Source organism: Trichomycterus rosablanca, chromosome 26 (genome assembly GCF_030014385.1).
Source record: "Trichomycterus rosablanca isolate fTriRos1 chromosome 26, fTriRos1.hap1, whole genome shotgun sequence".
NCBI lineage: Eukaryota > Metazoa > Chordata > Actinopteri > Siluriformes > Trichomycteridae > Trichomycterus > Trichomycterus rosablanca.
This window is the reverse complement of record NC_086013.1, coordinates 1,570,341-1,706,939: the sequence shown is the minus strand read 5'-3', so window position 1 is coordinate 1,706,939 and position 136,599 is coordinate 1,570,341. Positions and strand designations below refer to the sequence as shown.

Here is a 136,599-nt window from a genome sequence, read left to right as displayed (position 1 = left end):
CACGTTCATATTCACAATTTGCTAAATGTTCTAGTGTTGCGCTAATCTAATGCTACAAATCTCTTCCCAGGATCACCGTCTAAAGTCAGCGGCATGCTTCATGTGGTACGTAGACCAACATCCTATCACACCAGCACATTTTAGCTCCTACAAAGATTCAGGCTTGGGTTGAGTTGGGTTGGCATCCCAAGGCAGGAATACATGCAGGACTGTGTGCAGTGCCAGTCTATTGCAGGGCAACATTTATTTATTTGATTACAACTAAGGGCAATTTAGAGCAGCCGATCCACCTTTCTGCATGTTTTTGGGAGTTGGTGGAAACAGGAGTACACCCACCCCAAGGAAGAACCTTGGTCTCCAGGATCCCGTGTTGCTGCACCCCCTCCACCAGCAGCCTGCACATACTCTAATGCTTGTTTGAATTTTGAATGAAATCATGTTGTACTTATTATATTATATATTTTATTATTTATTTGGTGTTTATCAGCTGAAGAGTGAACATTAAACCCCAAGTCTTTTTTTTAACAGAGTTCCACCAAGGATGACACTGTCGTCTGGGGGGATTTCAACTATGATTCCACTCACAAGAAGCTTCGGTTTGTTGAGGAGAGCAGCCATTCGAACAAAAGCATCGATGTGCTCATACACTTTGGAGAGGTAATCATAAGACTATTTTCTCAGACAGTGGCTCTTTTTCTTAAATTAGGCCATTTTAATGTTGGCCGATTGGTAATATTATCTAAATAATGTTCATCTATTTAGTAATCATAGGCTTTATTTGTCAGTTTTTCAAACTCACAGCATTGAACTGAACATTCTGTCCGTCTGTGTCCAGGGCGTGATGTACGAGTTGGACACCAAGAACGAAAGCTGTAAGAAGCAGTCGCTGAAGTCCCACGAGCACCCGATCGAGCTCCCGGGCGACGTGACTCACGTGAAGGAGGTGTACTTGGGCAGTACAGAAAAGTCCGAACAGGGTCTTCGGCTGCGCATGTGGACCGGGAAAGTGGTCGAACATCACGGTCAGTATCTGTACCCTACACTTCCATTCACACGCTCACTCTTCCAGCTTCTGTTGTATAAAGATGCTTTTACCATGTTAAGAACTACATGCCACAGCCCCACGGAACACCTGTGGATGAGTTGGAACATCGATTGCGAGTTGAAGATTAAAATAAATTAACAGCAATGTTAATAAATTGTGGAATTCACACTATTTTTATACGTCTTTGGATTGCAGCCCACTACACGTTCATGACTACTTCCTGTGGATGCCTGACTGTTTCCTGTGCCTACCACAGTGAGAAGAATGACCTGATCTTCAGGTGAGAAATTAAATCTGAAGTCATATTTACTTTAATACTTATATATATTTAAGATTGTATTATTATTTAATATTATTTAAAATAAGAAAATGATGTGTCTGAAATGTGTCCAAAAGGATTTTAATAACCCAAATCTAGAGCTGATTGGCTGGGAGGAGTAGAATTTCTTTTCTCCTCTATAAAATAATACAGTCTAAGTGATAATAAGCACTTTTGGATCAACTGTGCATATATGGAGCCTTGAGTAGGAGGCGATTTCCCATTTGGCCATGTTCAAATGTGTCCATTAAGTGCCCAGACAGGCTGGTGCCACCGCTGAGACGCGAGACTCACATTTATATAAATATCATTTAGAATTTGTGCAGAATTTTGCATCCAAAAACCTGATTTGACCACACCTTAAAGCAAGAGTAAATCCAGGAGAAATGTGTCGTCTGCTTAACAAAGAAAGTTGGACACCATGTTGGGTTGTTATTTAAATCTACTCTTAGTCTGTGCACCTACATACAGTTAAAAATACTTATGTGGGTTATAAAGACTGAAGCTTCACCAGTGAAACATTCTTAAATAATCGTGATTTGTTCCTCCACAGTTTCTTTAATGTGGAGACAGAAGTGGAAGACCCACAAGTCTTCAGTCCTCCAGACTACTGCGATAATGTGTCACTGGAGAAAGTGTCGGATGATCACAGCTTTTTTGACCTGTTCCATGACTGAAGAGAATAAAACCACACAAACCAACAAACAGAGCATGGTGGCGTGACGGCATGACCCGAATAAAAGAATCTTCATTGTTTCACTGTATCCACTTATCATCTTCTTTATGAGTAAATCTGACTGTCTGTAGTTCTGTCTCTCTTTCATAATCATGTTTTTATTTTGCTCTGAGTAACAGAGCTGGTTTGTCCTTCTGATGCTGTTAATCTTTTTCTCTTTATAAAGTCAATAAATGCTGAATAATTCATACTGAAACGTTGCTGCCAGCTTTTAAAACACATTAACCCGGCGCTTCTGATCTCGTGTGGATTTCGTTTCAAATGGGTTTTGACCACAAATGGATCTGAACATGTCAGACATGTTTGGTGTGCACAGTTATGGTTATGGTATGGCTGCACATGAGCTAATATAATCACAAACTGAAAGCTGTAAACTTAAATAAAATACTTTTACAAATGACACTAGGTGGCTAATTTAGCTTTATCATTTAATAGACAAGCAAAATTGCTGTAACGTTGGAATAAAAGAATAAACGAAAGATCAGGGTGTAAATTCAAGTCTCATGGTGCTAGCCATTATCGCTAACATGATTACGTCTGGGGGAAAGTCTTCGCAAAAGCTGACTATTGTTTGCGCCGAAACCAGGCGCAACTTGCAGTACAGTTCAAATATGACAGGGACGCAGCCCGTATAAACAATAATGAACCAGTTGAGCAGCTGGACTCAGCTGGACAGACACCAGTTCATTCTAGGTAACATCCCAAATGCAGTGCACATACCTCAGCTTCATCATTACTACATCAGGGAGTTTCAGTATAACAGGGAATGCACTAAGGGGAAAAAAGCTTGCAATTCATTATCATTATATGCAAAATTGATAAAACCATCTCAAATATGATGCAAATGATCTGACAGTGTGGTCCAGCCCAATGCACTACGTGGAATTAATGATTGGGTTTCCACTGAATTACATACTAATGTTAATTCACTCATATTAATTAACATTTTCTTTTGGTTCCTTTTAATTTTTGTATATAAGATTGTAGAATTTTATATACCACAAGCCGTAGCCTAGTGGTTAAGGTACTGGACTCGTAATCAGAAGGTCACTGGTTCAAGCCCCACTACTGCCAGGTTGCTGCTGTTGGGTCCTTGAGCGAGGCCCTTAACCCTCAATTGCTCAGACTGTATACTGTAACTCTAATGTAAGTCGCTTTGGATAAAGGCGTCTGCTAAATGCCGTAAATGTAAATGAATTAATACTTAAATGTTTTACTTTGGGTTCCTGTTCAGAAAGCATATTTTTTAAAACTGAATTAATTCCTGTTTATATGTTTTTTATTTCTTTCTTTAAAGTATTTTAATGCATTATTATTATTATTATTATTATTATTATTAATAATATTTATATTGTATTTGAGTTATTAACTACATTGTTTATCTATTTTTCTTTCCACCCAGTCAATTCCCTTGGTCTCATTCCCATGCACAACATGCAGTAGTCTGACAGTAGGGCAGTGCAGGATGCAGACTGTGCTGAGTAATGATGTAGTACAATGGTACAGTAGTACAGTGGTCCAGTAGTACAGTAGTACAGTAGTACATGGGCTCTGTGGTCCAGCAGGACAGTACTTTGGGGTTTGGGATGCTCGATGATCAGTAAACATGGCGATAGCTCACGTTGCTACAGAATATGTGTTTTCGGACTTCTTGTTGAAGGAATCCGGTGAAGGGAAATATAAAGGGGTGCGACTGGAGCTGGCAGCGGATAAACTGGTGACTGTGGTCGCGGTGGGATTACCACTTCTGCTCATTTCTCTGGCTTTTGCTCAGGAAGTGTCTGTGGGTGAGTGGATGGATGGATGGATGGATGGATGGTATTGTGTTATGTTTCAGTTCTGACTGACTGGATGTTGTTATGCATGACAGAGCACTTTGTAACGTTATGGCTCAAATAAGACAGAAAACATTGTTTAATGTATACATTTACGTGTAAATATCTTATAGTTCTATTCGAATATTTACAAACAAGCCCCATACTAAACAATGCAGTGATTCCTTTATGGGACCTTGGCGTACTTACACTCCTTCATTGTTCGTCATTCTTTAAACGGGAATTTAAGCTTATATGACTTATACATTTGTATTATATCTTACATAATGCTTTGTACTATTATTATAAATTGACGTGTGTGATCATTTAAGTAAAATTAAGTAAAATCAATCAGTAAGTCGCTGCTTGATCTCGTTTTCCAAACAATAGAGCCGTAACGGGATACCATGCGCGCCCCCGCGTCCCATTCAGTCAGCAGCAACAGGGTCGATGTGCGCGTTCACGATTGTAAACACACGTTCCTGTGGTAAATTTTATATCGTGACATTTTTAAAACTTTGAAATATTAAAAGATGTTAATGAAATAATTTTAAACGAACATGCTCGATTTGGTTCAAAATATGTAAAAAAAAAAAAACTGCTGATTATCGAGTTCAGGTTTTGAGCCACACCCATTGCTAACAGTTGTATATAATCAGTAATAAACTATTGAATTAATTAAATCATATTAAAGAATCACGTTGCAGCACAAAATGCTTTGGCTGTGTCTACATATTTTTGAATCATGTTGTGGGTGCATTCATTGTGAATACATTTCTAAGCTGAACCTGGCAAAATGTTTTAACTGTTAGCATGGGAGTAGCTGTTTTAGTATAGCCATTCCCATACTTTGAATCTCTGTTTTCTAGGTCACCTCACATGTATACCTCAGCAGAACAGTCCCTAAATACACTGATCAGCTTCCAAAAAGTGAAATATATGTGGAAAAATGCATCCTTTTTATTTAATCAATAGTAATTTACAGTGGTGCCTATATTCAGGTGCCCGAATTGCAAAGGAAGCAGAAAGGTCAACGTTTGTGAAGTAAATGTCATGCTTTTCTTTATTCCTCTCAGAAATAAAGAACTTCTTCTGTACGGACAGCAACAGAAATGCATTAACAATGGTCACTGATTGATGTTTTGTCTGTAAACGGTTGTAGCAGCCACTATAACTCTTCCACACCCTGACAAACTGCTGCATTTATTTTACTAGATTCATATGTCTACGTATGTCAATGTTCACCAGTTGAAAAATATATATAAGAATATGATATATGCCTCATCTTGTAAACTTATCAATCCTCTAGATTCTCAAGTTTCCCACTTGTATACACACCTTTAAGACCGAGGCCGCTGAGCACAGAATGACCGGACAAAAGTTTAACAGTAAACATAATGCAAATCAAAACGATCATCATCACCTTTTTGCTTTAAGGCTCCCAGATAAGCTGTTTTCCACCAAACAACTTCACCCTGCGCCAGGCCGCGTATGTGGACTCATTCTGCTGGGTAGCTGCCGGAAGCCAAAAATCCGAGGATGGATCCCCCCTGTGGTTACATAAGGTGATTCAGCATCACATCAGAGCAAAATGTACTGCGGGGTAAAACATGTAGTAAACATTAAAACACCAATATTTCAATATTTCTCGCTAGTTCTTTCCCTACATCTTCCTGTTGCTGGCTGTCATCGTGTACATGCCCGCTCTCTTCTGGCGCTTCGCGGCCGCTCCTCAGCTCTCCTCGGACCTCAGTTTCATCATGGAGGAGCTGGACCGCTGCTACAATCGCGCCATCCGCCACGCCAAGAGCCTGGCAACAAGCAAACCTGAGAACAAGGACTCCCCTGAGGACCCTCTCAGGTACTGACGAGTACATTTCAAACTTCTCAGTGAGGCATGGCTAAAATAGTTAAAAGCAGATCATCTCTAGATAATCTAGTGCTAATCAGGTTCACATGGTGGGTCAAACCTTTCTGGGAACTATTGAATTACTCTAAAGCAATGCTATTAATCCCAAGTCACATTCTGTGTGTTAGTGGTCTAGAGATGACGGAGGGCTGCTTTAAGCTTCCTCTAGTAGAGCAGTATCTGAGGACCAAGTGTGGGAAACGGCCACTGGCGTGGAAGTACCTGATCTGTCGGACCCTCACTCTGGTCACTTTGCTTCTGGACTGCCTGTACCTAGCCTACTACGTCTGGCTGGCATCACCCAGTGACCAGTTTCCCTGTAACATAAACACAGGTGAGTCCACACTGTACTGGGATTATTCCACCCTTACTGCATGACGAGTGTGCACTAATGCCAGTGTGTATGTACACTCAGGTGTCCTGAATGAGAGTGGTTTTCCTCCAGTGGCATGTAAGCTGGTAGCTGTGAGTGTATTCCGCCTGCTGAGCTGCATTAACCTGGCCGTTTACCTGCTGCTCATTCCTGCCGTCATTAATTCCGCCATATTGCCTAACCGACAGGGGCTGCAAGATTCCCTGTTTCGCCCCTACAGGCTTCTGCCCGCCTTCAGCCACGCTCAGGGACTGAACACCAACTTCTGTCGATACGACGACCTCAGTATCTACCTGCTCTTCCTGGAGGAGAATCTAAGCGAGCTGAAGAGCTATAAGTGCCTGCAGGTCTGTGTTTGAGTGGCATTATATCAAAAAGAGTGCCGTCAGGTCTTTTTAATGGATCTTTGGTGTGTATGATGAGAGGTGTGTATTGGTTTGGTTTTCTTATATAACTGCTCATAAATTATGGCTTTATTACGTTTACAGGTATTAGAGCTACTAACAGAGGGCGAGAGTGAAAACCTTGACACTATGTGCCTCCTGAGGAGTCTTGGACAAGCTAGGGACGATTTGGTGGACCGGAAGGTGGCAGCCATAGTAGTTAGCAACAGCCAGACAGATCTTGTAAAGGAAGAAGCGGAGTCTGATAAACTCAAGGGTAAGTGTGAAATACAACTGGTCCTATAGTTACAGGGACGTGATACTTTGAGAAAGAGCCATTTATTATAGTTTTTTTCATTGTAGATTAGGTTGGCATTATTGCCAAAGATGCCATTATATATTAGCATAGGTCAAACAGAATAATGCAGAACACTGACTGTATGAAGGTGGAGGAACTTAACTTCTGTTTTGTTTCCTCTAGATGTCTCCACTGTTCTGATTCAGGATGGAGCTCAGAAAGGACCCGGCTTCGACTTTGTGAAGGACGTGAGACAAAGAGCTGTCTGAATTCTGTCTTCTCCTGTAGTCCATGCATTTGTGTAAAGAGTCTGAGAAGGACAGAACAAAAACACGTATTTTTATTTTGTTGTTATGATGTACGTATGTGCATGTGCGCTGATCCATATGGATTTTTAAGATTTTTATGTGCATTGTTCATTCAAGAACGCATTTCAAAGATGAAACTGTGGGCTTCTGTAAGTCTGCACAATGTATTGCATGTATTTATTCCATATGGTGGTGTAAGGGTCCGCATGGCTGCATGTACCTGGTTTTTAGCGCGTGTACATGCTGCGAGCGACAATCTAACACTACTAACTTATCTTGGGTTTTGATGTAAAGCTAAATCTGCCTTTCATCTCGTAAACATTTATGCTGAATATTAAGACTAGATATAATCCAAGCAAGTGAGGATCAAGAGCTTGCAGGAGTGAACTAGGTGGGGTTTGAACAGTTTGCTGTTTTATGGTGCGTCAGTTTTTCTCAGGGTTAAACATGATCACACCCATTTTTTACAACACCCGTCCCTTGATTTAGCATCACCAGTTTTTTTAACGGTATTTTTTTAATGTGTAAATTATGAAGCTCAAAATGAAGTTTATGATGAAGCTGATGAACCATGAGGTTCTTAATAATGCTGAGCATTTACTTCATCACATGAATGGAAAATAATATATATATTTTTATTAGTAATTGTAGAAGTTGTTTTAATTGTTGGATTTTTTTTTACTTTTACTTGAGTCAATTTTTAAGCTTATATTTCCTAGTAGCCTAGTGGTTGGAGCTTTTGGCTATCAATCAAAAGTTTGGTGGTTTGAATCTCAGCTTTGGCCTGCTATTATATTAAACCACCCATAGCACCGCTGAGATTCCAACCTTGGATCCCAACAATAGTGGATTCGTGTAATTTACCGCCGCACCGGCTGAGCGCCTTTAAGAACATACATGCACTAACTAACTCAATGACAGCTTTAAAAATCCAGGTCTTGTCCTATGCTGTTTATATGATTACTTGAACTATCAGGTTACCGTCGTGAATAATAATGAGATAATCAGACTATTAGATGATCAGTTTGCATGTGAGACTGTAGAACTTGCTGTAATTGCTTTACTGTGAGGGCTGACTGTATATAATCCTGTATATAGTCCTGTGTGTAGACGTTACATGTACTATAATGTAACACGACTGTATACGATCATTACTGTTCTGTTAACAAATGAAAAAAGAAATAATAAAAAAGGATTGAGTGAAATGTTATTCATTTATTTGTCAATCTAACAATATAAATTCTTATTTTGGGGATTTTCATTGTTTTAAAATACTATTATATATGCAATCTTAATTGCATATATCCATTACCCAACATCCATTACTAACAGTTGTATAAAATCATGTGCTAACAGCCTGGGCAAAGGTTGTTTATGGTCGACCAGGAAAAGCTACCAGTGCAAAGTCCATTAAGACCTGGTTTGGCTGGTTTGATGTGAAGGAACTCCAATGGCCTGAACAAAACCCTGACCACTACCACACTGGTCATTCATGGGATGAATTGGAATGCAAAGTGAGAGCCAGGCCATCAGCGCCTGGCCTAACAGAAGCTGTTATATATATATATATACAGTGTATCACAAAAGTGAGTACACCCCTCACATTTCTGCAGATATTTAAGTATATCTTTTCATGGGACAACACTGACAAAATGACACTTTGACACAATGAAAAGTAGTCTGTGTGCAGCTTATATAACAGTGTAAATTTATTCTTCCCTCAAAATAACTCAATATACAGCCATTAATGTCTAAACCACCGGCAACAAAAGTGAGTACACCCCTTAGTGAAAGTTCCTAAAGTGTCAATATTTTGTGTGGCCACCATTATTTCCCAGAACTGCCTTAACTCTCCTGGGCATGGAGTTTACCAGAGCTTCACAGGTTGCCACTGGAATGCTTTTCCACTCCTCCATGACGACATCACGGAGCTGGCGGATATTCGAGACTTTGTGCTCCTCCACCTTCCGCTTGAGGATGCCCCAAATATGTTCTATTGGGTTTAGGTCTGGAGACATGCTTGGCCAGTCCATCACCTTTACCCTCAGCCTCTTCAATAAAGCAGTGGTCGTCTTAGAGGTGTGTTTGGGGTCATTATCATGCTGGAACACTGCCCTGCGACCTAGTTTCCGGAGGGAGGGGATCATGCTCTGCTTCAGTATTTCACAGTACATATTGGAGTTCATGTGTCCCTCAATGAAATGTAACTCCCCAACACCTGCTGCACTCATGCAGCCCCAGACCATGGCATTCCCACCACCATGCTTGACTGTAGGCATGACACACTTATCTTTGTACTCCTCACCTGATTGCCGCCACACATGCTTGAGACCATCTGAACCAAACAAATTAATCTTGGTCTCATCAGACCATAGGACATGGTTCCAGTAATCCATGTCCTTTGTTGACATGTCTTCAGCAAACTGTTTGCGGGCTTTCTTGTGTAGAGACCTCAGAAGAGGCTTCCTTCTGGGGTGACAGCCATGCAGACCAATTTGATGTAGTGTGCGGCGTATGGTCTGAGCACTGACAGGCTGACCCCCCACCTTTTCAATCTCTGCAGCAATGCTGACAGCACTCCTGCGCCTATCTTTCAGAGACACCAGTTGGATGTGACGCTGAGCACGTGCACTCAGCTTCTTTGGACGACCAACGCGAGGTCTGTTCTGAGTGGACCCTGCTCTTTTAAAACGCTGGATGATCTTGGCCACTGTGCTGCAGCTCAGTTTCAGGGTGTTGGCAATCTTCTTGTAGCCTTGGCCATCTTCATGTAGCGCAACAATTCGTCTTTTAAGATCCTCAGAGAGTTCTTTGCCATGAGGTGTCATGTTGGAACTTTCAGTGACCAGTATGAGAGAGTGTGAGAGCTGTACTACACACCTGCTCCCTATGCACACCTGAGACCTAGTAACACTAACAAATCACATGACATTTTGGAGGGAAAATGACAAGCAGTGCTCAATTTGGACATTGAGGGGTGTAGTCTCTTAGGGGTGTACTCACTTTTGTTGCCGGTGGTTTAGACATTAATGGCTGTATATTGAGTTATTTTGAGGGAAGAATAAATTTACACTGTTATATAAGCTGCACACAGACTACTTTTCATTGTGTCAAAGTGTCATTTTGTCAGTGTTGTCCCATGAAAAGATATACTTAAATATCTGCAGAAATGTGAGGGGTGTACTCACTTTTGTGATACACTGTATATATATATATAATATATATATATTTATTTTACATTTATTTTATTTTGTTGTTATTTTATAATATTATATTATATAATATGTTATATTATATTTTGTTGTTTTCCAAAAAAAGGGCAAATAGGATACAACATGTACTGTACTATATGCCCTTTTTTGGAAAACAACAAAATTTAAACTATAAACTTGTCAGTGCGCTCTCAGTGCTTTTCCTAAGCCCGGTTAAAATGCGTCCCCTAGGCCATCCGGTGTAAAACTGTGCCAGGTCAGGTACGCATCCGGGATGATCAGCTGTGGCGACACCTAAATACGGGAGCAGCTTGTTAGATTTTGCTGGTCCTTTCTGTTACATCTTTTTTGGGGGTTGTGGCAGAACCTACTCTTGTTCCCGTGGGCTTCCTCTTGAGGGTCTAAATTCTTTTGTGCTAAATTATACTACATGTGGAGCACATCATCACATCTGGTATCTGGCCTGTTTGTTGGAAAACATTTCTGAACATTGTGAATTCTAGAGTAAATAAATGTAAAACATGATACAGTAATGCGTTTGACTTTTCCTCAAGTGTTTTTTTTTTTTTTTTTTACTGTATAATTACATTTACATGAATGAACCACTCAGCTTCTACTCAGCTTCACCCAAGCGCTTCATGTCTTCAGTGCTTATCTTTATTTAAGCGGATCTGGCAACCCACTGACCTACACTTTCACTTCAAGCGGACGTTTAGTAGAAGTTCACACGTCCGCTTGTTTTTAATACTTTATTAAAGAAGTAAAACAGCGTGTGGAAGTAAATATTAAAGTAATGGGTGAGTCATTTTGATGTTAATGTGCACATTATACGCGTATTTATCACATTTGATAAGATTGATTATATAACGGTTCGGGTGTTCATTAGGCCCTGTATAGATACACTGATAACGACAACGTGTTCACTTATTCACTCTTATTAACCTTTATTGATCATTAATAAAGATAAACACACAAATAAAACGCCTATGAATTGATAACTAACCACTACTGACATATTTACAACACAAAGTCAGCAATTATTACACGAGATTATAGCAATCATAAATGAATGTGACATTATAGAACTTCATGCACCACCAACCCAACCATAAAGTTTCTGAAAACTGAAAACAACATGGACAAATAATGTGGAAATCCCAACATCCATTACTAACAGTTGTATAAAATCATGTGCTAACAGCCTGGGCAAAGGTTGTTTATGGTCGACCAGGAAAAGCTACCAGTGCAAAGTCCATTAAGACCTGGTTTGGCTGGTTTGATGTGAAGGAACTCCAATGGCCTGAACAAAACCCTGACCACTACCACACTGGTCATTCATGGGATGAATTGGAATGCAAGGTGAGAGCCAGGCCATCAGCGCCTGGCCTAACAGAAGCTGTTCTAAACTCTTGTGGATAGGCATTTCAGAAGATTGCAGGCTGTTATTCATAAGTACTGGTTGGTGACCAGCAAGAATCAGCATAAGAACACAAGCACATACTGGTAGATGACCAGCCAAATCTTTATCAATTTTTTATGAATTTAGTTTAGTTTTAGAAAAATAGTTTATAGGGTCTATGCGAACATGTACAGTCATGATTATCACATTTGACCATAAATTTAAACCGATAATTCAAGCCGATTCTGTCTAAGTTCAGGCAGTAGCAGGTCTGTCTCTTTTCTTTTGAAAAGACAGACAGATTCCTGTGCTGACCATTATTGCATATTGGACCAATTTTGAGTATCAGGATTAATTATCAGCTGAAGTAACAATGGGATTAATGAGATCGTTCTTGGTTTCTGGGAACACTGGGCAGAAATCGACTTTGGACGGGGCAGTAATTTATCTCAGCCCATTTCACAGTTACTTAACTATGCACACCAAGAGCAGTTTAGTGCAGCCAATCTATCTTTGGCATGTTTTTAAAAGTTGGACTAGTGATGTAACACTCCTTACTGACAGGGAGGCAAGATTTGAACCCAGGTCCCTGAGAGCCATGTTTCTGTGCACCACTGTGCTCTTTTATAATCATTATTCGAATCTTTTTTGTTGTTGTTGTGTTTTAGAATCCACCGGTTATGATTCGGATTCCAGTACGGACGACACCATGCTCGACTCGGAGTGGAATTACGGAGCGTCAGGTACAAATTGAGAAGACAGTACTGTGTGGTAAGCTGAAACTTAAATTTTGGTAACGTTTTACCTTTTTTATGTCTCTCACTGACAGGAGGCGCCAGCTTTCTTCCAGAACTGAGGATTTTGCTTGTAGGAAATTCTGATTCCGAGCCGAGTTCGGCGGGAAACGTCATCCTGGGCAGAGATGAGTTTGATTCCCAAACCGTTCAGAGTGTAAGGAGACAGGCGGTAGTGGCAGGCATGAAGATCGCGGTGGTGGCAGCTCCGGGATGGTGGAAGAGCCGGCCGGTAGACGAGAGCACGGAGTTACTGAAGCAGGAGCTCGTCCTCAGTCTCCGCCTGTGTCCTCCGGGACCTCACGCCGTGCTGCTGGTGATAGATGGCGACAGCAACTTCGAAGAGAAAGATAAAAAGATATTAGAAGGGCACCTGTGTCTTCTGGGCGAGAACGTCTGGAGCCACTCGGTCGTGGTGTTCCTTTTCGACGAGTCTCTGGGCGACATGACCGTCGAGCAGCACATCGAGAGCGGAGGGAAGGCCGTCCAGTGGCTGGTTGAGAAATGCGAGAACAGGTACCATGTTCTCTACAAGGATGAAAAAGACGTAGACTTGTCTGAGGTGCCAGAGCTTCTGGAGAAGATTGAGGTGATGGTGATATCCAACGATGGCCGCCCTTATGAAATAGACAGCGCGCTTTTACTAGAGATGGAACGGAGCAGGTCGGTGGAGAAGGAACGAGCGACGGAGAGGAGGATGAGGCTGCAAAATCAGAGACAACAGCTCCGATCACGCATGGGTACGTATCGGTTGAAGAGCATTTTTGAGCTTGGGCAATGTCATTGAACGAGAAGGCCTGGCTCACAGTCAGAGTTCCAATACTTCCCAATGGTACTTTGGTAGATTTGCGTTCCTCCACCTCTGTACAGGCGCCTTGGGTTACTAACCAGGGTCCTTATACTGTGTTGAAGACCCCGCCCATTTTTAGTCAATTTTTTTCTCACTTATCAGACTTTAGTGCCCAATTTTGTGTGCTGCAGGCGCTGCCAATTGTGCCTGCTAGGGGGCGCCCAGTCAAGGTTTAATGTAAATTATGCCTTTTTGTTTCTCCTGCAGATAAAAACAAGCCCCTATCAGAAGTGAACATCGTGATGCTGGGCTACAGAAACTCGGGCAGAAGTTCAGTAGGAAACACCATCCTGGGCAAGAAGGAGTTCGATCTAGACAGAGCGACCCAGTGCGTGATGAGACAGGGTGACGTAGCGGGGAGGAAGATCACCGTGGTCGAAGTTCCAGGATGGTTCAGCAACAAACCGGTGGAGGACAGCACGGAGCTGCTGAAAAAGGAGATCATCCTGAGCGTGTCCCTGTGTCCCCCGGGGCCCCACGCCGTGCTGCTGGCCGTGTCTCTGAAATTCGACTTTAAAGAGATCGACAGGAGCGTGGTGGAGGGATACGTGATGCTTTTCGGGGAGGCGGTCTGGAATCACGCTATAGTGGTGTTCTCCGTTGGAGACTGGCTGGGCGACACGCCCATCGAGGAGTTCATCGAGTGCGAAGGGAAGGCCCTGCAGTGGCTGGTGGAGAAGTGCGGGAACAGGTACCACGTCCTGAACAACGGGGACCGGGCCGACAAGGCTCAGGTCACCGAGCTGCTGGACGTGATCGAGGAGATGGTGGCCGGCCTCGACGGGCGGCATTTCGACGCAGGGAGGAACATCCTGCGCGAGCTGGAGGAGAGGAGGACGTGCGAGAAAAGAGCGAGCGAGAGGATGATGAAGGTGCAGCGACAGAGGCAGGACATCAGGTCGAGAACCGGTAAGTTCACCTTCACATCAGGAAATCCTGGAATATGTGCAGTGGATGGGCAAAAGTATTGGGACGTGCCTTCTAATTATTAAATTCATATAAATGTGTTTCAGCCAGAACAAGTGTAATAATAAGCTTGATATGACCTCAGCCCTACTCAGCAGCTCTGGGATGAACTGGAACATCAACGCCCAACCATACAAATACTGTCGTCTTATGACTAAATGGGCACAAATTCCCACAGTCTTCCCATGCTTGTGTGAAGCCTTTTGAGAAGAGCTGTGGAGATCACATAGAGGTCACTCCATTTTAATAACGTTTGTTTTCAAAATGGGACGTCCCAACAAGCTTTTGTCCAAAGCTTGTGTCCCAATACTTCTGGAACAATGCATTGCATACAACTGTTACTCAAACACAGCGAGTAGCCTTGCATCGGACCTTGTACGTACCAAAACTATTTATTTATTTAGTTTTTTTTTGTTTACAGACGTGAGCCTCCACTTGTCAGAGGTGAGGATGGTGCTTCTGGGCTACATCAACTCCGGGAGAAGCTCGGCAGGAAACACCGTCCTGTGCAAAGACGCGTTTGACCTGAGCAAAACCACTCAGTGCGTGAGGAGACAGGGAGACGTAGCAGGGAGGCAGATCACCGTGGTCGAAGCTCCGGGATGGTGGAGCGATCGGACCGTGGAAAAAAGCACGGAGCTGCTGAAGCAGGACATCGTCCTCAGCGTGTCCCTGTGTCCTCCGGGACCCCACGCCGTGCTGCTGGTCGTATCTCTGAAATTCGACTTTAAAGAGACCGACCGGAAGGTTTTGGAGGGGCACGTGTTGCTCCTGGGCGAGGGCGTCTGGAAGCAGGCCTGCGTGCTCTTCACCGGCGGAGACTATCTGGGGAACAGGACCATCGAGCAGTACATCGAGTGCGAAGGGAAGGCCCTCCAGTGGCTGGTGGAGAAGTGCGGGAACAGGTACCACGTCCTCGACAACGAGGACCGGGAGGACGACGCTCAGGTCAGAGAGCTGCTGGAGAAGATCGAGGAGATGGTCGCAGACAACGGTGGCTGCTGTTTCGAGATGGACCGAAAGATCCTGCAGGAGGTCGAGGACAAGAGGCGGGCGGATGAAGAGCGAGCAAAGCAGAGGATGAAGAAGGTGCAGAAACAGAGAGAGACGGCCAAATCGTACCTGGGTAGGTGCCAGCAGGTAGTGTTGACGTACAGGTCCTGAGTTCTTAGATTCTGGGTTCGTGCCTCATTATTATTTGTGATTAGAATGAAGCAGAGAGTGAAATAATGGTAAATGGTAAACACATAACTGATAACTGGTTGTTTCTTTTTTCTGTTGTTTTATTTTTGCAGATTTAAGGAGAAGACGACCAGCGGGTTTGATCATCGTGGGCAATGACAGATTAAACAAGAGGTTACTGCTTTTAACATTCACGTTAGATGAGAAAATCGATCACTTGTATTATTACTGATGATAATTGTGATTAAATATATCATGACCACGGTAAGAAACACTGTGGACGAAAGTATTGGGACGTGAATTAATGTGTTTCAGCCACAATTGCAAACAGGCATAATAAGACTTATAAAACAGTATAAACACAGTTTAGGGAAGGCCCTTTCCTGTTCCAGCATGACTACCCATGTGCACAAAGCAATATAAAGACATGAAGAAAAGCTCGGTTTGAAAACAGTGGCCTACACAGAGCTTGCTGATCAGCTTTGGAATGAACCGGAACGTCAACTGTGGCTTTCCTGACCAACATCGGTGTCCAGTCATACAACTAAATGGGCACAAAGACAGAAGAGCGGCTCTAGAGGTCACTCAACAAGCTCATGGTCAGGTGTCCAAATACTTTTGGCCACTTGCGTACAATTGTGATGCATACAATCTAAGCAATCGAGGGTCAATCGAAGGGCTTTGCTTAAGGACCCAACAGTGGCAGCTTAGCAGTGGTGAGGCTTGAACCAGTGACCTTCCGGTTTCTAGTTCAGTGCCTTAACTGCGGACCCACAACTGCCCACAACTTTGCGGACTGGCTGCCTTGCCAGTTCTCATTCATTTTTTCATTCATTCACATTTATATGTCAATGTCAAGTAACCAAACACAATTGACAAACACAAGGCTGAGGGCCATGCTCAGGGGCCCCACAGTGGCAGCTTGTTGATGGATGAACCATAACGTCTCTAGATTACCAGTCTAGTCTGTTTCATACACCAGGACACTTGATTGGTTCAAATTGCTTTGCTTATATCTGGAACAGACGCATTTATAAACCCTTAAATTGTCATTTTGCTTGTCAGATCTCAGGGCCTGTCCTGTGTGGACGAAAACGAGGGGCTGCTGACCAATGAGAGGTAAGTTAGTAAGTAGTTGTTTTATTTTGATTGGCGGGAATAAAACAAGACGATTCCTTATCGGCTGGCTGGTCGAGGCGCCGCACAGAGACGGTGAATAACGGAGAGCAGTGCTCGACTCTGTACATGCGTGAACCAGCATCATGCAGGTGAAAAGAAGCGGTTGGCAATTGCACGTGTGTCGGAGGGGGCGTGTTTTAGAGTGTTTTTGTGTTCAGCAGTGGAGAAGATATATAACGAGGGTGATTGGATTTGAAAAGATTGGGAGAAAATGGGGTTTATTCATGCACTTGTGTTGTACAAATAGGCTTACCGTTGGATTCGGTTCGCTCTGTGGCATTCTCATGCACTGTTACCTTTTAATGCATTTTTCTCATGGTTGACAGCAAACCCCTTAGCTTTAATATACAGTTTATGAGTGCAGACGGTAAGGGAAATGTGGGCGGGGTGGCTCAGGATGGCGCCCTCTGTGTGCTGGGCAGCCAAACTGCACCTTTTTCTGTTTGCTCAGTAAAACAAAATCATAAGAAGCTGTGGGGGGGAAATAAGGGGGAGGTGAGTGTGACGATCCATCAAGGAGGGAAGAAAGGAATGATGGGTAAAATATATTAGCAGTAGGAACATGTCTTCTCTGTACAGGGATTAATTTTAATGCTGATGATTGATGTTTAGGGAAGCGAGATCGTCCTCACCCACACCGAGTTACTTATCTATGAAGTCTGACTGGTCCATGGACATACCGCCGACGTTAAATTGGGCGCCTTCAGTATCTGCACACAGGTTTGTTCCAACACGGTACAATTTAAAGCCAAAACATCCAAAACGTCTGTTCCTTGCTTACGTATTTTTGTCTGTTCCCGTCGTGTCGCCAAACTGTCCCTAGAGAGGATCCAGAGGTGGTTTCCGGAAAGTGCTCTGTGTGTAAAGAGGTGCCACGAGACCCCGTCCCGATCCCGTGCGGACACACATACTGCGGGCGGTGCATCGAGACTCGCCGGAGCCAGCCCGGCCCCGCGGGCGGATGTCCGGAATGCAGCGACGCGGCGTCCGCGTCATCCTCGCCCGCCTGCTTCGGACACGTGACCTGCGATTTCTGTACCGAAACGAAGTCGCGGGCGGTGAAGTCGTGCCTGACCTGCGCCGCGTCCTACTGCGAAAGTCACGTGATGCAGCACTACACGGTGCCGGCTCTGCGAGGGCACGTCTTGGTGGACGCCACCGAGGACCTGGAGAAGAGACGCTGCCCGATACACCACAGAGCTCTGGAGGTCTTCTGCACCACCGACCAGACGCAGATCTGCACCCTGTGTGTGCTGTTCCAACACAGAGGGCACGACGTGAAATTTCAGCCAGGTAAGAGTCACGGAGCTGCTCGCTATCGGTCTGTCTGGGTGCTCGGTCCAGTAGTCTTTGGGAGTCCATTAAGCACGGCGTGAAAGATTGAAAAGATTTCTGATTGAAAGAAACGCTTTAACCGACATTTATTTACCTCTCGTTGTTTCTTCTCTGTGTTCAGTTGCTGAGATGATGGAGGGAGCTGTGAAGGAACCTGTCAGGGCTGCTGAACCCTCCAGGAAGGTGAACAAGTTCGTCTCTCTTTGCTTTCTCTGCGTTGTCGGCATCGGCGGTTTTATTTACTATACTGTGATGCGAGGCCACCGAAATCTGCCAAACCAGCTGTAATGCGTCATGCTACTGATTCTGTACATCACTGGACCTGCGCTGGAGTGGTGGAACCTCGAGGTTCCTGAAGATCTTCCTCAGGAGGTAGAAGAAGAGCTCTGAACACTGAAGGTTGTTAAATACAGTTTATATCAGTGTTCAGTGAAATGTAACAGAGCTTGAGCACTATATGGTCAAAAGTATCTGGACGCCCGACCATCAGTTTGTCAGGACATTTCATTGCAAAAAACAAATGGCATTAAAACAGTCACCTCTGTGTGCCGCTCTCCTCTGAGAGAGTAAATCATGGCGGTTAGGGGGTCCTGGAGTTGCGCACTTTAGTACCTGTCATGTGACCTACCTCAGTAAGGCACTGATCGGTTTACGGCACAAGAAATTATCCGGTTGCCCTGGAATCACTGTGCACATTGCAGTAGCCAGTCGTGTCGTATGAAGACGCCCGACTGGTCGACAGCACCTCTGAGACCCACTGCAACCCTGACCAGGATTAAGCAATGGTGAAACAGCCAATGAATGAACGAATGAATATCTTTATATTGACTGTAGATACTAATAATGATAGGGTGGTTCTGTGGGTAGAGAAGGTTCTGGGTTTGATTCCCAGGTGGAACAGAAATTCCTGTCTGCATGGGTTTCCTCCTACAGTCCAAGTTAATTAAAGCTTCAAAAATTGAATGTTTCCGTTATCAGTGTGTGTGTGTGTGTGTTGAGTGATGGACTGGCGATCTGTCCGTGGCGTTTCCTGCCTTTCGTCGAATGATTCAGACCCACTGTGACCCTGATCAGGATAAATCGGTGGTAAAACAGATAATGAATGAATAAATGAATGAGCTAATATCTTTATATTTCCTATAGTTACTAATAATGTTAGGGCGGCTCTGTGGGTTGAGCCGTCACCTCACAGCCAGAAGGTTCTGGGTTTGATTCCCAGGTGGAGTGGGAAATCCTTGGGTTAATTGAAGCTACATTTAGCTAAGCTAAATTGAATGTTTCCGTTATCAGTGTGTGTGTGTGTGTGTGTGTGTGTGTGTGCCAAGTGATGGACTGGCAATCCGTCCGTGGTGTTTCCTGCCTTTCGTCGAATGAATCAGGCCCACTGCAACCCTGACCAGGATAAATCGGTGGTAAAACAGACAGTGAATGAATATAAGAATGAAGTAATATCGTTATATTTACTATATTTATCAATAATGAGAATGATCATACTATCCAGATTTTTTCTGATATAATTATCATACATCGTGTTTATGTATAGAAAATATTTAAAATTGTAATAATAAAAATAAAACATTATTTGTGTGCTGTGTTTTGATTTACACACATTTAACTGCAGGATCTATCAGGAGTCCATTAAGGAGGTGTCGCTCCACCTCACCTCATTTATCCCTGTAATCTACACACGACTGGGAAACATCAGCGACATTGTGCACTGAGGAGTGGAATAGGCTATATCTAAATTTCTCTACATTAATATATACTCATAAATAAATGTAGAGCTCTTTGAAGTGAATGTTTTCCTCAGTACAGATTAGAACCACTATATAAATGGCTGCTGTGGGCAGTCTGGCCTCTAAATGCCCCTTACCTTTCGGGATGGATCACAGCCACGGGCTTCGTGCAAATCATTAACGCTTCAGTCCTGCTCTTGGTTATCTGAAACACGGGTCGTATTGAGACGACCTTAACAGATGAAACCCACCAGCTGGTACCTGCTGCTGCTCTCGAGCAAAGGTCAACACACAAAGTGCAAATCAGCGTTTTTCAGTGCAGTGTCCGGTGCACTCGGTGTTCAGGGTTCGCGTCCATGCTGACCCTGTCAGGGTTCGTCTCATATGACAGTTTTTCCAATCCAAAATTAAATTCTCAATACATTTATTTTCTAATAACTTGTGAGGTCATAAATGCTCATCCATGATATATCATGTATATCATAAATCTGACACTGGAACAACATTCCTATAATCCTATAATTCTTGTTAGTAATCACGACTGACTGGCCGGCACTCTGGTGGCCCATCGGTAAAATACGCTAGCCCACAACTACTGAGACCCGCACCGTTCTGACGTGATTGTCTGCGTATGAGTGGGCGTGGCTGAACATCATAGCCATGACTTGTCGGTGCGCTCTCGGTGCAGGTCCCAAGCCCAGGGAGGGGATCCGGTTTAAATCTGAGCTGAATCATGTAGGCAGACCAGAATCATTCACAATGACGACACATGAATACGGGAGACTGGTATTGAATACGGGTATGGCTGGTGACTTCTCTGTGCCCATAGAAAAAGGGCTCGTTTGACTAAAATTAAAAGCATATACAATGGTAATAAGGAGAGTATAAAATAATAATAAATAAGTAATAATAATAATAGAGAGCTGTATAGATAGATAACTTCATCCCGAGGCAATTAATGGTTTTTTTGGGAACTGTGGAAGGTTTTACAGATTTCATTGGAAATAACGTCAACCCTGAGACTGTCCTGAATATATTTAAGGCTCCATCCCTTCACATGTATCGAGTATTTTCTTTTATTAACACGAGGCCGATGGAGCGTGTTTACGTGATCTCGAATAACTGGAAACTCCGAGGACGCAAGTCGGTCCAGGCGTAAAACTGAATTAGCCAGAACAAACAGAGCTAATGTGGCGTGTGTGATTGGACAGCCACTTAACGGCCTCGCGGCGTCTGTGCGAGCGCGGACGGTTTTCCGCTGACCTGGGCAAAGCGGCGTCGGCGCAGGTATAAATGCGGAGACGAGTTACCGTTCGTTCCCAATCGACTCCTCTCTCAGCACCTCCGAGCACCTCCGCAGGGATTCGCCTCCGTCTACAAGCTCAGGTGAGGGAGATACACCACACAGGGGTCTCTCCAGCGGCTTCGGTCAGAGATCTTTTGATTTTTAGTCAACACTGAGCAGATCGGGGTTGGTTCTGATTCGCTCAGTGCCGCCACCGGTGGCGGTAAGATAATAATCAGATTTTTGCAGACCACCTTACCTGTGACCTTTCTTCTGTCCCTCAGACCATGGCATTGTGGCTTCACGCTGGTGCTCTCCTGGTCCTGCTGGCCATCTCCACGGCAGGAGGGGACGCCGCCGCGCCTCAACACCTGTGCGGATCTCACCTGGTCGACGCCCTCTACCTGGTCTGTGGCCCGTCTGGTTTCTTCTACAACCCCAAGCGAGAGGTGGACCCGCTACTGGGTAAGGAACTATCTATTCGGTACCTTAAGCTGCTGGTGTTTAGGTTTAAAGTATTTAGACCTGCTTATGTTATACTCCAGTGATCTGCTGCATTATTGAAACTAGAAGACCAAGGAAACAGGCCTTACAAATGAAAACATGGCAGACTACCCTGCTAAATGGTTTTTCAGCTTGTGATTTATAGTTGCTGAAGAAAAACAGACAAATCTGTACCTGTACTTTGCTTTGTGACCACTAGAGGGAAAATTCTGCCCCTATTTACCTTAAAATGTAGATTTAAAATTTTAGGAACCACACCAGGACGGTTCATCACCAGGAAACAGCATTTTGAGGCCTGAATTGACAACAAGAAGTGCTTAAATTCATTAAAAATCTCTGCAAATTGGAGTAAAATGAAATGAAAGCAACGTAATAAAGTCAATAGTGCAAGGTCAGGGTCACGGTGGGTGCAATTCACGGGGGGAAACTGAGGAAACACCCCGGACAGGTTGCCAGTCCATCACAAGACACACACACACACCTAGAAGTGATTTTGTAGCTCCAATTAACCTGACTGCATGTTTTTGGACTGTGGGAGGAAACCGGAGCACCCGGAGGAAACCCACGCAGAAAGGAAATCGAACCCAGGACCTTTTTGCCACCCTCCTTTATAAACGAGTCACTTGCGAATCATTTAGGAGTAAATATATAAGACCTGGACACATCAGTGGGAAAGTTACGACGTATTCGGGCGTCTCTTTCAGGTTTCCTTCCCCCCAAACCTGCTCAGGAGGGCGAGATGGCCGAGTTCCCGTATAAAGAGCACGCCGAGCTGATGGTGAAGAGAGGCATCGTGGAGCAGTGCTGCCACAAACCGTGCAGCATCTTCGACCTGCAGAACTACTGCAACTGAAACCGCAAACTAACGACGACCGGAGCGACCCCACACGCCGTCCAATCAGCTCGCAGCTGCTACACACAAGAAAACGACCCCCGTTTTGTGTATTTTTCCTAAAGAAAATAATTATAACAATAATAAAGACACGTCAAATGAACGTCGGCTTGGTTTGGTTCTTCTTCGATAGCACGTAACACACGACTCGTGTTTAGATCCACAGACGGCTGATTCGCACCCGTCCCAACTTTTCTGGAAGCTGTTTAAAGTGTATAAAGGAATAAAAAAAGAAAATGCAGGCACATTTGTTTTTCATTTTCAGAAATGCTTCATGTTTTAAGAGAAGAGAAAAGTCATTTACAATCTACACACAATAATCACTGTAGCTTGATGCACCGCATGGATTCATAAATCGCACCCCGATGGTCCAGAGAGCTGAAACACGCCGCCCGTCCCGAGCGTCCGAAGGCTACGTATTTACAGCCGTCGCGTCCGGTCTTAATCTCACACGAGTACGACAAAAATCCACAACAGACAAACAAATCGCACGCCGGGCTTCGGGCCGCACCGGATTCCGGATTTGGCGCGACGCTCCACAGAACACGGGGTCTAAAAAATAAAAGTCAAACGTGGAAAAATCAAAGTGCTTTAGATTAGTAAGTAAAAAACGACGGTGCAGATTTTTACGCAGAATCAAACATCCGGATTTTATCCCGTCGGTCACGTTTAGGGGGAAGGAAGGTTTTAGAGTCGTTCATGACAAGCTTCTTCACTTCAGTCCAGAGTTCAAGTGCGTCCTCGTCCACTTCTCTAGCTCAGGTTCAGTCAATCGGATATCGTATCAGTCTCAAAACAAATAAAATAACAAAGCAGGATCCACAGGAAGTAAATAAAAGCAAAAAAAAAAAATGCAAACACCACACTCATCACGGAGCGGAGAGGAAACCCGACGTTTCTCTCACGTCTCGCGTCTTCAGTTATTTTTTCTTAAGTTTTAAATCCATGCTGTCTTCGAAGGAGGAAGCAGGTCGGTTAAAATCAACAGCAGAGAGAGAAGCATCATCACGAGCATGCAATAATAACCGTTCCGTTCGGCTTACGAAAAACTCCATATGTTTTAAACTTCTTCAGATAAAACGTTCAAGACTAAGTGCCTGGATGGATTTTTATTCGCCGTGCGTCGTCGCCGCCGTTCGAGCCGCCCTCGTCTACAAAGAAATGCTACATTTAGAGAACGGGAAAGCGGCGGAGAAGGAAAGGAACGGATTAAAGCCCGGTCACACCCGGTTACAGTGTATTAAACTCTCGTGAGCAAATATGAACAAAATTTGGTGGCTGGATATTAAACATAGTGGTTTTGACGAGAAAAGGGCGTCGGCATCTAATACCTGCTTCCACATTAGAAACGACTATTTAACAAATGCGGTAACATCAAAGTACGTAGAGCCATGCTAGGCTCCATGCGAGTCCCCCACCACCACCACCACTCGCAGGGGCGCCTGATCCAGTCGCAGAGATCGCAAATTGCTGCGACAGTGGGAAGAAACCCAGTCCAACCCTCCCTCCTTTCCTCTCTCAAACACGACCAACTGTGTTTGTGTGGACAATGGCCAGGTCATACATGCCTCAAAGTATTTAGTTGGGACACCTGACCACTAGCTTGTTAAACGTCCCGTTCCAAGACAGCGTAGTCGCCCCACTTGCGGCTAGAACCTGACAAGAAAGCCTGGCTCACAATCACAATCAAAAGTTCCGATTCATCCCGGAATTACTCGGTGGAGTCGAGGTCGCTGAAGCCACCGGAGTTTCTCCATAACAAATTCCAAACCGTGGAACCACGCCTTTCTGGGACTCGCCTTGTGCACAGAGGCACGGTCAAAACACGGTAAAATGATAAAGGGCCTTCCCCAAACTGTTGAAACAACGTTAAAAGCATGACATTTAGTTTTTAGAATTGACTTTATACACCTGTGAGAAATAAATAATCTACCAGTAATGACGTGTGTCTAACTGACTCGGTTATAGCCTGATGGTTAAGGTCAGACGTTTTATGATGCTGAAGCGCCCGTTTCCTTCTGCAGAGACCCGAAACTCAGACAGGCGACCCAAAACTGTCCAATCGTTTCAGATTCTACACAATGTGACCCAATTCGACTCTAAAACACATCATTAATATGTAGCGATGAGGTTGGGATGTTGGGGCGATCAGTTGGGAGGCCGGATTTCTGGTCCAATCATCATCAGAGCGCCTTGATTAGTTCCTCCAAAGTTAAATCCCATTTTTGAGGCAAGTAGAATCAAAATTCCTTCATGATTGCCAGTTAAACACAGATAAGTTCTGGTTCTGGTGTGACCGTGGCTTTAAACAAGAAATAGACCCCCATCCCACGAAAATAAAACAACAAGAAGATGAAAACGGCACACGGTACAAGTTAGAAAAACTCTGATCCTCCTACACGGTGACATCTCGTACTGCAAGATGATCCGGACATTAAAAAAAAAGGCATAAAATGTTTGCTACAGTGTTTTAAAAAGCTTAGAAATATTTTGCAGCATGCAGATATAAACACACTACATGGCCAAAAGTATCTGGACGCCTGATCATGAGCTTGCTGGACGAACGGTATTAAAACAGAGTGACGTCTGTGTGAGCTATTCAGGCAGTCGCTCTTCTGAGAAGCTTCTCACTCTGGGAATTTGTGCCCATTCAGACACAAGATGACAGCGTTTGTATGATCTGAGATTTTCTTCATGTCTTTATAGAGGGGCACAGTCACAGGAAAGGGCCTTCCCTAAACGGTTGCATGTAATTTCCTTTATATAACTGATTTATTACACCGGTTAGTAACTGCTGTACCAAAAACACATGAATTCAGTAATAACTAGAAGGGGCGTCCCAATACTTTTGTCCATATAGTGTTTATGTATACACAGCAGCAAGAAAAAAGTTTGTGAACCCTTCCGTTAAATCTGTGGTCTGATCTTTATTCACTGTTAATTGAATTCTATTTTTTTTAGACATTTTCTCCCATTTTATTATAGTCAATCTGTCTTCCGCTGCTGGTGGATCCCTGATTGGAGTCGAGGTGGTTACACTGCTGCTCACAGCCCTTAGCGGAACCCTTTTTCACCCATGCGCTCTGCACGAGCGTCTCTCTATCTGTTAATCAGAGTCCTTACACAGCGTTTGAAGACCCCACCCACATAGTCCGGTCATCCCGCCCTAGCAGAAACGTGTCTGCTCCAGGCACTGCCTGTTATGCCCGCTAGATGGCGCCCAGCCGACCGGTGGCAACCGAGGAGTTCAGAATCTCGGTTTACACACTTTTACACACATTTAAGGTTTACATACTTAATTTTTCCTAGATTATTTCATTTATTAATCTGCCTGGTAAATAGATTTAAATAAAGATTAAAGTTTGTGTGTTATTAGTTTGGGCGTATTTGTTTTTTTTTGACAAACTGAATAATTTCTGCACATCAGAAGGGTTCACAAACTTATTCCTGCAGCGGTGGCGCTTGGCATAAAGTAAAAAGATGCAGCATTTATAAATGTGCGAGTGTAGATTCGTACAATCGATTGGTTTCAAGTAAAGGAAAGCAGGACGCAAGCGTAGAGCTCAGCGCGTGATCAACTCCGCCCGTCTCACAGTGTGTGCGCCTCGGACGCGTCGGTGTGAGGGCTCTGCGGGGGCGACCCGGGGGGCGACAGAGGGGACGGGCTGAAGCGCGAGGGCGGAGGGCCGCACGAGGGCGCGCCGCCGGGCGAGGGGGGCAGGACGGAGGACACGGCGGAGCCGTAGAGTCCGGTGGGAGACTCGACGGGCGCCTGGTTGTAGAAGAAGAAGGCGCACTGATGGATGAAGGTCTCCACGATGGCCTGGTAGGTGGGCGTGAGGGTCAGCGCGTCCATGGTGGTGACCTCCGGCCTCATCAGCGTGGGCCAGAAGCAGATGGACAGGTTCTCGCTGGTCATCAGGTTTGCTTTGTTCCACTGGCTGACCCTAAGAGGGCGGAGAAGGAAAAGGGTCATTATTAAAGTGCTAATAAAATAATAGTGATTATTTTTTTATTGAGGTTATATTGTCCTGACGACTTCAAAAGGATGATGGAACACGAGCATCAGCGCATCATTATGATGCTCCATCACACAGTAAAAAGTCCACCAGATCCCTTCCTAAGTTAGTCATTTCCAATTCCCGATTGTGAATCCTCTGCTGTTTTAATGACCCTTGATCTGATCGAGGAGAGCCGGATCACCAAATGTGTCCAGTCTGCTTCTACGTCACATCACCTGTTGGTTTTGGGTTCCTACACAGTGGACACGCCCCCTACTCGTGCTAGCGCCCCATCGGATGAGTCCAAGAGTCCCTAAGAGACCCCATCCGACCTTTCATCCCTCAAACACGGCCAACTGTGTTTGCATGGGCGCCGGGCCAGGTCGATTGGAACTGGCGAGGTCAAACACTCTACTGCACTGGGTTCGAACCTTTAACCTAACTCCCTAACCATTAATGATCTCGCTATTATTTAGAGTGTAGGATCCCCCCCTTCATCTGAGAGGTTTTTAATGCTTCAGACTGAAGCAGATCGACATGAGTGGTGAAGCTGGAACACTGACTTGTTCAGGTGACCCATGATGTGCTTGAAAACTTCATAATTCTCTCGAGGGAACCTCCTCAGCAGGTCCTTCATGGTGTGCAGCCTCTGCTCTCGATCGTTTATCTCTGCAGAGAGGAGACACACAAACACAGCAAGTGACTCACGAATCAGGTCGTTCAGAATGATTCTGATTCGATTCATTTATTCACTGAGTGTTGTTACTTATTCTTAATATTTAATACAGCTCGAGTAGAGGAGACGCTTGTTATGAAACAATGTATGGACAAAAGTATTGGGACAATCCTTTCTAATTATCAAATTTATGTTTTTCAGCCACAGAGTCTAACAATGTAGGTGTAATGAATCAAATATAAATAAAGAACTTATATGCTTTTCTTGTTGCAGCACCACTGTGCCACTGTGCCCAAAGCAAACTCTATAAGGACATGAAAAATCGTTGGTCAAGAAAGCCACAGTTGATGTTCCAGTTTATTCCTGACAGCTCTGGAATGAACTGGAACGTCAACTGAGGCTTGCTTTACCAACAGTCTTTGACTGAATGAAGTATGCTTGTGGGAATTTGTGCCCAAAGTCTTGTGAGAAGTCTTCTCCGAAGATCCTCTAGCTAAGAAGATCAAAGAGAGGTGTGTTTGTTTTTGAAATAGGACGTCCAGCATGCTCATGGTCAGGTGTCCAGATACTTCTGTCCATATAGAGTTTTTGACTATGATTCCCAATTCCAGGAAATGTACTATGGGATCCATCAGACGATTTAGATTTTACAAAAGATTATATTAAGCGTGTCTTACTGAAAGCCTCCACCAGCTCCACCTGAGTACTGTATGGGATCAGCGGCTCGGGCAGCTCGGAGAAGAAGCTCTTCAGTGCTCCGGCTACCGTGTTCACAGAGAAGTCCTTCTCCACCAGGTCCAGACTGTGGTCTTTAAATATAAGAGAGAGAATATAAAAAACTAAATTAATGGATTGTTGAGGTCAGCATGAGGTCCATCACCAATGATGCTTTGAACTATCAAACTATCTGTAAATGAATGATGTGCGTCGCTGACGTTTTTGGGCAGAAATTACTTCCCCCAAATAACTTAACCCACACACTATGTACAAAATTGTATTAAAATAGTAACAAAACTAATCAGTGTGCTAATCATTTAGAATACACAGTATGATGTGTATTGGAACACAGCCAAAGATTCCCATATGCTGCTTGCAATCCATTAGAATGAATAAAATGCAGTTTTTTTTCCCCCCAGTGTTTCCCCTTTTTCCTTCCAATCTGGTCATATCCAATCCCCACTTATAACTTCCTCCATGGCTGCAGACCTCCACTATACCCGAGTAGAGGCCCAGACTCTGAGAAGAGGCGCAGACTATGGCGCACCCCCTGCTCACCCTGCTCAAACTGTCTCTGCATGGTCTCCATCTCAGACTTGTTTCCGCTCACTCGGTATATTCCCTCCGTGGTCAAACCTGAAAGGCATAAGAGAGACGAAATAGTTCCATGTGACTTTGGGTTCGTTCGGTAAGGTCAGGGATCAAAAACTGGGATCCAAGTTCACAGAAATTCTAGGGCTAAAAACTGGCCAATGTGAGTAAACGTCCTGATTCTACAACTCAAGGTTTTCAGTCTTGCAATAATTCCTAAAGAATATTGCAGCCAATTGTGTTGGTGTAGATTCCCAGCCAGGTCTCAAGTTGAAACATTCAGATGAGGTAAATCTGGACACTTAAGCTGTAGACTATAGACTTGTCATCGACATGAATTTATAAGTCTCGTGATTTTAGCAATTTCTCTTCCTCCACTGTGCTTCCCACATGCTTATATAAGTAGATTAATTTTAATAATCTCACTTCTCTAGTTGCTCTTCATCTAAGGGCAGCACAGTTGACCGACTGCACACATTCAGTGCAAGACAATAAAACAGGAAGGAAGTTGAGTGTTGCACCATTCGGTAATGTGTTGCCAGTTTGAGAAAAGCTTGATCAAAAACCACCAGTTCGACTAAACCCAGTTTGTACTATGACCTTGATGTTTCATAATTAAGTGTATTAAGTTAACAAGTTACCTGTGGCTTCAATGAAGCGAATACATTTATCGATAAACACTGGGATTGGCCTGTCAGGTGACACAACGGTAACCAAAGGCACCCCAAAGTAAGTACTCTCCAAGGGTTTGGAGATAGAATGTCGGGGCTTCAGTCGAGTTTTCTGCAAAACAAGAAGTGTTCATTGGTTTTAGTAAATCTGCTCCCAAATCTGGGCTCAAAGCATCTTGGTTAGGGTTTAATGCACCTACTTTGCCAGGTCGACGAAGGCTCCTTAGAATGTTCCTCTTTTTATCGTCTCCTTCTTCGATAAGTGACTCTCCCTTCAAAACCGTTACTTCATCCTCCTTTGTCTTGGGAAGTACGCCGAGCTCGTCGTCGCTGCCGATAGAGAAGCTGGTGCGGAAGTTGCTAAACTTGCCCAGGCGCTTGGAACGGTCCCTGTATAGCCGTGGCTTCACTCCCGCTGCGGAGAACTTCCTGCGACGCTCCAAAGAGTTACCGTCCCCTTCGCTGTCGGAGCCATTGACGCCTCCGTTAGAGTGCATCCTGTTAGAGTTCCGGATGGTGATGATCTTACCCTGTGTGCTGTCATGAGGCACTGAGTATATGCATTCTTCATGCCTGGGTCGAGGCTTGGAGACTGCATCTACTGGCTCGGCATAGTCAGACGGATCGTAGACTCCGTCTCCACAGGGCCAAGTCACATTGGAGGTAAAAGAACGTCGATGGGTACCGGAGTCCATGTAAGGGTTGAAGTTGTGCTTTCTGATGTCGAAGGTGACACTGGGCCTGGGTCTCACGTGTGAAGAGCCTTTGTTGTTCAGCTTGTTCTCAAAGGTGCTAAGTTCAGATATGACAGAGAACGTGTCACCAGAGTCCATGTCAGGGATTCGAAATCCACTGTGAGAGGTGAGAGTACCATCGTAGTAAGGCGGGGAGGCTTCCATGTCCTCCTCATAATCTAAAAGCATAGTGACAGGGCTCGGGGAACCACACTGGGGTGAATACACATTCTCGTTTGTGCTACAGGCCTCTGCGGCGTTATCATATGTATGAGTGGCTTCGACTAGAGTCTTCTTTTCCACTACCTCCGTGAAGAATGACTGAAAAAGGTCTATCCTGTGCAAGCCTCCCACAACTCCACCGGCTCCACAGACCACACTGGCAAAATTACCCTCAATTTCACTGGCCAATTCTTTACCTTGGGTGAGCAGCTCTCGTACCGACTCAGAGTCTGTGAGCTCCGTCTCGGTTTCTCCAACAGCTAGCAGCTGGACTGGAACAATGTCCGGGACCTCACAGAGCAAGGCACACAAGGTTTCTAACGAGGCCTTACGGCGAGCAGAGTAAACGGCTATGTACCCATGTGCCAGTCGACTCTTACGCATGGTAAAAGAAGCATGATAGGACAGTAGAGACAGCTCTATAGTCAGCCTTTGGCCACTGACTGACTGCTCTAAAAGCACTGAATTACAGCTGGAATAGGTTGGTCTACAATGCTGAGGCAGCAAGAAGGGCGAGAGGAGTTGGTCTACATCATAGGAATCGCCACACATCAGGCACATAACGATACGCAAATCGGCCTCTGGACTCTGGTCCTGCTGCAGGTCCCTGATACTCTGAGGTAGAGGGGGTGGGGATGGAGAACCACTACGGAACACAGCATTTCTCCGAATGTCTAAGAGACTCTTTATCACCTGGTTTATCTGCTTTTCATTCACATTTCGTCCATAACCTGAACCAGGCAGGGCAGGTTCCAGATAATTACACTGCAGTTTAATGGCTATCTGCTGACCCTGTGCAATCAAGATTTGGGCAGTCTCCCCACCAAGGTCACCTAATGTTCCCATTCCTCTCTTGGTGACCAACAGGAGGGACAGAGGAAGCCCAGCGATGTGGCTGTCCCTCCTGCCAAGCGTGGACTCTCGCAACTTCTCAATACTTTCAACGACGTAAGACAGAGATTCCTTCGAGTTGTACAAGCACAAGCATCCGTGAGGCGTAAACGTGGGGGTATGGAAGAAGTTAACAGGAAGCCTGACATTACCTTCAATCGGCCTGAGTACAAGCTCATACATTTTACCTTCAAGGACGTAAAGGTCATCGTTGGCGCACAAGGCCCGGATCTCGTTGGCCAACTCTCTTGCTAAACCGTCTTTGCCCAAGATGACTAGATTAATTCTTTCGGGCTTGCTGTCATTCATGTAAGACTTTCCATAGGAGGGGTAGCGTGTAGGAAAGCATGAAGCTAATATTTGCTCAATCTTGCTGTCAACACAGTGTGGGCAGCTTGGGCAGGTATCCTTGGTTGGGTGATAAACAAAGTGGATATGCTTCAGTACCAAAGCATCCCTCTCGGCCTGCAGTTTCTGTAACGCCTTGAAGCGCTGCTCTTCTCCCAGTACTTCTTGAATTGCTCCCATCTTTTCTTTACTCGGCTTGGCATCCACCTTTAGTTCATAAAACAGCTCGGAATACTCGAGCAGAAGCTCCTGGAAATCCTCCTTTGCCCTGTCAATGATGACTTTTTGGTGTCTGTTGTAGATATCTAAGTATTCTGGTTCCTCAAGCCACTGATAGAAGTCTTCATTCATTATGAAGCTGCGAGCCTCCTCCCACGGCCTGCCAGGGGTGACAAAGGGCGAGGACGCGAGTTTCATTTTAAATTCATGGCGCATCTCGGCGCGCTTGCACTCGTTTCGCAAATGGTCGAGGTGAGCGTCAAAGATGATCTCTGCTGCAGTGGTATCCAGAACATCAAAGGGTATGCGGTCATCTTCCATATTGTCAAGGTGAGGCGTGTCCTCCCACGGGGCATCCTCGAGAACCACAAACCAATGGTCAAAGTCCTTTTTGGACTCCAGCACCTTCTGCACGCCAGACCAGCTTAAGTGCTCGATTTCAGCCAGCTCCGAAACTAAAGAGCTCAAAGCCAAAGGAAGAGCGCCGAGGTACCCCTTACGACGTCTCTCGGTGTGCTCCTGTTTAAGCCGATGAATATGCTGCTGGAAAAGCTTTTTTGCCTTTGCTGAACCTTCTAGAAAGACATATTCCTTGTATTCCGGGGCTGTCTGCATGCGTCGGCTCATCGCCGGCCAGGTCTCATTGTGATTCTTCACGATGTGGTTCACCAACCATTCATATCTGTCCTTCGCTGAGGCGATCACTTGACTCTGATGCTTTAAAGCCTCGAAATAAGGTATTATCTTATGCTTGCCCCTGCCCTTATCAATGAGTTGAATCAGCGTGAGGAAAGCGGAGTCGACGTTGACGTTGGATCGAGCCGATGTTTCAACGACTTGCAAGTTCTTCTTAGTAATCGCAAACGTATGAGAATCCTTGATGTATCGCTCAACTCCTTCATCACATTTAGTGAGAACCAGCACGACGGGCTTTTTCGTCTTGCTTATGTGATTAAACAGGTTGGTGACAAACTTCATTTGGTCATCAAAGCTACGGTTCATGCCTCGACTTACATCGACACAGAGCAGAAAGCCATCCACCTGTAGCTTACCCTCTGGCATTTGTTTTTGCTCAAAGTCTTGCTCCAGGCCCAACTGGTCTGTACAGAAATACATGAGCTTCTCAGCAGAGGCCAGTTTTGTGGCGGCGGCTCTTTTAATGTAGGGCTGCAAGGCCGTGCTCCGATGCGGCTGAAACGTCTGGTCATCGATAAACTCCGTCTGCTCCACGACATGCATCCTGGACTCTGTGCCATCTTCCAAAACGCGCTCCACCTCGCCCCAAAACAGAAAATGGTCATTGTTGACAACTCGACCACCAAAGTCACTGGTACTTAACACAGACGTGTGATCGAGATGAAAGTCATCCGCACTGGGGCGGACAAAGCGGTTACAAAGGCAGGACTTCCCGACCCCGCATTGGCCCTTCTCTTTCTCAGTGCCTGATAGACCGACAACGATCAGGTTGTAGATCGGCGTCCGTGAATCTTGCTTTTTAGCCATCATTGTAAGCAGGCACTCATCTTGCCATCCTGCAAAGGTTGACGCTGACAAACATGTTCATTAAAAACAGCAGAAAGGTTTTATTTAATCATATCCGCTTCAGTGGTGTTTAGTGGCTCAGTATCAGTAATTATGTCAGATTGTTTCTTGCCCATATTATTGAGAAAGTAAAACATTAAAGGTAATAATTTAATCTCTTGGGCTTGACTGTGAATATTAAAGGTTTAAGATGACTTGTCCTTCTTTGGCGTCCTTCCTAAAGGAGAAAAAAGAATGAGACATAATCCCATTAGAATATTGACAAAGATCCTACTGTACCATGTTCATCCCATCAAAATATTATTATTATTATTATTGATTCATAAAAACTGGAAAAAAAACTGGCTCTGGCATCCACTAGTTCTTTCACTGGGAACTGCAGTCAGACAGTCTGTTTGTTTGTTTATTAGGATTTTAACGTCATGTTTTACACATTTTGGTTACATTCATGACAGGAACGGTAGTTACTCATTACACAAGAGTCATCAGTTCACAAGGTTATATCGAACACAGTCATGGACAATTAAGTGTCTCCAGTTCACCTCACTTGCATGTCTTTGGACTGTGGGAGGAAACCGGAGCAACCGGAAGAAAACCCACACAGACACGAGGAGAACATGCAAACTCCACACAGAAAAGGACCTGGACCGCCCCACCTGAGGATCGACCCCAGGACCTTCTTGCTGTGAGGCGACAGTCCTACCCACTTAGCCACCGTGCCGCCCCAGACAGTCTGTCAATGGTATTGATAATGTGTATAGACTGAACACTAGGGGACAATTCAGGGTTTTCTTCTAGACTTTTGAAGTATTGTTAGCAGCTGAATGCATGTGATTATATCAGTGTTGTTGGGTTTATTTTAGCTGGACGGTGGGTACACTTTTAGTCCTGTCTGACCCATATAATTCTTATAAAGTTTCGTAAAAACGACTCTATAATTGGTCTTTTGGGTAAATGATTGTATTATATAATAAATATATGGAAGTGATAACTGTGCTGGCTTTACTTAGTGAATTATACCAACTATAGATTTATAGAAATGTATATTACAGCAATGTATTGATGTAATCATTTAAAAATGATAAACGTTCTTAGATTTAACAAATAAAATGGTTATTCTTAAATTACAAACCTATACATTATTATACAGAATGCCACGACATGTTTTGTGTTACACATTTGTAACACCACTGGATACCAGGATGCCGCAGACTTCATGTATTTTCCATTTCAGTTACAAAGCCGGCACTATTTGCCTGCATATCTGATTTTCTTTGGTTTCCTAAGGAAGCTGCGGCACCTGTTTCCACGGCTGTTCCATATGGTTTACGGTTACTGAGCCTGGTGTAAAATGGGATTCATTCTACTGCTCGAACACTGTGATCTTATTGTATGGTGACACATGCCATGTGTGATGCACTTTCTCTTATTATTTGCAGGTCTAGAGCATCAGTTTTCCCAGTGATTGTCAATGTAGCTGCAGTTTGTACACATCGGGTATCTGTACTGCCGGTTTATTGTTCCTCTCGCACCCACAACCTTTTACTAGAGATATTTCTCAAAAGTCAGTGTTCATGCTCCTCACCCTCCCTCTCTCGCCCACTTTGTCTCTCCACGTCCACTTACTAAAGAGGTCATTTGGCACATTCAAGTACAGAACACAATAAAAGAATGGCACACCCTTACAAAGCAAAATTCCAAGGATGCATCAAGTAGTAGGTATTAAGCAAGGAAATACTCTTTTTGATTGGGAGGGGACGGGACCTCCTTCCCAATATAAGACAAGAGTAAATTGGCTTAAACCAAGTGTTAGAACCAACACAATGACCAATCAGAATCCAGAAATGTATTCATCTTTATTTATGCAAGCCGTAGCCTAGAGGTTAAGGTACTGGACTAGTAACAAGAAGGTCGCTGGTTCAAGCCCCACCACTGCCAGGTTGCTGCTGTTGGTCCCTTGAGCAAGGCCCTTAATTCTCAACTGCTCAGACTGTATACTGTACCTGTAATGCAAGTCGCATTGGATAAAGGCGTCTAATAAATAAATGGCTAAAACGTAAATGTAAACCCTGATTTAGCATTGCAGTGGTCTTAAAGTTTCCCAAACGTGATGATTGGAGGAAAGAAACCATCCCTAGATGGGATGCCAATCCATCTACCCACCATCACTCACACTTGCACATAGCTGGGGGCAATTTGGAGCTTCCAATCCACCTAAATGGCTCGTTTCTGGGCAGTAAAAGCAAAACAGATACCCCCCCCGCCCCCCCCCATAGGCGTAACATGAGGTCAAACAAAGGTCTACAGGGCCTGGTGCACCACCATGCCTCCTTATATGAAAGAAAATTAACCTAACTAGCAATATCAGCTGAACATATAAAAAAAACACTAAAAGTTTGTTTTAATTATTTACATTAAATACATTGTTTTTATTTTGAAACCGCAAACAATGACTTCTGCAGTCCCTTCTAGGGCTTCCAAGCTTCAGACTAAAGGAGCATCCAGACACCCATGGATAGAACTGCCCTAATGTCAAATTAGAGAATGCGTCAATTGCAAATTATCTCTGCTGAAGGTAAAAAAGAGAGAAAATGCGCTAAAAACTATAAATATTAGTAAAACGGACATTATCGAAGCTGTAGAGTTTTTCCTCCTCTGTGTTCCTCTACTGTCATAGTCTCGTGCATGTGATGTGAACAATCACGGCAGCTAGCCGACAGGCTAACACCCTGTCTACCTCATTATTCTTTATTTAAAGTAATATCATTTCTCAGGTAATATTATTACTCAAAACAGAGTCAGTGGTGAATACGGATCGAACACAAGCACTAGACGTGTGTTTCGGATTAGAAAATGAGATATCCAGAGCGGAATACGGGGTGGCACACCTTTCTCAGATAGCGCCAGTAGCCAGTCAGCTAAGCTCCATGACAACAATCCGGTTACATATTTATAGTCTGGATGAGCTGCTCGGTCTACATGTGCACATCATTTCACTGCTCATTTTATTTCATATTTAGATACATGTTTTAGGTTTTAGGTCACTGATGCAATGGTGCATGCAATGTTGTTCAATCCGTGCTTTTCTTACCAGTCCCTCCTCCCAGTCGGGTCGGGTCGGGTCGGGTCCAGCCCAGGCCGGCGGTGGGAGATTTCGGCCGGTCTGATGATTCACACGCGGTCAAAATGCTTCTTAAAAATGTCAGTCTTGTATTTTAGCGATTAATATATTATTGCTTTTATTCTGGGCTTTTAAAAATGTGCAGACAATTCCGTTTTGAATAGTGTTCAGCCTCCTGCTGCTGGTGCCGCCTGACAAAATCCATTAATTTCCAATGTCCGATTAAGAAACATCAACTTGCACTTATTAAATATTCGATTAAGGATAGATACATCATATGTTCGATTCCCAGGCCTCTCCAGCGTTCGTTCAGATGAATTCTGGTATCCTTTGTTGTGCCCGTAATAAATATGCTGATTTCATCCTATGCGGCCAGCATGTGCGGCTCAGAATTCCCCAAAGAAGTGAAAAAGAATCCGCTCACAGTGACAAAAACAGCGGAGGAATCTAAAACCACGCCGAGATCCAGATGAGATTCAAGCATATGCACTGCTGTATAAGGGTGAAAGTGAGATTTTCTTGCTTTCCCCGGTAATGGCGGCCCCTCCACCCGAATCCGCACCCCCTCACTCCGCCTGCTTTCACACCACAGTACCGGAGACTCGCCCTGTGGCGCAGCTCAACATTACAACACGCCTAAACACACACACACTCACACACTCACACACTCACACACTCACACACACACACACACACACACACACACACACACACACACACACACACTCACACACTCACACACACACACACACTCACACACTCACACACACACACACACACTCACGCACTCAGGGTATTTATCAGGACTGAGTGTTCTAAATGTCATAAATCAAAAAAATATAAGTATATATATCATAATTTCTTCACTTAAATATTTCAGCATCTCCTCACACTTAGGTCCATCACAGTGCAGTAAGCAGTTGTCACTTTATTCTGATCGCCTCTGTTATGAGGTGATGTATACCTTTAACACTTACTGCTTTCTGATACTGAAATTGAGTACAAAATAAAGATTTAGTTTAAACACTAAAGTTATCCAACACCTACCACCTCAAAATCAAAAGGGGGCGGCACGGTGGCTCGGTGGGTAGCACTGTCTCCTCACAGCAAGAAGGTCCTGGATCTGATCCCCAGGTGGAGCGGTCGGGGTCCTTTCTGTGAGGATTTGCATGTTCTCCCTGTGTCTGCGTGGGTTTCCTCCGGGTGCTCCGGTTTCCTCCCACAGTCCAAAAATATGCAAGAGATACAAAACTGTCCATGACTGTGTTTGACATTAAACTTGTGAATCTTGTGTAATGAGTAACTACCGTTTCTGTCATGAATGTAACCAAAGTGTAAAACATGACGTTAAAATCCTAATAAATAAATAAAGTCAAAAGTTAACATTCACTTATAAGAGCACATTGGCCATCCAGATATATTTCCTCTCAGAATAAGGTGTCAGTTTGTTCGATTGGCCTTTTCCCAACTTTCGCAAAGAGTAAACTGTTTTAAGTACTTTATGCCTGAGTGTAGTCGAACTAGCCCTTTTTATATGTGCACAAAAAGTCACCTAATGCAGTTAATCATCATCACTAATGACGGATTAGCAGGCAATGTCACCTACAAATAAAGAACAGTTCCATAACTCATTCAAATCAAGACCTTTATGTGTCCTACAAGTGTATGTAAAACTTCTGACTACAGCAAACTTCCATGCCAAGGTTTACACCTGACCATAAGCCAACCACCCCTTCCAAACACCTATTAGATAGATAGATAGATAGATAGATAGATAGATAGATAGATAGATAGATAGATAGATAGATAGATAGATAGATAGATAGATAGATAGATAGATAGATAGATAGATAGATACTTTATTAATCCCGAAGGAAATTAAGGCCTCAGTAGCACGTTACATAGATCAAAAGTAATAGTACACACTACAAAGATTCACATTATACAAACAAGTAGTTGTATAATCACAACAACACACTACAACAACAGGGCCTGGGGGTACACGTGGAGGTGTTATTTTGGTAACTCCATGATGGAGGTGTTATTAGTGACTAAAACAGCTTCCACTCATCTGGAATGGCTTTCTACAAACAGTGTGTCAGTGGGAATCTGTGCCCATTTAATCAAAAGAGCATCTGCGAGGTTAAGCAACAGAAAACAGGACTGGCTCGCAATTGACATTTCAATTTATCATGTCAGTTTTTTGTGGTCAAGGCTCTGACCAGGTCACTGTAGTTCATTCAAACCAAACTCAACAAACCTTGGCGTTATAGATCTCACACTGTGCACATGGGCTCAGTCATGCTGAGACAGAAAATTGCCTTTCTCAAACTGTTGCAACATATTGAAAGCATATAAATGTATTTATTTGATGTTATACAACAGTTAGCAAGGTATATTGCTGAAAAACCTGAGTAAAATACAAACATTAATACATTCCTCTACATGAAAACACACAATGTGCCCTTACTGTCCATTCTTTATTTACACACAGGCTATGGAAGAGAGTTATTAGTTATTGACCTAAATGTTTTTAAAATGAGGATGTTTTGTGGTTTTCTGCTTTTGGTTGTCATGGGATCTTTATCAGTGGCGACATCAACACCTATGGGGAATAGAACAGTTTTAGGCACACACTTACATAAACTACAATAACAAAATCAGTCATATTACAGCAGTTATAACAGTAATAGTCACTTCAGACTAAAATGTCATTGGTCATTTAGTTTTACAATACTTTAATGCATATATACAGTGCACCAAAACAGTTGATAAAATGATAGAAATTATGAATCTAATATAACTTAACATACCTGCTAGCACCAAAACCTCAGATTCAAAGTTCATCCATGTTCACAGGCCTGGGGTGTGACAGAAAACACCAGTGTGAGGTAAAGTTTGTGGTGTTTCAGTGTTTTCCCCTTCTAATTTAGTCATTTCCAATTTCATATCTCAATTCCTCTCCAACATGAACCACACCCGTGCTGGCCGAGGTGCCTGCATGACAAGTAAGGCAACCGAGCACTTCTGTACACCTGCCAGTGGTGGATTCCTACAGAGGAACCCTAATATGTATGGAGGAATACACTATGATTACTGTAGCCCTCCACCTGTGCTAATGCCTCAACCAGACATTTGTAGTCAACGTTGGAGCGGCAAGGAGGTGATTGATTACCCAGCTGGTCTTTTCTTTCTAGGACCTGTTAGCCTTTAAGTGCAACAACATGTCCAAACATCTTGGTGGATTGACTACATCTAGGTTAAAGAACTCTTTACTTAAATGTTCACTACAGGAACTAAAAAATAATAAATATATCTATATATCTATCCATCACTGTTTTGTAATTTGACAGAATTTAGCTTGAATGCTACGTACGATCTGTAAACATGTACGTGTGTAATGGTGCCTTACTTGGCGGCCCGTTTGCTTCCACAGGTGAGTCTTTTGCCTGACAAAAAAACACAAGACAACCATAAATGTATTTTGGTTTGCAAAAAATAAACTAGAAAAGCACCCTAGATTTACCCCTTTATAGCACAAGATTTACCCCATTGTGTTGGGTAGAGCCATTGTCACCCTGAAGGAGATCTCTTTTAACATCCAGAATAGTTCAACTGATTTGCAGTGGACACATATACAGTAATACTCCCTGTAGTGCAACTGAGCCACCAGCCCCTTTTAATGTAGGGTTCAAGCATTCAGGCCTGCACCTTTCTCTTGGTGCACACCACACATTCATTCACCCATTGAGAATAAGGTGAAGATGAAGGTCGGTTTGTGAGGAGAGTTTCTCCTTGTTTGAGGTGAATGTAAATTAGCTGCACTATGTTGCCCTCTAGGTGTAAGCCAGTGAGTAAATACAATGTGCTGCCTTGCAATGGATTGGTGCCCTGGCCAGAGTTTATTCCTGCCTGGCACTCAGGGTCTCTGGGCGCTGCCAAGAAAGTGCTGGCAAAGGAAAATGGAAAGATATCACATTGGGCACCAATTTAGAGCCACTATCTGTCACAGGCCTTTAGAATTGTCCAAACCAAACTCCCCCTGCTCCCCATACAGCTCCCCTGCCCACTGCAACCATGATCACGGTAAATCTAAACAAAAAATCAATATATTATCAATCAAACTGAGGTAACGATGTGATTACTCACCGAAAATGATCGCAATGCCCAAACAGAAGACAACAGCTGCAAAGATCAGCCCCCCCTTTCTGATGGTTTCATAATCTCAAACACAAAGCAGACACCAGTAAGGATACTAGCATGGCCAGAAGTATGTAAAAACAGACTACATTCCTGCACTTAATTTACCGTCCCAACTTTTTTGGATTATAGGCATCTCCTCAAATACTTAATTAAATACCTGCAATAGCCTACAGTTCATAAACCACAGCTTTCTATTTTTATTTGCATTTTATCTACTGTCCCAACTTCTTTTTTAAAAACTGTAGTAGGATTATAATGAACGTCAGTCGTCTCACCATAGAAAAAGTCCTTATCAAAGTTCTTTGGTGTTTCTATAAAGAAAAAAACAAGGATAGATAAAAATATGCCATTTATTACAGAAAGACAATGTGTGTGTTTTCTGTTCCATAGTCACTCTTGATTAGCATGTGGGCTTCATTTATTTTGCATTCAGTTTGATTCATTTAAACTCTTTTTCACATCTGCATTTAAACTAGCAATAAACCAGCCTTACAGAACATCACACCGAACCCGAGGGGGCCGTTAGACTGATGTTGCATCTAACCTGTAAACCGTAAAGAAAAACACGAACTCACATCTACAGTAACCAGCAACTAAACCCGTGTAGCATGAAAGCCTGAGCCCCGTGAGAGAAGCAATTTAAAATTACTTATTGACTCGGATGTACTGTTGCAGAACTGATCGCTTGTTTGTCTGACGTGGATCATTCAGCCAAGAAACTGAAAAATTACTCGCTGTCGTTTTCCTGCTTTTCACTTTTAAACTGCACTCCAGTTCTCATTATATCTGTAATGAGCCGAGCCTCAGTGCTGGGTTTCTTATTTACACATTCAGAAGAAGACTCGTGATGGACGTGAGCGATTCCAGAGAGGACGTGAAGGACGCGCAGGGTTATTAATACAAATCACCGGCGTTTAGGAGCCAAGACTTGAAAATCAAAAGGGCTGGAAAGCTAAAAATGAACCACCCAGTTCACTATTTATAAACACTACAGATTATATAATAGAGCAACGTTAGATTAGAGATTAAGATACTGGACTTTTGATCAGAAGGCTGCTGGTTCAAGCCCCAAAACACCAAGTTGTAGTAGCTGTAGTATCAACTTAACTGTTGATTGCTTGCATTGGATCCAGTCACAACTGCAGGTCGCTTTGAATAAAAGTAATTGCTGAATGCATTAAGTGTAAATGTAAACAACATGGCCCAGAGTATGTGGACACCTAACCACAAGCTTGTTGGACAAACCATAATTAAAGTACATCAATCCATTTATCTATACCTCATTTTATACACCTGTTAGCAATGGATGTGACCAAAGTGTCTAAACCTAATAAGAAACGATCCACATACTCTTGAACAAATAATGTATAAAACAAGGATAAACGCTAAAAATTGTTGACATTCAATCTGCAATACTTCTAAATGCATTACCTTGTAAGTAATGAAAGTAATGTAACGTATAAATTACCCACAAAGCATTGCTAAACAAAACATAGAACAATTCAGAACAATCGAAATAAGCATTATTTTAAAATAACCAGTCAAACAGGCGTTAAAAACCCTGACTGGGCTCATGAGACTCACCGTCCCCCATGATTCAGGTTCGATGTCAGAAGCTGCACTGAGTCCGAGTGAAGGATTGTGGGAGGAAATACTGATGAGACTCCTGGGTGGAGAGTCTCTAAAGCAATAAAGTGAAGGTGAGCGTGTGCAGGAGGGGGTAGAGATGGGCCAAAAGGAAACGATGGGTGTGGCATGATTCTGTTATTCTGTGACCAGAATGGTTAAGGTGGCCGGTGTGACATTGTTCTCTGGGTTAGAGGTCAGTTCATTCGTTTATTTGTATTAACCACTTCATCCTGATCAAGGTCACGGGGGCTCCAACACCAACCATGAACACTGGGTACAAAGAGAAACATACCTACTGCATGTCTTAGGAGGTAGAGTACACAAAAGATGGGGGTATCACGCCAAACAATGAGTGAAGACCCCAGGTTGTGTTCGAACCCAGGTACACCCACACTACCTACTGCTCAATTAACATATACGCAGCATCGTGTCGGTATAGAACACAAGCTAAATATTCAGCACTTATTCAATAACCACAAGTTTATGACTGTTGTACCAAAAGATGTACCAAAATATTGGAAACTCCAAGTGTTGGGCACCACTCAAAGTTCTCAAATCTGAAGTTATTCAAGTTGACGTCACATGATCCCCACTGTCACCCCTCCAAAGATCAAACAAGCAATACATCTACTGTACAAGAAAAACATTAAATTAGCTGATTTGCACTCTTTAGTATTATGATGTGTTACCTCTGGGCCTTTAACTGCTGTAGCAGCTCGCTAGTTTACAAACTGAGCAAGTAAACTAAATGAAAGTTTATATCGAGCCCTCACAAAAACTGAGCTTTCTGTCCGAGGAACGATGACCGAGGGTCACCCGGCATCCAGCGCACGACTGTCCCAGCATGTGACTTGAGTTTTTTCCATTCATATCACGACACGAGTAAGAAAGTGAGACAGGAGGTACGTTCTGTGTCAGTGGTTTGTTAAAGTTTAATCTGATGGGGGGGAAGAATGTTGTCAAAGGACGAATGGAAGACAAATCCGAGCAAACAGAAGGAATACATCGTGCCAGTTATGATGTTTTACAATTTTACCCAAGCCTCAAAAAGAAATTGAGACTTAAGAGCCTTGTCCAAGGGTCCAACAGAGGCAAGCGTGGTGTTGTAGCCCTACCATGAAGTAATGTGTCTTCTGCTAGAGAGCCGGCTCCACTCTACAGCTTGAAGTATTTGGTGAAATCAGCTTTATTTAAAGATTACTGTGTTATTTTGGCCAGTTTTACAACAGGCCTGTGCATTTTATTTAATATATAGAGTAAATCATCATTTACACATTACAGAAAGACGAAAATGAGTCTCCCGAGGCATTGAGAGTCAAGCTAAATCTCCAACACATTAAAGTGGAACACCAGTTCAACCTGCCTTTGTTGGGACACCAGCATTAAGCATGCAGCTCTCTGAGAATAAATAGAAACTCAAAAAAACACAAAAATTATTTAGAGACGAGGCTAACCTAAAAGTCGGATCTGGTAAAACACAAATAAACCAGTTAGCAGGTTAGATTTCATCAAAACACGTCCAACAAACTCAACTGAACACAGCATTTCCTTCATAATGCTTTTATGTGACATGAGATTCATTGAAAGCTCCTAAAATTCAGATATTTGGGTTATGATGGATGTTTGTTCTGTGTATGGATGAAAAATGGCATGGATATTTTTAGCAGGATGAACAAGAAGCTCCCAAAGCATTTATAGCCACCGTCAGTGGATCATGATCAAGTAGTTGATCAATGAAATGTTATCAAAAGACATGTAAGGAGCGAATATGTCTAAAAAATTTGCAACAGTATCACAAGGGAGACAAGGTCAATCTGTAACTCCACTTCGGTAGATCATAAATGAACAGGTTGCCAGGTTAAATATCAATCAGGTGATGGATTTGTGCCGTGGTTAATCATTGGGTATAATCAGTGGCGTGTCTTGAGAGAACATCACATTCTCCCTCAGGGTTGTTTTCTCTTTCAGAGGCTAAATAAGAGGACGTCAGTGTTGAGGTCAGTTGATGCTCAGTTGCTAAACGTTTGGTGTGATCAGATGTTTAATCTCTAGGAGATGCAAAACGCTCTTATAAACTTGTGCCCTTTGTGAGGCCCTTGACCCTTAGACAGCTTGATTGTAGAGCACATTCTGCACAATGCTTCTATTTCTAGTAGGACCGACCAGGTTAATGTACAAGGTTGTGGAATCGAGACTAGCAAGCTGATGTGTAAGCTTTATGCGACTTGGTTTCTGTGGAACGTAGGACTCAAACCACCTCCGTGAAGGTCACAGTGTGCCGTACAGAGCTCCTTAGTTTTCCAAATTGCTCACATGATAAGTGAATTTCATATTAATAGCAATAGCATGCAAGTCATAAAAAACAACTGCAAAGTGAATTCATGCTTTCATTTGTATTCACTGTTGTTCGTCTCTAGAATGCATGGAAGAAAAACTGGTAAGCCAATGGTATTAATTCAGAAATGTCCAAACTACAGTCCATGGGCCATTGGTGTCCCGTTACCATTTTTGTAAAGGCTTTAAAAAAAGGTTTTAAAAAACCTAGTTTGAACTCTAGGTTTTGCTATCACATAAAACACTCTCAGTCTTTTTTTCCCCAACTCAAAACGTAACGTTACACCTACATTAACGTTCCTGAGCTTTTGGATGAACACTGCAGCTCCAAAGAAATAAAAATTCAGACAGCGAATGCAGAAGGTTTGAGCAAGTGGAGCATATAAATATTTTTATAGTAAAACAAGAACTAATTGAACACAGACTTGCGTCCTTTTGCGCCAATCCAGTCTCCTTCAGCTGAGACTTTCGCCTGGAGTGATTTGCTAATAGTACCTGCAGAGACAGTTTACCAGGAACGTAATGGCACTAGCACAACATTATTAGCTGGTTTTAAACACATGACTAATGATATTAAGACCTCTGGGCTACAAGCTCTTCGGATCTAAAGATTTCAGAATAAAACACGCACCTGTTTAGGCCTCATTAGCCCACCGGCCAATGTCAAGCCGTTTACGTTCCACACGAGAGCAGAGCCGTTTTAAGTGTTTATGGAATTAATGCAGCCTACGGGGAGGTAAAAAATAACACATGTCGTAGTGAAGCATGGAAGCATGAAGAATGAGCTATTAGAAGGTAATGAGTTATGGATACAAACTCAAAACAAATCAGAGAAGCACTACACATTTACATTTACGTCCACATTTTTATCCAAAGGGACTTACAGCACTGTGACAGTATACAGTCTAAGGAATTAAGGGTTGAGGGCCTTGCTCAAGAGCCCAACAGTTGCAGCCTGGCAGTGGTGGGGGTTGAACCAGCAACCTTTTGATTACTAGTCCAGTGCCTTACAGGTGCCTAGTCAATTTTTACAATCAGCTCTGAATGGCAACCTTGGTAAAATTTTGTAGATGATGCTTGTGGTTAATTTGCCAACATACCAGCCTTGGGTCTCCCATAAATCCCAAGGCAGGTAATCTGAGAGTGACCCCTCAATACAGAACCTCTCCAGATCCTCCAGACTTTCTCCTTTAAGCTCATCCCACAGTTTGTTTTAAAGGACTGGGATCAAAATGCTACCAATTTCCATCCATATAGCTTCCCTAAACACCCCACTCACACTCACTTACAATTATTTCAGTTTCATTACCATTTTACCCGGGTTAGCAAATAATTCAGGGTTCCAATAATTCTGGTGCTGATCGTATTTAAATATTAAATTTTAAAACCTTAAAAGCCTTTGAAAATGAACATGTAACCTATCATTTTGAACATATTTGTATTGGATGAGGAAAATCATGAACAACAAATGAGCAAACAAATCCTAAACCAATCACAGTCCACTTTAATCTGACTTATTCTGACTTTTTTAGTTCCCTATTTTAAAACTACACTTCCCTTTTTTCTTCCTAAAAAAAAAACTAAATAAAATTCTGACTAAACATTTTTTTTTTAGATTTTAGGGTTTTTATTTTATTTGGGCATGATTTGCATTACAGGACATGCAATAAAGAAAATGTAATAATATTAATGTACATACAGTGTAGATACTGCATATTAGAATTATAGAGAATTATAGAACATTTCACAGAATTCACAGCTTTAGTTATTAGTTCTACTTTGTTTTTAGATTTTTATTATAATAGAAATGTATCATGTACAGATGAAGCTTAATGTTTAAGTATGTGCCCAGTGAAAAAATGTTCTCTCCAATATTCAGACTGCAGTGGGGTCACGGCTTGACTTGCTGTTAGAAACAGAAACACAAACAAGAATATTTTTAAGAGTAAATTAAAAAACAGGCAGCGTAATGTAAGAAATGTGAAAATTAAATAGGAACGGTCTGACCTTGTATGTTAACCCCCATAGCCCCTTTGTGGCTTAAACAACCTTTACTATTACAGCAAGGACTTCTATATGATTTTGGAGTCTCTATGTGGAAATTTGTGCCTAACTTTTTAGAGGTCGGGCACTAACATTGGAGGACATGGCCTGGCTTGCTGTTGATGTTCTAATTAATCCAAAAGCTCAGAGCAGGCTTTGTGCAAGCCACTGGAGTTCCTCAACAACATATGGATTTCATAGATGTGCACTGGGGAACAGGACAGGACCTCCCCAAAACTGTTTCTATAAATTTGGATACATATAGTGTCTAAAACACCTAAAATATTAAGATTGGATGATAACTTTATATTTAAGCCCATTGTTTTTTGGGATGGGATGTCCGACAGGTCCATGGAAGGGCACTCTGTGTACATAACAAAGCCATACATGAGTGCACTGTGTGTTTACCCCATCTGGCTGTGGATCCACTCTAGAAGACTGTGTACGTTGCTGTAGACGCCTGGCTTGTGTCTGCGACCACATCCCACCCCCCAACTCGTCACACCGAAGAGGTACCAGTGCCGGTCATCCTCCTGACACACTAGAGGCCCTCCACTGTCACCCTGTAGACAGACAGACAAACACATGTGATTGTTGGATCTCATTTCAAGGATTTTGGAGTGTGTCTGTGGGAATGTATGCTTATTTGTTAACCTTTTTTAAAGAAAAGGTTTGGTCTGTATTTGATCCAGCTTATCCCGAAAATGTAAAGTGGGGTTGAGTTAGAGGCTCTGTGCTGGCCACTGAAGTTCCTCCAAACAGTCACCACACATTAAGGAGCATATAATTTTTATATAATTGATTTTATGCATGTAAGATATGGGTGTGGCTTAAACACTCAATAATTAGAAGTGTGTGTGTGTGTGTGTTACCTGGCAGGTGTCTTTTCCTCCCTGCAGGTCACCCGCACAGAGCATGTTCTCTGTAACCTGTTCTGTGTAGATGGAGTTGTTGTTACACACAGACAAGTCGATTATACCCACCGCCACATCCATCAGCATAGTGGAACCGACGTCTACACACACACACAAACACACACACATACACACACACACACACACACACACACAATAAAGTCATGATTGGACATCTCCACAACTGTACTCTTTCCACAAAGGCAGACAATGACGTAGAACAGCGCTCCCTAACCTTTTTTGCACCACGGACCGGTTTCATATAAAATAAAATTTTACGGACCGGCGGGGGGCAGCGATTCAAAATAGAATAATTTTACTACTCACAAATGAACTTTTTCGCTGCAACGAGACGCTTCTTCCACCTGGGGTGATATGAGATGATAAACACCCGTGTGTTGGAAATGGAAGCAGTGTTTTCATTGCTGATGTAGCGATCTCTAATTATTTATTCTTTGTGAGCGGCCCGGTAATAAATGACCCACGTACTGGTAGCGGTCAGCGGCCAGGTGGTTGAGGACCACTGGCGTAGAAGACAGTTGGACACTTGGTGGACCATGTTGGTTTTTGTGTCCTGTATGTGTTTTTTAGGGTTTTTGTTTGTTTATTTATTATATTTAATTTTTTTTAGACACACTAGCAAAAAAATGCACACATGGCTGTTTTGATATAACTATAACTCCCAGTACTTGAAGGTACCTGAAGTATTATTCACTTAGCTTGAGTGCCATTTGTGCGTCATTTTAAATGATTAATTAAATACATTTTATTCTAAATCAAATTAAAATTATTGTGGCTCTTTAGGCATTTTTTAAATGTACATTTTGGGACGGTCCCCTTACCTATCCATCCCACAGGGTTCCTATACTGTCTATGCAGCAGTATGTTGTGATGCTAAACATCCTAAAATGCTTAGAGAGCATCTTAAAATCGTGGTTTGTATTATGGGAAGATGGGGGATTGTGTCTGACCCTCATAATTAATACTTACACTCCCTGAAAAGAGATAAAATAACAGTTCATGAGGGGGCGATAGTTAGCTAATATATAAAGTTGATTCGCTGTGTAATTGGCATTTTGCTTAAAGTAACACAAAACAAACCCCTCATCGTGTCTTGGGCGAGACCAGTTAGTAAAATAACGATTTTAAGGTGCACTAGAATTATAATTTATATTTTTTTTAAAAAGTAAAAAATACAGCGTGGAAAATGTAAACAATGTCAGGTTTAGCATGCTATAAAAACAGCATTAAATGTATTGACCACTAGGTGGCACTGTAGACCATCATAAGCTAAAACGCTCACACACACGCACACACACACACACACACACACACACACACACACACACACACACACACAGTGAAATCCCGCGATAACAGCCGCCATTCCCTCACACATTTGTGTCTGTATTTTGGAGTGTTTTGGGTTTTAAAAAAACAATTAAGAACAACTAAGTGCAGCCACAACCAAAACTTACCATTTGATTCTTCCTAATGCGTAACAGGACAGAATTTAATTCCAGTGCTACTTATGTTTTCTCCTCAAACAAAGATGTCTTCTAAATTATGTTACAGCACAGTCTGCAGTTATATCTTACAAATAATAATAATATTGCGAGAAACAATGTAATACTTAGCTGATATGTTAATTGTCGACTTTCCTTTGTTTACATTATTCACATAGGATTTGATATCCTCTTCCCAATTTACACATTGTGCATTTAAACATGAGAAGTACCTAATCATAGTATTTGGTACAGTAGTGTGAGATTTGAAACACAGCTACTTTAGCTTCAATGCCTCCTGAATGCAGAGCTCAATCTTCCAAAAGTTTGTTTTCTCCCCAATCAGTCTTTTCAGAGTTGAATCTCATCACGAAATCCGACCCCACCGCACAACCACAAAGAGTCGCAGTGTCTGCAGGTTTCTTTCAAACTAGCTCCTTTGACTCAGGAGGCACACACACACACACACACCCTCCAAAATCTTGTGGACGGCCTTTCTAGAAGAGTAAGAATAGCTTCAAAAACTCATGGTCAGGAGTTCACATACTCTTGTCTACATTCTATTTAGCTGCCTGTCAAAATCTGCATCGAATACTGTTGAAAGTCCTGCTTTTAACCATTTAAGCCCCAAACATTGACACATACCGACACCTTCCACCGTGGTTCCAAAACCAGTTGTCCAGCACTGCCTGTTCGCTGAGACGACTTGGTCAAACATAGGAAGGCACACAGGCTGGATTGTTCCTACAACAGCATTTTAAGCAACCAATCAGCATCTTTCTTCACAAATTATAAGGATAAAAACAACTATAACAAAACAGAATTGTGTGTTTGATTACGAAGCATGACTTTAGTACAGGACTGACCTGAAAGTCTGACGGGGAGGCTGAGTTTGAGCAGAGCGATGTCGTAGTCCTTCGTCGCTGGATTGTAAAGCTTATGCAGAATGATCTCAGCCACGAAGTATGGTGGTGGAAGCATGTCCTGGGAGACCGTTCCCAAATACACCTGCCAGTTTTTAGGCAACAGGCTCGAGGCTGAGCTGTTAAAGGACAGGAAAAGAGTGCATTTTTTATTTCACCATCCGATATCACGTACCAATGTTTGTCTATTCACTTCTATTTTGACGTGTGTGTTACTCAATACAATCTGGTTTTGTTCCAAGTTATTGGAACTTCCACACATTCAAGCATCCATTTAACCTACATGCCAGTCCATTCATGACATCCAGTCATGAGTCCAGCCATTTATCCATTTACATTTTTTACATTGACCCTAAATATACACTATATAGCCAAAAGTATATGGGCACCCCCTCTGATTTTTGAGCCTGGACCTTTTAGCCACATCCATTGTTAACAGCCAACTTGAGTTTCGAGGTATTGAATCCCGGGCTGGGCTCACAAATACAGAAGGTGTATGGCATTACATGAACCTAGTCATTGTAGGGAGGAGAGCATATCTGTGCACCCTTAGTGCTGGTTCCAAACCAGGATAAATAGGATGGTTGTGTCAGGAAGGGCGTCCATCATACAGTGTGCCAAATCAAATATGCAGATATATCGAAAGATCTGCTGTGGCGACTCCCAACGTGAGCAGCCGAAAGAGTCAACAACACAATCATATCATCAACATAGCAAACCATCGGCTGTATGTATTAACTACCCACTAGTTCCTTCAGCTACACTCCCATCCATTAACATTTCAGCTAAGCATCCATTAGGTTATCAATCCAACAATCCATTATCCCTCAACCCAAAAATTCCTACATCTGAGACTCATTCATTCATCCACCAGTTCACTTTTCACTCGCTCCATTCATGTCTTACCTGAAGCAGTGTGCAGCGGTCACGATGAAGTCTTGAGCCACCAGCGAGCCTCCACAGACGTGGTAGCCCTGGAAGTGTAGGCTGGCCTGCCACGGCCACTCGCCTGACTCTGCAACGCTCCCACTGATGATCCGGGAGGTTACGTTTGAAAATCCGCAATCTAGACAAACACAAATATGAAACACATTTAGCGATGCGAGCAGACGTTTCCGTACCGTTTAATAAATTATAAAAAACCCACCACTGCACTGGAGGAAGACCGACTGATGATCAGGACATGATGAACTGTAAACACAGACTTACATCAACAAAACTAAATAATGATGTTTTAGAGCGTAAAGAGGGTTATTAGTTTCAGAAGTGTTCTCTTACCTGGCTATAATTTTTCCCTGTACGGTGTTTGAGGACTGAGTGGTCACTGAGTAAAATAATGATGAGCTGGACACTAAAGGTCCGTAGTCATAACTTCTGTAGAATACACACATGCACACACATGCACAATTATTCCAGCTTTTTTTAAATTTATGGTTGTATAATAGAACTTAAATACAGAAATCATTTAATTCCTGCCATAAAAGGCATCTCACTAACACTTGTATGTAAACCTTTCACTTCAGCTTCTACATTTAGGGCATTTTAAGGACTCGTTTATTTGAAATTCCTTTAAATAATTGCACACAGAAGAGCTAACCGGGTTACTTCTTGTAAGAAAACTACATTGATCACATACCCCCTGAATCCGAGCTGTTTACAGGTTTTGTTGGCCAGGTTCTGATTCCAGCCTATAAAGCAGACGGGAAGGAAGCTGCTGGAGTTCACGGTCATGACCTGCAGCTCGTTTTTTGATCCGAACCTCACTGTGAAGAGATAAGCAAAGATTAGAGAATGTTCTAGACATACACTGGTATGAAACTGATTTCAATAAAAACAGTTCATATTAACCAGAACGTAAAAGCTACTGCAGATCTGATTGACCGTTAAGCTTTGATCAGTACTGACCGCAGTGCGTCTCATTTCTGCCGTCTTTGCATTCGTGTCCTTCGCAGGTGACCATGTACATGCATTTCTCAGTCGTAGCAGTGGACTGGAATGGCGTCCCATATCGCACTGACCAAAGAAAATATCAGTCAAACATCAGGTTTAGAAGAAGGGGTTCAGAGGAATCAGTGTCGAGGTGTGTGGGGGTTAAACTTTAGGTCACACGTTCTCCTACCTCCCAGCCAGATGACCACTCCGATGAAAATCAACAAGAACACCAGGCCACCTGAGCCTCCGTACCGGGGTAGTTTTTTATGCCGTGTCACCACTAGTCGGGTCTGTGGATAGTCTGTCGACGGGGGCAGAATAAAAGTTAAAAAAATAATAATTTTATAAAAGGCAGTTCAGAGTTCGGAGGCTACTTGTGCTGACGCCTCAACCGGACAGTAGGAGTCGCTGTTGAGGCTGATGATTGATGCCACAGTCGAGACTTAAACTCCAAAATCTGTGCTACCTAAGCACTGATCAGCCTGATTTATATGGATAAAGCTGGGTTAGGCATCTTGCTAAAGGGCCCAACATCAATGAAACTTAAGAATGCCACAATATGCATGTTGTACTGCTGAAAATTGGTGGAAAGGGCGCATGTTTTTTTACTATTAATTTTATAAACTTTAGGAATATTTAACTGTGTGACAGTTTCTCTTAACATGAAACATACCAAATCAGGTACACATGATGGCTTAGTGCCAGTCTGCACCAACACATGCCATCGTGCCATGACGTGATGAGTGATGTGGGTGTTGTATAACTTCCTTAAATAAATGAAATGTTCTATAAAACAAATATGCAGTAAAGGAGCCAGTCGGAAAGGGGGGCAAATACTTTTTTACATCACTGTATGTTTTTTGGATACACTTTAAATGTGGAAGTTAAATAAAATATAACCTGTTTCTTTATTTAAACCTGATCATTTTGTTCTAGCACTTATGGCAACATCGATGGAATCATCCAGTGCGTTCCAGTTCCTAGCTGTGGATGGCTAGTATGTCAGGTTAAGATTGTAGTGTGTGTGTGTGTGTGTGTGTGTAACCTGGTTGATTTTGGTAAACGGGCGCAGCGACAGGCTGAAGCACTGGTGGAGGCGGATAATACGGAACAGGTTGGTTGCTGTAGTAGGTTATAACAGGAGGGCCGCTGACGGGCCCCTGGGACCCCGTGTATGGAGGAGGAGGGTCATCAGGGTTCACCACCAGGTAGTAGGGAGGAGGGTTTTCTCCGTGCTGAGGGGATAAAAAGCCACGTTAAACTTTATGAGAAAGTTGGTTTTTTTTTTACCTTATTTACTGCTAGAATTCTCTTCTGGCTGCTCTGTGCACCATACTGGTAATGTACTGGTAATGTACTGGTATTGTACTGGTATGAAATGTGACACCGCCACAACCAAGACGAAACAATAGAACATTTTAAGATGTGTAAACACACGTATCTGCTCAGCTGCTCTTCTTTCTGTTTCCTGATTGAACGTACAGTACCTGCAGCACGACATCATGACATTGTGAAGGTTTATTACAGACATGCGACAACCTTGTGGATGGCGGGTTTGTATCCAGGTCTTTATTGCATCGTGTACAGACGTAGCTTTGAATTCATTAATGACCGCTTTTATCTCTAATACTCACTTATTTTCTAAGTCACTTAACCTGATTAGGGTCGCAGGGGATGCTGGAGTCTATCCCAGCCCTCAATGAGCGCAGGGCACACAGAAACACCCTGGACTGGGCGCCAGTCCATCACAGGGCACACACACACAAACACAACTAAGGGCCAATTTATTAGCTCTAATAAACCTGACTGCATGTCTTTGGATTGTGGGAGGAAACTGGAGCACCCGGAGGAAACCCACAGACACAGGGAGAACATGCAAACTCTAACAGACCGCTTCACCTGGGAATCGAACCCAAGACCTTCTTGCTGTGCGGCAACAATGCTACCCACCGAGCCACCCCACTTTTCCTAATGCTGAGTCAATGAATCATTTTTCTAATACTGAGTCACAGATGAATCATTTTCCTGATGCTGACTCACTGATGAATCGTTTTCTTAATGCTGACTCACTGCTGTGTTTGCAGTGTTGTTGTGCTGTTGTTGCTGCTGCACACGTCTCAGTTCTGACACTCTGACCTCTACAGTGATAATTATGATAGCCAGCCCTTGTTTTCAGTGTCTTTGTTTTTGACTTTGTGTTACCAGCATGAAACAGTTTGGGGTTTTAGTTTCTCCCCGGGAGTTTCGTTCTGCAACAGAAACCCAAATCAAAATCTACAGTTGTTTACAGCTCAAGTCAAAAGTGACGTGTGTTCTGTGGCTTTTTAATGATTCCTGCAGAAATAAGAAATTTGTCTGGCTGAAAGTGACAAATATTTATAATTAAATAAAGTTTTATTGGTGGTTTTATGTTTACTGTATATTAAGTTTATTATTTAAGCTTGTAAAATGTACACATGTAATAGTTATTGATAATAAATATATGTATTTACCTGCTGATTACATTTTTATTTATTTATTTATTTATTTTTGTTAAATGCAAACTGGTTTGTCCAAATTGAGGTTAAAAATCTCGTTCCAAACTGCTCGGTAGAAAAAAATAAAAAAATAAGAATAAAAAAATAAGAAGCACAGTAAATATCAGCACAATTATCTTCTGAGTCTTATTATCTTAAATATAATTTATATATATATATATATATATATATATATATATATATATATACATATATACATACAGTACGTATATACTGTACATATACTGTATATATATATATATATATATTAAAACATAAATATTTAAAATAATAATTAAAACATTATATTTGCCAGAGCAGTAAAAATATTGAAATATTAATAGATTACATAAATAAACAATATATATTTTAAAAAAATTGAAAATAATAATGAATAAATTATATAAAAATATATGCAATACAATAGATATACAAAATACAGTATATACACATTATATAACATAATATATATATATTTATATTTATTTATATATATATAAAATATTGATAATATTTATTTTAGATAAAAATATAATAATTAAATTACACACATGCACACATATATATTTACATTTTTGCTATTTAGGAGACACTTTTACCCAAAGCAACTTACAGTACTGTGACAGCACACATCGTCAAAGCAATCGAGGGTTAAGGGCCTTGCTCAAGGGCCCAACAGGGGCAACCTGGCAGTGGTGGGGTTTGAACACACACTATAACACATTGATGTAATACTGAGGAATATAAACACTATTTTATTTATATACAATAACCAGTTTGTAATTTGTAATGTTAATCATTTATATTTGCATTTCTAGAATTTAAGTGAAAATTAAATGACTGTAAAATAATAAATGAATAAATGACTTAATGAAAATGAGAATGATTTAAGCATCATGTTTATAGTCCCGGCACGTCCAAGTGAAGAATCACAGACCTGTCTGTAGGTGTCTGTAGGTGTGTGAGTGTTGGTTACCTGTACGTTACCCTGCGCTCCCTCCATCAGTGAGCATGAAGAAACGAAGGCAGAAACAAACACGAGTCCTAACAGGTCTTAATCGTCGAGTCCCTCAGTTCTCCTCTCCTTTAGCTCATAACAACCCACCTCCATCATCATCACAACAACACACAGAGCAGCACTTCCTTAATGAACCTGCTTCTGCCCCTCGTCATTGTCTTCTTCATCCCTTTCGGCCTTGTTTAACTGGTCGGACAGGCAGCGCTCGGTCACAAGGTCTGCTTCAACGTGCACGATGATGAGGGTCAGGGTTTCTATTTTAGTTTAACACTCAGACTACATATAATGTTTATGATTATGATTGTTTTATATATAATTAACAAAGTAATACAATATGATTTAGGGATTCCTACATCTTTTGAAGATTCATAAAGAGAGAAAACTGGAAATAGCCACATCCATCTGCCATACCAGTCCAAATGGGAATATGATATATCTCACTCACTCACTTTCTTAACTGCTTATCCAATAAGGGTCACGGTGGGGGGAAGGGGGGGGGCTGGAGCTTATCCCAGCTTTTCAATGGGTGCAAGGCACACAGTAACACACTGTACAGGGCACCAGTTTATCGCAGGGCACACACACACACATTTACCTATAGGGCAATTCAGTGTCTTCAACCTGACTGCATGTTTTTGGGAGGAACCTGGACCTCCCGGAGGAAACCCACACAGACACGGGGAGAACATGCAAACTTTGCACAAAAAGGATCCAGACCGCCCCGCCTGGGGCTCGAACCCAGAACCTTGATAGAGCTAAAACTTCCAAAATTCAAAGAGAAAAAATTAATCAGGTGGTACAGTTGCTTTAAACTTTGCTTTGGATCACTGTCTGGGAAGGGTAGGGGGGAACTGTGGTCCCTCCATCTTCCAAAAACATACAGAAGAGGAATTTACTGCACTTAGTTGCCTCTAGGTCTAAATGTGTCGTTGTTTGTTGTGTAACTACTCAGTAAGTCTCTGTTTTACATGGAAAAATTCATTGAACCCTAATTCAATCAATCATCTTAACTATCTGATCTACTTTATCAGGTTTCTTGTGGATACAGAACCCTAGAACACTTTGGCGAGACCAGTCTTGATGTTCTGGATGTAGGACAACGTGATTGGACCAATCTTCTAATTAACTAATCAGCACACATTTAGATCAGACGTGATCGGTGATGTCACAGGTAATCCGTGCACTCCCATTGGCTGAGGAGTCTTGCAGGAAGATCTGCTTGGATCGAGGGATCCAGTGTGTGATTTGTTAGCTGTACAACAAACACACGTTCATCTGAAACGGTGAGTTTACAAGGAAAGAAGAAACAAACTTAAAAACAAATTTAAATATGGCATCGTCATGATTCAACCCAGATATCAAATTTTGCATGTCACATGTTTACTCTATATGTTCAATTCAGCAAATAAACAGTAAAAAAGCTGTACGTTTATTAAAATGTGTATTTTTGTGCTCTGTAGTGAACACAACTTAGTTTCACTTCAACAAAATCAACAAAACATGGATTTAACCAGGCGAATCCAAACCTGTGCACAAGACCTATAAGAGTCTATTACTGATGCTGTCCATGATTCTGGAGAATTTGTACCTAAACAGATCTGTTTTCTGGCTTTTATTTAGATTTTGTTTGTATTTTTTGCTGTTTATTATATATTTTATTGTTTTATATAGTTAATTTGATTCAGTGTTTAGAGAGAAATGCATGAATTCACTCCACACATCACTGTAATGAGTGAAAAATGAATCTGTCTGGCTGAAAGTGACACGTCCTTAATTAAATGTTTTTAAAAGTTTTATTGATGATTTTATGTTTAGTTTTTATTTATTTGTATGTTTCTTTGTATGTTTTGTATGTCATAAGTCTTATCACTGATGCTGCCTATGATTTTGGAGAATTTTTCTCTAAACAGATCAGTTTTCCTCTGTTTTCTGGCTTTTACTCTTGTTTTGTTTGTATTTATGGCTGTTTATTATATATTTATTTTTAATGTAGTTATTTTGATTCAGTGTTTAGAGAGATATGCCATAAATGACATACATATCTTTGGTTAAATGATGGTTTTATTCATTTGTATGTCACTGATAACTGATACTGCTTATAATTTTGGAGGATTTTTATCTAAACACATCTGTTTTTTCCCCTCACGCAGCGTAATCATGCGTCGGAGGTCAAAGAGGTTGTCAAAGTTGCAGACGGACCGAAGGAAGCGTCTGAGATTTGCTCTCATCACCATCGTCAGTGTCCTACTGATCTTAGTGGTCCTGACACTGGCACTTTACCACAGTACATCTCTACGCCTTTATATTTATTTATTTATATGAAGATGTAAACTGAGACAAAACTAGGTCTGCGGTCCTATAACAGTCCTATAATTGTCTGTAAAATTAGTTCACTAGTATTTAACATTATTCTTTTGTTTTTATTCAGCGTACAGAATACATCATTAAATTCTTCAGGACCTGAAGGCTTCACAATTCCTGATAATAACTGTGATTTATTTTATAGCTAATAATAAACAGATTGATTCTGAATGAACAGACATAGCAGGTTCACAAAGAATAGCATTATTAGCTTATTAAATTCATAGCAAATTATTTCATTGTGCCAAAGTATTTCAGAATATACAATTTTAACAAATTGTAGTTAGGTAATGGTAGCAGATAACAGGCTAGCAAGAGAGCAGCTTAGCTAACAGGCTAGCTCTGGCTCTCACATACAAACAAGTGAGATTTCATTATAAAAGTCTTGACCTATATATTTATATTTATATATATTTGAAAGTAATTAATAGAACACAAGCATGTTATTTATTAAGGTGGCAGTAGGAGAGCGCTAACAGGCTTCACAGAGAGATTTCTTTTATTGAAGCGTGCTGGTTATATTTCTTATTTCAAAAAGCATTTAAATAAATAAAAATCTCTTCTCCTCTCTTCTCTTTCAGTAATCAGGCTCATAAACTCTGAGTATTATTTCTGCGCTCAGTCCCTGACCTTCATTCCCGTGCTGAAAGCGTGCGACGGGAACGCTGACTGTGCCGACGGTGAAGATGAGATGAACTGTGTGTCCAGTTTGAGGACCAATAGCACCCACCCAGGTACACACTCGAACCCAAACACACACATACAGACTTTAGGAACATCTCACAGCTTCCCGTTTGATTCCCATGATGTTTATGTGTGTGTGTGTCTGTGTGTGTTTGAAGTGAGGTTGGTGGGTGAGAGTTTGATATTGCAGGTTTATAATCATGATAAGTGGACGACCGTATGTGCAGATAACTGGAGAACCCAACACACTCGACTAGCATGTCAGCAGCTGGGTTACATGCAGTAAGTACACGTTCGTTTGTTTGTTTCTCCTAATTTAGCGTTGACCCCAATCGTGTCTGAGGAGGGCATATTGGCCACACTCGGCCCACCGACCCCTTCTTATCCGCCCGTACTTCGGTGGACTAACCAGGGTCTTTACACAGCGTCGAAGACCCCACCCACATTCTAGACCAGTCTTTTCCCACCCGGCAGACGAGTGGCCGACCGGTAGCAGAGCAGAGACTCAAACTCGGAGAGTTCAGAATCCCAGCGCTGGTGTGGGAAACATACCCTCCTCGGACACTATCAGGGTCCCCAGCAGCGGAACGAAAATGCAAAGGACGTGTTTTACAGTTTCAGACTGACACACTGTGTTTAAGTGAATATAAGTAGTTCCTTTAACATGGAATTTAAAGCACAGAGTCAAGTGCTGCTGGGAGAGTCATTGGATGGACTGTTGTGCTACCTGTCAGTATAAATTTAATTGGCTTTTTCTTAAATTACAGGATTTCTATTAAGACGGAGAAGTTTGCTGGCGTGCTGTATTCACACTGAGCACGCTCAGTCCGGTGTATCTCTTTTAATTGTAGTGAAAACACTGATAAAACTGATAGTTTAAAGATGACAACATGACGGTAAAGTTGTCACAGTGTGGGTTCATTAAATCCGTCATGTTGTGCTGTAAGCAAATACGAAGATGAGTCTAAACATTACAAATACCCGCCTGACGTGCTGTCAAAACAACTTAGAACCCTCCAGATATCTGAAGTCGTCCTGTGAGCTCTGGTTCAAGGACGTTACCAGCAGGTCCGTCGACTTCATGTGTTGGGAGGCGAATGAAATGAAATCGAATGATTTCATTTAGAAGAAAACGGGACTAATTAATCTGATGTTCATGTCCTGTATATTTTGTGAAACCTATAGCACAGATACACGTTTTATACATTTTTATATATAATTTTTCTTATATTCTTTTAAATCTTAATATTTAAGACTTAATTGTTGTATTTCACAGTTATAGATTCATAATTGTTTGTTCGTAGGAGCCCTCGCAGTATACATGTCCCGGTCAAGAGTCTGCGCCCCGATCTGAAGGCGACTTTCAGCACCCTTAATACAGAAACCCCTAAAACGGGTGTGAATCTACAGAACGCCCTCACAGTGAGGTACAAACTCAGCGGTACGAGTCTGTCTGCTTGTAAATCCTACTTCTAACATTTTATTAAATGTTGCCTTTTTGTTCACAGAGATCAGTGCACATCAGGATCTGTTATATCGCTGTCCTGCTCAGGTGAGTGTGTGTAAATCAACCTAGTCTGGAGAACTGCTACTCACTGGATGTTTTTAGATGCTGGTAGTCACACTACAGACTATGTGTGAGTAAACTTTTGACCGTACCTGTGTGTCCAGACTGCGGCGAGGTGCTCGGCGGCGACAGGATTGTTGGCGGCGCAGATACAGAGATCGAGGCGTGGCCGTGGCAGGTCAGTCTGCAGTGGAACACGCAGCACGTGTGTGGAGGATCGCTGATCTCCAGACGATGGGTGATCAGCGCCGCTCACTGCTTCACCGGGTGAGTAAATACACACACACACACACACACACACACACACACACACACACACACACACAGACACACACAGACACACAGACACAGACACACAGACACAGACACAGACACAGACACAGACACAGACAGACACAGACACACACACACACACACACACACACACACACGATACAGCCGAGCCACTGGGAGGCGCCGGTCCCAAGCACAGATAGAAATTAAAAGGGTGTCTGGCATAAAAAAACTGGTGTCACTGGTGGTGAGGGGCAGTTAAAAGGGAAAAAAATGTTTCCCATATGCCCGAAACCCTTAAACACCCTTAACAAATAAATTTTAGGGTTTTGGGTTTGCTCTAAACCTTTAAACCCCCCTAATGAACCAGTTTTTGGATTTTGGGTTTGCTCTAAACCTTTAAACCCCCCTAACGAACCAAGTTTTGGGTTTTGGGTTTGCCTGAGACCCTTAAACCCCCCTAATGAACCAGTTTTTGGAATTTGGGTTTGCTCTAAACCCTTAAACCCCCCTAACAAACCAATTTTGGGGGTTTGTGTTTTCCTGAGACCCTTAAACACCCTTAACGAAGCAATTTTTTGGGTTTTGGGTTTGCTGTCATTTCTCTTAGACGAATCAAGGAACTGAGCATGTGGCGGGTGGCCTTGGGCCGCACCCACGTGACATCATCTGGGGCAGTTTCGGTCGAAACCATCCTCCTCCATCAAAGCTACAAACCCAAGTCACATGACTACGATATCGCCATGCTTCGCCTGACCTGGGACGTGACGCCGGAAGGTACACGGATCGTTCTGTCCATTGTTTGTGGTGAAGTGATAGTCTGTGGCTCTCCCTGGGTATGGTGGGTATGGTGGGGGTCTGTAGCGGTGCAGAACGGAACAGTATTAAATGTATTAAATCTTAACACATATCGAAATGTGATCCCACCAGTTTTCTCTGTCCCACCTTAGACACCGTTCACCCGGTTTGCCTGCCACCATACCAGCTGCCCATCAAACAGGGGGCAGAACTTGTAGTGACCGGGTGGGGCCTGCTGCACGAGAAGGGTAAGTGGTTTTATTTTGACCTCGTAAGTAAGAGTTAGTCTCCTCTTTTGATGATTCAGTTTTTAACCTTCGCTTTTAGGCGGGTTGCCGTCGGTTCTGCAGAAAGCCGCAGTGCCCCTGATCGACCAGTCGGTGTGCTCTAACGCGTCCGTCTACGGCTCGGCCATCACTCCCAGAATGCTGTGCGCCGGCTATCTGAAAGGAAAAGTGGATTCCTGTCAGGTACGATCAGCTAGAGACTTAAGTGACCTTTAGGCTGCATCCCAAAGCACATACAACTGTACTAAATAGTCATTCAGATTAGTGCACTACCCGTAGTGTTAATCAGGTTCAATATGAAACGTTCAGTAATGTGTAGACGGACGTCCTGACCAGTTCATTTTGCCGCGTCGTCTTTTCCGTTCTCTCTCTGCAGGGGGACAGCGGGGGTCCGCTGGTGTACCTGTCGTCTCGGTGGCACCTGGTGGGCGTGGTGAGCTGGGGAGTCGGCTGCGCCCGTGAAGGTCTTCCTGGAGTTTACACTGACGTGAGGCAGCTCCTGGACTGGATCTATCGCATCATGGACGTGAGTACGAGCGTGTAGGTGGACGCTTCGGTTACGGGTGGTGCAGATTGAAGCTTTATCAGACAGTTTGGAGGTGCAGGTCAGACGTTTAATCAGAATAAATTAAAAAGGTACATTTTTAAAAGTGAGTTATTCTTTAAATGCTAGTTTTGATCCAAGTCAAATGTCTTGGGACAGTGCATGTTTATTTTGATATAATGGTCACTTATAGATCATCTAATAAGGGTGGGGGGGGGACTCTTTATTCCAGCTGAAATGTACAATTAAAGAGAAATAAACCACTGAATGATGCAGGATTGATTTCTTGCTGTTCGTTGTTCCTGTTTTGCAGAAATACCGCTGAGATTCGTTGGAAGTTGAAAGCTGCACCTGATCACCACCACGACACGAGAAACCATCATGTTCCAGATCGAAAATAAATAATAAACGGCATAATGAATGAATGATCGGCATAATTAACGACGTTCCAAGTAGATTTGTTTTAATATTTTGGACGTTTTATTTAATTTTGCTTCGTTTTGTTTTGTTTGTATGTTAAATTTAAATGTTCTGATGTTTTTTCTGATTGCTGATTTTAAAGTAGCTTTTCATCATATTTTTAAAGTGAAATAAATAAAAATCAATCATTCGTGGTCTGTTTTACCAGTGTTTTATCCTGGTCAGGGTTGCTGTGGGTGCAATTCACTGGGCGAAAGGTAGAAAGCACCTAAGACAGGTCGCCAGTCCATCACGAGGCAAACACACACACACACACACACACACACCTAGGGGCAATTTAGAATTTTAGAAACTGGAGCTCCCGGAGGAAACCCACACAGACATGGGGAGAACATGCAAACTCCACACAGTAAGGACCCGGAGTGCTTCATCTGGGAATCGAACCCAGGAACTTCTCACTGTGAGGTCACAGTGCTACCCACTGTGTCGCCTAAATAATCTCCCTATCTAGTCGTACCCAGTTACCTGAGGTACATTTGCCGCTTTTATTGCTCTGCAGCTTTTACTTTCAGTGAATTAGGAGTGTATAATATACATGTACTGCACCTTAGTGGTTTACCCGCCCCTATCCAGCATCCTTTAGTACAACCAGTATTTGTTTTGTCGTCTTTACATGGAAATGTGACGTATTTGATGCTACTTCACTGCATTCACCATCGTTATGAACTGATATAACACTGCTATTAATCAAATATAAAAATGTAGGAGAATTAAATCACAAACCTGCAGGAATGAAGATGTGCACCAGCGACTCCTTATCCAAAACTTTATTTTTATAGCTTTAAAAACATAACATACCAAATATTATGTTCTCTTAATGACTGACATGACAGGCCGGGTGGGTCGATCGCTAAAACAAGACGCTTCCTTTAAGGCTACAAATCTGTGAACAAGCTAGCGCTGTCTGACGTTCACTTCTCGATCTGTTTAATACTGCACGTGAACCCGCTAACAGTGCTTAGCATTAGCGTCCACACTAATCTGTGTGACTTCTGCTCACTGTCACTCACTGTCTATTTTATCAGCTCCACTTACCATACAGAAGCACTTTGTAGTTCTACAATGACTGACTGTAGTCCATCTGTTTCTCTGCATGCTTTGTTAGCTCCTTTCATGCTGTTCTTCAATGGTCAGGACCACCACAGAGCAGGTATTATTTAGGTGGTGGATCATTCTCAGCACTGCAGTGACACAGACATGGTGGTGGTGTGTTAGTGTGTGTTGTGCTGGTATGAGTGGATCAGACACAGCAGCACTGCTGGAGTTTTTAAACACCTCACTGTCACTACTGGACTGAGAATTGTCCACCAACCAAAAATATCCAGCCAACAGCGCCCCGTGTGCAGCGTCCTGTGTCCACTGATGAAGGTCTAGAAGATGACCGACTCAAACAGCAGCAATAGATGAGCGATCGTCTCTGACTTTACATCTACAAGGTGGACCAACTAGGTAGGAGTGTCTAATAGAGTGGACAGTGAGTGGACACGGTATTTTGTCTGATCCACTCATACCAGCACAACACACACTAACACACCACCACCATGTCAGTGTCACTGCAGTGCTGAGAATAATCCACCACCTAAATAATACCTGCTCTGTGGCGGTCCTGATCATTGAAGAACAGCATGAAAGGAGCTAACAAAGCATGCAGAGAAACAGATGGACTACAGTCAGTAATTGTAGAACTACAAAGTGCTTCTATATGGTAAGTGGAGCTGATAAAATAGACAGTGAGTGTATAAACAAGGAGGTGGTTTTAATGTTACGGCTGATATATATATATATAAATATATATATATATATATATATATATAGAGAGAGAGAGAGAGAGAGAGAGAGAGAGAGAGAGAGAGAGAGAGAGAGAGAGAAAATGATGTAACATAAGTAACATACATTTATTGTGTAGGGAAAATAAATTGGTGACAGGGTGGAAGTGTTTGACACATCTTATAAATATTTAAAAAAACATTTTTGTAATGTTTATAATGTGCTTAGAATTAATTAATCAATAACATAAAAGGCATAAACAGTGCAAACGACACTCAAACGTCCAAACCTCCTCTCGATTATTGCTTAATCATCCCAGTAACGTTAGTTAGCTCACTTTATTCTTCCTTCATTTAATAGTTTAATGGTTCCAGTTTGCTCACCAGAACCAGATTGACTCTCAGTCTTTTCTTACTAATTCACTGATACATCAGAGCAAAATGTTCGTAATTCTGATATTTTCCTCTTATTTTTGCTTTTAACGTTAATTTTTGCACTACATATAAAACACATCATGCCTTTTTACCAGCCAGCTAGCTCAGTTATTAGCCTTGATCATTCACGACATTATTCTGAGGTAAATATTTAGCACAGCTTCAAACAGGTTCTCATGTCACCCAAGTTAAAAGCATCATGGGATGTAACGATGCATCACAAGACAGTTAAAAAATGTATTCACATGTGTAACGATTCAGATGGATTTACATGTATAATGAATCGATATTCACTTTAAACAGCAGAGGGCGCTGGCGCTATTCACCTCGCCTGGTTGATGTCACTACAGGGTTGCCAGGTTCTGAATTTTCCAGCCAAATTTATTTATGTGAGGATGCTTTCTTTATCTGTATTATTCACTAATTTGTATAATGTGGGATTTATTTCATTTCAGTTTTTACACAAAGAGGGAAATGTGCAGCGTTGTTTTGCAGTTTGTACCTACCTCAGAAATAAAAGGGCAATCATTATTTAGATAAATAAAAGATAAGCACAAATGCAGTATTTTATTTTATTTTAAAGAGAAATAATAAAAGGAAACTTTGTCATAATTTGTCTTCAATTTCATTTTGTTAAGAAAAAATCATATCATGAACCCAGTATCGTGAATCGCATCGCATTGTGGGTAGAGTGTATCGTTACATCCCTAATCAAATCTCCTATTTTTAATGTGTTTCTTGCCATTTCCATTACTCGTTGTGTTCACTACCTGTTTAGCCTGATAGCAAAGCCGGACTTTCATCAGTCAGTGAATGAATCGGTTCGTTTGACTGATTTGTGACCCTGACTGTGAAGTTAAAGCGACCAGAAATCAAGTAAAGCAAAGTTTAGCTATAAAGTGCTACGTTCAAGTATATACAGAATATGTTCAAGTCTGCGTCCCAACAAACACACCCCGACCGCACAACGCCTGCGCTCAGACTGTAGAGCGTTCGGTCAGAACGACACCTTCTTATTCGCCTGTACTACTAACTAGGGGCTACTAACTAGGGTCCTTACACAGTGTCGAAGACCCTGCTTCATTTTTAGTCTGATCTGGTCCGATTCTGTCTGCTTTAGGTGCTTTCAATCGTGCCTGCTAGGGGGCGCCAAGCTGACCGGTGGTAGTGCTGTGATTTGAACTCGGGGAGATCAGATTCCCAGCACTGGTGCGCTAGCAGAATGAGTACATTCATCTAAAATAATAGCGGTGAACCAGTACGCCCCAGTACAGCGTCACAAAACCAGTAACCTGTTGTAACGTTGCCACAACGGCAGGACGAAGAAGCAGATTATAATGTTGCTACAACACATTTACAGTTACCGTTTTATTTCAACTTTATATGTTTGTTTAGACTTCACAATAAATGTCAAAATGCTTGGTAGTAAAAATAGATAATAATGAAATAAATAACTAGAGCGTTGTGGTGCTGTGGGTGTGTTTGCCGGGTTCGTTTCAGGTTGATAATGCATATTAAATTCATCGCTTGTGTCTAAGCAGTAATACAGTAACATGCTGATTAAATCGTACTCACTGCTTTCATTTTGCACTTGTCGCTTTAATAAGGTGCGAGTTTCGATTTTTAACGAGATGAGGATAAAATGTCGTTCCTAATGCTGCAAGTCGAGCTAAAAAATGTCGTCGTTTCTCTACAATTATGTTACTAGAATAGTAGAAGCGGTTTCATTGGCTGTTTCCATGCTCGTAGCATCGCTTAATAGCTTAATAGTTTAATAGTTTAAAGCAGCATTTTTTGGTGTATCTGTTCTCTACAGATTGTCAAGTATCATTCAGAAGTTTTTATATCATCTACTCTAAACTTATTTATGTATTTATTTGCATTGTTTTGATTTGCGTAGTATTGCTTGGCGTTTGTGTGATCCTCCCCACCTACAGGGGGCGACAGAAGCATTTACAGGCACCTGGTTTTATCTCGAGCACAGATAGATAAATAAATGACAATAAGATCATTCAAAGGCTTGCAAATACATCAACGTCCTAAAAATAGAGGTTTAGTCTAGATTAGCTTTTTAAAGCGTATGAGTCAGTACGGCTCTTCCCATTCACATCTGTTCAGACGTACGCGGAGTATAAAAATAATAAAGGCAAGGCGGTAAAAATGCATTGCTGTAAGTTGTTGGGGGTCATTTTTTGGGACAGATGTGGACAGGAAGGGCTCAGCATGCTGGTTGATGAGGTGTGTGTGTGTGTGTGCTGTCGGCCTCATGCTTTCTTTGGTGTAAGTTTAGGTGTTACTTTGGTGCCGGACAGACCGTTTTCGGTGTTATCGATTCCTGAGGAGACGAGGCACTCCTTACTGCAGACAGACAGACAGACAGAGAGAGAGAGAGAGAGAGAGAGAGAGAGAGAGAGAGAGAGAGAGATGAAAATATGTCCTATTACATTTACGGCATTTAGCAGACGCTTTTATTCAAATCGACTTACAGCACTGTGCAATTGAGCAATTGAGGGTTAAAGGCCTCGTTCAAGGGCCCAACAGTGGCAACCTGGGAGTGATGGGGCTTGAACCAGCAACCTTTAGATTACTAGTCCAGCACCCTAACCACTAGGCTACAACTGCCCTGTTACCTACCTGATCAGCTGCCTCAGTATGCCTCATGGAGCTCATAATCAGATTATTTAGACGCACGATTACGTCACTGCAGTTTTAGCCTACTAAACTAACACAGTTAGCCTCAGGCTATTCAAACCTACACTAGCACGCCAGCTAACGTCTCCCTTCATGTACCAAAAGCGGTTAAACTGTCCCTGACGAGCCCCAGTTTACAAATAAACGAGTCACGACACTCGTATAATTACACCTTTATACACAATAAACATCAACGGGAATTTATTTACATTTGAAAACTCTGTTGGTTGCTCCGCATTTCATTCATCCGCCACGTTTGTCGTTCTTTGTGAGGAAAGTCGTGCCGCACTGAATGCTGGGATTGATCTTCAGCGCTGATGGACACTCAGCTCTGTCGGACGCTCCCTCGTCATTCAGTCAGATCATCGCTCAGAATTAAGGCGCCTCAGTAGGAGAATTTGAAGGGATCTAAGAATTTAGACACGCCCTCTTCTCAGGAGCGTAGGATGACGTCAAATGCGTCTATGTTTTCAGACAGACCCGATATTTCCAGATCGATTCTGTCAGTGTTGACGTCTTCGGTTTGGCGCTGTTGCTGTGAGTGATTGGAGGAGCCCCATATACTGGTGTAGAAATGATAAATAACATTTTCCACTCGCTAGCTGTGCGTAACGTTACGATCCGTCAGTGTTCCCATCAGTTATTGACGGCGGTAGAGAATGGGTTAGAATGGCAGGAAGCCCCCCAAGCATTTATACCCCCCCTTCTAAAACCCGTTCTTACTTTTTCTCCTCGAGCTTGGCAAGAACGAAGAGCGTGAGGTTCTTCAGCAGCATGAAGATGACCAGCAGAGCGATGAAGCCTCCCACACACGAGACAATCATGACGGTCAGTGTGTTGTCCACCACCCGCACTGAGAGAGAGAGAGAGAGAGAGAGAGAGAGAGAGTACTGACTTTCTTACACCACTTTACCATGAATTAACCAACTGTTGGTCAGTTTATGGTCACTCAAATTCATCACGTCTTTCTTTTTCTGGTCTTACTCACGTTCCTCCACCACGTAGAGGGTGAAGTGGGCGCTGTGGTTCCTGCCCTTCTCTTTGGGGTTCTTGCCGAAGCACGTGTACACTCCGGCGTCCTCGAACGTCACATTCCAGATTAATATGGACACGTTGTTGGTATTTTTGGGGCCCACGAAGGACACGCGCTCCCGATAAATCTTCTGGTTTACTGGCTCTGCTTTGTCGATCGGGATCACCGACTCCATCACCTGATCGGACGAAACACAGTCAATGACTGGACCAACTGGACAAATGGTACAAGAATAGATTATGAGGTGAATCAAAGGGTAAAGAGTCACTTTAATAATGATGGGTGATTGATAAGCCTCACTTTCTCCATTGTGCCGTTATCATTAAATTCCCATTTGAAGAAGAGATTGAGGATGCCGATACAGCTGGTGTAGGTGCAGGGCAACAAAACATCACTGCCATTCACCGCCTCCAGAAAGGGAACTTTACCAGTGGACATCTCCAGTGCTTCTGACCCCCCGTACATACCTGGACAGACAGACAGTACAGCGAGACAGATAGAACAAAATGAAAGAAAGAAGAAAGGAAGATAGAGACAGACAGACGGACAGATAGACGGACAGACAGGCAGACAGATAGATAGAGACAGACAGAAAGAAAGACAGACAAACAGACAAAAAGTGGGAGGAAGAGTAAGAAAGATAGACAGACAGAAAGAAAGAAAAAGACAGAAAGTCTACAAATACAATTAACATTAATATAAATTCAGTAACTTATGAAGCGTCTATAAAGTTCATGAACTCTGTGGCGTGACCTCCCACTTCCTCATTAGTGATGACTGTAACTGATGGCCTCTCTGTGGCTTTTTAATCAGGACTAGTTTGACCGCACCTTGTTAGACATCATCATTACAACAGGAAGTTCAGACAAGCAACTGTACAGATCTCAGATAGTAGATCAGTATTGTTACATACTCATAATAAATAATCGTAATACTTTTAGCGGAAGATATTTAATAATATTTATAAATATAAACACTTCTAGTGTATCGAATAGTTCGCTAAAGGTAAAACTGAGAGGTGAGAATATTTTAGCTGTTATAGAAACAGAAGGTTTAATAATTTCGACACTTAATGTAACGCATATTTAAGGTTCCTCACATTCCCACAATCCACCCATAACAGTCCCATAACCCACTATCTCTCTCTCTCTCTCTCTCTCTCTCTCACTCTCTCACTCACTCTCTCTCTCACTCTCTCTCTCTCTCTCTCTCTCTCTCACTCTCTCACACTCTCTCTCTCTCTCTCTCACTCTCTCTCGCTCTCTCACTCTCGCCCCCTTGCAGCAATGATGCTGCAAAATCTCATTCACAAAAACCGCTTCCTCCTCCTCTTCCTCCTCTTCCTCCTCTGTTCTCTTTCTGCAGTAAAGCCATGACTCGGCTTTTCAGCTTCTCTCTGTACCTGATCGATCCTCGTCCTGCTCCGTCTGCAGTGCACTAAAACCCATTACAGCTGAAAGAGCTCGAGAAAAAACGGCTGAAGAAACTGCGAGTTATTTTATTAACTATAAAAATACGATGAATCCTGAGGCTTTACGGTTCACACGATCAATACACGACACGCAGCAGCAGTTCCTGACCGTCTCTGATACCGGGCTGCCAGATAAGCAACTTCTGATCGACCACGATGAGACATCAGGAGAGGATGTAAAATAGCAATATTAGCAATATCTCAGACAAAAAGAGAAAGAACTGGTGCTTTACTGGGTGAAACAATATGTGTGATAATGCTTCCATTAAAATACCATACACTCCTGGGCCCTACAGTGCAAAACATTAAGCTTTTAATGGTCCTAACAACAGATAATTCATAATTTGGGAGCTTTTTTTCCTTTGATTTCTTCACATGTTGAAGTTTTGTGTGCAGACCTTTTATATAAAGAAGAGTCCACACAAAATCACCTCTTCAGTTACCTGAAGAACATCAACCAAACATGGACAAATACTGCACAAGGAAGCTTGTTATGCATTTCATTCCTAAACACTTCTTCTGCACTTATACAAAAGTACATGGAACAGTGGAATATGTGCCAAGGTTAGGAAAGAAACGATCCCAAACTTGCCATGACAGTATATACAATATATAGCCAAAAGTATTTGGACACCTGAGCATGAGCTAAAACAAATGCTGTTAAAACAGAGTGACCTGTATGTAATCTTTCCATCTATAACAACAGCCGCTTTACTGAGAAGGCTTTTAATATTTGGGAGTTAGTGTGTATTAGTGACCGTTATTTAAAAGAGCGATTGTGCTGTCAGGGCAGGACGAAAAGGCCTGGCTTGCTATGAACGTTCCAGTTCATCCCAAAGTTCTTCATGTATGTTAGGGTCAAGGCTCTGTGCAGACCACTAGTGTATCTCAGGGACAGAAACAAGCCAAAGTCAAAACCGGAACAAGCAAAAGCCCAATTACAGAGGAGATAAGCAGCTCAAGATGGTAAACAAACAATATTGACAAACAATCAGTATCCAGGATTGACACGGGATTAGAAAAAAGTGTCCTGATTGGCTGCTGATAATAATAACAGAAGTACCATGTGACTTCTCAATGCCTCCTGGGAAATGTAGTTTGGAACAGAGTCCATTGACTCCAGCACAAGGCAAAGAAGGTATGGGACATGTCATGTGATCGTTTAGCAAGAACAACAGCCGCTCTTCTGAGAAAGCCTTCTCTCATGACTTTGATGTCTGTCTATGTATGGGAATTTGTGCCCAGTTTGTCAAAAGATGATGTGTTTGTATGGCTGGTCACTGATGTTGATGTTCTGGTTCATTCCAGAGCTGTTTCCTCATGTCTTTATAGAGCTCGCTTTGTGCGCAGGGGCACAGAAACTTGAAAGAATATCATTTTCCTTATACTGTATAATTAGTAATTATAATTCAGTATTTAGAAGAGGCATCCTAATACATCTGTGTCCATACAGCACGTTCTTTACATTAGTGTTTAAACTCTTGAGCTGAAATTTAAACTGAATGAATTTTACTGTGGGTTGGTAAATCGTTTTTATTTAAATCTTCATCTGCTCACTTCCTGCCGTCTGATCCTCCAGAAGCTTTTACTGCACCTTAAGGCCTGTGGGAGAACTTCACATTACAGCCAGAGTGCGGTAATGAATTGCACTTTTTACTCCGTATTACGTCCTGTCGAATATGTAGTCTGGTACTGACAGGTGCTCTGACTCGCTGGATAAACGCAGAGACTCAAATCCTTCCAACCTGCCAAAAACGCCAAAAACACGCCACTTTCCAGACACCTGAACGCCGGTGAAGTGTGAGAACAATTTGTGCACAGAGCTGCTGTGTTTATACTGACATTACAGCCAAGCAGAGGCACTGACCCACAGCGTCCTGACCACTCAGTGCACTGGGATTATTGTTCAGAGTGACCACAGGTCCCAGGGTCCCAATGGGTCTGATTCTCAGAGTGGAAGGTAGGAAACACCCCAAATAGATCACCATTCCATCACAGAGCACACACACACCTAGGGGACCTAGCATGTCTTTGGACTGTAATAGGAAACCCACACAGACACGTGGAGAACATGCAAACTCCACACAGAAAGAACCCGGACCGCCCCACCTGGGAATCGAACCCTGGACCTTCTCACTGTGAGGCGACAGTGAAACCCACCGAGCCACCGTGCCAGCCAAAGTCCAAAAGTGCATTTTTATTTTGAATTATATGTATTTATGTGTGGTGTAATGACATGGGTTCGAATCCCAAGCTGGGCTCACAAACACAGAAGGCGTACAGAATGGTGTTACATGAACCTAAGCATTGTGGGGACACATCAGTGCACCCTTAGTGCCGGTCCCAAGCCCGGATAAATAGGATGGCTGCGTCAGGAAGGGCGTCCAGCGTAAACACACACACACACACAGGGCAACTTTAGTAGCTGTAATTAACCTGACTGCACGTCTTGTGACTTGTGGAAGGAAACCCACATGGACACAGGGAGAACATGCAACCTCCACACAGAATGGAACCCAAACCCAGGTCCTTCTGGCTGTGAGGCGGCAGCGCCACCCACTGCGCCACCGTGCCGCCCCATTTTAATTTTGATTCACAACAAAGGAAGGCAGGATTCTTACCGAACATGACGATCAGTAGAAGAGCGGAACTCTCTGACAGGAACCTTCTCCTTCTCAGGGTTGCCATGTCTTCGCCTTTTCCTCTAGATCTCCCAGAATAAATCCAAAGGTTTCGGTGGGTCACTTGAGTTTAGCGTCCAGCGATTCTGCACACCTGGGTCAGGAGTCGGAGTCAGGCTACCGGATTCCAGACTGGAACTGTGAGGAATGCATGTAGGTCCAGTTCAGAAGTCTCTGAGGTGAGACAGTAAAATAAACACCGATGTTATGGGAAGGTGTGTGTGTGAATGTCGTACCCTCACTGCGTGTCCTACAGAGAGCTATCCAAAGGGCAAGTACTATCCAATCCATCTACCGGATACACTCATCCGGTCCCGGCACTCACACACACACACACACACACACACACACACACAGAGTCAGTGCGTGAACACACACTGCATCCCGGGACGGTGGATCCGCACGAGGCGCCTGCTGCAGACCAACGAACGAGCTGCTGATGAAGAGGATCTGGCTACATCTCAACTTTTCTCTCCTCTAGCTGCTCGACACCACTGTTCTCTCTCTCTCTCACACACACACACACAGTTTCTCTCTCACACACACTCACATAAACTCTCTCTCAAAAACACTCTCTCACACACACACACACACTCTCATTCTCTCTCTCTCTCTCTCACACACACACACACACACTATCTCTCTTTTTCATTTCCTTTTTTACCTGGAATCCTGGAAGTACGTGTGGTCTGTGGTGGGAGGTTTGCTACAGTTTAGGGAAGGCCCTTTCCCATTCCAGCTCAAATCAAAGTCGGTGCAAAGAAACTCCAGTGTCCTGCACAGAGCTCTGACCTCAGCCCCACTCAAAAGCTCTGGAATGAACCGGAACATCAACTCAGTGCCCGGCCACACAAATGCTGTCATCTTTAAACTGAATGGGGCACAAATTCCCACAGACATACTTCAAACTCCTGTGAGAAGCCTTCTTAGAAGAGTTGCTGTTGTTCTAGCTGGAACAATCACACAGAGGTCACTCTGTTTTAATACCATGTGTTTTTTAATGGGATGTCCAGCAAGCTCATGGTTATAGTGACACTGACCAGAGGATGAAACCCGGATGCCCAGGCCCACTGTACAGTAGCTACACCCCTGCACCACCCCTCTACATTAAAGTTCTGCATGTCGATGTTCGCTTTGTCCTCTAATCTTCAGACTTCTGACTCCGGCCCATCTGACCACACGGCTGTGATTTTTTGCTTTCCTTGCACTTTGGTTGTGCTGAAAATGCGCCGTTATTAGGCGCCGCTTCTTTTCTCCTGTGTGCAGGTGGATGAAGATGCTGACTCACCGCGATGGGTTCTGTTTTATAATGAGATGCCCAACAAGCTCATGGTCAGGTGTGCACATACAGTACGTTTAATCATATACTCTGGTTAATAAGACGTAGTGTCAGGGTTTTATTTATTGATTTATTTATTTTTGCTCGTATTTTACTTCACAGTCTACACTCCAAAACCTCCCATGATGCTCACTGATGGATAGATCTGAAGATGAGGAACACCATGCTGTCATCTTTGCATCCATCAAATGTCTGGACCTGATTATCATCCTTAAATTTGGAAACTTTACCAAAAAACATAAGAAAAAAAACTTCTGCACCATAGGGTGCACCTGGTCTGGTTAAATTGCTTTGTATTTGTTTTTGTTGGTTGTTATATGGACGTGTAGAGCGATTACTTCATCTAATCCTCCATAATAGACACGGTGGGTTAAAGTGACATTTTACTTTTGTCCCTGTTGCTCAGGGGTCCAGATTTTGCACATGGACCTTTAATACAAACCCTGCCATGAATTCCAGATTGTAACAGAGGTGTTGGTGTTGTGTGTCCAGGTTCGAGAGTCACTGCACCTGCATTATGGCAACCAATTATTGGCATTTTTGGAACTCTGTTAGTTGCCTGTTGTTGTTTTGGTTAATGCATGAAGCTCTATTATTTATTTTGGGGTTTTTCTGGCTTTTTCTGGCACACTCAGAAACACAAGAACCAAAAACCAAAAATTAAAAAACAAAACTTTTTTTTGACTGAATAAAAAAATATATATATATTTAAAGGTACGTACGACACACTGATCACATGACCGGTCAGGAACTGGACTAATGCAGTGATGCAGTTGGAAAGGATCTGCAGTTTTTTCCATCCTGCAGTGAAGGGGAGGACCTGCTCTCTTCTGCTTCTCTGGACCAGTTCCAATCAATGCTGCATTTCCTTTACATACACACACACACACACACACACACACACACACACACACACTGGTGTCCTCTGCTGGTGCAGCAAACAGTCTGGCAGGGGACGAGCGGTCCTGAGCACAGCGAGTTCTACTGCAGTGCATGCCCACATCGACTGTCATTTCCCATAAACCAGGGAACCCTAGAGGTTCCAGGTGGAATTGCAGTGGAGTTTTAATAATTTTAACATTAACTTATTATTAGTCTGATTGGTGTGGTGGTGGGTCAGGCACACCCGGAAACAAGGTGCAAAGGGCAGGAATACAGACCTAATGATCCAGACCTTTTTATACAATATCACTGACTGCTGCTCCAAATAGTCTTGTATGAATGGGCCCAAAAGGGTGAGTTACTATGTATTAATGTACATGGTTTCGGAACGGGATGTCAGACAAGCAATGAAAACAAACACAGAAGCTTTTGTCGGGGAGGGTTGGGACCTAATTGAGGAGGAACAGTGTAGTCGAGGTGTGTCATCAAAAACTGGAAAGACTTTTAACAGAGGTAAACAAACGCCGTACAACGAGTCCGTGGGACACAATGGCACGACGGGAAGCAAGACCGAGCACGTCCATGGGTGTGTGTGTTTATGTACAAATGCTTTCAAAATCATTCTTATCACAAAAGGAAGTGAACTGTTAAAACAAAATCACCGAAGATTATACAGACACGTATGACCAAAAGCAAAAGTATCTGGACTAAATGTTTTGTATATTAAGGATGAAGTCTTTTTTGTTTGTTTTTATACAGTTTTAAGATAAATTTGCACATTGGGTAACCCGGGAAAGGGAAGAGGAAGGGAAGAAACGGAAAGCAAGAAGTGAAGAGAGAGAAAAAATACTAAGTAGGTAGTTTATTGATCCAAAAATAAATTAAAGATAGGTAGATACTAGGGCAACAACTGAAAAAAAGAAAAGGGGTTTATTTTCTTTTAGTCGACCCCCTTGTGAGAGGTGTTTGTGTGCATTTTACTAACTAAATGGGCGGCACGGTGGCTCGGTGGGTAGCACTGTCGCCTCACAGCAAGAAGGTCCAAAGTTCGATTCCCAGGTGGAGCGGTCTGGGTCCTTTCTGTGTGGAGTTTGCATGTTCTCTCTGTGTCCGCGTGGGTTTCCTCCGGGTGCTCCGGTTTCCTCCCACAGTCCAAAAACATGCAAGTGAGGTGAACTGGAGACACTAAATTGCCCAGGACTGTGTTTGATATAACCTTGTGAACTGATGAATCTTGTGTGATGAGTAACTACCGTTCCTGTCATGAATGTAACCAAAATGTGGGACGTGATGTTAAAATCCTAATAAACAAACTAACTAAAAACTTAAAACAACAGAACCACAATGATTTACTTTATTTAGTGTTAGTGTAGTTGTCTTTTCTAACATCTGTAATAATCCTTTTATAAACATAGTAAAAATGTATAAAACATTCAGGGAACAATGAAAATGAGAAAATCCAATGACAATAAACTACATTTTAAAAAAGCACATACAAATATCTATATACACACAAAACACTACAAAACATACAACATTCCAAACTCACTCCTCGTTCTTTTGCGCTGAGAAGCTGTTCGATGGACGAGATCTTCGTTTTAAAAATCACAAAGCTACTTTCCACCCCAGTATAAACCAGTGATAAACCCAGTATAACAGTGAAGTTTAGCCTGATCTGTATTATTTAATATTATTTAATCTGAACCCGTGTGAACTCCCCCACACTTTACTGTAGAATTTAATTATTCATAACTTTGAATATGCAAATAAAAACACATTTATAATAAAAAAAAAACATTCAGTCTAAAACTTTCATGGCAGTGTTATAACACTTTTATATATCCCCCTTTTATAACTTTATAAAATAAGGGAAGATAGATAAACTATGATTTAATTTATTCACTAGTATACTATTTGTATCAGTTAGCTTTCCAATTAAAACGTTTTACAGTTCCAGTTCAAGTGTTATATTAGGGTTAGCACTTATGCTAGTTTACAGATTAAAGTCGATTAATAAACATTTTCATTTTTTTTATTCCCTTTAGTGTCACTAATTTAATGTTTGTGTTCTTTGGAACATGTTTCTGTTTGTTTTGGCTTAAAACACGATTTAACTTTTTTTGTTAGCAGCTCTGCTAACGATTCCTCAGTGTTAGCATTTTAGCATCACCTCCTCTAGCATGTCCCAGTTAGAACAGCTCACGTTTAGCATAACAGCTAACGGCTAACAAATTCCAGCTGTGTTGTACTGTTTAAGAAATAGCACCTTAAGAGTTTTACAGCTAAGTTTAGAAGGTCATAAAGGTAAAAAAGATTTAGTAATTAGAGAGATTTAGATTTGGTTACATTGATTATTTCATAATGTTAGCACTTTATGTTGTCTTTCATTCTTTTTAGCATATTAGCTTACATTCAAGCTATTATGTCAGGGTTAGCATGTTTTGTAGCATGTACCAGTTTGATCGTTTTTAGTTAACTCAGCTGTCAGTCTAAAAACATGCCAGAACAATGTGCTAAGAGACTGTAACCTCAGTATTTAAAATTAGACAGTTTTAAAGCTAATAACTTATTTAAGTAAAGATATGTTTGTTAGGTATTACAAAAGACTGAAAAAAAAACACGGCTATTCTTCTTTAACGCGGCAGATTTGTTGCTTTAGCGGCGGACATTACCAGAATGTAAACAAACATTTTGTTCGTCGCTTAGTTCTCCTCGTCGAGCTTCAGTTTTTCGTTGACTTCCTTAGCGTCGCTGTTAGCTTCCGTATCTTCAAGGAGTTTGTTCTTTTCTGGAAATTTCTCTGGTATGTCAAGTAGCATGTCGTCCTTCAGTTCACTGTAATTGTTAGCATGTAAGCATGTAAACACAAACAAATATGCACAAATATGCACTGTGTATATCGAGAAAATGAAGTAAATTCTATATTTGTGAAGTACGGGTGCGCTCCGTGTGCCGGGTTAGCACTGGTCCTTACATAGCATACTCAATGTATTCATTTAGCTTTAAATAACATAAAAACAACCAATTCTTGCCAATAAAAACACAGCAGAGATGACAATGTTGATACCCGGCATGAACTGGTTGTGTTTATTACTGGCTAGCTTTTTAGCTTGAGCTGTTTAGCTAAACCTTTGATCATATTTTTACAGCGCTCTCCAAAAGACCCCCATCGTATAAACAAAGTTCACTTTTAACTTCTGAAAAGTCCAAATGTCCAAAATGTGAGCTGTAATTGATAGATACTAGAGCGCACCCATGGCTTACGCAGAAAAAAAAAAACCCAACTATACCAAATAACACCACACACACACAAAACTACACCCAACAAAGAACCAAACCACCAAATTACAGAGGACTACATTCTAACAGATGAAAGTGCTGCATTCCGACTGTTTTAAACAGCCACAATCAACTTCCTTATTGCCTGCTGGGGTCACACGAGTGGCACAGGGAAACTGGGTATATCCAAACTGGGAAAATCCAAACCCCCCTATTCCAAGCAACCTTTGTTGCATCGTTATACCAACAAGCAACAGAATATTACAGGAAGTGTCAGTATGTATGGCAGAACACATTACTTTTTCCAATCAGATCTTTCATTCACGACCAACTGTGTCTGTAATGCGCCTGGCCAGACCGGTGACCCCATCAAGACTCAAACTAAAGATCCCGAGGACTCGGCGGCGGCGGACGCTGAATCACTGTGGCAATTTAATCCAAGACCCAGAATATTCCAACACAAGAAACTGTTCCATAATATCAGTTTCAGTAAGGTGCTCATCAACGTTTATTGTTTTTCATGTACGCACGCCACACACTTGTTCATAAACAATACAAAATACTCTTAATGTACAAAAATAATAACCCAACGGGGCCAAATTTACAAAAAATAAAATAAAGAGAAAGATATCCACAAAAAGCAGAAACTTCCACCGTTTAAACATTCATTGCCAGGTCTTGGACAAAATTCCCAGATAATGATGAATTTCCATTCTATTAAGAGAGGAATAAGATCAGAAACGATGCTCAATGAACACGATTAAAAGAGAAAGTATGAGTTTCATCAAAGCTGCAGTACATAATATCTATTTATCTATTAATATTTTATTTATGAAGTTTCCCCCTTTTATTGTAGCCAATTCTTAATAAATTATCACAAAACTTGAATGTCTGATCCACCACCATCATATTGTAGCCATTAGAAAAGTATGAAGTGTTGTACGGGAAGTACACGTGTAAGGTCTTGACTGGTGTTTTGTTTCTGAGTCCCGAAATGTTTTGAACTGCATCTTTAATTAGAATGAACACTAACACTGATAACCTAAAACCTGTCGTCTGGAGGAGAAGTGTCTATTTTATGAGACATGCACAAACGTGTGATCTAAAATCACAACGTGAAGAAAACTGTACAGATAAAATATTTATATACTGTATAAAAATGCTAAAATCATAAGAACGTTTAAAAGTTCGAATATCCAATAACAGGCGCTTGATTAGATTTTTTGCCTCTTTGAGATGTCTCACAAAATAAAAGGAAGTGTGTTGGTTAAAAAATCAGGACCAGAAGGCGGGCGTGGCCCCCGACAGAAAAGCCAGAAGAGCGGTTCCAGCTAGAACCAGCGTTTCTCGGTCTCTCACCACACGCTCGGCTGCTTCGCCTCCGGAAGCTCCAGGTCTGAGTTTTCACGCCGGTTTCGGCAGTATCGCACCGTGAGGTAAACGGCGAGAATGACCAGGACAATCAGGATGGCTCCGCCCACTGCCGTTGCCAGGATTCCCATCTCTGAGAACTTCACTGAAAGAAAATAAGAGCGCCGAAGCCACTGGTGATACTGGTCAGGACATAAAGAAATAAAAAAAATCTCATTCCCCATTCGTCCTTACTGAACACACAGACTGCCTGTCTCACCTGATTGGACGACCTGAAGGCGGATCTCTCCGGCGAGGCCCTGGATGTCGGGCGGATTGAGCACCTGACAGGTGTAGGTGCCGTTGAAGTTGTACTGAACGTCATGGAGCGTGATGGAAACGTCGTTCTTCATTACGTTCCCCGACCACGTCACGCGTCCTTTAAAGGGCCCGTCTTTGGGGGGATATGACTCGGTCTGGTAGTAAAAGAACTACACAGATAAACAGATTTGAGATGTGATGCAGGCAGGCCAGTCAAGCACACACACTCTGTGTCTACAAAGCCTGGCATCGTATTGCTAAAATAATCAGGAACCATGGCTGGTGGCTTTCACACCTTTGGCTGAGAACATTCTGGATAACAGTAGAATCGTCAGGTTGCCAGATTCCCAGAAACATTTCATAATATCAGGTGCGGTAGATGGTGAAGTACAAATTTGATTTATAATTATGGAAGACTGGACAAATCCAGAGTGAACTGACGACTCTTACAAAGAGCTTTAACCTGCACTGAGGAACACACTGTGTTTTCCGTATTCCTCTGCTGCTCGTACTGGTGGCTCACCGTCATGCCGGATTTTACACACCTGACGATCAGGAAATTCAAAGCGAATAAAACAACCACACGCTGTATAAAGTAAATAAAACCGATTCTCTTTTCCTCACCGATTTCGCTTGTTCCTGAGCGAGCGGTCTGAAAAGCCAGGACACGGACACAGAGCCATCTTTAACGGGGTACGTGGACTTGAATGTGCACTTAAGCACCACATCCGTCCCGTTCAACGCCGTTATCTCTTTGGGTGTGGTGATCTCCATCGCTGACGCCTGCCGTTCACCTGGGGAGGGGAAACAAGACGAGGAACGAAGGTGCGGTCACAATCGGATCTGTAAATCAGGATCTAATTATACAAGATACCACAGCTTAGCTTATATCTCAGCTCTGCTACCAATCAACTGGGCTCTCTAGCAGGGACAATCGGCCGTGCCTGCAGCAGACAAAACTGCCCACTAAGGTCTGGGTTGGAAAAAGACGGGACTAGAAATGGTGCAGGGTCTTCGACACATTTTAAGGACCCTGATTAGTAGCCCGAGGCGCCTGTACAGAAGTGGAGGATTGTGGAGATCAGTGGGTGACTCTCTGTGTGTTCCAGTGATGGTTTTTAATGTCCGTTACTGACTGTGGGTTTGGCTGCAGCTTTTTTCTATTGCTAGATGGTATATAGTCTCATATTGCACAGCCTAAGCACACACACACACACACACACACACTCTTCAGTAAGCGTGTTCATGTCTTTCCATGACTGCCGCCTCTTTAATGACCTCATTCAGTTGCTCCTCATCCAAGCTGAAAGGAACATGAGGCGGTTTGTGCTGTTTCTGTAGCTTTCGTACAAATACGGTCTCCTTAACGTGACCTGCCTTATATCACAGTGTGTGTGTGTGTGTGTGTGTGTGTGTGTGTGTGTGTGTGTGTAAAACACTGTTTACATTCCTCCAGTAAAACTTGGCGCCGTGACCTTCAGCCTGCTCTCTACGTCTAGCTTCTAATGAGCCACTTCAGCTTCGACATACAGAATCAGAATAGGATCAGTTCAGGATCCTAGTATTAAGAAACTGTAATCTTAAATAAAGGCATAAATGAGGTGCATGGTAGGAGTATAAACTAAAAAGGTGCCAATCCATCCCAGCTTGACACACATTCACTCACGACGGCATTTACAGCAGATAATCCGTCGACTGTCAAATAATGGGTGGGAGGAACCCTGGGAAAACCCAGAGAACCCCGAAAACCCCCCAAAAGAAACAAAAACAGCACGTGAGGGTCCTCAGGAGAGGCTTGCTGAACCCTGGTCTCCAGGGCTGATGCTGTGGTGCAGCACCCACTTCACTAGCTGCACCAATATGATGTACTGTTCCTAAAGCTGTTGTATACTTTGCCTGGGAGTTGAAAACAGTTTGTTAACAGAATTAGTGGTCATTCATTATGTTTTACTTTTAATGGTTACAAAATACAGCTCAGGCACTTAACTGTAAATAAAAATCTTGGATGCTTGTGTGTGAGACCAGTTTTAAACTAACATGTGCTTGGTGCGAGCGTGTGTGTTCCTCATAAATGTGTTATATATCGTTATTAATACACCTAATAATAATAATAATACATTTTATTTATATAGCGCTTTTCAAGATACTCAAAGACGCTTTACATAAGACAAATAATCAAAACAAATACGTACATACACCATACAAATCATAGTACAAAATCAAAATAGTACATCAACATCAAGAATAATTAAGATAAAAACAAAGAGAGCAGCATAAGACAGTTCATTAAAAATTAGCTAAATTATGAGAGAGAACAACAAATATAGAACAATTTCTTAAAATTAGACAGAAACAGGACAGATTTACATGCAATCAGGAAACTGAAAACTTTACAAGTTTTAGGATCTAGGACTTCACATTTCTGTCGTGATCTAAGTATAAAAACTATTAAAAAGAATAGCAAAAATAAAAGCATTTATTTTGTGTTGTTACAAGTTAAATGCCATTTTGAATAGATGAGTTTTGAGAAGTGACTTGAATTTGGACAGGTCAGGACAATCTCGTAGGTGTTTGGGGAGAGCATTCCATAAAGATGGAGCAGCTATGGAAAAGGCCCTGTCACCCCAGGTCCGGTGCTTGGTCCTAGAGGATATGGACAGTAGGTTAGCCTCAGAAGAGCGAAGGCTACGGGAGGGAATGTGATGATGGAGCAGGTCGGTGAGGTAGGATGGGGCCTGATTATGGAGAGCTTTGTGAGTGAATAGAAGAATTTTGAATTGAATGCGTTGAGCAACGGGAAGCCAATGAAGTTTTTGTAGAACAGGTGTAATATGATCACGGGAGCGAGTATGAGTAAGGAGGCGAGCAGCTGAATTCTGGATATACTGAAGTTTGCTTCACCTGCATTAAACAAGCTGCTGTTAAACCCCAACGACAAAAAACACGCCTGTCTCATCGCTAGTCATTTGAGGCAATGTGCTGGTGATCGGAAGGTCGATTCTGAGTTCAAGCCCCACCACTGCCATGTTGCCTTAAGCCTAAATTGCTTGCACAAATTGTATTTGATCGCATGTGAATGACACAAATATAAATATAAATGAAAACATGGTGAATGAAACATTTTTACATTTTGTAGGATTAAAACCTGGAACTAAAATTATTTAAACAGGAACCATCATGTTTATCTACTTCTTAGTGGGAAGTGTTGAATAATGCCAGAGATTCAATAGCCATAACATTTCTGAGGAATAAACCCTGAGAAACACAAGTCCATGGCATCAAGGTATCTGCCTACCAGCCCGTCCACTATAACGATCATGAAACTTTAAGCATGAGTAATAACCGTGGACTTCCATGGAAAAGACGTCATGTTGGCAGCTCACGCCTCTCTGAGATCCCAATTAATACCTCACTGACACTTTCACACATATACAGGTCAACAGGTCACCCATGCCGTGGGCTTTTGTACCATTCGCTCACAGCAGTCTGGATCGTCCTGTTTGTCTTTGGTACGGGAACTCCACATCTGGTTTTCCCAAAAAAAAAAAAAAAATCTGACCACAGCACACAATTGCACATTTGTTGTTCCATATTTGGAGATAATGATCACGCTGTGGTTCAGAGGAGACCTTTGGGAAAATGGTGTTCCATCCAGTAAGCAACCAAATGGCACCCTTGTCTTGAAGTGACTTCTATGTAGCATATCAATGTAGTAATGTTGAGTTTGGTATTGTATTAAAAAGGAAAATGGTAGTATCACATCTACTTGGTTAAACACTTTAAGTATCTGAAACTATTTAGTGTTCCAGCATGCAAGTGTCACACGCACACACACACACACACACGCACACACACACACACACGCACACACACACACACACACACGCACACACACACACACACACACGCACACACACACACACACACACACGCACACACACACACACACACACACGCACGCACACACACACACGCACGCACACACACTGTTTACGTGACACACCAGTGCAGAGGGTTTACTTTTAGTATAAAACCCACTTATATATAAAAAAGACTTTCTGATCGAATCACAAGTTTAACTTTCCAAAGTTCAAACGAAAAAACCGGAAGTTTCGGACTCACCTGGCGTGAGAATCACACCTAAAGCACAGAACAGATACATCCATATCCGACACATGAGTACAACACACTAATATCCCGGGTAAAACTGGTAAAAAAAGGATTAAATTGAGGATAAAATCTCAAAGTTACAACCGATTTGCTCGAACCATGCACGCAGACGGAACTCCGGGCTGCAGATGTGTCGCAACTCCTGGGAGTCGATTGAAAAAAAGAATCGATTCACTGGTTACAAACATTAGAAACTGGGAGTTTGATTCAGATTCGTTGTGTTAAAACGATTCCAGGTCTGTAGAGTCAAATTTTGAGGTAAATTTTAATTCTGATATTTATTTCATTAAAACAATTCACCCAATATACTGTTAAAACAGGTGTGGCCCTCAGAGACATGGACGATGCAATAGATTCGAACGAGTCCTGGTATCTGGTACCCAAAATGTGGTTATAACTTACCATGACAGTCACAGTCACAATTATTAATAAATAGTTTTGCACTGCACATTCTGGATGGTGTTTTTGATGTTTTGACTGATACAGTTTTATAACAGAAGTGCTTTTATGCAGAAGTGCCACCGAAACTCTGACCAGAATTAATGATTAGTAAAGAAAATACAATGAAATGTAACACTGTAATACTGTGTGTGTATTTCTGCTTGATCCATTTCCAGTCCTGTGGTTTTAGTTTTAGTTTTTGTAACAGTGGGGGTTTGTTTTGTGGAATCCATACTCAGAAGAATCGATTCAGTTTGTTTACATGACTTTAACTCGGAGTCGACTTCAAAAGACCAGGATTCGAAAGTCGTGGGTGTCACCGTAACGAAGCAAGAGTTAAAACTTGGTGCTTTTTATTACTGTAAAATGCTCTGTGTAGTAAACACTATTTCCAGACATGGATTCCCTTTGGAGTCTCAGTAGCTATTATTTTAAAGAGTAAAAGCCCACTATTGCTATATTAACCACTATAAAGTCAAGAACTTAGTGAGTATTTGATTTAATATGCTGCACTGTAACAGGTAACAAGTGCATTCAAGTAGGAATGTCTGGAATTTGGATTAACCTTAGCTTTCTTCTGCTGGTAAAAAAAAAAATACAACATTTCATTGTGTGGAAGTTCATCATGTTATAAGAAAAGTGAAGCCTGGACAAATATAAATAAATATGTATTACCAACACTTTTCTGTATAGTGTAAAACTGTCAGGGTTATGTAAATGTAAAGTGGTTTAGGTGAAACCTGGTCATGAGAACTAGGCTGAATGTGGCTTGTCAATGGTCTGTGGTTCAGTAGACTGAAAAGAAACAAATTGTTGTCTTTGCATGCACGAAAATAAGAGCAAAACTTGCTGTTTAATTTAAAAATTAATTAATAATTAAAAAAAGCAATTTCCTGCCCCTGAACAAATGATCATTCTGAGAAGCACCTGAATAAAACATTTGGTGATTTTAATTAAAAAAATTGTATTACATTTTTAACACATTTGCAAAGATTCCTGCAAAACTAATTTTAAGAACCAGTTAAATTGTGGGAGATGAATGATTAATTAATTGTGTAATTAATTACTTTTCGTTTATTTATCAGTCATTGAACAAGAGCCTAAACATCTTGTACTGGACAATAGGCTTTAAATTAAACGCTTTTCCGCCACCTTGTGGACGACTTGCGTTATTACAACATTTGGGTTGCCAGATATGCTCCGTTTAACCCTTTATTCTGGTCTATCTTAACATTTACTAACGTGTTAGAACATGTAATAAGATTTAATTATTTTTACAGCGTTTTGTGTCATTTTAATGGAATTGATTGTACTTTTAAAAATTTGCTACAATTTAAAATATCCACACCACATCCTGAATTGTTCATTTGGTGCTGCTTTAACTTTAACTTTAACTTTATAACACATTTCTTCATTGATAGAAGCAATTACTATGTTAAATACTATAATTAACTTTATATCACATTTAAAATATAGCAGCTCTTATTCAGAGTTACTTACAGAAGTGCTTTATGGTTTTCCCATTAAACAATCCCTCACTCTTGAACAAACAAGAATATAACAATAAAATATGCTTAGTTAGTTTTATATGTAGTGTAAATGATGGTGAGGATGTCGAACAGTTGCTAGGCAGGAAACAACCTTCACCCATGCACATTTCTGGCAACCCTAAATAGGGGCGGTAGGGCAGACGCAGCCGGTTTTGATGATCAAACCATCATCCGTGATTTATTAAATTCTAGCTCATTTCTGATCAACAGAATCGGATTTGTGGTAGAAATAAAACATAAACGCTGTATTTAGTTTATAAGCGACGTGTTGTGCAACATCAGCACCAAACCGCTGCATCCTTTATCATCACTGCGAGTCAGGTTTGTATCTGCTGCTCTCATTATTATTATTGTTGTCATTATTAACATTATTATTATTACTATTATTAGAGCATGTGTGTGTGTGTGTGTGCAGTATATAAATGTAACTGATTGTTTATATATAAGTGCGTGTTTGTGTGCAAATCGTTATGTTTTGTAAAAGCTTTACAGAATCAAGTGAACCGATTGATTTGAAGAAAGAATCGATTCATTGAATCGGAGCGTAAACGCACCGCAGCGACGCCTGGTGGCAGAATGAGCGCAGTGCAACCGAGGTTTATAGACAATAAACCTTATTGTATAGTATAGAATAAATTATAAATATTATAGCATTTTACTATTAGTTATAGTTAGATTGTAGGGTAGTGGTGCAAAACATGTTTGCTTTTTCACTATTTTATCGTATTATAACATTTCAAAATAACTACATTTATATACATGGCCAGTGGTAACCTAGTGGTCAGGGCTTTGGGCTATTAATCAAAAGGTTTTGGATTTAAATCCTGGCTCTGCCTTACAGCCAGCCACTGTTGGGCCCTTAAGCAAGCCCCTTAACCCTGTGCTCTGAGCCCAGCATTCCAAACAAGCTGGGATCTTCTTCAAACACTTTCCCAAAAGATTAATAAAGATCTGTCTATCCATCTACAGCATCTAAAAAAAACCATAATCATTATTGCAATAATAGTAATAGAAATAATAAACGTTAGAACGACTACAATAATAAACAATCATTATTACAACTATAATGTAATTACTCAAATACAACAAGAATTACATCAACAACAATGGTAATCATAATAACAAAAGAGTTTCTTTCTTTGGAAATTTGGTGTGGTTAAAGTTAGGTTGGGTACAAACACTGATTTGAAAAATTCGTTTTGATACAGTGTCTGGTCTGCACTTGTCACTTCTGCCTCTGTATGACAGATTTTGGAGGAATGTGTGGAATTGCTGCCCCTTTGAAGGCCACCGACTGTCACACACACCCACTATAAACACGTCTGTTAAGCAACATGGTTCACAGTAACTGGAGATGCTGGATCATTTCGTGTTAATATTTGTTATTAATTATGGATGCTGAGTCAACGATCTACTCAGACAGGCAAAATACTTCCAGTATATAAACCTGGTGCACATTTGACTTGATCTGGTTACTTAAATTGACTTTGGAATGCTAAAATGCTCAGGAATAAACAGAAATATTTGTTAATTTGCTACCCACAGATAAATATCAGCACAATAACAAATAGTTCTTCAAAGCAGCCTGACCATGGCTACCATACAAATGAATGTAAACTAGTTTCTGGTCTGAGTGGGAATTAAGACACTTAATATTCAAGCCTCGTCTTTTTAAAGTTGTTCCAACACTTGAATAATAACAATAACACTTGAATAATAATAAGTGTTTAATAAAATAACGATTTGTGGTGTTTATTGTTGTTTCTTGTATTTCTTTCTGGCTAGAGAATGAATGAAGAGGAGAACCCGGCTGCTCAGTGCGTACAGGTACAGGACGTCCACGGTGATGGGCGCTGGATGTCACAGGTATGAGTAAATCTGTGCTGGTTATGACTGAGTTTTAGAAATTATGTCAAAAGTTTACGTACACTTGTAAGATTCATGCCAGGCTTGGGTTTTAGGGTTTTTTTCTGTGACTAAATAATGGAAATACATACGGCTTTGTCCTAAAAAACTTCAGGGAATTTGAGTTCATGAGTTTATTGTAGGTTTTCTGACATATAATGTGTGTAAAGTACACACAGGTATAAATGTGGACCCACTTAAACCAAGTGTGCTTAGGTTCAGAAGCTGCTGGAACAGTCAGGTGAACTTTATAGCTGCTTGAGGCTTCTGTGTGTAGAGAAGCTTCTGCTCAAGTCGAGCATCACGGTGTCTGTACTGCGAAGTGAAATAAATAGACCTGCACAATTCTGGAGGCATGATTTTTGCACAAGTGCATTCTGGGAACATAGTTCGGTTCTTCAGCTGTACAATTCGGACCCTCTGAATTTTCTCGTGAATGTTATGTGTGATGTAAAACAAGAAATCATTAAGCAAACAAACGAGGCCTCGATTATCATGTTAAGCAGTGATAATAATAATTAAATATTAAATAAATATTAAATATTAAATATTGAGTCTTAAGTCTGAGGTCACGCTGCTACCCTGCATACTATTTAATGCACATTATTATTGTTTATCATTTTCACCTTTTAAGAATCTGTTTGTGTGTGTTTGTGTGTGTGTGTGTGTGTGTGTGTGTTACAGCATAACAGGTTCGTTCAGGAGTGTAAGGACGCGGAGCCGGACGTGCTGTTTGTCGGAGACTCCATGGTTCAGCTGATGCAGCAGTACGAGGTGCGGTCGGCTCCAGCTGTGTACATGATTTCTATCCTGCATATATAAACACAATCAATACATTAAAGCAGCAGCTCACTCGCCACACGTGATGTAAGAGAGACTATGGTGGATGGGTGTTCGCATTCTGGATTAAAGACACAGGACACAAAGTGCTGCTGATATGAAATTACGATCTACAATGCAGATACTAAGGCCAGTCAGATTGACCGATCCTGTCGAATGCTGCCCCCTCCTGGTGAACGTGTGAGTGTATCTTCGTGTCGCGTCAGGCTTTTTGGATAACGTAAACGCTGTGTGATCTGTATCCTGTGTAGGTGTGGCGGGAGCTTTTCTCACCTCTGCATGCGCTTAATTTCGGGATCGGAGGAGACACGACGTGTAATGTGCTGTGGAGGATGCAGAACGGAGAACTGGAGAACATCAGACCAAGGGTGAGAGGCACTGAATTAGGAAGAGACAGGTTGTGAATCTCAGGCTGTGCCACTTGAGCTCTTGAGGTGATGAGTTCGAATCTCGGCTTTGCTAACGACATGGACAACAAATGGCTGGTCTGGGGGAGGGAGAGAGGGTCATAAGGTTTCCTCATAACTGCTGCAATTACGACCCCTGCTGGCATAATGCGGGATAATGAAGATTGGTGCGTGACTCTCCGTGCGCGATACGGATCTCCGTATGAGCCCTGTTAGCACTCAGTGGACATACAGCAGTGGGACTCGACTCCCAGGAATCAATAAGGCTGCATAAACCTGTACAATACAAACCGGTGATCACTGGTTACTGGTCCAATTGTCTCTATTTAAGTTAAGGACAAATTAGACACGTATTAAAGCTCAAGCCCAATCTGCTATTAAAAACAATTAAACTTTACCGTTTGCTTAAATACAGCAACATATAAGATGGGGATTAGCTTGAAAAATGGGCGTGGCACTTGTAAACTCTATCAGGATGCTAACAGGACCCGGTCCTGGTGATGAAACCCAGTGAAGGTGATTGTGTGCTTTTGTCTCGGATGACCTCAGGTGGTGGTGCTGTGGGTCGGAACCAATAACCACGAGCACACGGCGGAGCAGGTCGCGGGCGGGATCCTGGCCATCGTACAGCTGCTCCTCTCGCGCCTCCCCAAGGCCAAGATCGTCGTTCTGGTGAGGGATTTTTGCTATTAGTTGTTCTAGGTTCCTCTGCATTTATAAAATCCTGCCTAACCCGACCGCTCCTGTCGCTCAGGGTCTGCTACCCCGCGGAGAGTTCCCCAACCCTCTGAGGGAGAAAAACGCGGCGGTGAATTCGTACCTGCGCTACTCGCTGCCCCGCTTCGGCCCCGTGCAGTTCCTGGACTCCGGCTCCAGCTTCGTGCACTCGGACGGCACCGTCACCTGCCGGGACATGTTCGACTTCCTGCACCTGACGGCCGGCGGGTACAGGGCGGTCGCCAGACCTTTACACGAGCTGCTGCTCCAGCTGCTGGAGGAGACGCCGCAGGAGAGACGCGCCTCCCTGGTGTGAGAAGAGACCGGGTCCGAGAGTGTTACAGACGGATGTATGATATCACAAAGATACTAGCTGTTGTGTCTCAGTGTGGATAGAGCTATATACAGTATAGCGGAGCAGGAAAGCTAACGAAAGCTAACTACAGAAGCTAACGCTGCTCTGTTTTGTCGTGTGAAAGAAACCATGCTGTTTATTTATAAACATTAATGTGTGTAAAGTGTGCATGTGTGTACAAATAAAAGCTGTTTGTGTAAAAAATAAATGTCTCCTTGTGTATTTATAGATCCTGAAATTTCTTGAATATGTTTTTAGGTTTTGTAGCATTAACAAGAAACCAAAAACTAAAGTCCTACACATGTACAATGTTTATTTGTTTTAAATTCCTCATAAGTGCTGCAGTTACGCCCTCTGCTGGCCGATCGATGGCACTGCACAGAGACGGAGGATGATGGAGATCTGTACGTGACTCTCCGTGCATGATACGGATCTCCATATGAGCCCTGTTAGCACTCAGTAGACATGCAGCCGTTTGCTTAAATACAGCAACATATAAAATGGGGATTAGCTTAAAAAATGGGCGTGGCACTTGTAAACTCTTTCAGGATGAGTGCACGTTCTTGTATATTTATAGATCCTGATATTTCTGCAATGTTTTGTAGTTTCTGTAGCATTAACAAGAAACCCGACACTAAAGTCCTACAGACGTGCTACAGAGTTTATTTGTTTAAAATGACGTTTATATGCACTTAAAAATCTACTGACAGTAGCTCTAATGCTATAGATCGTCTCAAATAGGCTTTTTACACTTTTGATCTAATTAACTTTAAGTGCTGGGCAGGAAATTGTGTCCACTAAAGTCCGCTGCTGTCTGTTATCATGCGTAGATAAACACACAGAACACGTTTACAGTCGATCAGGATGATAACCAACGTCACAGGAATTACTCGTGTCAGCTTTTATAGGATAAATGTTTACTGTACACGTCATGTGACCAAAAGTATGTTGGTAAAAGATCAGTTATATAAAATAAGTTAGATGTATGCCTTTAACCTTCTGGCCTCGGGCATAGCTGTGCCCCTGCACCCAATGGAGGTCCATAAGGCAAGTTGCCATCACAAGTCAGGAGTGGAGGCTGTTATAGTTGCATACTAGTGTGTAGGTCCATACTAATGTCCATGATTTTAAAATAAAAGGTCCAACAAGCTTGTAATCAGGTGTCCAAATAGTAGGCCAAATAGTAGGCCTATATATTTATATTTGATGGTGTTTTTAATGAGGGTGAAGCTGTAAAAGTCAGTTTTAAGGCTGTTAAAGTCCACATGACTGTTTTACTTCTGGGATTCAGACATATAACCTCCTACTCACCAAACTGCCTGCCCAAAGTTTACCATCATGCCCACAGTACCTGATCCCTAGACTTTCATTCATTATATAATGTTGTACTGCCTGCATGTCACCAGGATTCCTCAGACCTTTAGGCTTATATAATTATTATTTGTTTATTTTATGACTTATTTTTGTATCACGTAATTAAATAAAACAATAAACGGGATAAAATTAGGTAACGAGGTGCAACAGTAATAAAGGAAGAGACAGGCTGGTAAACTGGGCATTAGATACCCTGTGTGTGACAGGCACAATGTGATGGGTGAGATGACCGGACGTGAACCTACGTGGAACTAAATCAGCCGTTTATAACTGAGTCATGTGTGGATTATCTTATCATGGCTGGATGATAAACACTCGCTGCACTTTGACAGACCAAGTATTCATGGGTTCATCTCCCAATAAGGACCCTAATTAGTAGCCCTGTACAGAACGTGGAGGAACGTGGAGATCAGTGCGTACCCTCCCTGGACACGATCGGGTCCCCAGCAGCAGAGGAGTCACTCGTTACGATCAATCGGTCCAAACTGGCACAGCAACGACGGGTACTATCGCTGCCGAACAGATGCCAGATCATAAATGTAGATCACTTGAGTCATTAAGTGCTCGTTAAATTGTGCACGATGTTTATATAATAATGAGGAGTAATAAAAGATTCATAACACAACTATTAACTATTAAACACAGTTTGATACCAGAATCAGAGTTTTATCTGGGACGGTTTTATACTGGCCTTTTATTAGAGAAATAAAAAATGGACAATATTTATATTCAGGCTAAATTAAGGTTCACGACTTTAAAAGTTTATGAAACAGAATCATATAGGTGGAAGTGAAGCGTTTTGGGTCCCTTCTGTGTGGAGTTTGCATGTTCTCCCCGTGTCTTTGTGGGTTTTCTCGGGTCCAAAGTCCGAAGACGTGCAGTCAGGACAATTAGAGAGACTAAGATGAGATGAGGGACGGTGGTGGCTTAGTGGGTGGAGGTTTGGACTGTCGATCGGAAGATTGTAGGTTCTAATCCTATGTGGCCACTGTTGGGCCCTTGAGCGAGGCCCTTAGCTCTGTCTGCTCCCCAAACTCTGACCCCAAACAGGCTGGGATATGCAGAAAAAGAATTTTATTGTACTGAACGTGTTTATGTATATATGACAAAAAATGCATAATTCTTCTTAGAAATACCCTGTGTGTGTGTGTGTGTGTGTGTGCGTGTGTGTGTGTGTGTTGGATCCGATCGATTTTGCTCCACGCCGTTGTGCTTTACACCAGAAATCATTCGGCTGATGAGTAAGTGCTGATCAGCTCACGTCTGATACCATGTCAACGTAATCCGTGTGACCTTCGAACCTTCCATGCAGGAGGTCTGGAGTCCAACTGCTCACACACACACACACACACACACACACACACACACACACGGTCACACAATGAATATAAAGCCTCGTTACGTGGAGCTGAGGGTCCATCAGTGAGCAGCACCTCTCAGGTAAGAACTCACCTGTACATGAACACGGACACTCGGTCTGATCAGTTTCACTTTTTAAGCCTCTTTTCAGACTTTTAGCTTTAATTCTCAGAATATTTGACTTTAATTATGCATTTTGTTTTTAGTTCTTGTTCTTTTAGAAATAATTTATAAGGTTTTTAAACATTTTAAACGAGTTTAATTAAAAAATTTAAAAAAACTTGATTGAAAGTGTTACTGAGTTTTCTATTCCTGAATATTCAGTAAATTTTATTATAATTTGTCATTTTTTTATGTCACAGCACACTTGTCATCTTTCACACAACTAGAACTGAACTGTGCTAATATTTTGAGAGAAAAACCAAATCCTCTTTAGTTTTCAGTTTAGAATGTTAGTGTACTTTTAAATCTGATTATTTTATCATTTTAATGTTGTACGATGTGCATTTTTAACCTGTTCTGAGAGCAGATAATTTTTACTGATTAATATAGCTAAATCAAAAGTACATTGACAGCTCACAATGTAAGCAGTCGAGGGTTAACGGCCTTAATCAGCAGCGGTGGGGCTTAAACCAGCTACCTTTTGATCAAAGGTCCAGTAATGGTGACCTAGCACTGCCCTCTAAACCTGCAGGGCTCTAACTCATTGGTTAAGACACTGGACTAGGAATTAGAAGGTTGCTGGTTGAAGCCCCACCACCTCCAAGTTGCCGATGTTGGACCCCTGAGCGAGGCCCTTAACCCTCAATTGCTTGCACTGTAGTTGAATACATTTTGACGTGTAGATCATGGCTTACGTTTCTGCTGTTTTCCCGTTGCATTTTATTCTCAGGACCTAAAAGTAAAATATTAGAGTTTATTTACTGGTAAAACTAAACTGAATCGGGTGTTAAAAAAAAAAAAAAAATGCTGTATTGTACTGGGCATCATACATAATGTTTTATTATAATTATAATTATTTTGAAGTTAGATCCTACCACGTTAACCAAATTTTCCGTCCCCTCCTGTAGACGTCGACATGAAGGTCGCAGCTCTTGCACTGACCGTCCTCCTGGCTCTGGGTGAGTTTATCTCTCTATCTTCTCTAATCACTCGGTCACTCTTTGCCCTCCTGTATTCCTACACTGTTTCAGTCTGGATAAGTTCACCTGAACTCCCGTCTGTACGTTTCTGGAGGCGGCCGAGACCCGTCGGACTCTGAAGTCTCTTCTTTCTGTGTCCTTCCAGGCAGCCACGCCTTCAACCTGCAGGCGGACGCGCCCACCCCGCTGGAGCACTACAGAGCAGCCGTCACAGTCTACCTGAACCAGGTTAAAGACCAGGCCTACAGGGCCCTGGATCAACTGGAAGGAAGCGAGCTTGAGCAGTACAAGTAGGTCAAACCTCATTAGACTTGTTGGACGTGTTACCTCATTAGCTCACTGAACCAGCTAGCATAAAACGAAATGATCTTTGGAGAAGGACGTTGAGATCTACTTCTTGAGACTAGCCAAAGACTAGCAAAAGATGAGCCAAAGCAGACAAAGACTTGACAAAGACTAGCCAAAGACTAGCTAAAGACTAGCCAAAGACTTGCCAAAGACTAGTCAAAGACTAGACAAAGCCAGACAAAGACTAGACAAAAACTAGACAAAGACTACAAAGACACTAGCTAAAGACTAGCCAGACTTGCCAAAGACTATCTAAAGTCTATCCAAAGACAAAGACTAGACAAAGGTAGCCAAAGACTAACCAAAGACTTGTCAAAAACTGGTCAAAGATAAGCAAAAGATGAGCAATAGATGAGCCAGACTTGCCAAAGACTAACCAAAGACTTGTGAAAGACTAGACAAAGCCAGACAAAGACTAACCAAAAACTAGCCTAAGACTAGACAAAGCCAGCCAAAGAGTAGCCAACAATTTGCCAAAAACTAACCAAAGACTTGCTTAAGACTAGACAAGACTAGACAAAGACTTACCAAAGATGAGCCAAAAGCTAGCCAAAGACTTGTTAGAAACTATCCAACACCAGACAAAGACTAGATAAAGACGTGGTTTCTTGAGAATAGATTTTGGTACATAGCTGATCTCTAATCCCTTTCCCCGTTTCCTCTTTTTCCTCCGCAGGACGAAGCTGACCGAGAGCCTGGACAACCTTCAGAAGTACACCGAGTCCACCTCCACCTCCCTGAAACCCTACACCGACCAGCTGCTGGAGGCCACGCAGAAGGTGCGCGGGCACATCGTGTCCGAGCTGGAGGACCTGAGCTCCCGCGTGGAGCCCCACCGCGCCGAGCTTCGCCAGGTGGTCCAGAAGCACCTGGAGGAGTACAACAAGCGCCTGGGACCCATCTTCCAGGACTACGTGGTGCACAACCAGAAGGAACTGGACGCCTTCCGCACCAAGCTTCAGCCCGTCATGGAGGAGCTCAGGCACAAGGTGGAGACCAACTTCGAGGAGACCAAGACCAAACTGGTGCCCATCATCGAGGCCGTACGGGGCAAGCTCACCGAGCAGCTGCAGGACCTGAAGAACCTGGCCAGCCCCGTCGCCGAGGAGTACAAGGAGCACATGCTGAAGGCCGTCGAGGGGGTCAAGGACAAGCTGGCGCCCCACACCGCCCAAGTGCACGGCCACCTGGAGCCCTACATGGAGACCCTGAAGGCGAGGTTCTCCACCATCTACGAGAACGTGGCCGAGGCTCTGAACGCCTAAAGACGCTCCGGCCAGGACTTACGTTATCAACACCACACACAGTTATCACGCCTGTCATGTGACCACGCAAAATAATAATAAAAACACACAATAAAAATTAAAGTGTCTCTTTAATGTCGTGTTCATGAAGGGCTTCATTTGTTTATTTATTTATTTAGACACTCAGGTGCCTATTGGGACGCCTTTTCTAATTGTTAAATTAATGTTTCAGCCACAATAATCGCTAACAGGTGTAATAAACAATTTGGGGAAGGCCCTTTCCAGTTCCGGGATACAAAGCAAGCTCTATAAAGACAAAAACAACAGCTCAGTTTAAAAACTCCAGTGTCCTTCTCTGGAAGGAACCGGAACATCGACTGAGGCTTTCTTAAGCAACATCAGTGCTCAACCAAACAATGACCAAATAGGCACAAATTCCCACAGACGTACTTCAAAGTCTTGTGAGGAGCGGCTGTTGTTCTAGCTGAAAAGATTACACAGTGGTCACTCTGTCTTAATAGCATTAGTTTTTGAAATGGGACGTCCAGCAAGGTCACGGTCAGGTGTCCAAATACTTTTGGCCATACACTAATATATAATCTACATGATGCTAAAGAACTTTCCTTATATTGGCTACGTTAATCTCAAAATTTAATGAAAAAAAGAATATTTTTTGTCACAATAACAACTTTAATCAAATATTTTATACATTACAAAATAATAATGATATAAAAGTTGTAGAACAGTCACAGCATGAGTAAAATTACAGACAGGAACCTCAGCCGACCATAACTGCTACAGTTCTGACCTCTGCTGGCTGATCGATGGCGCTGCACAGTGAGACGGGGGATAACGGAGATCCGTGTGCGACTCTCTGTACGTGATACAGATCTCCATATGAACAATGAACCTGCCTGGAGCAGGTGCAAAGAAGTGGTTGGTACTGCATACGCGTGTTAGTCACAACCCTGCTGGGAATTGGATACGACTAAATTGAAGGTAAATACATAGCAGGATTGGGTATCCAGGTATCCACACACTCACGTCTGCACCTGTAATTATTAAGATAACGTTTGAAGGGATTGTGTTGCAGGACAGAGGGAGGGAGGGAGCAGCTTGTTTGTGTACGTACAGACGTGGGGTTACTTGCTGGAGCAGAAGGGGCAGGAGTTGTTCTTGCTGGTCTGCAGCCACACGCTGATGCACTGAAACACACAGCAGCAGAAACATATATTTAAAGTATATTTTATATTTTGTTACCTTCGCAGGGGGTCCCGCAGGCCCCCTCACATCAAATTCTTTACTTTTTGTAAGCACCTCAAACCGAGAGGGGATGTGATCAAAGAAAAAATACCATGTGACGCACCAGTCAGAGCTTTAAATACTTAAATACATTTAAAAACCTATTTTTTTATCTTCTTTTTGTCACTGCAGCCACACCCCACCCCTGATCAAAGAGGGCCGAGGTTATCTTTCGAGTTTTGCGTGCAGAAATCGCTTCTTTTCACCTGTAAGGGGGCGGAGTCTTACAGAGGCCAGCCCCGCCCTTCTGTAATGCAGCATTTCCATTTATCTCCTGCTACAGGATTTAGAATTGACATTTTTTATCTATAGCAAATTGTTATGAATACAAGGTTTAAGGGCCTTGCTCAAGGGCCCAACAGTGGCGACTGGACAGAGGGGCTTGAACTGACAACCTTCTGATTGTCAACCGCAACAGCAGAATAAATAAATAGTCCCGCCCCCTACATTTACATTTTCGGCATTTAGCAGACGCTTTTATCCAAAGCGACTTACAGTCTACGCAACTGAGGGTTAGGGGCCTTGCTCAGGGGCCCAACGAGTTTTGTGTGCGGAGATCGCTTCTTTTCACCTGTCAGGGGGCGGAGTCTAACACAGGCCAGCCCCGCCCCCCTGTAATGCAGCATTTCTATTTATTTCCAGTTACAGGATTTAGAATTGACCATTTTTTATCTATAGCTTATCGTGATGAACATAAGGGTTAAGGGCCAAACAGACAGAGGGACTTGAACCGACAACCTTCTGATTACAAGTCCAGTAGCTTAACTGCAACAGCAGAGGTCGTCACTGCACAGCGATGAGAATAAATAGTCCCGCCCCCTACATTTACATTTTCAGCATTTAGCAGACGCTTTTATCCAAAGCGACCTACAGTCTAAGCAGTTGAGGGTTAGGGGTCTTGCTCAAGGGCCCAACAGTGGCAAACTGGCAGTGGTGGGGTTTGAACCAGCGACCATCTGCTTACTAGGCCAGTACCTTAACCACTAGTCTACAACTGTCCTACCAAGACACAGCCACAGCCAGACGTGCGTCTGTGTAAGCGCCCGGATCCTAGTGCGGGTGCTGTGTTTACCCGTAATGTATATAAATAAACCACGAGAGAGCTTCACCTCTTTGTGAAGAGTGTGTGGGCAGTTGGTGTTGTACTGGGTTCCAGGTTCGACCAGGTTCTGACACATCAGACACAGCTTTCGCACCGGTGGAGTCGGCTGGAGGCGAAACAGTAAAAATCAACATCGGACGTATTAATTCGTTATAGTTTTTGAATATAAACACGACCTAAACGATCAGACGTATTTAACACGACCTGTGAGGCTCGGGACGGGAAGACGTGAGGAGCGGGAGCCTGGACGGGAGGGGACTGGACCGGACCTCTCTGGGGTGCAGCGGAAAAGTGCCTGGAGCCAGCAGGGGGAGCTATGGGGCCAAGGGCCTGAAACAACACACACACACACACACACACACACACATTTACTCTCACTACAGTGTATCAACATCATCAGGTGAATGAATTCTATTCTATTGTTACTGCAATAACAAACTGCTCGGGTGGCACGGCGGGGCCACTACGGACATAACTGGGCGTGTCCGAGAAACGTCCTGTGCTACTTTCCTATCGAGGTGACGACACAAGTGGTGGAGGAATACAGAGAGTGTAGCGTGTCTCCCATATCTTGTTAAAGCTTTATACGGGAATCCGCTGCTGGCTGGAGGAAAGAAGCAGCTGGGAAATTCAAAATTAGGAACAAAAAATGAGGGGAAATTGAAAGAAATAAACAAACAAAACAACCTCGGAATACAGTCGTGCCATGACGAGACACCCCACTACACACAGCGGTGCCTCACGCAATTCTATACCATAAATGGGTATAAATGACTGGCTTGTAGCTACAGGTGTGGCCTATTATATACAAAAAAGGTTATAAATGTTATTTAATATAAAATAAATACAACATTTACATTTAAAATACTAAATGTTGAAGGGTCACTTGTTGAGCGGTCACTGTGTGGACCGATAGTGACCCATAACTAAGCAGAAGCTTCTCATGTGTGTGTGTGTGAGTGTGTGTGTGTGTGTGTGTGTTGGCATGCTCACCGGGCGTTCGTTCTGTGCCAGTTTCTGTTCCATTTGTTGTTTGATGTCGTCTATCGACATGCCGGCCATCGTGCCGCGCTCGCTCTTGATCTGCTGCAAAACTTGCATCAGCTGCGGTCTGAGAAACACACACACACACACACACACTAATAAACAGGCAGTGGGATGGTGGGGTAGGGACGAGTGTGTCACGCTTTTTTTTGCTATTGGGGTAATTGCGGCCTCTGCTGGCCGGTCAAGGTGCTGCATGTATAACAGATTAACATATACTGACACACGTAGATCAACGTTACCTGGTGCATTGTGGGAACTGCGCACCCAGTTTCTCCAGTAGTTTGTCCAGCTTTCCAGCAGGTTGTGGGTTGGACGGCGGAGGGGTCACGGGTCCCGGGTTTGGCGCCGGGGCTGCAGGAGTAGGATAAGGGAGTGTGGAGTGGGCGTACGGCATCGGGGGAGGACGGGTGGTGGCGGGTACGGCCGGCCTGGGTCTGTGCATGTTGTGCTCGGGTGGGTACGACAGGAAGGGTGGAGGGTTTTGTGACAATATGACAGGATGGGGAGGGGGGGTGATCCTGTGGGGCAGGAGGAACTGAGGTGGCAGCACCACCGGGGGGCGAATCAGAGGGTTGAGCTGCGGCGGGAAACTCGTGAGAGGAATCTAGAGGGGAAAACAGATAAAAGGATGAATTATCAATTTATTAATATTATTATTATTATTATAAAGTGACACAGATCAATACCTACCACAGGGACAGGGGGAAGAAGAGGAAGGTCAACTTTAGGTAAACTGCCCAGCTGCTGACCCTTCTGCAGGGTCTTAATATCTTCACTATAGGTCACCTGAAACACAAACATCATGATCAATTTTTAAGAAAGCGACTTTTCAAAAACATTAGGTACACTGGCCCCACCCCTTACCTGTAAACCAGGTACACTAGCCCCACATTTTACCTGTAATCCAGGTGCCCTATCCCACCCCTTACCTGTAAACCAGGTACATTAGCCTTACATTTATACCTGTAAACCAGATGTACTAGACCCACCCTTTACCTGTAACCAGGGTACACTAACCCCACTCATACATGTAAACCAGATGTACTAGGCCCATTCTTACCTGTAATCCAGGTACACTAGCCCCACCCCTTACCTGCAATCCAGGTGAACTAGCCCCACCCCTTACCTGCAATCCAGGTACACTAGCCCCACCCCTTACCTGTAATCCAGGTACACTAGTCCGACTCCCTACCTGTAAACCAGGTACACAAGTGCCACAATTTTACCTGTAATCCAGGTACACTACCTCCATATTTTTACCTGTAAACCAGGTACATTAGCTCTACTCTTACCTGTAATCCAGGTACACTAGTTCCACCCCTTACCTTAAAACCAGGTACACTACCTCCATATTTTTACCTGTAAACCAGGTGAACTAGCCCCGCCCTGTACTCCAATTACAATAAGCTCACCCCTCACCTGTAGCTTGGGTACGCTGGTACGGACCAGCGCCACATTTTTCTCCCATTCAATTCGATGCCGATGGTTTTGAGAAGGGTCCAACCTGGTAACGAGGTAAACCCACCATGAATGACCACACACACACACACACACACACACACACACACACACACACACACACACACACACACAATAAACAAAGTAAAAGCATTTCTACATTGTTGAAGGCATCACCTGAGAGAACTGAGATATTTTTCAGCATCTGAGATCCAGTCGTCTATCTCAGACATAGCCAGCTCTCTCTGAGACTCCACAAGAGCAATCTAAACACACACACACACACACACACACACACACACACACACACACACACACTCATCTGACACTGTAATCAATGTATGATTAGAGGGATTTGCAGGTCCAGATAATGATGTTTACCTCGTCCTTCAGAGCCGCCTGATTGGCTTCTTCGGCTAGTCTGGACACTCTGTCCTTCTCATGCTGCAAATCATCTATCTCCTTCTCCCAAGAAAGCCTGAAATAGAGTGTGCGCACACACACACACATTATATGCTTCTCCCAACACCTTGTAGGATCCAGGTCTTATCCAGTATTATTAAGGTGTTCCTAATAAAATGCACTTCAGAGGTCTTACTTTTCATTTTGTTGCTCCTCGGTGAGCTTCATCAGCTTCCTTTCAGCTTCCTCCAGCTCTTGAGCTAACCTAACACACACACACTTATTTCAACACAACATACCAAAGAGAACCGTCAATAATGTGTGAACTACATTGTTATAAAAGCTTTACTTATTATTGGCCTTCCGGTGTCGTTCTTTCTCTGTGGTGAGCTCCTCAATCTTGGTGGTGAAGTTTTTTCTCATGGATTTATTGTTGTTCAGCTCCAGCTTCTCTCGAACCAGCTCGATCTTATTTATTAAATCCTGAATAACGTAAAAAAAAAAAAAAAAAAAACACTCACTATGCAGCAGGTACTATGTACACGTCCCCTTTTTTTCTCATCCGGTTTCACTGGGAATACCCTTGTCAGGGTGCCAATCCAATACCCCCGTCTCTCATTCCTTAGATAAAGCAAATCGTGTCTGTGTGAACGCCCGGCTGGCAGATAGCACCGCTTCGAAGCAATTTGAACCTGGATCTCAAAATTTGTGGGATAAAGTAATAGACAGATCCTAAACTATGGGGTTTAACTCTAAGCCCGTCCTTCTTGTTGTTATACCTTATGCTGCTGTTTCTCCTCGTCTCTCATCTTCTCCAAATTTTCGATGCAGGCCTTGTGCTCGGCCTCGTCGGCAGCCTGCTGTTTCTCCAGAGACTCGCACTCCGCCGCCAACTCGACGCTCTGCTCCTTCACCGAACGCTGCGGGAGAAAAGGATCATTCTACCTGACCTTGAAGAGGAACGTTCTCATTTGGGTGTGTATAATAGTACACCCATTCTTTTACACCAATCCCTCGCACTAGGATACCCAACCAACCATCCCATACATTAATGACCCCATACATTCTGATAGACAGACTGACTTAAAGCTTGGATGCAAACTGACCACTAAGAGACCAGTTAAAACACTTAGACGAGTAAGTCCTTTTGTTTAATATCACACAGAAGAAGAAAAACACCTTTATTTGTCCTGTATACATTTACATGTGTACAGTATGATGAAATTCTTTCTCCAACAATCTTCCGACTGCTTTCGACTTCCCAAAGCTCTACCGACTAGTCTACCACTGTCCCTAGCTACAATCAGCTAGACCACGACGTCCTGCAAACACCACCGATCAGAAATACTTTACCATGATGTGCTGCCAGTCTTCATCAGTCACAACACCTTTCTCTTCTGTCCAGTCATCCGTCTACGGCAGAGACAACAGCACACATCAAACACAATTGTATTCACCTACCTTCTAGCTAAACTCTGGTCTCTTAATCTGGTGAATATAAACCTGTGTACATTATCCACCACACATCTTCAGCATTGAAGACACTTTTATGTATAGGCACTGACAGTGTAAGTCTATGTACTGAAAGTAAAGGACAGTAAACAATATGAGGGCCCTGTCTTACACCATCAGTATTTGTTAATTGGTGCTTGGACGCTGGTGATCACATGGGTCCAAATTGTCAGCTGACAAGGTGGCTTGGTGGGGTAGCTTTGTCACCTCAGAACAAGAAGGTTCTGGGTTCGATTCCCAGATGGAGCAATCTCAGTCCTTTCTGTATGCATGTTTTGCACGTGTCTGCGTGGGTTTCCTTCGGGAACTCCGGTTTTCTGACACACTGATCTTAAACTGATGAATCATGTGTAACCTGTCCTGTCATGAATGAAACCAACGTGTGAAATATGACCTTAAAATCTTAATAAACACACAAACCTTTAAATGGTCGCCTGTTTAAAAGTGTAACAATGTGAAGAACCTGTTGATGATCATACCTGGACGTTTTGCTCCACGGTCTCTGTAACAGCCGGCATTGTGATCAGATATCTGTGTTCATCTAATGCAAAGTCTAACTGATCCAGATCAAATCCAAAATGATCTAAAAGTCCTGATTCATCTGAAGCGACCCAGGCAGGATTTACTGCTGATACACTGCAAACACAACACGGATATACAGTAAAAGTGTCTTTACAGACTCTCAATCAATGCGTTGTAATCTTCACAAATATGTAAACAGCAGTAGAAAAGTTAAGCTCTATATAATAATAATGATGATATATCATTTAGAACAGAATCTGTAATGCTTAAATATATCTACACGCCTTCGTTACAAATGCACTTTCGGTCTGTAGTCATTTTCAGCTTGAGAATGCGCATGCGTGAGTTTAGGTTCACATCTAAATTCAAACCATGCTCACTACATAGTGCACTACTTAAGAAAGTTTGGCGTTTTATTTTTTATAAAAATTGTGCAGCCTGTTGTAGGATCTGCAGTTACCAATGCCATACAACAATAAAATGATATGGATTTGAGTCTAAACTGTGCAGTCTGGTAGATAATAATACAATTTGAAGGTTGTAGGGAACAGGGAGTAGGGTGACATTTGGATTATGGGACGCTGAAAACACGTATGAAGTCTAGAACGTAAATCAGCAAAAGTCACACGTGAAGAAAAAAAAGTTGTAAAAATGCAGTATGTCATTTGTTCGTGTATATTAAGACTTGTTGTTGTACATTCATCTTTAGAGTCAGTAAAGTAGATAGATAATATAACCGATAATCACACAGGCAATGTAAACAGCCTCATTCTCAGATAACCGACCAATCAGAAATGAGAGCTCGTCTACCCGGCTGCGCGTCTAAATCCACACCAGTTCACTCTGCAGTGCACTACTTAGGGAGCTTAGACGTTTCATAAATCCTGACTAAAAGTTTAATGTCCCATTCAAAGTGCATCTATAGAATTACACAACGCACCACAGTAGATCATAGTTCAAATAGTGCAGAATAAATGGTGCTGAACACCTGACATGCATTTTACACTAGGTAGGGAATAAGGGACTAGGGCGCAATTTCGGACGAAAGCACCCTGTATATAATAATGTTTATTATAGCAAATCTCAGGTTTTAAAATTTTGTTTAAATATGTATTGGCTTTATTTTTACTTACCCGTATGGGTAGTTTTGTGCGTACCAGTGATCATCATATATTAATTCGATGTTCATGTCTGTGTTGTCGTAGATAAAATGCTGTGGATGCGACATAACCTAAAACGTGTAGATTTTAGACTGTTTAATAAAACATAAACTCACTTTTATCACCCGGTTAAATCAGTTTTACAACAATAATACAAAGCATTGTGTTATTATTGTTATAACTATTGCTTTGTAATGTGAACAGGCAAATCAGACAAACCAAAGTGAAAGTAAAAATACAATAACACATTAATTACACACAAAGTGCCCATTAATACAGACTGATCACACGTACCTGCCTTTAAATAAATAAATAAATCTTAAATATATAGTATAATAATAAAATAAGAAAAACGGAGTGTTTGAAACTTATTGTCAATTAGTGATTATTCGCGTCTCTTCCTGTCTGCTGAAATGGGGCTGTTTTTAGGACTGACGTTCACCAATTAACATCACTTCATTTACATTAAAGGTGAGCTGTCATATATGTAACTGTTCTCACTGTTAAATCTGTACAACACAAAGAAACAGAACTGCTAAAAGTAACACTGTCATATAAGTGTCACCCAAAAAACACAAAGTCTGACTGACTATTTTATATTTACGTTTTGTCTCTACCATACTAACAGACCCCACAAAGGGTTGTTGATATTTGTAGTTGTTGTTACAGTTACAACCAACAAACTAACTGGCTATTTATTTTATTTCATATTATATATATGTATGTATGTGTTATGTTTTGTCTCTACCATACTAACAGACCCCACAAAGGGTTGTTGATATTTGTAGTTGTTTTTACACTTACAACCAATTTTCAATACGTTTTTAAAGGCTTTTCTTTGAATTGTCATTAAATACAGTGCTTATATCAAAAACAGTGAAATGTGCATTCCCCCCCCCCCCCACTTTTTTTATATAAAAGTGGGTCATGGACTCAATCCTACAAGCAGATGTGCATTCCAACGCTCACCAGATTAAACAACAGATTAGACACTTTCCGGCCAAACGGAGACTGTTGTGTAATTCTTTGGGGGTATTTAAAGTAAGAACCTGAGGCACCAAACTAAGTAACCAGGGCTCAGTGCTGAGACACATAGAGGGTATTGGAAATGAAGGCTGTTGGTTTTTTTTTTGTTCTGTTGGTTCTTCTGTGCCACAGAAGTGTTCAGGACGATGGGACCCCTGATGTGAAACTGGACGTCAACCAGGAGCTTCTCCAGCTGCGGGAAATGGTCTTTGAGCTGAAGATGGACATGAGGATCATGGGGAAAGACTATGCAGGTAACCCACTGATGAGTTCATGTGAAGATGTGAAGATGTTCGGGATCTATAAACATTTAAAACCAAAACCCATTTTCTCAAATCATGAGCACCAATCATGCCAGCATTTTATCCACTATGTCTCTTCACTCATGTATTCAGATGTTTTATATAATTTGTCCTCAATGTATTTGGTGTCAAATAATACGATTCTTTCTCACTAAAATTGATCTATAAATTATGGATCCTTCACTTTGTTCTATTTCTCATTCACGGCAGCTCTAGAGGCCAGACTGGCAGCCACTGAACTGGAACTAAAAAATCAGAAAGGTAAAACGGTTCATTTCACTTCACACCCTGAACAACAGGAAACCCGCAGTATAAACCTGTGAGGGATGTTTGTCATGGGAGTCCTGGAATTGACTGAAACAATTTATACAATATTGTCATTATTATTTATATTATTAATTTTAAATTATTGAGTGGTTGGAACACCACCAAAATAATCTGAACCCAAGTGCAGTAAACTGAACCAAATAGAACAAACATAAACAAACCAAACCAGGACTTGACTTGACAGCAGACCTAATTTTGGTGTTTTTTTGGATTACACCTGACTGTCCTGACAATAGTTTGAGTGCCACAAAGTTTAAAGATGTTGAGGAACCTTCTGCACCTCCAAATTAACAATCAGAATTACTGTACGTACATTTTGACCCAGGAGATTTTTAGACAAACTCGTTGAAGAACTCAAATTCATCACAGATGAAGAACAGCCACAGAAATTACTAAAAGTGATCAATATAATGGAATTATATCAGAATATGAGAATTATACTGATTCGAATCATTTGTGTTCTGTTTTTTTGGGTCCTCAGAAACTCCAGCTGTCGCGTTCTCAGCAGCTCTGGTTCAGTCTGTGGGACCGTATAATGTAGCTACGACTCTAGTCTACTCCAACGTCATCACCAACATCGGAAAAGCCTACAACCCAGTCACAGGTATGATCAACAAATGCATTAAACATCATGTCATCAGTATTCGACTGCAGTGGGTAGCGCTGTCGCCTTGCAGCAAGAAGGGCCTGGGTTTAATTTCCAGACTGGGTGTTCTTTCTGTATGAAATTGGCATGTTCTCCCTGTGTTCATGTGGGTTCCCTTCCACAAGACAAAGAGCTACTAAAAATTGCCCTAAGTGTAAGTGTGTGTGCTCTGTGATGGACTGGTGAACTGTCCGAATGTTTGCTGCCTTTTGCCCAGTGAATCAGACTCACCGTGACCCAGACCAAGAAAAAGTAGCGGTCAAACAGACAATAAATAGGATTAATATATAAATAAATAGAATAGGAATAGGAGGGATCCGCCGTGGTGACCCCACACCCTCTTCTTGAGAAGGTTTTTTAAAAACTGACTGTGGATCAACTTCCTGTGTGTTATTTCAGGAATCTTTAGCGCTCCAGTCAGCGGCGCGTACTACATCAGGTTCACCAGCTGTGGGAGCAGTGGGAGTAAGCCATGGCTATCGACCTGTACAAGAACAACAACCTGCTAAAGAGTTTAGCCAAGTTCAGTAACGGCTACATGACGTATTTCTCTGGCGGCGTCACCCTGCAGCTGAACGCGGGCGACGTGGTTTACACAAAACTACCATCCAACAGCACGTTGTACGACGATGTCAACAACCGCACCACGTTCAGTGGCTTCCTCATCCGTCCCATGTAAAAAATACTGTGGTTACAGCAAATGTGCTCCCGGTCAGCAAAATAAAACATCCGTTTTGCTTCCAGTCTGTGCATGAATTAATAAAAATAAAGGACCACCACAGAGCAGGTATTATTTAGGTGGTGGATCATTCTCAGCACTGCAGTGACACTGACATGGTGGTGGTGTGTTAGTGTGTGTTGTGCTGGTGTGAGTGGATCAGACACAGCAGTGCTGCTGGAGTTTTTATACACCTCACTGTCACTGCTGGACTGAGAATCATCGACCAACCAACAATATCCAGCCAACAGCGCCTCGTGGGCAGCGTCCTGTGACCACTGATGAAGGTCTAGAAGATGACCGACTCAAACAGCAGCAATAGATGAGCGATCATCTCTGACTTTACATCTACAAGGTGGACCAACTAGGTAGGAGTGTCTAATAGAGTGGACAGTGAGTGGACACACTGTGTCTGATCCATTCATACTAGCACAACACACACTAACACACCACCACCATGTCAGTGTCACTGCAGTGCTGAGAATGATCCACCACCTAAATAATACCTGCTCTGTGGGGGTCCTGACCCTTGAAGAACAGGGTGAAAGGGGGGTAACAAAGCATGCAGAAAAATAGATGGACTACAGTCAGTAATTGTTTAACTACAAAGTGCTTCTATATGGTAAGTGGAGCTGATAAAATGGACAGTGAGTGTAGAAACAAGGAGGTGGGTTTTAATGTTATGGCTGATCAGTATAAATGAAATGCTTTTAACTCTGTGGAAGGAGTTTGGGGAATTAAACTGGTAAGTGTGAAGAGTTTATCGGGTTCAGCCAGCTAGAGGGGAGCTTTACGTGTGTGTGGTGTATGAACAGCTTTATTGTTTTCAGCCGTTGAAGGAAGCAGGTGTAAAACAGGAAGGAACGTTTCGTCATGCCAGAGAAACACCTGAAATATTCCTCTGTGGTTGGAGAAAGATAAGTGGATCAGGAAGGAAATCAGGAAGGATGAAGAAGATTAACGGTGGAGAGATGACGTCAGTAGATTCTCTCAGCTGGTCGACTCCATTACCTTAGTTTAAGCATTTCAATGGGAACTGCAGGAATCTCTGTACAGACCTCAAAGCGTAGGAATTCATCTGATTATCAGTAATATTACTTGAAGCTTTTTCCAAGCAACGTAAAGTATGTAAAATCCTTTAAAAGACCACCATTAGTGTACGTTTTTCATCCGGACTGTAAATAACCTTGTATTCCTTAGTTCTCTAAAAAGCTTTAGAGTCAAAGTGCTTCCCACGTCCGGCCTTATCTCCCACATTAATCAGCGCTGGTATGTGCAGCAGCTCGGCTCCACCGAAAAGCAAATCCAGATAAACAGATAACTGAGGCTGAACCGGGAGGGAGGAAGGACGAGGGAGTTTCTGGTTTCACATCTTCGCTGCTTTGAAATTGAAATTCCTTTTTCTTACGTAACATTGGACGCCTGTTTAAACACAGATAGGCACCCAGGCGGCGCAGCGGGATATTCCACTAGAACACCAGCGCTGAGATTCCGAACACCCCGGTCGAATCTCAGCTCTGCTCATGGGCGCCATCTAGCGAGGACAACTGGCAGTGCTACCGAGTCTGCTGGATGGGAAAAGACCGGACTATGTGGGTGAGACAGTGCGCAGAATGTGGATGAGCCTCGTGGGCGTGGAGCAGGTAAATATACCCTCCTCGAACTCAGTTGGGAAGAATAATTGGCTACGCTACATCTGAATTAGAAGGAAAGCAAAGCAAAATGCATAAATATGTGAATAAAACACAAATAATCAGTTCAGTTTAAAAACATTTATTATTATTTGCAAAATCAAAGACTGAGAATCAATAAACAACATACATTTACACATGTAAAGAGAATACGATGTTATGTTAGCATTAGGCTAATCTGAGATGAGTTCATTACTTGGTGAACGTGCTGTAATAAGCAGTACATTTTAATACAGGTTCTGAGAGTTTATGAACATGCCGCTTTATGGAATGTCGAAATCTTGGTCCCTGTGATTGGCCAGTTTGGACAGCGATGTCTGCTCCGTCCTCTCTGATTGGCTGGGACGAGGACTCGATCACAATCTCTGACCGTTAGTTGATGATCTGCCTGGGCAGTCCGTAGCCGGTCATGCCCGCCTGAGACGCTCCTCTGTTGGAGCCCATCTGCAGGCCGATGACGGCCTGACCCTCCTTCAGCTGATCATCGGTGAACTCCCGCTTGTTCTCCTGAGCTTTTCTGAGAAACACAAACACACACACACAAACACACACACACACACACAAACACACACTATTCAATACACTGCTGTAAATGCTTCCAGTGCACGTCACAAAATGTGCACAAATTTTTGTGCTTTATGTGGATCAAATGATGAGGAGTCAAAAAAAGTCTCTGATTCCTCACACTGAGAAGTAAGAGTCAATCCCAAAGCTATGAAATTATTCCCTTAAAAAAGAAGCCTAATTAACCAGGGTTCATGTTCATGTTTAGGGACAGTTGTAGCCTAGTGGGTAGAGCTTTGGGCTATCAACCGGAAGATTGGCGGTTCAAATCCAGGCTCTGCTATGCAGCCAGAGTTGGGCCCTTAAGCAAGGCCCTTCACCCTCTGTGCTCCAGGGCCGCTGTACAATACCTGACCCTGTGCTCTGACCCCAGCTTCCAGACAAGCTGCGACACGTGTAGACGTATATAAGACAAATAAAGGTGTTCTTCCTCTTCTTCTTCTTCTAATCAAGCTGAAAGAGGAACTGGAAATCCCCAAACTGTTGTCACAATGTCAAAAATCATTTACACCATATTTTGTTTTTCTAAAGGGCGTGGCAGGAACTTAACGGTTCGACAGCGAACTTCTCAGAAAGACATATTTGCCGGACAAAATTAGAACCTGGAGCTCTTGTGTACAAGTTTATATGGAAACCAAATGTATGTGTGTGTGTGTGTGTGTGTGTGTGTGTGTGTGTGTGTGTGTGTGTGTGTGTGTGAGATTAAACCTAAACAGAAATGAAACCAGGAAATGAAAGTGGCTTTATTTACCGGTGAAACCAGTTGGGGTCTCCTTTGTAACAGCCGTCATCCCTGGTCACCGCCAAACTTCCCAACGACATCAGAGTCCTCTGCACCGCCGCCAGATCTTTACCTGCACACACGCACACACACACACACACACACATTCATGTAAGTCTTATCTAATAAACCAATAATCATGATGTCATTTTATCAACATCAAAACTAATATTTCTATTTTAAGTTAAGCAAAAATATCTAATATTCTGGTTTGTTTGGGCCCTGTGATGGACTGGCGATCTGTCTGAGGTGTTTCCAGCTTTTCACCCAATGAATCAGACCCACCACGACCCTGACCAGGATGAAGTGGTGGTAAAGCTGTATTTTGTTGATAGTAAATTAGCCAGTGTTAAACCCTCTTCTGTGCCCCTGTGAACAATCCTACCACCTTGCTCGCTAACTGCCACCAAATAAAAGTAAACAGCTGATTCCTTCCGCCCAACGTTTGCCCACTGGGTTCTCCAGACGTCATCACCCCACTGTATCTACAGTTCATAGCTTGATGTTTACATGACGTATGTAAAGTTCTGAAGGGTTTTCAGACATGGGTCAGGACTCACCCTCCCAGAGGTCGACGGTCTGGAACATGTCGGTCTTCACCACGCCGTACTTCTCGGCGGCGGCGAGGAACTGTGAGATCAGCTCCATCTGTTTGAAGGCCATCGGAGAGCTCTGGATCTTCTTTATTGGTTGCGGGCCCTTGTGAAGACTGTTGATGAGATTACACAGGACCTGCAGAGGAAGAAGTGGAGAAGGAGAAAGAGGATGAGGATGAACAGGAGAGGAGGAGGATTACATTTTATATAATGCAGATATTTAACTCTGATTAAAATGAGAATAAATGATACTTACAAAAGTATCATACATTTTTAAATATGTTGCTGTAAACCTGTGTATGATTTATTAACCCTGTCACAGCAGGAAGGGCCTGGGTTCGATTAACCAGGGTCCATTCTGTGTGGAGTTTGAATGTTCTCCCCGTGTCTGTGTGGGTTTCTTATGGGAGATCCGGTTTCCTCCTAGTCCAAAGACGTGCAGTCAGGACACTTGGAGCTACTAGAAAGTGTGTGTGTGTGTGTGTGTGTCAAGTGAAGGACTGGCCACCTGCATAATAAATCTGGCCCACCGTGACCCTGACCAGGATAAATCAGTAGTGAAGAAAAGTGAATTAATGATTTATTACATTTTCTACAATTATATTTTGATTGGTTAAAATGCTTCATAAAATGTATAAATAATAAATAATTATAACAATAAAGTATTTTTTGATTCGTCCTTATCATTTGTTTTTCTCTCTCACACACACTTACACATCCGTCTCTGAGCCAGGTCTGAAAGCCATCTTTGCCCGGCGGCGGGTTACCGACCGAATCACCACACTGAGCCATGATCCAGTTCACCAGTCGCTCCTCCAGTTCAGGATCGTACTTCTTAGCGATTTTGCTCTGCACCTCCCGGCTCAGACCGTACGATGGACCCTTGTTCGCCATTATGCCTGCGACACACACACACACACATATATAAATATATATATATTACTATAACTTATGTTACGTTAATTGTCAAGGACCCAATCTTTAGCTACTATAGAGTCCAGATGAGTTTCAATGTCCAGTTCTGATGCTTTGATGCCCAATGTAGGTGCAAATGAGCAAAGCTGGACTGACTGCACCATTACAAAGTACATATAACAATATATCCATGCTAGAGATGTTCAGAAAACCTAAACATCATCCAAGAACCACCAGATCTGCCCTCGGCATGAGGAAGCCCTCTGTCGTGTTAAAAAATATCCGAACTTGAACGTTTTCCTCTAAACCAATCTGTCAGAAAAAAGGTCAAAAGTTTATAATCATGCACGTAGGTCTTACTTCTGGCTTCCTGCCTCTGCACTGTTTCCTTTTCGACACTTCCTGTTAGCGCCCTGCTATTTTCGTAACTTGTGTTAGAGAGGGAACGGTCCCCCCACTATGATGGTTATTTGTAATGCAAATGTAAGGTCCAACGTTTACATACAGAATTATGATGGACACGCATGTAATCACAGATTTGAGATTTTAATGCTTTATGGGAAGGATGTTTTTCTCTGCCACAAACTTTATCCAGCAGAAATGTGCACTGTGGCTTTTCTGATAGTATGAACCACATTTGTGGGCATGTTTAATATAGCAGATATTTTACTACGATTAAAATGTTAATGTGAATAATGTGAATCAAATGATTACTACAATAAATCTCATTAACCTGGTGGTTCAATTATCAGTTCTGTGAGGAGTTTTGCATGTTTGACCCAAATTTGTGGGCTTAAATCTGCACTTTTTAATGATTTAATGATTATTTTAAATAGACGTCTTGTTTTTCCGTGCTGAGATACAAGAACGTGTCGAAGCGCATAAAAATTCTTCACATGTGACTCGGTGTCACTGAACTGAAATGACTTTGTCTGTCTGCTGGCTGTTGATAATACAATAACATGTCCGTGCTGGCTCGCTCGGGCGTGTGTGTGTGTGTGTGTGTGTGTGTGTGTGTGTGTTGCATCATTGAGGAATGTGCCTTGTTTGCCTTGAGCAATGTGTGTGTAGTTCACAATGTCTGAGTCAGTCTACACATGTATGTGAGTGTTTGTGTACAGAACCACACACATGTAGTTCAGCGTAAACGGGTTTGTACCGTGATGTAAAGACCCGGACTCACCAGGTTTCTTGATGTTGTTATATGAATTATTTAAAATAAAATACTAAATACAATAAGGGACTCACTCAGGGGGCCAGCAGTGACAATTTCACATGGTGGGTCTTGAACCAGCAACCGCCCAATCTGCCCAACCTGACTACACAGTCAACAAACCCCCAACACACCACCCATCCTCTACATGTAGGTGCTGACTTGGTCCTCCGGGTATTTCTGTCTCTGACCTGCTCCAGAGTCCAAACACAATGTACTTTACACCACTTCAACAAACACTTCGATAATTGAATAAAATGACTTGATTTTTGTACACTGAACCGCTGCGCCCCAGTCTAAAGTGTCTTACTGCCACTGACTGTCTGTCTGTAGACAAGGCAGAAAGACAAACAGGTAATACACAGAGACTGGCAGACAGAAAGGACAGAAAGACAGACAGAGCAACAAAGAGTGAGACTGACACGAGAAAGCAGAGACAGGAACACAGACAGACAGGTGTACAGATAGACAGACCTATAAATAGATGGATGGACAGACAGCAAAGAGACAAAAAAGAGAAACTGTTAGAAATGCAGACAGACAGAAAGACAGAAATAAAGACAGACAGAAATGAAGACAGACAGACAGAAATGAAGACAGACAGAAATGAAGACAGACAGACAGACAGAAATGAAGACAGACCCACAGACAGAAAAAAATGACAGAAAGAAATGACAATCAAATTGTTGAGACAGACAGAAACATGTACACAGAGCTCTAAGTGTGTGTGTGTGTGTGTGTGTGTGTGTGTGTGTGTGTGTGTGTGTGTCGTTGTTGTGACATGCTAAGTCCAAGTAAAAGTTTCAACACACACACACACACACACACACACTAACAAACGAGTGGTGACATGTGAAGGAACGCAGAGAGTTTGTGCTGGATTTACTGGTTTAGGTTTAGTTTTGATATCGAGTTTAATTCCGGATTTATTCTACACACATCACACACACACACACACACAGGTGCAGGGAGAACATACTCACTGTGTATGTGGAGTAAACGCGTTCCAGATGTGCAGGGTGTTCCTGATGTGCGGGCGTGTTCCTCAGCCTCCGGAGAGCGTGTGCGCGTCTGTACCCTTCTACTTATCGAGGTCCAGGTCCACTCACCGAGGGAGTGTCAGGAGGAACGAGTTCACAACCACTGACTGAGGGAGGAGAGAACAGCTACATGACCTTTTATGGACGCTCTCTCTCCCGTACTCTTTTCCGCTCTCTGCGCCCCTCCTTTTTCCTGCATTCTACAAGTTCTGCGCTCACCTCCTTTTTTGGGAGATCAGCCAAACACCTCGTATTGTCCTAAAGAAAGAGGAATGCGGGAGGCTGGAGGGGATGGAGATCAATACGAGGGAGGAGGGGAGGGGGGCGTATTGTATTTTGGGTGGGGTCGACGGTCCACCTTGATAAACTCATATCAACCCTAACAGACTCTGATCTATTATTTAAACATTTATAATCCATCCTGACTGTGTTATTATTTATCAGCACATACACCCATCAGCCTTAACATTAAAACCACCTCCCTGTTTCTACACTCACTGTCCATTTTATCAGCTCCACTTACCATATAGAAGCGCATTGTAGTACCACAATTACTGACTGTAGTCCCTCTGTTTCTCTGCATGCTTTGTTACCCGCTTTCATGCTGTTCTTCAATGGTCAGGACCCCCACAGGACCACCACAGAGCAGGTATTATATTATTTAGGTGATGGATCATTCTCAGCATTGCATTAACACTGACATGGTGCTGGTGTGTTAGTGTGTGTTGTTTTTAAACACCTCACTGTCACTGCTGGACTGAGAATAGTCCACCAACCAAAAACATCCAACCAACAGTGCCCCGTGGGCAGCGTCCTGTGACCACTGATGAAGGTCTAGAAGATGACAACTAGGTAGGAGTGTCTAATAGAGTGGACAGTGAGTGGACACGGTATTTAAAAACTCCAGCAGCGCTGCTGTGTCTGATCCACTCATACCAGCAAAACACACACTAACACACCACCACCATGTCAGTGTCACTGCAGTGCTGAGAATCATCCACCACCTAAATAATACCTGCCCTGTGGTGGTCCTGACCAGCATGAAAGGAGGCTAACAAGTATGCAAAGAAACAGATGCACTACAGTCAGTAATTGTAGAACTACAAAGTGCTTCTATATGGTAAGTGGAGCTGATAAAATGGACAGTGAGTGTGGTGGTTTTAATGTTATGGCTAATCGGTGTATTTTTGTATTACTTGTGACTCATTCAGGCGGAGGAGCAACATGGTGGATAGTAAACATTCACTCCGTCATTATTTGCTCTTGCAGGTTGTACTGTAGGCTCAGTAATGATTAATCCTTAAGACAACTTTATAATCAGGCGGTACACACGGGTGTGGCCGGCCTGCTCGGCTCCTTCCTCCATCAACACATGACATTTATGACATTAAGGGAACGCCCGGGTTTGGTGGCGTGCACATGCTTATTTGTTTACTTAACAGCAAGACGAACAAACGTCGTCAAAACATGGACAAGGATTTTTTAAACACCTGTCGCCAGGTGGAACCACGCCTGCCACGACCCTGACCAGAATAAAGCGGGTAATGAACATGACATTAATGTGTAACTACAATAAAAACGACTCACTCACTGACTTTAGAGCTGTTTATCTTAATCAGGGTTGCGGGGGGGTGCTGGAGCCTATCCCAGCTCTCAGTGGGCATAAGGTACGCAGAAACACCCTGGACAGGGCATCAGTCCATCACAGGGCAGGCTGGAGTGGATGTTGGGCCCTTGAGCAAGGCTCTTAAGCTGCAATTGCTTAGACAAAATACTGTCACAGTGCTGTAAGTCACTTTGAATAACAGCGTCCGCTTAAAGCCAAAAATATAAATGCAAATGAGAAATGATGAGAAATGAGAACATGCAAACTCCACACAGAAAGGACTAGGACCGCTCCACCTGGGAATCGAACCCAGGACCTTCTTGCTGTGAGGCACCCATAATAAAACTAGCCACCACATTTTCGGCCGTAAAGAGAGGAGCTCATGAGATGAATAAATATGAGAGGCTTCATTTCTGGCAGCGCATTAGCACATTGCTAATATTAGACTGTCTGAGCTACACCAGCATGAAGTCTAACAAACAAAGCTCCTTTGTGACTCGCGCTGGATGAGAACATTCACCGATGCGTGGAAAACTGAACGATTCTGGCCGAGTCGTAAACAGTAAGTACACTGGAGGGATTTTGACCCGCCCATCCAATCACGCCAGCTCGGGCTTGTTTCAAGTCTGGACGCATGTCAGCCGGGACAGGAAACTGCTCACGTCCGACCGAATCAAACTTGAGTCTGCAGAACACCGAGCTCACGCCCGTTCAGATGTGAATCATTTACAGGCTAACGAGATGCTGTGTGATCGCTGAGAAACGCCAAACACAGGATATTAAAGATCAAACAAGGCGTGCAGTGATACCCTCACCGACTTCTCATCCATGGACATGGACGTCCCAACCATGCTCCCCCCTTCCTTGCGGAGCCTTCTGCTACCTCATATCCTTGTTTGCACATACATACAGTACATGTTTTATGCGCATATGAAAGCACTGCATTTGCATTTTATCACCACTGGACATTGTACATATCTGTTTTTGTACTTGTACCATGACAATAAAAGTATTCATGTAATCAGTCGGTAAATCAGTCAGGACTGAGTGACAAATCAGATAAAACCAGGTCAAAGTTTAATATTGTGCAAGACGATCGACAAAGACTGAAATTCCTTTACTCAAAAGAATGTCCTGGCTAAGGAAAAGATCCACCGAGCTTCAGAGTTATGAAATTCAACACTCAGTGGGACTGAGAGTTCAAATCAGTCCCAGCCGAGGCTCAGAACCCTTAATATTCAAGACTGAGGACAATATTCGAATGCCAATATACCAAATCAACCCCAGACGAGGCTCAGACGAGGCTCAGAACCCTTAATATTCAGAACTTAGGCTGATATTGAACACCGAGATACCAAATCAGCACCAAAACGACTATGATTCACAGCTAAACATACGACTAGAGATAAACGATGATAAATGTTGATGGTTCTAATCTCAGCTCTGCTCCCGGCAGGATGGGCTCCTACAGGGACGGGGATTTCACATAACTGCGACCTCTGCTGGCTGATCGATGGCGGTGCACAGGGACGGGGGATAATGGAGATCGGTACGTGACTCTGTCGCCTCGTGCAGGTGAAAAGAAGCGGTCGGTACTGCACACGTGTTAGTCACGGCTCTCCTCGGTCAGGATTGTAGGTCTGCATCAGTAGAGAGGAAGCAAAATGCAATCGGGTAATTGGATACGACTAGATTGGGGGAAGAAAAAGATCGATGGCACAGGATGGAGAGGTTTCAAGCCAAGACTTTATTTGAGAACTTTCTGGATGCTTACAGGTATCGTTTTGCACATTCAGACAGAAAATGTGAGGCACAAAACTAAGCTGGCACAAGGAACCATCCCTGTGTCTATAGTGAGACGCTGAGACGCTTAAATCATTCAAGCTTTTCATTTAAAGCATTAAGTGCAGTTATTTATTGGAAGGTAGGGGATGCAATACATGGCAAACATCACTGCTTGAATTAATAATGTACGTACTCGGGTTATATTGGCGATATAAAAAGGCAGCGCTTATACACACATCTACAGTATATTAGACACACAAAGCAGCTAGGGATTAAATTTGTCTTGCAAATGTTAGCCACAGCGCTAATATTACCTCTAATAAGGCACTAGTGTTAGTATAGAAAGAGGAAGCCTCTGTGAGTATACTTTGAAGTTTAAAATAAATATAAATACACACACATTCAATATAGCTACTATATAGTCTTCTATACTATTTTGTTCACCTTGCAAGTTGAGGTTAGTTCAAGGTTTAGATAGAACACAGATTAAGTACCGGGTCTATAATACACAATAAACGTGCACAAATATTAATCCGAACGGTCCTCTGATGCTTCCATCCGCTGGTTAGCTTTCCTTCAGCTTGCTCTCGTAGGTGTCCTGACCCTTGTACGCGCTCACGTAGCCGCTGTTATCCGGGATGTCCTCTCTTCCCACTTTGCCTTTCCCTTTCCCCGACTCGTCGAAGCGCTCCTTGTGAGAGCCGGTGTATTTACTGGTGTCCGTCAGGCGGTCCACGGCGGCCGCCTTCGCCGCTTTCTACACACCGAGAGTGAGAGAAACATTAGTAGCCACTCTCTCTATAAGGGGGATATTTGCTGCTAATGGATCTATACGTATACATTGGCGAAAGGATGGGTCAGTAAGAATTCCCACCGGGAACATCTAGGAGCAGCAACAGCGCAGCCGTGAGGCCACACGAGATTACAAGATATCAGAAGGACGACTCAAGGCTTCAAATCGCTAATAAAAGCAACAGGAGAACAAAAACATTTGGCCGAGAGCGTCACGGATTGTGTTCCACAAGCCTAAGATCACCATGCACAATACTAAGCATGGACTGGTGTTAAGCACATCCTCACAGAAGCAAACTGGATTTAACATGACAGGAATCTTACCGTGACGCCCACGTTAGTGGGCCCTTTGCCTGAGAGGAGGCAGTAAAGCTGCTGCAGCGCCTCCTCCTGGCTCTTCCCTTTGAAGCGTTTGGGAGCGAGCTCCGTCATGGCCTGGTTAAACTGCTCGAATGTGATCACGCGTGCCGTCTTGGCTCTAGAAATCACACAGATCATGCAGCACTATAAAATGCCAAAGAAAGGAGGGGTGAAGGTACCACAGGGCTGAACATACTTGGAGGAGAGCACTAACTGTCTATTTTGTACACTTAGCCTAACAGATAGCTATAATTGGCACAGCTATCAGCCAGTCGGGCATCTGAACGGACATGAGGAGGGGTGGTTGGCTAAAACAGCCTAGCCATTGGAGGTGCACTTGTCAATGCGCTCTTAGTGCAGGTCCCAAGGCCGGATAGATATTGGAAGGGCAACATGATCTGCCGTGGCCACTCCTAAATACAGGATCAGCCAGAAAAACATACATCTTGTTATTATAGATGGTTCTACTCGTACACACTTGACTTTGCTGAAGACGATGTCCACGTCGGTCCCGGTCACGTTCTTCCCGTCGATCACCTTGCAGTCCTTGCACATCTTGGCGAAGTTCTTGCCGTTCATCTCTTTCCCGGTGGCTTTGGTGTCTCCGTGCACCGCAAACTTCTTGAACGCCGCCTCGACGTCCGCCAGAGACGCTGATCCGGAGCCTTCCGCCATGCTGCCGGGGAAAAAACAACCCAACAACTGAACACCAGGAATAAAGAGGAACGTTAGAAATACAGGCAAGACAGAAGAACACACAGGCGAGAAATTAACCAAGGACCAGGCTCATGCGCCCAACAATGCCAACTGGCCAGTGAGATTTGAACCAGTGCATACTCGTACAGTACCGTAACCGTGCAGCTGGCACTATGCTGCTTATTGCATTTTGATAAATTAAAATTATTAAATGTATTAATACATGACCTAAACACAGTCTATAAATAGCTACAGGGAGGACACACTTCCGTAGACGTCATTTGCGTTACTGATCGGTACGGACCGGCAGCAACGACCTGTGGACTATTATGTAGGTATTTCCTCCGACAGGCTGCCAGTCCAGGCCACCGAGCTGGACACAAGATAAGAAATTCATATGACATTTATTTCTATTCAAATTCATAGCGACAGTGGAAACAATAGAAGGTCTATAAAAATGCGGGTGGGGCAGCAATCTGATTGGCATGATGTTCTTAAAGCCCTGAGATGGATTTGTGCCCAGTCCAGCGTGTTCCCTTTTTATGCCAGCCAGTGCTTCCCAGTAAGACCACATTAATGAACTCATGGACCAGGCTGAGCTAGTTTGCCTGAGCAGATTTTAATTTTCCCTTAAAACCTTCGAACCAGACCATCCTGACCAGCGGACGCCACCAGCTACTCCGCGGCATGATTCCATTAGTGAGATTGATTGATAAAACCAGATCCGCTCACTGAGCTCATGAAACAGCACTCAGAGTAAAAGCATCCTAATTCAGCAAATGAGGACATTTATAAAGAAGCTTAATGACCCGCCCACACTCTCTCTCACACACACACTCACACACACACACACACACACACACACACACACACACTCACACACACACGCACCAGCCCGCCGCCATTTTGCTCTCCCTCGATTAGGCAGCAGCGTCTGAACTGAAATGTGGATCTGAGTTCTTGGGTTCTTTGGTTGCTCGTTGCTGATTTTGATGGTTGAGCAGCTACAGCGTTCATACAGAGCAAACAAACCACCAAAATCAAACAAGTTTGACCATCGTGAGCTGGTAGAGCAGCAAACTGACACGAAAACATACGATATTCTGATCAGCAAATATAAATATACTATACAGTGTAATAATTTTAATAAAATAGGATATAATATATAATAAATAAATATATAATACATTTTATTATGTAATAAATATAATATATAAAAATTTAAATAAAATAGAATAGAATATATAAAAAATAAATATATAATTAATGTTACTATGTAATTATTATAATATATAATAATTAATAAAATAGAACAGAATATATAATAAATAAATAGACAATACATTTTACTATATAATAAATATAATATATAATAATTATTAAAAAAGGATAATATATTTTACTGAATAATTAATAATATATATATACAGTGTATCACAAAAGTGAGTACACCCCTCACATTTCTGCAAATATTTTATTATATCTTTTCATGGGACAACACTATAGAACTAAAACTTGGATATAACTTAGAGTAGTCAGTGTACAACTTGTATAGCAGTGTAGATTTACTGTCTTCTGAAAATAACTCAACACACAGCCATTAATGTCTAAATAGCTGGCAACATAAGTGAGTACACCCCACAGTGAACATGTCCAAATTGTGCCCAAAGTGTCAATATTTTGTGTGACCACCATTATTATCCAGCACTGCCTTAACCCTCCTGGGCATGGAATTCACCAGAGCTGCACAGGTTGCTACTGGAATCCTCTTCCACTCCTCCATGATGACATCACGGAGCTGGTGGATGTTAGACACCTTGAACTCCTCCACCTTCCACTTGAGGATGTGCCACAGGTGCTCAATTGGGTTTAGTCCATCACCTTTACCTTCAGCTTCCTCAGCAAGGCAGTTGTCATCTTGGAGGTTGTGTTTGGGGTCGTTATCCTGTTGGAAAACTGCCATGAGGCCAGTTTTCGAAGGGAGGGGATCATGCTCTGTTTCAGAATGTCACAGTACATGTTGGAATTCATGTTTCCCTCAATGAACTGCAGCTCCCCAGTGCCAGCAACACTCATGCAGCCCAAGACCATGATGCTACCACCACCATGTTTGACTGTAGGCAATATACAGTTGTCTTGGTACTTCTCACCAGGGCGCCGTTACACATGCTGGACACCATCTGAGCCAAACAAGTTTATCTTGGTCTCGTCAGACCACAGGGCATTCCAGTAATCCATGTTCTTGGACTGCTTGTCTTCAGCAAACTGTTTGCTGGCTTTCTTGTGCGTCAGCTTCCTTCTGGGATGACGACCATGCAGACCGAGTTGATGCAGTGTGCGGCGTATGGTCTGAGCACTGACAGGCTGACCTCCCACGTCTTCAACCTCTGCAGCAATGCTGGCAGCACTCATGTGTCTATTTTTTAAAGCCAACCTCTGGATATGACGCCGAACACGTGGACTCAACTTCTTTGGTCGACCCTGGCGAAGCCTGTTCCGAGTGGAACCTGTCCTGGAAAACCGCTGTATGACCTTGGCCACCATGCTGTAGCTCAGTTTCAGGGTGTTAGCAATCTTCTTATAGCCCAGGCCATCTTTGTGGAAAGCAACAATTCTATTTCTCACATCCTCAGAGAGTTCTTTGCCATGAGGTGCCATGTTGAATATCCAGTGGCCAGTATGAGAGAATTGTACCCAAAACACCAAATTTAACAGCCCTGCTCCCCATTTACACCTGGGACCTTGACACATGACACCAGGGAGGGACAACGACACATTTGGGCACAATTTGGACATGTTCACTGTGGGGTGTACTCACTTATGTTGCCAGCTATTTAGACATTAATGGCTGTGTGTTGAGTTATTTTCAGAAGACAGTAAATCTACACTGCTATACAAGCTGTGCACTGACTACTCTAAGTTATATCCAAGTTTCATGTCTATAGTGTTGTCCCATGAAAAGATATAATGAAATATTTGCAGAAATGTGAGGGGTGTACTCACTTTTGTGATACACTGTATATATATATACATATATATATATATATATATATATATAGGAAAAGAATAGACTAAAATATATAATAAATAAATATAAAATACATTTTAATATGTAATAAATATAATGTATAATTATTATAATAATAGAGGATATATAATAAATAAATATATAACACATTTTAACAAATGATAGAATAAATAGAATAGATATTTTAATTGTTTTAGCTCTTTATTAATTAAGTCACTCTAGTTTGTTCTTATAATAATTAGCTTTTTTCCCGAATGGGCCGAATTTTACTTGTTTCTTGTTTTGGAATTCCAGTGTGTGTGTGTGTGTGTGTGTGTGTCTGTGTGTGTGTGTGGGTCTGTGTGTCTGTGTGTGTGTGTGTGTGTGTGATCTTATAAATGCATCTACCTATTTGTAAGTGAGGTGGATGCTGCTGATCCTGATGCTGCGATGCTTGCACAAAGATGTAGGGTGTGCGTGTATGTGTGTGTGTGTGTTTACATCCAGCCCTTGACTGATTCCACCCCCTTTCCTTAGTCTGCATGTACGTATCCACCCTCTGTGTGTGTGTGTGTGTGTGTGTGTGTGTGTGTGTGTGTGTGATCTTATAAATGCATCTACCTACCTGTAAGTGAGGTGGATGCTGCTGATCCTGATGCTGCGATGCTTGCACAAGGATGCAGGGTGTGCGTGTGTATGTGTGTGTGTGTGTGTTTACATCCAGCCCTTGACTGATTCCACCCCCTTTCCTTAGTCTGCATGTACGTATCCACCCTCTGTGTGTGTGTGTGTGTGTGTGTGTGTGTGTGTGTGTGTGTGTGTGTGTGTGTGTGATGACGTAATCTGCAGGAGGAGAGACGGCTCAGCCCGGCACACACCATGACATCACCGGCGTCGTCCCTCTCCTCTCCTGTTCCTCCGCCCGTCCCCTCTCTGTGTCGTTTCCAGCTTCCTGAGGACGTCACCATACCAGCCAGCTCTGCTTTTCTCTGAATAATCTCTCTCCTCTCTGGTGCCATGCCCTGCTCAGATGCTGGAATTGGCACTGCCAATGGGTTATGTGGGTTTTGTAAAAATCTGGCAGGTTAAAATTATACATCCTGCAACTTTATTCAGTACTGATTATTACTATTAAAAAGTTGGTACGACAAGTTGGAAGGTGACTATGTAGAAAAGTGATGGAATGAAGAACCCTCGTACATTTTGGGGCCCCAAGCCTTATGGTGCACAACCATGGGTCAGAATCTACACCATCTTATGGGAACATTCGTTTATTTCCATGCTGGTATCCGCTGGTCTGTGATCCATAAACGTCCAAACGAAGCTGTTAGGTCACTTCTGTTTACATACAAGCAAAGTCACGCCCTTACCTCCATGATTTGTTGGTGGCTCAGCAACTCGAGGCGACTCTACAAATACCGGTTACCTGATCTGTGAGTCTCCGACACCACCGACCGTAGAGTTCTGGACGATCATGGCAGATTCCTACTTGTGCTGTCTGTGTGCCGATGTTCTCAGAGACCCTGTGACCATTCCGTGTGGGGATGTATTCTGCAGGGAGTGCATCAAGGCCTACTGGGACCAAATGGATCACGGGGCTGTCTACAGTTGCCCCCAGTGCCGTGCGACCTTCACTCCTCGTCCTGTCCTGCGCCGCACCGTGCCTAGCGTCTCATCCCGAGAACTTCAGTCGCCCCTAACGGAGCTCAGACCCTTCCCGGATCTCAACCGGGAGTCACTGTGCGATTTCTGCACCGGTCGCAGGAACCGGGCCGTCAAGTCGTGCCTGGTTTGCTTGGCGTACTACTGCGAGACTCACATCAAGCCGCACTACGAGTCGGCCACGTTCAAGCGGCACAAACTGGTGGACGAGACCGGTAACCTGGACCGCAAGATCTGCCCCCAGCACGAGAAGAGCCTGGAGCTGTTCTGCCGCTCCGACCAGATGTGCATCTGCGTGCTCTGTACGGTAAGGGAGCACCGCGGCCACAACTCGGTCAGCGCCGAGGAGGAGCGCGCCAACAAGCAGGTAGGACAGTTTTACAAAACAAGGAGTCTGTCTGAAAATCTAGTGAGCTGCCTTGCTGCCTACCTGTCTAATAACACATGGAATTCATAAGGCAGATTATTTAGACGCACTACTTTTTTGCCGATTACATCACCGCAGTTTTAGCTTACTAAGCGAACACAGTTAGCATCAGGACATTCAAACCGACGGGCTGAGACGACACAACCCGCTGTCCCTGATGAGCCCCAAGTTACAAATAAACAACACTTGTGCACTTTTATACAAATTACAAATCAAATGTCTTTCAGAAATTGCTGGTGGTGACCCAGTCTGAGGTCCAACACATTATCCAGGACCGGATGAAGGAGCTGCAGGAGCTCAGGCACAACGTCGAGGTTCTCAAGGTGAGTAAAGTTCCAAATAGGGTTGCCAACCGTCCCGTAAAATACGGAATCGTTCCTTACTTGGAAACTAAACGTTGTGATCCATATTGAACGGATACAGGATGCGCTTTGTTTCATATTTTTATTAATTGGGGGAGAAATGCTGCATAAGGCACGACCAATGAGAAGCGCTGTCAGAGCTGCTTGTGCTTCTGGAGTTGCTTGGCACTAGTTCAGTTTTTGTGTAATGTCTTCCATGGTTCAGTGTTTGTAAAATACATTTCATGAGTGAATTGTTGTTCTGTTTAGAAGATTTTATCTGCAATCTAAACTGTTTTTGCACTAATGTTTGAAATTATTTTATAATACCAGGTCTGTTTTATTTTTTACAAAAATGTAAAATTGCTGTTTTGCACGTTTGAAGAATTCTTGAAGGCGTACATGCCCGTGTGAAGATGGATTATGTAAAATGTTGTTTGCACTGTTGAGAAAAAATGTTACATGATGTTCTTTATGTTGTTTTGCTTAAAATATGGTTCTGATTTATTATTATAAAGAATGAAAATAATAAATGTTAAACAGCCTAAATTAAACATGTTGATAATGTTCCTATGACGGTGTAGGACCCGTTATATTTTTTATAGGTGCAACCCTATAACCGTCTACCCCCCGCTCCCGCTCAGGTAAACACCCGCCAACCCACCCCCCACCCTATGCCTTCCGCCAATCCGTGTTCCTTATTTCCCGTTCTGAAAGTTGGCAACCCTAGTTCCAAAACTTTTGAGCACCACATTATCCAGTATCCATATTCCATCTGTTTAACTGTGCAATTGTCTTATAATAGTGTCTAATAATATTTGTCTTCATAAACATCTAGAGAGAATAAATCTGACTGTAAAGTTGACAGACCCTGGGACGAGGTGGCCGACCAAGTTTTGATTTTAAGTTTGTGTGCTACCCGCTCCCCGCGACCCTAACTGGACAAGCGGTTAAGACAGTGAGTGAGTGAGTGTTACCCACTGTCATGCCCTTTTTAGGGGGGTTTAATGTCCTCCTTTTTGGGGTTATAGAAGTGGCCACCTTATTCCTGGGACTCTATTTATTATACAATAAGCTAGTGGGCAATAAAATAAGTTAAAATAAATAAGCTAGCAAAGCTAAAAAGCTGTGTTTGCGTGTGCACGCTGTATCTAACGTTCTCTGCTGCCCCCTGGCGGTAGGATAATGCTAACCGGGCCCAAACAGCCAGCGATAAGATCTTCAGTGAGATGCTGCAGTCTGTGGAGCGCTGGCATGCTGAGATCTGCCAGCTCATTCAGGCTAACCTGCAGGCTGCCATGGTCCAGGCAAGTATTCAGCCCACAAGTAAGCTCCCAAACCCATCCTCAGCCCCCTAAGTTTCAATTTTATGAAGAGTTTGGACGGAGCACCTGCTCCTCAACTCTCAAGTGACTGTATGATGGATGTATTCCCTCGTACAAAAGTGTTCTGAATGTGTGGGCAGGCTGAGAGCTACGTGGAGCGGCTGGAGCAGGAGATCCTGGAGCTGAAGCGTCGAGACGCGGAGCTGCGGCAGATGCTGGACACGGAGGACAACATCCACTTTCTACAAGTACATCACAGCTTGTTCTCAAATCAAAATAGTGCTAATCATACGTGCTGACTATAGCTAGCTGTGATCACTCCTAGAACTTTCCGGAGCTGTACGTAGCACCGGAGCCCATGTTGCCCAAGGTCACCATCAACCAAGAGTTCTCGTTCAGCGAGGTCACAAAGACCGCGACTGATATAAAATTACATCTGGACAACATCTGCAAGAAAGAGATGGGCAGCGTGTCCAAGAAAGGTGACTAGCATTGCTGATTATGAATGAAATAAGGCTAGTTAGGACAAGGTTCTTATGTAGCTTCAGTTTTCAGTTAATGTGAGCGAGCAGTACGATGCTTAAATAATGAGGCCACTGATTAAAAATGCATTTCTTGACAGTGAGTGACATCCCGGTTTACGTGCTCATTCCCAGGCCTGGTGGCTACCACAAAGGTAAAAGTATTTTAAAGCCCCGTTTATATCATAGAATTTATATTATTGATTAAAGTAACACAAATTTACATATAAATTCACACACGTTTTTAAAGGTTCATCATTTAACAATAGTTTTCTTTACATGTGTAGTACCACCACCACCACCACCTCCATCTGATCTTCATGAGCCTAAAATCAGAGTGGACTTTCTCAGGTGTAAGTTAAACTTAATGCCATTCAAATAATTACAAGCTGCCAGAACACAGCGGTTACCACCCACAGTCGAGCAAGCTTTATATTACAATGGGATTAGAAGCTTCCCTGCCTAAAAGAAGCTTCTGCTTCAGAATTAGCAGCTCAATGCTTGAATGGAGTTTTATGCCAATCACAAGGGAGGAGTTTTATAGTCAGATAAAGGAAAGATTAAGGATTTCTGCCCACAATTAAAAAGGAGGAGAAAATATGAGGCATTGAAACCCAACATCTCTGTACTTACTGTAAAATATGGTGATGCAATGCAGAAAGTTATAACACAGAAGGAAGCCAAGAACCTGAAACTTTCAGCCAGAAGGTGGATTATTTGCCATAAATACTGTAAGTGTTTCAACAGGACAGTGACCCATAACATGTGCTAAACTGGTTCTGGAATGGCTAAATTGGGCTATAATTAAACTTTTCCTAAACGTGCTGGGAACCCAACAAACTTGGTTAAAATTGACCAATTCGGTCAAGTAGAGTGGACACAGATCCAACCAGAGTTGCCTGCTGATGGTGCTCAAAAACGTATGTCCAAGGATAAAAAACCTAAAGGACATTTAATTAAATATTAACTTTGATAAATGAGTATTTTTGACTCGGCAGATTGTTAGATTTTCAGAAAACCAAGAATGAACCCAGAATAAACAATAATAAACCCATAATAAACTCTTAATAAACCTCTCACCTCAGGTATCAATAATCATTCAACCACAGAAAGAGAAAAGTTGCAGAAATCCTAAAAAATCCAGGACGGTTCGACTGTTATTACGTCCCCTAAAGATGTATGTAAGCCTTTATCCCTAAATCATAGCAGTCGAACCTCTTAAAGCCTTTTTTACCTGACGAGAAACCTCTCAATTTTATGACATTCAGCTTTTATCTGCAAGCTCTGTATTAATGCAGTATGTAAACACACAGAGTGCAGTATACAGCACTGCTGATTATCACCCGAGAGACCCGGACCAGGCATAAACCTGCACACTGTACCATCATTCATAAATCCTACAATGTGTTGTTGTTTTTTTCTTTGGGAACAGACGCAGTGAGACTCACCTTTGACCCCAACACAGCCTATAAGGAGCTGGTCCTGTCGGACGGGAACCGCAGGGTCGTCCGGAAACGCTCGGTCCAGTTTTACCCGGAGCACCCGGAACGCTTCGACAGATTCTGTCAGGTTTGATTCGGCTGTTTTTAACTGGATTTAACTACTTAAATTCAGCCAGTTTAGATTATTTAATATATACAACGTAGCAAAAGTATGTGGACACCCATCGTAATTATTGTGGTGTTTAAAATCAAGTAACAAACACAAACACTGGCAGTAAAACAGGGAGTTTGGATCTGTTCTGTAAGTGCTATTACTGTCGACAGTCCACAGATTGATCCGGAACCTTTATGCCCCTTCTAGGTCCTTTGTGCAGAACCACTGAGCGGGTCCCGCTATTACTGGGAGGCGGACTGGAGGGGTGAGTTCTCCGTGGGCGTGGTCTACAAGAGCATCCCGCGCAAGGGCAAGAACTCGCACTGCCTCCTCGGCTACAACGACCGCTCCTGGAGCCTCCTGTGCTCCGACTCCGGGTACTCGGCCTGGCACGGCAGGGTGGACCAGGACCTGCCGGGCGCCACCAGAGCCGCGAGGATCGGCGTGTTCCTCGATTACCCCGCCGGCTCCGTGTCCTTCTACGCTGCCTCGGAAAACATGGAGCTGGTTCACAGGTTCCAGGCCAGGTTCTCAGAGCCGCTGTACGCCGGGTTCGGGGTCGGGGACTCGGTCACGCTGTGTCCGCTGCAGAGGACCGTACAGACGTACCACTGAGGGGGCGCGGAGGCTCGGGGGGATTTTTATTAAATCTTTTCTCTCTGTTAATCTCTGTTCATTTGTGACGTGTGTTTTATTATGATTTGTCTGAAGTATTCGGATGCCTGATCATGAGCTTGAGCATCGAGCGACGTCTGTGTTAAGCTAGAACAACAGCCGCTCCTCTGAGAAGCTTCTCACAAGACCTTGAAGTATGTCTGTAGGGATTTGTGCCCATTAGGCTGTTGAGTGGAGCTGAGGTCAGTTTCTTTATGTCTTTACAGGGCTCGCTTTGTGCTGAAACAGGGAAAGGACCTTCCTTAAACTGTTGCTGCAAATGTAGAAGCATATCCTCTCCTTTAGATGAGTGATTTATTACACGTTAGTAACTGTTATGGCTGAAACACATGAATTCAATCATTAAAAGGGGCGTCCCAATACTTGTGTGTTTATGCATTATTAAAGACCTGACGGGGCACTAATTAACGAGAACTAATTAAAGCTTCGGTCAGGAATCACTAACTAAGCACAGACGCAGACTCTGTGACAATAAAGTTCTACTACTACTAATTAGCTGATACGAAATACATTTTAATTCATTTATTCATTAAAAACCCATTTAATTCAACGCTAGCATCCTCAGGTCTATGAGCGACTGGTGTGCTGCATGTTTAACGGAGGGATTAATAACGTTATTTAACCAAGACACACTATAGGGACAATAATAAAGGAAAATAATATGCTTCCTACTTTGCAGCAACAGTTTAGGGAAGGCCCTGTCCTGTTCCAGCATGACTGCACCCCTGTATACAAAGCAGCTCTATAAAGACATGAAGAGAAACTCCAGTGTCCTGCACAGAGCCCCGACCTCAACCTCACTCAACAGCTCTGAGATGAACTGGAACATCAACTGAGGCGTCCAGCCATACAAATGCTGTCATCTTTTGACTGAATGGGCACGAATTCCCACAGACAGAAGGTGTAGTCATAGCTGAAAAGAGCACATAGGTGCCACTTGGTTTGAATTTGAAACGGGATTTCAAACAAGCACAGGTGTCCAAATACTTTTGGCCATATAGTGGATTTTATTCTCAGTCCTACCATTTTACATACAGCACTGTCGCCTCACAGCAAGAAGGTCCTGGGTTCGATTCCCAGGTGGAGCGGTCCGGGTCCTTTCTGTGTGGAGTTTGCATGTTCTCCCCGTGTGAGGTTAATTAGAGATACAAAATTGTCCATGACTGTTTGATTCAAAAACTTGAACTCTTAATCCAATGAATGGAACCACAGTGTGTAAAACATGACATTAAAATCCTAATAAATAAATAAACACAGCACTTTTGACACAAGTGTCATTATATATCTGGACATTAGAAGAAAAGAAGCAAGTCTGGTGTTTGAATCATTCGGTTTATTTTATTTCCCACTCAAAGCATTTAAATTCACCCGTTTCGTAAAACTCTATACACTACAGACGGGTGACACTTATATGACCGAGAGCTCGGAGACTGATCATTAAGAGCACATCAAGAATATTCAAACAATAAAACCAGTTAAATTGTAAGAAAAGCTCTACAGCACAATCCAGTCTGGCATCCTTACTGTGTCGCATCTTATTCCCTTCCGAATATCAAATCTTAAAGGTTAGAAATCGTCCTAAAGCTACAAGCTGAACGCACGACAGCACTGTGAACAAGTTTTATATCACTGCATCATGTTGCCAAGAACCTCAGAAAATATATAAATATCCATAAATGAAACCCAAATTTAATATCAAATAAAAGGTCAGGTTTGTTATGACTAGATTCTAGGTTTAGCCCAACACCCTAAATAAAACCCTTCAATAAAACGCCTCTGATATCAGATCACCTGCTATAAATACTTATAAATGGACATAAACATCTGACCGCACCTTAAATCTGCATATATAGATATACCAGCATAGCTAAACGTTAATATAACTCATCTAGATTCGCCGTCACGCCATTAACGCGTCACCACAAGTGGCTTACCAAATTTCACTGTACAGCCTGGAACAGAGGGTCAGGGTCTAAATATGTACATTTATCTCACAATCCTGGCATTGAACTCACAACCGTACCGCCACCAGAAAGAGCTGTGATCATTCTGAAACACTGAGCTGCCGCCGTTACTGTATTTGACTTCGAGAGAAAACATTAAAAAACAAAACAAAAACACCCATCAGGAGGGCTTGAAAAACCAGAAAACACGCCGAAAAGCCTCATGGAGGGGGTACAATACAGAAGGTGAAGCACAAATGATGAAGCTGCTGCCACGCGCACAGATTAGAGGAATAGTTTGGCGCAAAATCGAACGCGAGCGCAACGTTTTCCTTATAAGGAGTCGATCAGCCAAGACAGGTTTAAATCCCCCCCCCCCTTATTTTGTTTACTTTTAGGACCCTTAAAGTAAACAAAATACATTTAACAGTTTAAATTAACTATTTGCTTACACACAATCACACATGCACTTTTTCGGCTGACCCCCACAGTTCAGACCGGCCACGCCCGTGTCGCCGGCTACAGCACGCGCTGTCCGTTGATGAGCAGGTCGTCGAACTCCTCCTAGGTGAAAAATAAACCACAAACATGACTAATCATCAAATATATTCATATCATACAGTTATAAACATTTTGATGGAAACTTATATAAATAACAGACACAGCCAATAGTGCCTGTGTGGACGCCGGCATGGTCAATAGCACAGCCTGGGATTCGAATCTAAGAGCTCAGGATCGGGCGCTATACTGTAACGTCCACTCGTTGCTGTTTCTGTTATTTTGTCCACATTGTAGTTCAACAAAAAATGCTCACTGACCTCGTCGCTGTCCTTCCCCACTTCCACCTCCTCATCATCATCCTCGTCCTCCTCTCTCTCATCTCGTTTGTCGGAGGCTCCAGCGGCCCAGAGCAGCTCCTGCAGGCGCTTGTTGGGCCTGTAGAGGGCGCAGTAGAGCGGCGTGTGTCCGGCGTAAGAGCTCTGGTCTACGTCGGCTCCCCGTTTGACCAGCAGCTCCACCGCGGCACAGTTCTGATACTCCACGGCCCAGTGTAACGGCGAGCGACCCGAACTCTGATCCTGCGCACACAGAGAAATACAAACGCAAATATAAAACATTTACAATGTACTAATTCCACAATGAATGATTTATAAATATAAGAAGCATTAAAATGCATAAATGCAAATGAACAATAACAGAGCCGCCGTTTCAGACGGTGACAGGAGTGATTCGGGACGCAGCACCGCTCTCGTCTCTCACCTTCAGGTTCACGTCGGCTCCGACCTCCAGCAGCATGATGATGGTGTCGCATCTTCCATTCTGCACGGCCAAGTGGAGAGCACCGACACCTACACAGAGAGACAGAACAGTTACTGATCTGTCTCTGGGGTTCTGTGAGATGTACAGATGTGTGTGTACCTGTATAGTTACATATATTGAGATGTTCAGGTGTGTGTGTGTAACTGTTCTAGATGTTTAGGTGTGTGTGTGTAAAGCTGTATACTTATAGATGTTCAGGTGTGTGTGTGGGGGTGCCTGTATAGTTAGAGGGGTTTACATGTTCCTGTATAAATACAGATGTTCAGGTGTGTGTTCCAGTATAAATACAGATGTTCAGGTATAAATACAGATGTTTAGGTGTGTGTGTGTGTGTGTGTGTACCTGTATAGTTACAGATGTTCAGGTGTGTGTGTACCTGTATAAATACAGATGTTCAGGTGTGTGTGTACCTGTATAAATACAGATGTTCAGGTGTGTGTGTATCTGTATAAATACAGATGTTCAGGTGTGTGTGTACCTGTATAAACACAGATGTTTAGGTATGTGTACCTGTATAGTTATAGATGTTGAGATGTTCAGGTGTGTGTGTGTGTACCTGTATAAATACAGATGTTCAGGTGTGTGTGTACCTGTATAGTTATAGATGTTGAGATGTTCAGGTGTGTGTGTGTGTGTGTGTGTGTGTGTGTGTGTACCTGTATAAATACAGATGTTCAGGTGTGTGTGTACCTGTATAAATACAGATGTTCAGGTATGTGTACCTGTATAGTTATAGATGTTGAGATGTTCAGGTGTGTGTGTGTACCTGTATAAATACAGATGTTCAGGTGTGTGTGTACCTGTATAAATACAGATGTTCAGGTATGTGTACCTGTATAGTTATAGATGTTGAGATGTTCAGGTGTGTGTGTGTGTACCTGTATAAATACAGATGTTCAGGTGTGTGTGTACCTGTATAGTTATAGATGTTGAGATGTTCAGGTGTGTGTGTGTGTACCTGTATAAATACAGATGTTCAGGTGTGTGTGTACCTCTATAGTTACAGATGTTCAGGTGTGTGTGTACCTGTATAGTTACAGATGTTCAGGTGTGTGTGTACCTGTGTAGCTATAGATGTTTAGATGTTTAAGTGTGTGTACCTGTATAGTTACAGATGTTTAGATATTCAGGTGTGTGTAATTCTGTATAAATACAGATGTTCAGGTGTGTGTGTGTGTACCAGTATAAATAATGATGCTGAGATAATCAGGTGTGTGTACCTGTATAGTTACAGATGCTGAGATGATTAGGTGTGAGTGTGTGTGTGTGTGTGTGTACCTTTATAATTGTAGATGTTGAGATGTTGGGGGAGGGTGCGGTGGGACGCAGTAATGGCTCTCACACACTCAGCGTGTTGTTCATACACAGCCAGGTGTAACGCAGTGTTTCCTGCTCTCTCCTGCAGCTCCACACTGGCTCCAGCACCGAGTAACAAGCGCACACTCTCACCGCTGCCCAGAATCACCGCCAGGTGCAGCGCCGACTGAGAACCAGAAGAGAAATAGATCAATAAATAAAATATTAAAATATATATGGTATTAGAAATCAGCAGTGGGATAGATCTGGGCAGAGCATCCTTAAAGTGTGTCTTACCTGCCCTAGGTCATTCTGGATGTCCAGGTAAGGGGTCCAGGTGGGGTTGAGGGTGATAAGCTCCAGAAGCTGCTGAAATAAGTGCCACTGCTCGTGGATTAGTGCCAGGTGAAGCATCCTGCACAAAACACAAAGAGAGAACAAGATATTTGTTCTATTTTAATTTACTTTAAGAGACTTTACTCTATTTTAGATACTCCAAGAGTGCTGTATCCCATATGGAGAGGCGTCAATCTACAATCATTTTTCTTCTTGCACTACCTCATACTGCCAGCAGATGTCCCTGTTGCAGCAGCAATGTAAAAAGAAACCCTATTCGACCCTCCACTATCAGGCACAGCCGATTTTCTCTGGTGGACAACTGACTATTCCAGTAGCACCACAGAGACCGAACTTGAGAGCTCAACTCTCCGCGGTGGTGGGAATTAATAAATGAATAACCTGTGTAGAACTGTTAATGATAAACAGACGACTCACGTGTCTCCATCATCTGATATGAAGCTGAGTGTGCTGTAGATCTGATCTCTCTCCTGGTCGGCGGTATCCTTGATGATCACGGTACCGATCTGCTTCGACAGACCGTGCACCGTGTCTTCGTTGATCGAGTCCCCGATTGCAGAGTCCAGCCTGTCGCTGTCGGCTCCGTCCAGCTTGCCTCCTCCGCTCCACGACTGTTCGGGAAGAATCGGGGCGCATTCGGGACCATTGGTGCTGCTGATGAACGAATCCAGTCCGCTGTCGCACCATTCTTCAGGCTGCGTCTTATCGTAGCCTGTGTTGCCGGGGAAACAGGTTTCTGCAGGGACGGATTTTGGTACGACACCTAGTCGGGACGGTGGATTGTGTTTTCGAGCGTCATATTCGTTTTGTGACGTTTGTTGATGTATCCACTCCATTTATTAATTATTATAATTATTAGTTCGCCTTATTAACGCCAGTTCTTCCTTTTTAAGTTTCGAATTGTGCAGCAAAGTTTGAAGTTTTCAACGTTAGCTTGTGGCTAACGACCACCTAGCTAGCTAAACTCACGTATCAAAACGTAGCCGTAGTTGTTGTTTTTAGGATGCTTTTCGTCCCCAAACTTCGACTGGAGTCATCCATAAATCGTCCTACTTCTTGCCCCTCCATGTCTGGATCATTTTTAATTCCTGGTGCCGATTTTATTCGCAGTTCGGGAACGCTCCAGCTTTCCAGAAGATGCAGTTTAACGTTACCTGGCGTTTAACTTTTTTCCCCAATCGTTTTCGACAGCTCCCGCCCTACTGCTCTATGATTGGTTACTCAAACCCCACCTTCTAAACGATAATTGGCTGATTGATCCAGAGCACCGAAATTCTGTCAGATTGACACCAAAAACAGCCAATCAAAACACAGAAAGACTTGACTGAGGACTCAATATGGGTAGAAAACAAACCCTGCTCTTTGGCTGTCTAGGGGATTTCCTGGGAATTTCCCAAAGCCACCAATAATAATGAAACGAGAGTCGATTGAGTTCGTGCGCGTGCGCAGTGTGTGTACACTCACAGACTGGTTTGCTAGGGGGTTCTGATACAGCAGGTAGTTTTATTTTCTGTACACTGTTCCTTCTGGTCATGGTCGCGGTTGGTTCGGAGCCGCCAGAACCCACTTGATGCAGAGCGGACAACACACACTTAGTTATTCACATACGTACCTAGCTATGCCAGTGTATGCAGTGTGTCTAAAAGTACGTGGATGCCCCTACAAATGATTAAGCTCAGATGTGTCAACCACACCGGTTGCTAACAGGTGTATGGAATCAAATAGATATAAAAAATGAATAATATACTTCCAGATGTGTGACAACACTTTGGGGAAGGCCCTTCTTTTGTTTCAGCATGAGTGTGTCTCTGTGCTTAAAGTGCACTTCAAACCAAATGGACACAAGTTCTCACAGACACACTCAAAAATCTCAGGTAGCTTGTGTAGTGTCACTGACTACAAGTGCACGGATATGATTAGGACCACCAGGTGGCAGGACGGAGGCATTCAGGTTCCTCTCAGGCTCTGAAACAAAGAGGACGTCCTCTAATCTTTCACTCTTGATGGCATTGTGGTGAGCTTTAGATTGTATTTAAGGAACGCGAGCGTGTACCAGCAGTCCTACATCTGCACACATCTGCATACGATGCGTATTGAACTCTGCAGCATAAATATAGCAGCAGGACTAGACAATAGGGTGTGTGCTAATGAGGCACGGCGTGTGCACTACGCAGAGGTGATTTAGGATCACTGGGTGCTTGTATAAAAAAGAAAGAGGAAGAATAAAGGAGAAACCTGAGGTGTCACTGGGAATGAATTATGGGAAAGGTGGTTTGAAGGTGTGTGTGTGCGTGAGTGTGTGTGTGTGTGTGTGCATGAGTGCAGCCAATACAATCTTTCCTTCTCTCTCTGCATTGCAGTTCCCTGGTAGGCTATCCCTAATACCTCAATACAGACTTCAACACCCCCCACTCCACTCCACCCCACTCCTCCCCACCCCATCCCATCAAATCCACACAGACCTCGTTCAGAGAGAAAGGAATGAAGAAAATTGCACCGTTACATTCAGTGCATGACATTGAAACGCGAGAGGGAATTTGTCTACGCCTGAGGAGGGAGGCACTGGATTGGCACTCAGGGTCTCCTGATGGAACTGGACCTACTGTGACCCTGACCAGTTATGGGTAATGAAGTGTAGATTGATGGGAAAAAAGGCAATTAAATCCACAACATGATAAAGTGAGCAAAGAGTCAAGGGGTCTAAATACTTTCTGAATCCACCTTATATACACTCACTGAGCACTTTATTAGGTACACCTATCTGATATGTGCTACACCTACCACACAGATGAACTTTATAGGTATATAACAACTGACTGTAGCCCATCTTTTGCTCAGTCTTACCCCTGTGTTACTACCCCTTGTACCATATATATTAAGAAGGTCCCCTGGAGGACCCCCCACTGATCAGATGGTGATGCTTTTATTGGACACTTTTATCCAAAGCGACTTGCAGCAACTATACAGTCTAAGCAGGTGAGGGTTAAGGGCCCAACAGTGGCATCTTGGAGCAGGTGGGGCTTAAACCAGCAACCTTCTAGTTACTAGTCCAGTACCTTAACCACTGAGCTACCACTTATTTGTCATATATATGTCTTTCTGCATATTTCAGCTCATTTGGAAGCTGGGGTCAGCGCAGCTGGAGCCGAGATGGTTAAGGGTCTTGCTCAAGGGCCCAACAGTGCCTGACCTCTTGATTGATA

At 42.8% G+C, this 136,599-nt stretch overlaps 18 protein-coding genes across 25 annotated transcripts in view; 9 read left to right on the top strand and 9 right to left on the bottom strand.

Moving 5' to 3' along the window:
• epd (ependymin) overlaps positions 1-2,296 on the top strand; it is a 2,424-nt gene extending 128 nt beyond the window's left edge. Inside the window, exons 2-6 of the mRNA XM_062988387.1 lie at positions 71-105; positions 529-657; positions 836-1,022; positions 1,241-1,325; positions 1,918-2,296. Of these exons, the coding sequence (XP_062844457.1) occupies positions 71-105; positions 529-657; positions 836-1,022; positions 1,241-1,325; positions 1,918-2,041 (560 nt within the window). The 3' untranslated portion in view covers positions 2,042-2,296. The remainder of the gene's footprint in view (positions 1-70; positions 106-528; positions 658-835; positions 1,023-1,240; positions 1,326-1,917) is intronic.
• Positions 2,297-3,455: 1,159 nt separating this feature from the next.
• On the top strand, positions 3,456-7,146 carry panx1b (pannexin 1b). The gene is made up of 7 exons (XM_062989164.1): positions 3,456-3,887; positions 5,352-5,479; positions 5,570-5,775; positions 5,952-6,157; positions 6,239-6,543; positions 6,685-6,856; positions 7,061-7,146. The coding sequence occupies exons 1-7, from the start codon at positions 3,707-3,709 to the stop codon at positions 7,144-7,146; spliced, it is 1,284 nt and encodes a 427-aa protein (XP_062845234.1). The 5' UTR covers positions 3,456-3,706.
• Positions 7,147-11,107: 3,961 nt separating this feature from the next.
• LOC134303080 (GTPase IMAP family member 8-like) lies at positions 11,108-19,657 on the top strand. The gene is made up of 10 exons (XM_062988348.1): positions 11,108-11,194; positions 12,465-12,539; positions 12,626-13,330; positions 13,648-14,349; positions 14,828-15,532; positions 15,702-15,762; positions 16,654-16,707; positions 17,380-17,487; positions 17,591-18,060; positions 18,224-19,657. The coding sequence occupies exons 1-10, from the start codon at positions 11,191-11,193 to the stop codon at positions 18,388-18,390; spliced, it is 3,051 nt and encodes a 1,016-aa protein (XP_062844418.1). The 5' UTR covers positions 11,108-11,190; the 3' UTR covers positions 18,391-19,657.
• Positions 19,658-21,185: 1,528 nt separating this feature from the next.
• ins (preproinsulin) lies at positions 21,186-22,608 on the top strand. Its single transcript, XM_062988395.1, has 3 exons — positions 21,186-21,224; positions 21,408-21,588; positions 22,332-22,608. Exons 2-3 carry the CDS (start codon positions 21,411-21,413, stop codon positions 22,478-22,480), a joined length of 327 nt encoding a protein of 108 aa, XP_062844465.1. The 5' UTR covers positions 21,186-21,224; positions 21,408-21,410; the 3' UTR covers positions 22,481-22,608.
• Positions 22,609-22,766: 158 nt separating this feature from the next.
• Positions 22,767-36,757, bottom strand: arhgap35b (Rho GTPase activating protein 35b). The gene is made up of 7 exons (XM_062988345.1): positions 36,223-36,757; positions 29,376-33,348; positions 29,146-29,287; positions 28,472-28,549; positions 27,874-28,005; positions 27,084-27,189; positions 22,767-26,466 (listed from the first exon to the last, which is right to left on the bottom strand). Exons 2-7 carry the CDS (start codon positions 33,093-33,095, stop codon positions 26,109-26,111), a joined length of 4,536 nt encoding a protein of 1,511 aa, XP_062844415.1. The 5' UTR covers positions 33,096-33,348; positions 36,223-36,757; the 3' UTR covers positions 22,767-26,108.
• Positions 36,758-38,771: 2,014 nt separating this feature from the next.
• fxyd2 (FXYD domain containing ion transport regulator 2) lies at positions 38,772-42,049 on the bottom strand. The gene is made up of 6 exons (XM_062989163.1): positions 42,040-42,049; positions 40,731-40,766; positions 40,402-40,476; positions 39,665-39,701; positions 39,066-39,113; positions 38,772-38,857 (listed from the first exon to the last, which is right to left on the bottom strand). Exons 1-5 carry the CDS (start codon positions 42,047-42,049, stop codon positions 39,089-39,091), a joined length of 183 nt encoding a protein of 60 aa, XP_062845233.1. The 3' UTR covers positions 38,772-38,857; positions 39,066-39,088.
• A 3,996-nt stretch (positions 42,050-46,045) lies between these two features.
• On the bottom strand, positions 46,046-52,982 carry tmprss13b (transmembrane serine protease 13b; the record flags this gene model as incomplete). Its single annotated transcript, XM_062989162.1, has 12 exons — positions 46,046-46,324; positions 46,870-47,024; positions 47,334-47,476; positions 49,526-49,624; positions 49,747-49,922; positions 50,710-50,869; positions 50,951-50,994; positions 51,082-51,177; positions 51,440-51,566; positions 51,709-51,816; positions 51,923-52,036; positions 52,781-52,982. Coding segments are annotated over 12 exons (1,455 nt in total), but the record flags the coding sequence as incomplete, so codon positions are not given.
• Positions 52,983-57,426: 4,444 nt separating this feature from the next.
• tmprss4b (transmembrane serine protease 4b) lies at positions 57,427-62,332 on the top strand. The gene is made up of 11 exons (XM_062988370.1): positions 57,427-57,553; positions 58,212-58,364; positions 58,473-58,596; positions 59,619-59,741; positions 59,823-59,866; positions 59,986-60,148; positions 60,765-60,931; positions 61,105-61,200; positions 61,280-61,422; positions 61,616-61,765; positions 62,097-62,332. Exons 1-11 carry the CDS (start codon positions 57,427-57,429, stop codon positions 62,106-62,108), a joined length of 1,302 nt encoding a protein of 433 aa, XP_062844440.1. The 3' UTR covers positions 62,109-62,332.
• A 1,807-nt stretch (positions 62,333-64,139) lies between these two features.
• scn4bb (sodium channel, voltage-gated, type IV, beta b) lies at positions 64,140-74,592 on the bottom strand. Of its 5 annotated transcripts, XM_062988383.1 has the most exons (8): positions 74,402-74,592; positions 73,005-73,152; positions 72,577-72,660; positions 72,281-72,478; positions 68,489-68,655; positions 68,144-68,366; positions 67,879-68,008; positions 64,140-66,822 (listed from the first exon to the last, which is right to left on the bottom strand). In XM_062988383.1, exons 4-8 carry the CDS (start codon positions 72,345-72,347, stop codon positions 66,729-66,731), a joined length of 681 nt encoding a protein of 226 aa, XP_062844453.1. In that variant the 5' UTR covers positions 72,348-72,478; positions 72,577-72,660; positions 73,005-73,152; positions 74,402-74,592; the 3' UTR covers positions 64,140-66,728. The 5 variants fall into 5 exon arrangements, with proteins under 5 accessions (XP_062844453.1, XP_062844451.1, XP_062844452.1 ...); XM_062988381.1 differs by having other exon boundaries at positions 72,281-72,660; XM_062988382.1 differs by lacking the exon at positions 72,577-72,660 and having other exon boundaries at positions 72,281-72,514.
• Positions 74,593-78,320: 3,728 nt separating this feature from the next.
• Positions 78,321-83,819, bottom strand: mpzl2b (myelin protein zero-like 2b). The gene is made up of 4 exons (XM_062988390.1): positions 83,634-83,819; positions 80,136-80,305; positions 79,471-79,681; positions 78,321-79,356 (listed from the first exon to the last, which is right to left on the bottom strand). The coding sequence occupies exons 1-4, from the start codon at positions 83,686-83,688 to the stop codon at positions 79,196-79,198; spliced, it is 597 nt and encodes a 198-aa protein (XP_062844460.1). The 5' UTR covers positions 83,689-83,819; the 3' UTR covers positions 78,321-79,195.
• A 2,000-nt stretch (positions 83,820-85,819) lies between these two features.
• Positions 85,820-90,098, top strand: pafah1b2 (platelet-activating factor acetylhydrolase 1b, catalytic subunit 2). 2 transcript variants are annotated; one of them, XM_062988379.1, is made up of 6 exons: positions 85,820-85,993; positions 87,458-87,538; positions 88,262-88,351; positions 88,669-88,785; positions 89,374-89,496; positions 89,579-90,098. In XM_062988379.1, the coding sequence occupies exons 2-6, from the start codon at positions 87,461-87,463 to the stop codon at positions 89,855-89,857; spliced, it is 687 nt and encodes a 228-aa protein (XP_062844449.1). In that variant the 5' UTR covers positions 85,820-85,993; positions 87,458-87,460; the 3' UTR covers positions 89,858-90,098. The 2 variants fall into 2 exon arrangements, with proteins under 2 accessions (XP_062844449.1, XP_062844450.1); XM_062988380.1 differs by lacking the exon at positions 85,820-85,993 and having other exon boundaries at positions 87,415-87,538.
• A 2,462-nt stretch (positions 90,099-92,560) lies between these two features.
• On the bottom strand, positions 92,561-102,793 carry rnf214 (ring finger protein 214). Of its 2 annotated transcripts, none has more exons than XM_062988362.1 (15): positions 102,666-102,793; positions 102,028-102,087; positions 101,454-101,594; positions 101,024-101,157; positions 100,871-100,939; positions 100,654-100,750; positions 100,450-100,538; positions 100,234-100,318; positions 99,505-99,600; positions 99,054-99,418; positions 98,761-98,878; positions 97,972-98,097; positions 97,775-97,873; positions 96,496-96,568; positions 92,561-92,598 (listed from the first exon to the last, which is right to left on the bottom strand). In XM_062988362.1, the coding sequence occupies exons 1-14, from the start codon at positions 102,702-102,704 to the stop codon at positions 96,506-96,508; spliced, it is 1,581 nt and encodes a 526-aa protein (XP_062844432.1). In that variant the 5' UTR covers positions 102,705-102,793; the 3' UTR covers positions 92,561-92,598; positions 96,496-96,505. The 2 variants fall into 2 exon arrangements, with proteins under 2 accessions (XP_062844432.1, XP_062844431.1); XM_062988361.1 differs by lacking the exon at positions 92,561-92,598 and adding an exon at positions 95,478-96,415.
• apoa1a (apolipoprotein A-Ia) lies at positions 92,629-95,486 on the top strand. The gene is made up of 4 exons (XM_062988373.1): positions 92,629-92,710; positions 93,700-93,750; positions 93,917-94,061; positions 94,796-95,486. The coding sequence occupies exons 2-4, from the start codon at positions 93,708-93,710 to the stop codon at positions 95,382-95,384; spliced, it is 777 nt and encodes a 258-aa protein (XP_062844443.1). The 5' UTR covers positions 92,629-92,710; positions 93,700-93,707; the 3' UTR covers positions 95,385-95,486.
• Positions 102,794-104,262: 1,469 nt separating the features above from the next.
• On the top strand, positions 104,263-106,770 carry LOC134303105 (complement C1q-like protein 3). Its single transcript, XM_062988394.1, has 5 exons — positions 104,263-104,339; positions 105,027-105,148; positions 105,407-105,457; positions 106,005-106,127; positions 106,569-106,770. Exons 2-5 carry the CDS (start codon positions 105,097-105,099, stop codon positions 106,676-106,678), a joined length of 336 nt encoding a protein of 111 aa, XP_062844464.1. The 5' UTR covers positions 104,263-104,339; positions 105,027-105,096; the 3' UTR covers positions 106,679-106,770.
• A 1,874-nt stretch (positions 106,771-108,644) lies between these two features.
• On the bottom strand, positions 108,645-113,809 carry tagln2 (transgelin 2). The gene is made up of 5 exons (XM_062988388.1): positions 113,631-113,809; positions 111,234-111,418; positions 110,484-110,655; positions 109,894-109,996; positions 108,645-109,095 (listed from the first exon to the last, which is right to left on the bottom strand). Exons 2-5 carry the CDS (start codon positions 111,411-111,413, stop codon positions 108,951-108,953), a joined length of 600 nt encoding a protein of 199 aa, XP_062844458.1. The 5' UTR covers positions 111,414-111,418; positions 113,631-113,809; the 3' UTR covers positions 108,645-108,950.
• A 3,212-nt stretch (positions 113,810-117,021) lies between these two features.
• Positions 117,022-122,688, bottom strand: tppp2 (tubulin polymerization-promoting protein family member 2). Of its 2 annotated transcripts, none has more exons than XM_062988391.1 (4): positions 122,559-122,688; positions 118,709-118,906; positions 118,195-118,348; positions 117,022-117,835 (listed from the first exon to the last, which is right to left on the bottom strand). In XM_062988391.1, the coding sequence occupies exons 2-4, from the start codon at positions 118,903-118,905 to the stop codon at positions 117,644-117,646; spliced, it is 543 nt and encodes a 180-aa protein (XP_062844461.1). In that variant the 5' UTR covers position 118,906; positions 122,559-122,688; the 3' UTR covers positions 117,022-117,643. The 2 variants fall into 2 exon arrangements, with proteins under 2 accessions (XP_062844461.1, XP_062844462.1); XM_062988392.1 differs by lacking the exon at positions 122,559-122,688 and adding an exon at positions 122,342-122,359.
• A 719-nt stretch (positions 122,689-123,407) lies between these two features.
• ftr84 (finTRIM family, member 84) lies at positions 123,408-128,434 on the top strand. The gene is made up of 9 exons (XM_062988360.1): positions 123,408-123,962; positions 124,250-124,345; positions 125,545-125,670; positions 125,829-125,936; positions 126,014-126,170; positions 126,311-126,364; positions 126,497-126,562; positions 127,642-127,778; positions 128,013-128,434. Exons 1-9 carry the CDS (start codon positions 123,408-123,410, stop codon positions 128,418-128,420), a joined length of 1,707 nt encoding a protein of 568 aa, XP_062844430.1. The 3' UTR covers positions 128,421-128,434.
• Positions 128,435-129,793: 1,359 nt separating this feature from the next.
• Positions 129,794-134,557, bottom strand: nfkbib (nuclear factor of kappa light polypeptide gene enhancer in B-cells inhibitor, beta). Its single transcript, XM_062988371.1, has 6 exons — positions 133,814-134,557; positions 133,337-133,454; positions 133,022-133,226; positions 131,684-131,772; positions 131,242-131,502; positions 129,794-130,987 (listed from the first exon to the last, which is right to left on the bottom strand). Exons 1-6 carry the CDS (start codon positions 134,230-134,232, stop codon positions 130,943-130,945), a joined length of 1,137 nt encoding a protein of 378 aa, XP_062844441.1. The 5' UTR covers positions 134,233-134,557; the 3' UTR covers positions 129,794-130,942.
• Between the last annotated feature and the right edge of the window lie 2,042 nt (positions 134,558-136,599).

What these genes read in the sequence shown, in the direction of transcription:
- mpzl2b (XM_062988390.1), bottom strand. Translation starts at nt 83,688, where the DNA reads ATGTGTCGGATATGGATGTATCTGTTCTGTGCTTTAGGTGTGATTCTC. An exon ending in AGGTGTGATTCTCACGCCAG is followed by an intron (nt 80,306 to 83,633) that starts GTGAGTCCGAAA and finishes TCCCCTCCCCAG; the next exon opens with GTGAACGGCAGGCGTCAGCG. An exon ending in CCTTCAGGTCGTCCAATCAG is followed by an intron (nt 79,357 to 79,470) that starts GTGAGACAGGCA and finishes ATTTTCTTTCAG; the next exon opens with TGAAGTTCTCAGAGATGGGA.
- LOC134303105 (XM_062988394.1), top strand. Translation starts at nt 105,097, where the DNA reads ATGGTCTTTGAGCTGAAGATGGACATGAGGATCATGGGGAAAGACTAT. An exon ending in CATGGGGAAAGACTATGCAG is followed by an intron (nt 105,149 to 105,406) that starts GTAACCCACTGA and finishes CATTCACGGCAG; the next exon opens with CTCTAGAGGCCAGACTGGCA. An exon ending in AGCCTACAACCCAGTCACAG is followed by an intron (nt 106,128 to 106,568) that starts GTATGATCAACA and finishes GTGTTATTTCAG; the next exon opens with GAATCTTTAGCGCTCCAGTC.
- apoa1a (XM_062988373.1), top strand. Translation starts at nt 93,708, where the DNA reads ATGAAGGTCGCAGCTCTTGCACTGACCGTCCTCCTGGCTCTGG. An exon ending in GACCGTCCTCCTGGCTCTGG is followed by an intron (nt 93,751 to 93,916) that starts GTGAGTTTATCT and finishes GTGTCCTTCCAG; the next exon opens with GCAGCCACGCCTTCAACCTG. An exon ending in AGCGAGCTTGAGCAGTACAA is followed by an intron (nt 94,062 to 94,795) that starts GTAGGTCAAACC and finishes TTTCCTCCGCAG; the next exon opens with GACGAAGCTGACCGAGAGCC.
- fxyd2 (XM_062989163.1), bottom strand. An exon ending in TGATAAGGACTTTTTCTATG is followed by an intron (nt 40,477 to 40,730) that starts GTGAGACGACTG and finishes TTTGTGTTTGAG; the next exon opens with ATTATGAAACCATCAGAAAG. An exon ending in GGGCATTGCGATCATTTTCG is followed by an intron (nt 39,702 to 40,401) that starts GTGAGTAATCAC and finishes TTTTTTTGTCAG; the next exon opens with GCAAAAGACTCACCTGTGGA.
- tagln2 (XM_062988388.1), bottom strand. Translation starts at nt 111,413, where the DNA reads ATGGCGAACAAGGGTCCATCGTACGGTCTGAGCCGGGAGGTGCAGAGC. An exon ending in CCTGGCTCAGAGACGGATGT is followed by an intron (nt 110,656 to 111,233) that starts GTAAGTGTGTGT and finishes CTTCCTCTGCAG; the next exon opens with GTCCTGTGTAATCTCATCAA. An exon ending in GACCGTCGACCTCTGGGAGG is followed by an intron (nt 109,997 to 110,483) that starts GTGAGTCCTGAC and finishes GCGTGTGTGCAG; the next exon opens with GTAAAGATCTGGCGGCGGTG.
- rnf214 (XM_062988362.1), bottom strand. Translation starts at nt 102,704, where the DNA reads ATGCCGGCTGTTACAGAGACCGTGGAGCAAAACGTCCAG. An exon ending in CCGTGGAGCAAAACGTCCAG is followed by an intron (nt 102,088 to 102,665) that starts GTATGATCATCA and finishes TCTCTGCCGTAG; the next exon opens with ACGGATGACTGGACAGAAGA. An exon ending in CCAGCGTACCCAAGCTACAG is followed by an intron (nt 99,601 to 100,233) that starts GTGAGGGGTGAG and finishes TTTGTGTTTCAG; the next exon opens with GTGACCTATAGTGAAGATAT.
- scn4bb (XM_062988381.1), bottom strand. Translation starts at nt 72,347, where the DNA reads ATGGCAACCCTGAGAAGGAGAAGGTTCCTGTCAGAGAGTTCCGCTCTT. An exon ending in TCTACTGATCGTCATGTTCG is followed by an intron (nt 68,656 to 72,280) that starts GTAAGAATCCTG and finishes CTGTCTGTCCAG; the next exon opens with GTATGTACGGGGGGTCAGAA. An exon ending in ATAACGGCACAATGGAGAAA is followed by an intron (nt 68,367 to 68,488) that starts GTGAGGCTTATC and finishes TCGTCCGATCAG; the next exon opens with GTGATGGAGTCGGTGATCCC.
- tmprss4b (XM_062988370.1), top strand. Translation starts at nt 57,427, where the DNA reads ATGCGTCGGAGGTCAAAGAGGTTGTCAAAGTTGCAGACGGACCGAAGG. An exon ending in CAGAACGCCCTCACAGTGAG is followed by an intron (nt 59,742 to 59,822) that starts GTACAAACTCAG and finishes TTTTGTTCACAG; the next exon opens with AGATCAGTGCACATCAGGAT. An exon ending in TATATCGCTGTCCTGCTCAG is followed by an intron (nt 59,867 to 59,985) that starts GTGAGTGTGTGT and finishes CTGTGTGTCCAG; the next exon opens with ACTGCGGCGAGGTGCTCGGC.
- LOC134303080 (XM_062988348.1), top strand. An exon ending in CCTTCAGTATCTGCACACAG is followed by an intron (nt 17,488 to 17,590) that starts GTTTGTTCCAAC and finishes AACTGTCCCTAG; the next exon opens with AGAGGATCCAGAGGTGGTTT. An exon ending in CGACGTGAAATTTCAGCCAG is followed by an intron (nt 18,061 to 18,223) that starts GTAAGAGTCACG and finishes CTCTGTGTTCAG; the next exon opens with TTGCTGAGATGATGGAGGGA.
- ins (XM_062988395.1), top strand. Translation starts at nt 21,411, where the DNA reads ATGGCATTGTGGCTTCACGCTGGTGCTCTCCTGGTCCTGCTGGCCATC. An exon ending in AGAGGTGGACCCGCTACTGG is followed by an intron (nt 21,589 to 22,331) that starts GTAAGGAACTAT and finishes CGTCTCTTTCAG; the next exon opens with GTTTCCTTCCCCCCAAACCT.
- panx1b (XM_062989164.1), top strand. Translation starts at nt 3,707, where the DNA reads ATGGCGATAGCTCACGTTGCTACAGAATATGTGTTTTCGGACTTCTTG. An exon ending in TCCCCTGAGGACCCTCTCAG is followed by an intron (nt 5,776 to 5,951) that starts GTACTGACGAGT and finishes TCTGTGTGTTAG; the next exon opens with TGGTCTAGAGATGACGGAGG. An exon ending in TCCCTGTAACATAAACACAG is followed by an intron (nt 6,158 to 6,238) that starts GTGAGTCCACAC and finishes ATGTACACTCAG; the next exon opens with GTGTCCTGAATGAGAGTGGT.
- nfkbib (XM_062988371.1), bottom strand. Translation starts at nt 134,232, where the DNA reads ATGGAGTGGATACATCAACAAACGTCACAAAACGAATATGACGCTCGA. An exon ending in TCCAGAATGACCTAGGGCAG is followed by an intron (nt 133,227 to 133,336) that starts GTAAGACACACT and finishes TCTGGTTCTCAG; the next exon opens with TCGGCGCTGCACCTGGCGGT. An exon ending in TGGGGAAGGACAGCGACGAG is followed by an intron (nt 130,988 to 131,241) that starts GTCAGTGAGCAT and finishes TTTTTCACCTAG; the next exon opens with GAGGAGTTCGACGACCTGCT.
- arhgap35b (XM_062988345.1), bottom strand. Translation starts at nt 33,095, where the DNA reads ATGATGGCTAAAAAGCAAGATTCACGGACGCCGATCTACAACCTGATC. An exon ending in GGAGCTGGTGGAGGCTTTCA is followed by an intron (nt 27,190 to 27,873) that starts GTAAGACACGCT and finishes TCCTCTCTGCAG; the next exon opens with AGATAAACGATCGAGAGCAG. An exon ending in ATCATGGGTCACCTGAACAA is followed by an intron (nt 26,467 to 27,083) that starts GTCAGTGTTCCA and finishes CCGCCCTCTTAG; the next exon opens with GGTCAGCCAGTGGAACAAAG.
- ftr84 (XM_062988360.1), top strand. Translation starts at nt 123,408, where the DNA reads ATGGCAGATTCCTACTTGTGCTGTCTGTGTGCCGATGTTCTCAGAGAC. An exon ending in TGCAGGCTGCCATGGTCCAG is followed by an intron (nt 125,671 to 125,828) that starts GCAAGTATTCAG and finishes ATGTGTGGGCAG; the next exon opens with GCTGAGAGCTACGTGGAGCG. An exon ending in GCCTGGTGGCTACCACAAAG is followed by an intron (nt 126,365 to 126,496) that starts GTAAAAGTATTT and finishes TTACATGTGTAG; the next exon opens with TACCACCACCACCACCACCT.
- tppp2 (XM_062988391.1), bottom strand. Translation starts at nt 118,905, where the DNA reads ATGGCGGAAGGCTCCGGATCAGCGTCTCTGGCGGACGTCGAGGCGGCG. An exon ending in ATCGTCTTCAGCAAAGTCAA is followed by an intron (nt 118,349 to 118,708) that starts GTGTGTACGAGT and finishes TGTGATTTCTAG; the next exon opens with AGCCAAGACGGCACGCGTGA. An exon ending in CCACTAACGTGGGCGTCACG is followed by an intron (nt 117,836 to 118,194) that starts GTAAGATTCCTG and finishes CTCGGTGTGTAG; the next exon opens with AAAGCGGCGAAGGCGGCCGC.
- pafah1b2 (XM_062988379.1), top strand. Translation starts at nt 87,461, where the DNA reads ATGAATGAAGAGGAGAACCCGGCTGCTCAGTGCGTACAGGTACAGGAC. An exon ending in TGGAGAACATCAGACCAAGG is followed by an intron (nt 88,786 to 89,373) that starts GTGAGAGGCACT and finishes GGATGACCTCAG; the next exon opens with GTGGTGGTGCTGTGGGTCGG. An exon ending in AGGCCAAGATCGTCGTTCTG is followed by an intron (nt 89,497 to 89,578) that starts GTGAGGGATTTT and finishes CCTGTCGCTCAG; the next exon opens with GGTCTGCTACCCCGCGGAGA.